Genomic DNA, 138,784 nt, shown 5'->3' with positions numbered 1-138,784 from the left:
GTCCCTGTGCCTTCTTGTAAGTTGGGCTTCTGCATGTTATCTGCCTTCCTGGGCAGTTCACACTGAGACACTTGGCTGGGATGGGCACGTGGGAAGAAAGCAAGAGAGAGCATCTGGCTTGGGGAACTCCCTGACTTAGCATCAGCAGACAGATCTGCAAGTAGGACCATCACCCTCCTTTAAGACAGACATAAGAGGCCCTTGAGATGACCTCTGTTCTCAGCCTCTACTAGGGATATGTGGTCTTTGGGTACAGGGCTATTGTAGTCATAGTCACCCTGGTGCTCCTCCTAGTCCCCTTCAGTTTCCAGGTGCACACACGTGTACACACACACACACACACACCACACGATCTCACACCCAGGGCCCAGGAATGGGGAAAACAGAGCCAGCCCATATAATGGAGGGAGCAGCCAAGGCATTTACTGTTATGAATCGTAATATAAATATCCAATATCCAATAATCCCAGCACTCGGGAGGCAGAGGCAGGTAGATCTCTGTGAGTTTGAGGCCAGCCTGGGCTACAGAGTGAGTTCCAGGGAAGGTGCAAAGCTACACAGAGAAACCCTATCTCAAAAAACAAATAAAAATATCCAATATATAGTGGTGTGTGCCAGTCGACTTTAGAGATTGTTGGGATTGTCACAACCTGTTCTCATCCCCGATATTCTCATCCCCAGTATCTAATATTTCATCTTTGGCTTTCCATGCTTTCCCAAGCCCTTGCTTCCCTGTGGAAGAGTCCCAGCTGGCCACAGGGGTGTGAACAGTAGTTGTTCTGATAGGTCATGAGTCCTGCCTATGTGAGTTTGCTCAGCTGCATGTCACTGGAAAGTTCTAGTGTCTTTGGCCACCAGGAGTGATCCAAAACAAAAGCAAGATTGTTCAGGAAATGAGACTGCCATAGGATGGTCAGCACTCATGCTCTTTAGTGGGACCCTGCCTCTTCCCCCACCCCCAGCCCCCACAGCCTCAGTTCAAGTCTCTCATGGATTATTTTTACTGCCTTTCCCTACTATATTTGCATTTTTAAAAATAGCAATGCTGAGTGAATCCTTTCTTGGGCAAGTCTGCCTAGCAAAGCAGGATAATGCACTTTGTAGAGTGGCTATTGATCAGCTGTCAGTTTGCAGCTTTGGGGAGCATGGCCACAGGAAGCCACTGCCCTGCCTGGGTGAGGTGAGACTCCTTGCTCAGCCTAAGGAGGGCTGGTGACTTGACACTGCCTACAGGTCACATTATACAGTGGGGACAAAGTAGGAGGAACACCCCCAAGAAGATCCCAAGGGCCAACCCAGAGATCGGGACTAGCATCCTCCCACCAGGGCACACTCCTTTCTTCCCTGTGGAGATTTTACTATAGTTTATTCATGACCAGGGCCCTACCTCTAAAACTGCACTCCTGTGCAGGAAGCTGCGCTGCCACCTGCAAGTCTTTAGGATGGCAAAACAGTGTCATCTGCATGCTAGCAGAATCTGATCTTTGCTTCCATGGCAACAGCTGGCTGGGTCCAGTCCTTCCTCTCTTTCTTGGCACTTCCCATTCCCCCAGCACTGGCCCACCTGAGCAGAGTCTCTCAAAGCTGAGGCCATATCCTTTTGAGGACTTGGTGCCAGTGTGTCTGTCCCCAGGGCTGACCCACAGAAAGGGTTGTCAGGGAATTCTGAGCAGTGTACAGTGTTAATTATTTTAAGTCACCATTCTTTCATGCCTTGATCTACAGGCCAGTCTGTTAAAAACAAATGTCCCAGTGGAGCATGATACACATACCTGTGATTCAGGAACCTGAAGCAGGGGGTTCAGGGTTAGCCTGGGCTATGTAGTGAGACCTGAAAGAAAGAAACAAAAGGAATGGATTCCCAGTTTGTATGGCACCTCTGAGGCCCTGGGTTCAGTTCCCAGGCCTGGAAAAAAATCTACATATTCATCCAATAGAAGTGAAAAAAAAAAAAATCAGAACGCTATTTTTTTTTTTAATTAGAATGTGTGTGTGTGTGTGTGTGTGTGTGTGTGTGTGTGTGTGTGTGTGTGTAAAACAGGGTCTCATTGTGTAGCCTTAGTTGACTGGGAACTTTGTATATGTAGACTAGGCTGACCTCAAACTCTGCCTCTGCCTCCCAAGTGCTAGGATTAAAGGCATGTACCACTATGCCTGGCCTTTTTTTTTTTTTTTAATGTGTGTGAGTGGCTTGCCTGAATGTGTGTCTGTACCATGTGTATGTCTGGTATCTGAGGAGGCCAGGAGAAGGTGCTGAATCAGTGGGGCTGGAGTTACAGACTGTCGTCAGTTATATGGGTTCTGGGAACTGAACCCTGGTCCTCTGGAAGAACAGCCAGTGCCCTTAATCACTGAGCCATCTCTCCAGCCCCAGAACTCTATTTTTAAAGCACTCTATGGGGATTCCAATCAGCAGCCACACTAAACAGCCTCTTCCTCCTGAGAGCTACCTCCATTTTTGCTGCTCCATGACCCTGCTGTTTCAGCAAGCCCGAGTTCATTGCAAGACTCCCCTAATTTTAAGGGATCCTTTATTGGTTTTCACCAGTTGCCCTTCAAAAGCTGCTCAGCAGCATGTGGCCAGCCCCCCACCACTTTGTGGGTGCTCAGTGCAAGATGCAGCATCCTAGCCCTCAGGACCTATGTCCTCGTCAGGTTTGTGATGGGCTCATGAGGCCAGAGAGTCCTCTAAAGGTTGTGCACTCCCAGGGGAAGGAATGTGTAATTGTGTAGGAAGCATCATTATTGGTTCTGGTCTTGGTGCCCTTGTCTGTACCCTACCTGTTCTACCACAAGGCTGCTTTCCTGTCCCTGGGGTGGGCCTGGGTGTGAGATTTACTTCAGCCTGGTTCTGCCCAGCGTCTCCTGTCTTCTGAGGTGCCCAGCTGTATGGCCCATCTTGGTGTTCTTTCCTCCAGTACCTCTGCTAGGCTGGAGATGTCCTGTTTCCTGTCCTGGGACTTGAGTGTTGCTGTTCATCTCTGTAGCCAAGAGCCCTTTGTAACTGCTGAGGTATGTTAGCAGCAGCCTCTGAGGACGGGCTCATATCAGCTCTCTGTGTGCATTCTGATGTGCTCTGATCCAGCCTCCAGCCATAAGGCATCACCGGGATGGGAGTATCCCAACTCAAAAAAGGGGTAGGTAGAGATGTTGACCACATAAGCTAGAAGGTTATTAATATTACACAATTTATTATGGGGTTTCCTCATGAGTCTCCCCTGATAGACCAAAAATCCTTTCAATTTATTAATGTACTGAAGTAATACAACTGTGTTAATTTCTGTATCTCATTCCATCCTTTGTAAATGTTACTTCACATGCATTTGGCTTCTCTGGCCTGAGCTATTAGCTCTTCGGGAGACTGCCTTGGTGTTCTAGTCCCTAAGGGCCATGCTTACTGAGGCTTGTCCTTTCAGCTGACTTACTTTGGGTTCTGTAGGGATGCACTTCCCAAACAGATCACTCATGTGCTAAGAGTAGAAGCATGGCCTACAGCAAGAAGAGGTGCTAGGCAGGTGGCACTCAGGGTCCCCAGAGACTCTGTAGAACATAAGCTGTGGAGCTGCAGCTGGAAGAGTGCATTTAGCTTGGTGCTGCCCTGTCCCCAGGGAGTCTTCTGGTTCCCAGGAGGTGCCTTGGCACTCACTTGGGAATGGCAGTGCTGTGTCCTCAGCAAAACCTGGTTCTTGTGTGTCCCCCCCACCTAGAACCCCACTTTTCCCTGTGCATTTGGCCCCCCTGTGACTAGCTGTGGTCTTGTCTCACTGTACTTGAGGGATAGATCTTGCTCCAATGTACTTGAGTACTTTCGGTGGGTGCTTTTGCTCTGTTTCCTGTCCTGAGACACTTGTTGTTGCCATGCTCTGGAAGAAATGAAGGTGGAAAGATGGGTATTTGACGTCTTTGGACTTAGTGATTTACCCAAATAGTGATGTCACCCCCTCAGAAGCAATCTTGGTCAGTTCTGGTGTCTGCAGATCGGTTGTTCCCTTGCGACACCAACATGTCCAAGGTGGTTTCTTTTCGTTGTCCTGGAAATGGCTAGTGTGGGTGTTTGTAAAGCAAGCGATGCTATTGGGGGTCCTGGGAGGTGGGCCCTTCCACACAAAGTCTGCCGGGACAGGCTCTGCTCACTGCACTCAACCTGGCCCTCCAGCTCCTCTCGTCCTGGGGAATGTAGCTTCAAGAGATACAGACCTTTCCGCTATTTCTGTGATGGGTCCTCCTCTCTCTTTCCCACTTTGGTTTTGTTTTAGACAGTCTCTGTGTAGCTGCATACCCTAGCCCCTAAGTCATGACTCCTGCCTCAGCCTCCTCCTGTGTGCCGAGATGACGGGTGCACACCACCATGCCTGGCTGCTCTTAACTTTGCATTTTTACTTCTGGAAGAGAGAGCCCCGCTCCTTTTGATGGCACATTCTTTGCTCCCAACTCTGCCACAAGTGTCTGTGCTGACCATCTAAACACTGCATTGTAAAGACCAGCCTCTTGTCTTCCAGGCTTATCTTTTCCATCCTTCCCTCTCTTAGCAGGCAGCTGGATGCAGTCCACTCTTTGTCCCCTCAACAGTCGACACCCCTAGCTTATCCCAGCCCAGCTGGTAACTAATTGCTGCAGGTCCCAGGCAGTGATGCCATTGTGTCCCATGCCACATGCCATAACTCCTGACTGTGGGCTGCCTGTCTTGCAGTATGAGAACAGAGGTCCCCAGGGAAAGGACGGGACGGGACTGCCCTGCAGTGGGGTGTCTGTCCTGTTGCAATATTTCAAGGATGTAGGTCCTGTGCAGCCTAGCTCCTCCTCCTGTCTAGAACAGGAATCTGTCATATTACCCAGCTTAGCAGCAGGTTCAGTCCTGAAATGTTGAGGTATAGTTTTATTGTTCCTCATCAGATTCTTTCTGAGTCTAATCCATTCTTTCTACTTTCTGTACTTCCTGCCTTCCACAGGGGATCAAACTCAGGGCCTTATGCATGCTAGACTCTACTAGTAAATGCTACCCCTTGTATTTATCTTCTTGTATCATCTATAGGAAACATTCAAAAACCATTGACTGACTCTGTGGACCCCAGCCTCTACATTCACAGAGCTTCTATAGGGTAGTTCCTGGAGCATGTTTGGAATGTTGTAGCCAAAGATGCCAACAATAATAATTCAAATGCTTTTTAAACTATTTATTTTTGAGACAGGATCTCACTTTCTAGTCTCAGCTAGTCCGGAACTCACAATATAGACCAGGCTGGCCTCAAACTCCTCCTCCTCCTTCCAAGTGCTGGGACTAACACTTGGCCTGTGTTTCTTTGCTTTCCTCCTTCCACTCTCCCAAGCCCTTAGGCCCTCTGGCCAAGAAAGTGTGTTGTGGAAGTCAAGTCTTCCATCCTCACAAGGAGGGGCTGATGCTGAGTTCCCACCAACTGAGCCACATGGTGGTCAACTGCTCCGAGAAAGTCCTTACTCTGGAACAAGCCGGAATCCCTGACCAATCAAATGCCCATTCTAGTGTGGAATTGGGAAGACACTGGAAGAGGGGCCTGGCTCCCCCAAACAGGAAGCCCTGTTTTTCTGCTGCCCTTGCATTTACCACTGTAGCTGATGGAGGGATGTTTTAAGGAAGGCCAGAACTATAAATTTCTGGGGGAAAAATGTCTTAAATTTGGACATCCAGATGCTTGTTTTGTTGCTGGTGGTGGGATGTCTCTTCCTCTGCTGGGCAAAGACTTGGGTGGCATGAGGATTCTTAGAGTTCTCAAGCTTTCCGACTTTTGACAGTGAGCCCTAATAACCAGTTTACTTTGTGACACAGGACATAGGTGTCTTTATTATGTATAACTGAAAAGGCTTTCTCAGAATAGCACCTGTACTTCCTGCATGTATGTAGTGCATCCAGATACTTTCTCTTTTTCCCAATGCTGCCCATGACCGCCCACTAATGGGTTATGACCTGTGGTTTGAAAACCACTGCTGTTCTAGGATTTCCAACACTTTCAGATGTCCACAGAAGAATGAACTCTTCAGTCTGGCATGAGGAGCTTCCCAGTCCACTTAGTCAGATGAGGGCTAGGCTGGACCAGTCCCTTCAGTGAGGTAGGACAATGTGCTGTGGAGTGGGGACAGGCAAAAGCAGGAGATCCTTCAGGGACAACAGAACCAGAGGCACCTTCACCAGGGTCTACGATAGGCTGAGCAAGGCTTCCTCCACACCCTCAGTTGACCACTGTCTGATTTCGTTTTGGGGACAGAATGCTAGGGAGGGAATGTGCTGGTCAGGTATTCCACCTGTAGACTATATTCCTTGTGCTTACTTCTCTCTTCTTCATCTGTGTGTCTAGGACACAGATCAGCTCAGGCTGTGGAGAGTAGGTGGCTTACTTACCTCCTTGGCAAGTAGCAAATAGGGACTAAATCTTCCATGCTAGTCTGATGTAGTACTCCCTTCACGGATCTGGTTGGAGTCTTAGCCAGGTGAATAGCTTCAGTCTCGTGTGGCCTAGCTCAGTCAGTGGTGGGAAACCTCTCTCTTTGAATACAAGTCTAAACAGGGTCCACTATAAACTGTCCCTGTTTCTCCACTCACCAGGGATGCTACTTATCCTTGAACACTTGCCAAGCTGAAGTGGGCATGAAGCTTAAATGGCGCTAGGCATTCTAGCTCCCAAGTAAATGAAAGACCCAATCCTGATTACACCCCTGCCCCAGGAATCTGGAACATCTCTGAGACTGAGGCACAGTCGCTTCTCTCATTTTGGCTTTCCTTGGTTTTGACAGGAGATGATTGACAGTGGTGTGGCTGGTACCTCCTCTTCTTGAGACATACATGTTTAGGCCCATTAAAACCCTTTCTGTGGGGGTTGGAGAGATGGTTCTTGTAGAGGACCCAAGTTTGGTTCCCAGTATTGATGTCAGATGACTTACAGTTGCCTGTAACTATAGCTCCAGGGATTCTGTGGACACCTGCATTCATGTGCACATGCCCACGCACAGATGTACTCATATGCACATAATTAAAAATAAAGATTTTAAATAACCCTTCCTGTGGCCTTCGGGCAGCTCCGCCTGTTTGAGGAGCCCGTTAGTTGGAGCTGTCTTTCTCTAGCTTCCTGTTTTCAGTCTTGGAGAATTTTACATGGGAAATTTTTAGTGCGCCTGGTGGACCAAGGTCAGTTTTATGAGTGAGCTCTGGAGTGGGAACAGGACGGCTCATGCTCCAAGTGCAGCCCAGGCAGGCAGTCCGAGGAGTGGCCTCTTCGGCAGATGGGCCTTGGGAGCCCAAACGGGGAGGACAGAGCCTGTTGACTCTACAGAGGACTGCTGGCCTCTGCCTTCTCCGCATCGTTTGTACAGTTGTGGTGGATGAGTGGGTGTGGGTCACTTGTCCCTGCCTGTGCCTGTGGAGGCCAGAGGTCAGCAGCAGGTGTCCTCTTGTCATCCTCATTTACTTTTGATTGTTTTATGTGTCTGGTGTTTTGCCTGCGTGTGTATATGTGCACCACTTGTGTGTATATGTGTGTTTATGTGCACCTCTTGTGTGTAGTGCCCTGCCCAGGAAGCCAGAGATGTCGGATCCCCTGGAACTGGAGTTACAGATGGTTGTGATCTGCCATGTGGTGCTGGGGAGTCCTGTGAATTTTTATTTTTAATTGTTTTTGAAGTAAATGGGTTGGAGAAATGCTCAGCCGTTAAGAGTGGTGGCTTCTTCCAGAGGAGCTGAATTTGGTTCCAAGCACCCATGTCAGGCAACTCACAACTGCCTGTAATTCCAGGTCCAAGTGACTGAACACCCTCTTTTAGTCTCCATGGGTACTGCACACATGTGTGCACAGAAGCACAGATACATATAAATACTAAAATCTTACATTCTTACAAGTATATTTAGTCTCTGTATGACTTGTATACCATGATAGATGTGTAGAGGTCAGAGGACACATGTGGGAATCAGTTCTCTTCTACCATCTGGCTTCCACTCAGGTTGTCAGGCTTGGTGACAAGTGCCATTATCACTGACCCTCTTGCTTATTTATTTGTATTTGTTTAGCCATGTTTATGTATTTTGTGGGGTGGGGAACAAATGTGTCATGGCACTTACGTGATGGGAGAGGACACCTTTCAAGCATTGGTTCTTTCTTTCTTTGTTCCTTTCTTTCTCTTCCTTCCTTCCTTCCTTTCTTTTTGTTTTTCTTTGTTTGTTTTTGTTTTGTTTTTTTTGAGACAGGGTTTCTCTGTGTAGCTTTGGAGCCTGTCCTGGAACTCACTCTGTAGACCAGGCTGGCCTCGAACTCACAGATCTGCCTGCCTCTGCCTCTGGAGTGCTGGGATTAAATGTGTGCGCCACCACCACCCAGCACATTGGTTCTTTTCTACCATGTGGAATGTGGGAGTGGATCTTGAGTTGTCAGGGTGACAAGTTCTCTACCCACCAGCCCCGTCAGCCCCTCCATGTTCTGTTTTGCTTGTAAACAGCTCACTGAAATCTGGAGTTCATTTACTCTGTTGTCTAGACTGGCTGGCCAGGGAGTCTGAGGCTCCACTTCTCTCTGTCCCTGACCCCCACCCAGGACTAGGGTTAGAGACACCGTTGCACCTGGCTTTTTATGGGGACTGAGGGTCTGAACTCAGGTCCTCCTGTCTGCACATCTAGCACTTTACCTCCTGAACCATCTCCTCAGCCTAGTGTATAGCTTTTATATATCAGTTTAAAAAAAGTAAATGATATGGTAACACATAGCTTTAATCTGCACAAGAGGCAGAGGCATCTGAGTTAGGCCAGCCTGGTCTAAAAAGTCAGTTCCAGACCAGCCAAAGCATAATGAGACCCTGTCTTAAATTGGGGGGGGGCACAATAAATGGGGTTCAGGTGAGGTGAGGTAGTAGAGATGACCTTTGACCCAGCTTGTTTCCCAGTGTCCTGTGCCGCCTCGGGTTTCTCAGCCTGGACATTGCTGATAGGCTGACCAGTCATTCCTGACCAATCACAGGCAGGAGCTGTCCTTTGCATCGTAAGATGTTGAACAAACTTGGCCCCAACAGCCTCTGCCATGTGTGACAGCCATTTCCAAATGTCCCTGGGGTGAGAAGATAGAGTGGCTCCCAGTTGAAAAGCACAGAACCAGTTCTTTCCCTTGCCAACAGGCAGATGGTCCCAGTGTGTTACCTTGGCTCAGAGACCACGGGACTTCTGCCTTGCTCAGGATGGGCTTTCCTAGGGCCTGAGTAACCTCTTAGTCTCCAGACACTGCCCAGCATCTACAAGGCTGCTCTTATCTCTGGAAAGCTCATTGCCTTACCTAGGTCTGTGGTCAGATGTCACCTCAGAGTGACCTCTTTATAACCCCCATGTTGCATTGTGTGTGTGTGTGTGTGTGTGTGTGTGTGTGTGTGTGTGTGTGTGTGTGTGTCTGAACACGGCCTGGCCTGTGTCTGCTCTGCTTCCCTCACTGCCCTGGAGCTGGAGCCGGGCAGAGGGGAGGCAGGACACAGACACTCGGACAGCATCAGTGCCGTCTGGACGGTGGGTGACTTAAAGCCTCTTCCCCTCCTCCACAGCACGGCCCCGGGTTGTTTCCAGAGGGGACAATGAGACTGCCCCTGGCCTGTCCATTACATGTACCCAAAGTGACCATGTTTATTCCACACCAGCCATGACTCCTCCTACCAGAGCCAAACATTTGGTGTCATGGCTTCTCTCCTGCTGTTCCAAAACGTCTGTTCACCGATGCTTTCCAGGAAATGCTAAACATTAGCTGGCCAACCCTGAGTTGCTGAGCACTTTCGAAGCTATGACAGTTAAAATGTACAGGTTCCCTCTCGAGTCTGGTTCTGGTGGCGGTGTTGACGGCGGGCGGCACTCGGGCACTCACTGGAGGCAGGGACTTGGGTTACCAGCAGCTCTAGTTTTGCAGTAGAGCCTCCTTTTCTACCCCGCATGTGCAGTGTAGTGCAGTCTGGTGTTCACTTCCTGGTGATGTCTGGCACCTGTGACTTAAGTACTTGACCTTTCAGGATGGAACGTGTGGACCCACTGGAGATAGGTTTTACTCTGTCCTATCTCTGCAGCTCTTGGGAGGGTTACGTGTTGTGTATGGTAAAAGAAAGAAAAAAACAAGAGCAGGGCTGCCGAGTTCAGGCCCAGGCTCTGTAGCTTCTGTGAGCTGTGTGACCTTGAGTAGCTTTCTGTGTGTCTGCTTACTTACCTGTAAAATGCTGATGACAGTGCCGGGCAGCGGTGGTGCACGCCTTTAATCCCAGGTAGAGCCAGGTGGATCTCTGAGTTCGAGGACAGGCACCAAAACTACACAGAGAAACCGTCTCCAAAAACAATCAATCAATCGATCAATCAATATGTTGATGACAGTTAGGGCGGTGGTAATGTGTACTTCATGGAGTTTTGGGCACCTCAAGGGTAACACATGCAGTATCCAGAAACCAGCCTGGGATCTATAGTGCAGAGCAGAGGAAGCTCCTCAGAGCCACAGCAGGTCCTAACAGAATGGAGATGTTGAGAAGCAGAGCCCATGCTAGGGCACGGAAGGAAAGGGAAGGGGCATTGAGTACAACTGTGTGGTGCAGCATTACCCAAGCTGCAGAGCAGAGAGACAGCCACAGAGGATGATGGAGAGCCTTGCCTGTCCCCTTTCAAGACTGGCAAGGCCAAGAGAGTGGTACATAGTGACCCCACCCCCTTTACTGTCTTCCTCCCCACTGCTCCCGGTGCCAGTAGGTCTCTGGGGAGATGGAGCTCCTTGTCATGGCAGGGTCGGAAGAGCTGAAGACAGTTCCCAGGTGGAGAGCCACACTCTGAGCCGAGAAACAAGTGGGGGGGGGGTCACTCTCCTATGGGATCCCTCCTGGTATACAGGGTCTCTGCTTCATGCCAGTGAAGGCCTGTACATGTGTAGGCCTCCCCTCCTCCCTAGCAATGCCTGGATCTGACAGAGGCCACCAGGAACATGATCTGCAGACTCAGCTCAAAGCTCTTCTCAAGGACCCTCTACCCCTTGAATTTCCCAAATGCAGTTTCTGGGTTTGTTTGTTTGTTTGTTTGTTATGGCTTAGGCCCCTAATTGGTAGTTTTGTGACCTCTAAGCTAAGAGGGGCAATTGAGGTAGGGTGGGGCAGCACAGAGTATCTTCACAGTTAGAAAGGGGCACTGGCCTCTTCACATACCCCCATAGCCTTGAAGCAGAGGAGGGAAGAGCCTTTCGGGACCTCAGCCTATGTCCCAGGGGCCAGACAGCCAAGGCAGCAATGGGTGATTGCAGCAACTATTGGAACATGTGCAAGTCAGTGCTTCTTTGTGGCCTCCTAGATCCTGTCACAGGTGCCCAGAGTGGGCTGCTGAGGTGCCATGTGCACATGTAGACAGCAGGCTGATGTTTCTTAGCATCAATCACAAGGCTGTTGTTGTCTGGAACAGGTCCTGGGTCCCTATGGGAATTTTGCATTCCTGCTTGGCGGTGGTCCGTTGCTTCCATTAAATCACATCCTACTTCTGGAGTTTGTTTAGCTCTCCTTGCCAGAGCATCGGTGACCTTGTAGTAGAATCACCCTTCACAGTTGAGAGAGGAGAGCCCTTTGCTAGGGGTACTGGGTGGGTGGAGTTTGAGGGGATAGCTCTTCCTGGTATGTATGTAGTTGCCAGTCTTTGAACAGGGGAGATGCGGAGCTCTCCACCACTTACAGCAGAGTGGTGGCAGGAGAGCAGTCCAGATTTGGAGACCCAAGAACAGAGGAGACAAACTAGCCTGGCAGAACCAGCTCTGCCTGGGCTGTGGAGGCCGTCCAGCAGCTTGGTAGCAGTAGATGGCAGGTGCTGGGGTTCTCAGGGATCAGGACAGGCTCTGCAATGCCACAGATAAGGAACAGGCTGCAGCTGGGCAGGCAGGGTGACCCAGATTAGGAGGGTGGTGTCCGGTGATAGCTGGCTTCAGGGTACCAACCACAGCCCGGTGTCATGCCAGTCTCCCACCCAGTCCTGAGCACTGATCAGCCAAGGTCAGAGGGCAGGCACTTGGAGAAGGATTTTACTCATCAGGATGTTTGCTTTTGTAGAATGAGCTAAACCCTGGGTAGAATGCATTCTGCCTTCAGATCTGCTGTTTTCGTGTCTCTCACTCACATTTTCTTTACAGCTGAAACTAGAAGACCGATCTGTGGTACCCCGGGATGTGGTCCGCCATATGCGTTCAACTGTGAGTCTCTTGTCCCCATCCCATCCTGAGTCTTGAGCCTCTCTGTTCCCACTCTTGTTTGGAGGAAAGCTGCCTGGTCGGGGAGTGGAGGTCACTTGGGACTATCTTGGTGGGGTGTGCCATGGCAGCCTTGTGGGAAACTTTCTCCCTCCCCTAGGACAGTCAGTGTGGCACGGTGATAGATGTCAACATTGACTGTGCTGTCAAGCTCATTGGCACCAACTGCATCATCTACCCTGTCAACAGCAAGGACCTCCAGCACATCTGGGTAAGTGACCTCTCTCTCATCTTGGCTGTATGACATCTGTGCTGCTCCTGTGTGGTTTTGCTGGGTGGAATGGCACAGTGCTTGTTCACTGCAGCCAGCCTGCTCCTGGCATCCTCAGTGTTGCTCTTGCAAGTGAGCTATTAGACATGAGGTCAGGGTGTGCTCTTCCTCAGCATCAGCACCAATCACTGGTCATTTACTTGTTTTCTCACCTAACACTGACATTTGTTTGTTTGCTTTATGTGTAAGACTGCTTTGCCTGCGTGTGGTCTGTATACCACCCATATATCTGGTATCAGAACAAGTTGGATTCCCTGGAACTGGAGTTACAGATGGTTGTGAGCTGCCATGTGGGTGCTGGGAATAGAACCCAGGTCCTCAGCAAGAGCAGCCAGTGCTCTTAACTGCTGAGCCATCTATCCAGTTCCATCTAACACTTAACTTTTAAAACAAGAGGGCTGGAGAGATGGCTCAGCAGGTAAGAGTACTTGTTCTTGCTAAGTACCTATGGTTCCAGAGAATTCAATTCTTTGACCCCTAAGAGCACCAGGCACACTCGTGGCACACTCGTGGCACACATAAACACACATGCAGTGGAGTTTTCATACATATAAATAACAACAAAACAGGTTTCTTTTAAATCATTTATTTTTGTAAATGACTTTAGTCTTACCCAAAAGTGCTACGTTCGTGTGCCTACTTCTCCATTGTCTACAGCCGTTAACCCCTCCCACTTACTCTGGTCATCTCTATCCAGCACCTCCCTCTAGCCTTTTGTCTCCTGAACCATTAGGAAGAAAGCTACATGTGCAGCCCCCCCCTCCCAGCACCCCTGCTCACTAGACAAGGGGTCAACGACGCCACCTTTCTGCCTAAGCCTCTGACTGTTCAGTCATCCCAACAGTGTCCTTTCCCTCTGGGCCCTGAGCACATTCAGGAAGACCCCTGGCATTTGCTTGTTAGTTCTTCCTTTTCTTTTCCACCTGGGATCCTCCCCAGTCTGTCTTCTCTTCCATCCTGGACAGTGATGCTTCTGGTACTGTGACCCTCACCTTCAACAGCACATGCAAACTCACTACCAGAATGCCTGCTGCCCTGTCCAGCTGCCCCTGGGCTTTATGTCCAGTAGCTACACTACCACTGGGGGGCTCACTCAGCACTCAGGTCTGGTTGGTCTGCACAGCACTCCACTGTAAAACAAAAGCCCTCTTACATCACCCTTATATTACCCTTGTGAGTAATTATATCCCATAGAGAAATAGGCCACAGAGAGTATCCTTGCCAGATAGTCATCTGAAAGCCATATCCTTGGGCATGTTGCCACCTAAGTGGGCCACCACTCTGACAGTCACACATGGTGACCCGAGGTCATCGTTCCTCATTTGTGTTGATTGGCAGCTCTTCTGTGTGGAAGAGCTGTGCCTGCTGCCCTGTTTGTTCCCTTATCATTTTTATATGAGTATACACTCCTGTTTTATTTTGCGGCTTATAGTACAGTTCCCTCATCACATATTTTGCTTTAATTGTCCCAAACTAGGAAGCTCTTTGGTCTGGCTTCTGTTTGCTGAACACTTTTCAGCAGTGAAGCACTGCCTTCAGTGTCCATGGTGAACTGACCTTTTTATTCAAGGCTCTCCCTGTCCACAAAGCCCGCCTCCCAACCACGCACCCACCTCCCAGCTTTGCTTTGTCTCCTTTGCCACTGTGGGATACTCCCACCTCCTAGGCAGTCCACACACTACTGCTGCCCACTCGCTGGAAAGGGGCTTGGGATGCAGTGCAAATAAATTGTCTAGAACCTTCCTTCTACACCTTAGCACAGTAAAGAAAATCCCAGGCCCTGTGCTCTTGCTCACTGCCCTGTGTCCTTGGTCTGTAGCCCTTCATGTATGGAGACTACATCGCCTATGACTGCTGGCTAGGAAAGGTCTATGACTTGAAGAACCAGATTATCCTCAAGTTGTCTAACGGTGCCAGGTTGGTATCGGCTTGGGGATGGCTGCCTGTTCCAGAGTGGTGCGCGGGAGTTTCTCCAGGAGCTGTGGGCTCAGGTGGTCCAGGACAGTGACCTGTACCCCAGGCTAACTCTGTGGTCTCCTGCTACAGCTCAGGTGTGGGACTATCTGAGCTTAGTAGTGTGTCTTCATCTAAGTGTCTCTGAGGGTTGGTGCTCTGTTCCGCATGTGTTAATGGTGGCAGGCATTGATGTGGGGCTGGGCTGAGCTGTAGGTGAAAGATAAATGGTGTGTTGTAGGTGCCTCTGGTCCCTGGGGTTGGTGCCCTGGTGGAGACCAAGCCTCTGTCCTCTGTTTCAGGTGCTCCATGAATACAGAAGATGGCGCCAAACTCTATGATGTCTGTCCTCATGTCAGTGACTCGGTACATATGCTCTGTTCCTCACCTGCTTAGGCTAGGCAAGGGATTGTGAGGCAAGGGGCCAGTGTGCACCAGAGCAGCTGGAGGCCTGGGCAGGGGCCGAAAGCAAATACTAGCACTGTATTTGAGTCGTGTTAGTCATTTTATTTGGATGGTTGACTGGGCAGGGGATGGGCTGGGGGTGTGTTTTATGATTTATTTTGTGAGAGAATCAGAAAGCGAATGTGTTTGTAGGAGTGTGTGGAGGCAAGAAGAGGTGTCAGATCCCCTGGGATTGGAATTAGAGGTGATTGTGAGCCACAAGTTTGGTTTTGGGAACCAAACGTGGGTCCTCTGCAAGAGCAGCCGGTGCTCTTCACCACTCCAGCCCCTGGTTTTTGAGACAGTCTTGTTCTGTAGCTCAGGCTAACCTCCAGCACAAATTCCCCTCCTGAGCGCTAGGACTGCAGGTGTGCCGCCATGTTGTTGTGGCTCTTTTCTCTCAGCCTTCAGCACACAGTCACTTAGGCCAGCAGGATGTGCCAGCAGACGAGCACATGGAGGTAGTTTGTACTACCGGTGTGTGATTACACAGGTGTGTGTGCCACTGCTCTCTAGAGCTTTGATCCTAGTGTATGATTCCTGGGCCCCCAGTTTGTACCAGGCTTGGAAAGTATATCCTCTGCAGACTGTGCTTCAGGGAGCTTCAGGAAGGCCATGTCATGTGGGGTCCTCCTGCAAGGCAAGCACAGAGCACCACTGGCCAAGGAGGCCTACTCAAGTGCATTTTCCTCTGCTCCCAACCCTTCAGGGTCTCTTCTTTGATGACTCCTATGGCTTCTACCCAGGCCAAGTGCTTATTGGCCCTGCTAAGATCTTCTCCAGTGTCCAGTGGCTCTCAGGGGTCAAGCCTGTACTCAGCACCAAGAGCAAGTTCCGTGTGGTGGTGGAGGAGGTAAGGGCCCAATTGGTGGGGTGAGGGCTGAGTCATACGCTCTAGGCCCTGGAGCTAAGCTGCTTCCCTCGAACCTGCTCCCCAGGACCCAAACCCTGCTGACCTGAAAGGGATTGGAGCGTGGGCAGCCCAGGTTCTAGTCGTGGGGACTGATTGGCAAACATCCCTCCCCTGCAGTGCTCAGGGAGAGTGGAGGGATCTCAGCTCCTAACTCGTGGGTGGCCACAGTCTATCTGTGTGGTGCTGGAGAGCTTGAAAGTCCACCTCTGACCACATCCCTGTCCCCAGGTTCAAGTTGTAGAGTTGAAAGTCACGTGGATTACCAAGAGTTTCTGCCCTGGGGGCACGGACAGCGTTAGCCCCCCACCTTCTGTCATCACTCAGGAAAACCTAGGCAGGTGAGTGTGCCCGTACCCCAAAAACCTCAGGGACTCATCCTGGGCATGTCTTGGTTGGGCCATAATGCATGAGAGGGCCAAGCATCCCACCGGCCTCTCAGAAGTCCATCCAAGCTCCCATTTTTTCCCTTCAGGGTGAAGCGTCTCGGATGCTTTGACCATGCTCAGCGGCAGCTTGGGGAGCGCTGTCTATATGTCTTCCCAGCCAAGGTAGAGCCGGCCAAGATTGCCTGGGAATGTCCAGAAAAAAACTGCGCCCAGGGGGAGGGCTCTATGGCCAAGAAGGTATGTCCTTGAGGTGGGTGGGTGTGGGCACTCATGGAACTGGCCGTGAGCCATTTCCACAGCCAGCAAGGTGGGTCTGGGCTCTAAGCCTTGGGGGGCAGCCATGAGGACCCTTGCTGACCACTTAGGTGTTCGTAGCTCTACTCCCCAAGACAGGGCCAGGGTGGGCCCTTACCTGCCTCACTCCACAACTCCCTCTCCTCTGCTCTGCTCTCACAGGTGAAGCGCCTGTTGAAGAAACAGGTTGTGAGGATCATGTCCTGCGCCCCAGATACCCAGTGCCCTAGGGATCATTCCATGGAGGACCCAGACAAGAAAGGGGAAGCCAGAGCCAAGAGTGAAGTAGGGTCTACTACCCCCGAGGAGCAGCCTGATGGATCCGCCAGCCCAGTGGAGATGCAGGACGAGGGGCCAGAGGAGCCTCAGGAGACGGGCGAGCCATTGCCCCCCTTCCTGTTGAAGGAGGCTGCAGATGACGGGGTGCACTCAGCAGAGCAGGATGCCGACGACGAGGCTGCTGACGACACAGATGACACCAGCTCAGTGACCTCCTCCGCCAGCTCGACAACCTCCTCCCAGAGCGGCAGTGGCACCGGTCGTAAAAAGAGTATTCCCTTGTCCATCAAAAACTTGAAGCGAAAACACAAGAGAAAGAAGAATAAGATTACCCGTGACTTCAAGCCTGGAGACAGGTAATTAATTCTGAGTGTTCCTCATCCTGCAGTGCCCAGGTAGGGGCCCAGGGAAGAGCCAATCTCAGGGCTCACGTATGTACTCGGTAGCTCTGTGTGCCTTGTAAGAGCTCATGGTGCTCCCATCCCCAGGGGGTGGTGGCCAGGGTAGGCCGTGGTAAACAGGAGAAGAGTGGCGTAGGGTGGTGGCTTTGTGGGACTTAACGGTACTGGCCCCAGAGAATGTATCACGCTTAGGGCACAGGTGAGCTTTACACACACTAGACTCTTACCCTGCCCAACTTGAGACTCAGGCCTGGAAGGGATGGAAGGTCACCTTCTCATGGGCCTGCACTGCAGGGTGGCTGTGGAGGTGGTGACTACGATGACCTCAGCTGACGTGATGTGGCAGGACGGCTCTGTGGAATGCAACATCCGTTCCAATGACCTCTTCCCGGTACACCACCTGGACAACAACGAATTCTGCCCCGGAGACTTTGTGGTGGACAAGCGAGGTAGTGCTAAGCCTCAGGGTGGCCAATAGGACACTCTAGACAAGGCCAGGGGCCAGTGGGGATAGGATTTGGGGCCTCTGAGTACTTTTTGAAGTCCTCTCTTTAACAGGCCAGGGGAGCCTTTGTGGTTTGAAGTGTGGTTGCAGGCAGGCATCCTAGGGCTTTTCAGGTAGTCACGTCCCTTCTGGTTTCCCTAGTCCAGAGCTGCCCAGACCCTGCTGTCTATGGTGTGGTGCAGTCCGGAGACCATGTTGGCCGTACTTGCATGGTGAAGTGGTTCAAACTGCGGCCTAGCGGGGATGACGTGGAGGTGAGTCTACTGTCCTGCCTCCGTTGGATGGGCTCCGGGGAAAGGGGTGAGGCCCTGGCTCATGCCAGCCTGGCTTATTCCACAGCTCATTGGAGAAGAGGAGGATGTGAGTGTCTACGACATTGCTGACCACCCTGACTTTCGCTTCCGCACAACTGATATTGTCATCCGCATTGGTAACACTGAGGATGGGGCTCTGCCCAAGGAGGATGAGGTAGGTATACTCTCCAAATTCATGCTCTGGGCAGTGCCTGCAGTCCCTGACACTGCCACCAGGTGGCTTCAGGCACTAAGACCTGAAAGTTTTACAACTCTGTGTCCCAGGATGGTTGTCATGGCCTGCATCAGAGACAGGCAGCCTGGGCACCTGCAGGCCTTGGGCTTCTTGGGCCCTGCAAGTCCTTCCCTAGAGGAGTCACAGTCTGTTGCAGCTGTGAGCACCATCACACACACAGTCAACAGCAGCAGAGTCTAGGCAGGTTTGGAAGTGGAACTGGAGCAAGATTTGAAGCAAAAGGTGGGGATGTTGGGAGAGGTCAAAACAGATTCTAGACAGAAGGCCAAAACAAACTCTGAAGGCACAATACCCACGCTGGGAAGAGTCCAAAGCCAGGGAGGCAAGAACAATGCTTGAGGAGAGAGAGTTGCTGCAGACTTGGAAAGGCCACTTAGTATTTGCTGCCAGGCCAGGGAATGGGTGCCATGGATGGGGAGCCTGGGAGCTTCATCTCTTATCACCCATTTGACTCTGTCCCCTTGTCCTTCAGCCATCAGTGGGCCAGGTGGCCCGAGTAGACGTCAGTAGCAAGGTGGAAGTGGTGTGGGCTGACAACTCAAAAACCATCATCCTGCCACAGGTAAGGCTGGCGAGAGCCTGACCCACTGGGCGTGGATTGCCCTGGCCTCTCCCGGGCTGCTTGCTGGTCCTGAAGGTGGCTCTCTAGCCTTCGCACATTAGCTCCAAGAACTGGATCCCACAGGTGTGAGGTTCCCACACTTCTAGATTGCTCTAGACTCCTCACATACCGTGGTGAGCCATGCAGGGTATTTCCTGCCACTGTTTCTAGGATAACTGTTGACAGATGAGGAAGAGTAAGAAAAGGCTGGCCCCAGTTCAGCTGACCCCATACATAGTCCAACTTTCCTTTCCTGGTACACACAAGAGGGCGGGCCAAGGAGGCAGAGAATGGTTTGTCCCTCACCTTGTCAGCTGTTCTAGGGGAAAGCAGGGCACAGTGTGACCAACTCTAGTGCACCTGCTTTGCCTGCCAGTAAGGTTACCCACCTCTCCTAGTGCGGCCCACAAGGACCGTCCACCCTAGCACCTGGCCTGAATCCTGGAGGTGGGCTGGCTTTGCTGAGGTTTCCTTGTGCCCCTCGTTGCCCAGAGCCTGAGGGAAGGCGGTACATGCCTTAACTGGGCTTCATGTACAGCTTGGGATTAGCAGGTAGGCAAAGGGCCCCTTGCAGAGAACTGGAATCTTGTAGCATGGACAGGGCTTCAGAAGCAGAGTTGAGAGCAGAGAAGAGGGGAAGGGCTCACCGAGGCCGCCGCGGTGAGTCGTCCACAGGAAGGAGAAGGGCCAGAGTTGTGTCTGAATTGCTGTCTTCTGCCCCCAGCACTTATACAACATCGAGTCCGAGATCGAGGAGTCGGACTACGATTCGGTAGAAGGCAGCACCAGTGGAGCGTCTTCCGATGAGTGGGAAGACGACAGTGACAGCTGGGAGACAGACAATGGTCTGGTAGATGACGAGCACCCCAAGATAGAAGACCTGGCCATCCTACCCACAGAGCAGCTGGCTGCCCCTGAGGAGGACAAGGGGGTAGTAATCAGTGAAGAGGCAGCCACAGCTGCCATCCAGGGAGCCGTGGCCATGGCTGCCCCCGTGGCAGGGCTGATGGAGAAAGCTGGCAAGGATGGGCCTCCCAAGAGTTTCCGGGAGCTGAAAGAGGCCATCAAGATCCTGGAGAGCCTCAAGAACATGACTGTGGAGCAGCTGCTCACAGGGTCCCCCACCTCACCCACGGTGGAGCCTGAGAAGCCCACCCGGGAGAAGAAGTTTCTGGACGACATCAAGAAGCTACAGGAGAACCTCAAGAAGACCCTAGACAATGTGGCCATCGCTGAGGAGGAGAAGATGGAGGCGGTGCCCGACACAGAACGCAAGGAAGACAAAACCGAGGCACAGTCACCAGTGAAGGCCGAGTGGCCCAGTGAGACTCCTGTGCTCTGTCAACAGTGTGGTGGAAAACCTGGTGTCACCTTCACCAGTGCCAAGGGCGAGGTGTTCTCTGTGCTGGAGTTTGCACCCTGTGAGTCAGCCTGAATGGCTGTCGTCCTTCCTCATCCTCCCCAGAATTCCTGTTTCTATAAACACACCCGGAGGCCAAGTGGCTTATCCTCCCTTCCCACTGCCCCTGCCCCGTCCCCTGCCCTAGGGGATAGTAGTGGGAGGCACCTGGGCTCCTTCACCATCTGGAATCTCTCAGGCAGCAACTGTCCAGGTCATTCTCCCAGGGCAGTGTGGGTTTGGAGCTGACGGGGCTTCGGGTCAGGGCCTGGGTCAGGGCCTGACTGTTCTCTCCTTGCAGCAAACCACTCTTTCAAGAAGATTGAGTTCCAGCCTCCGGAAGCCAAGAAGTTCTTCAGCACAGTACGAAAGGAGATGGCTCTGCTGGCCACCTCCCTGCCTGACGGCATCATGGTCAAGACATTCGAGGACAGGATGGCAAGTGGGCTGCTGGGAACTTGGGGACCATTGGGGACTAAGGTGTAGCAGCACCCACAGGGGGCCACCAGGTGGTTCTTCCTCTAGAAAGTAGCCAGGCGGTGGTGGCACACACCTTTAATCCCAGCATCGGGAGGCCGAGGTAGGCGGATCTCTTGAGTCCAGACCAGCCTGGTCTACAGAGCGAGTTCTAGAACAACCTGTCTCAACAAAAGGAGCTTTGAATCCATGTAAGATTGGAGCCCTAAGAAGAGCTTGGCTACCTTTTCTTGCATACCTTTCCTGATCCCCCAAACCAGAGGCCTTTCCTCCCTCTCAGGGGGCTCCTTTCAGAGGACCTTGTCTGAAACAGCGCTGTCCCATGGTGTCACCACCACGTGTGATTCTCTGTACAGTCTGTCATCACATATAGCTGCCCTTTTGACTCATGCCAGGAACTCATGGTGGTCCTGACTCAGCTTCTCAAGGGCTGGAGGCACCTGTTGCACTTAAGGAAATTCTTTCAGAGAGTTCCAGCTTCGTGCAGCTCTGCTGAGGGAGTGTGAAAAAAGCACCTACTTTTTGTTTTGTTGATGCTTTTTCCCCCATGTCTGCAAGACATCTCCCCAGGGTACCTCAGAGCCTGTGGAAGGGTCCTTCTTTCTCTTTATTTGCCCAGCTACTCGCTGCTCTACTCTGGTACCCTGGCAGAAGGTTATAACTAATATAAGAAAAACTATATGCCATAAGTATATATAATATATATAGTCAATTACATTAGCAATGTCCAATCCATAGACATTTAACAAATTCAGAGAAAATACTTCATTATCTGTCCTTTTTTGGTGAATCCAAAAGTTGTGCCTAATTCACTTTCTGTCCTAACTTATATTACCAACTGAAAACTATCTTTTAATGTCTTTCAAACTTATACAAACTTATATACTGGTTAGTGAATTTCTTTTCTGAATTTGTTAACAAGGAAAAACTATATAAATTATCTAGTCCTCAATTCCCTCAGAGACCCAAAAAGGAAAAAATATTACTTAAGAAAGCAGGAAGTGCACACAATCAACTTACAAAAAAAATATGAGAAATGACAGAAACAGCTGGCTGCCTAGACAGTCACCCAGGGTTCCTCTGCAATGTTGGGGCATCCATCTTCAGCATACAGCGTATCTGACAGACTCATCTGTGAAGCAGGATTTTCTGAAGGGCCTTCCTACCTTGTCTTGGAAAGGTTTGGCAGTCCTTTCTTTTGTGTCCTGCTTGTCCATTTGTACAGCATACTGTCAGCAGTTGAGGAAGGGCATTTTCCTGCCCAGTGGCTAACTTGCCACAAAGAAAGTAAACGCCACATAGAGTTTCTTCGATGCCCATCATCTTCTCTGAAGTAGATTGGTACTGCCAGGTGTAGACATGTCTCATGGTCATAAAAAAAAAGAATATATGTTATTAAAACATCTTAAATGCCATATTCTATAGATCTCTGAAGTGTTTGAAGATGGCCTGTTTATCTAACATATATCTCTGTTTGACCTTGGAAACATACCTAACCTGACAAGTTGTAATAGGCGACTAACTACTAACCTGCATTTCTTTATATCCTAAATAGTTGGTAATAATAACTTTCAAGGACTAGCAGTTTGCATTGCATTGTTAAATGAGATGTATAGGGTACAATACCTTGAACAAGAGTAGAAACATATGTACAATATGTTCTAACAAAATTAATCTCAAATTTGTATCAATATACAAAATTTGTATACAGTATACAAAAATCCAATCCACTGTAAAATATTTAAAACTAGTAGTTGGCGCTGGGTGGTGGTGGCGCACGCCTTTAATCCCAGCACTCGGGAAGCAGAACCAGGCAGATCTCTGGAATTCGAGGCCAGCCTGGTCTACAGAGCAAGATCCAGGACAGGCACCAAAGCTACACAGAGAAACCTTGTCTGGAAAAAAAAAAAAAAAAAAAAAAAACCTAGTAGTTGCTTTTTAAAAGTAGATTCAATAATGTACTTTTTTTCTTATCACATTCGTATTTTCCTTTTTTCAGAGTAGATTCAATAATCTACCCTTTTACCTTTTATCCTATCATTTCTTTTGTGTGTGGGGGGCGGGGGGGGGGCTCGAACTCAGAGATCCACCTGGTTCTGCCTCCTGATTGCCGGGATTAAAGGTGTGTGCCACTGCCACCCGGCCTCCTACCATTTCTGTATCTTTTTTTTTTTTCTTCAGAGTAGATTCAGTAATCTACCTTTTTATCTTATCATTTCTCTATCAATTTCAGTCCGAGGATTTGTGGAGTTGGTGAGGTGAGACGCGGCAGTGGCTTGTTCCTTTGTGTCTCTGATCTTTCAGCTTTTACCCCAATATCTGGCTTCTGGGTTTTTTTTTTTTTTAATTAATAAGACCATTTAGCAGTTTATGTTACAATCCCATGTTCCCTTCCAGGACCTCTTCTCAGCACTAATCAAGGGCCCCACTCGGACTCCCTATGAAGATGGCCTCTACCTGTTTGACATCCAGCTTCCCAACATCTACCCAGCGGTGCCCCCCCACTTTTGCTACCTCTCCCAGTGCAGTGGCCGCCTGAACCCCAACCTCTATGACAATGGGAAGGTGTGCGTCAGCCTCCTGGGTACCTGGATTGGAAAGGTGAGGATGGGCTCCAGTGGAGACGGTGGCGCAGTGGGGCTGGTGTGTCCATCTGGGACAGACCTGAAGGTTCAATTTGTGTTTCAGGGGACAGAGAGGTGGACGAGCAAATCCAGTCTTCTCCAGGTGCTCATTTCCATCCAAGGTACAATGATGGGCTGGCAGGCACACTGACAGGCTGTTCCCAAGCCCGCCTTCCTGACTTACTGAGGGACTTTTTCTGGCAGGTCTGATCCTGGTAAATGAGCCATACTACAACGAGGCTGGCTTTGATAGTGACCGGGGCCTGCAGGAAGGCTATGAGAACAGTCGCTGCTACAATGAGATGGCCTTGATCCGGGTGGTGCAGTCCATGACCCAGTTGGTGCGACGGCCTCCTGAGGTCTTCGAGCAGGAGATCCGGCAGCACTTCAGTGTGGGTGGCTGGCGTCTGGTGAGCCGCATTGAGTCCTGGTTGGAAACCCATGCCATGCTAGAGAGGGCCCAGGCACTGCCCAACGGAGTCCCTAAAGACAGCAGCTCTCTGGAGCCCCTGGCTGCAGCTGAACTCTCAGACTCTGGCCGAGAAGAGCCTGAGGATGTAGGGATGGCCCCTGGGGAGGCCTCCCAAGGCTCAGACTCGGAGAGTGGTGCCCAGGGCCCGGCCTCAGCCAGCAGGGACCACACAGAGCAGACTGAGACAGCCCCTGATGCGGCAGCACCGCCCAGCGTTAGACCAAAGAGGAGGAGGAAGAGCTACCGCAGCTTCCTGCCTGAGAAGAGCGGCTACCCTGACATCGGCTTCCCCCTCTTCCCGCTTTCCAAGGGCTTCATCAAGAGCATCCGAGGGGTCCTGACCCAGTTCCGTGCTGCCCTGCTCGAGGCAGGCATGCCCGAGAGCACAGACGACAAGTAGCTTCCAGGGCTTGAAAAAGGAGTGTCACGTGGGAGAGGCCAGCCGCTGCCTGCTCCCTCCCTCCCTTCCTGAGATTTCGCCCCTCTCCTGCCCCTTCCTCTCCCCAGTTGGAGCCTTCCACAGCCCTCTCCTCCCTGCGGCAAGTTTGATGAAGTGCAAGAAGTGTCCCGAGATGCTGCGTTCTATCCCTCAGTGATGTTTCAAAGGCAGGTCCCTGAGGCACTGGGAACTCCACTGATGTCCCTTTTGTTGCCCCAGGCAGAATGTCCTGGCACTTGTTCCCTAGCTGTCCCTTCTCAGGTCAGAGGTGGGGTGTCGAGGAACCTGCAGACGCAGGAGGGTGGACGTGCCTTGCATGAAGTGCGGCTGCTCCTGCAATGCTCCTGGTCCCTTTCCTCCTCAGCTTGGCTGTAGCCTCCCCACACCCCAGACCCTCCTGCTGCCACACTGGGTCCTCTAGTTCCCCATACCTCCATCTCTTGGAGCTGTGGCTGCTGTGGCCGCTGTGGCCTGTCAGTGCGCTGTAGCCCTTAGACCTGTTGAACTTACTCTCTAAGAGAGGCTGGGACTAAGCTAAGGTTCAGTGACACCAAGGGAGCTGGTAACCCCCACATGAACATGGAGTAAGGACAGGGTGCTGCTGGGAAAGAAATGGCTGTAGGTGCCTTGCTCTCCAGTCCAAGCTGGCAGCGACACTGGCAGTCCTGCCCAGCCCTGCCTGTGTGGGCTGTACTGACATCTGCTCCAGCCAGCCTCATTTTGTCCCTACTGAGGCCACAGGAGCATCTGCACAAACCAGGCCAGCAACACAGGCCTCTCCCCATCCAGTGGCTCCTGTCAGCCTTGGCTTATAGACTCTGCAACTTGGAGGGAGGGAGGGAGGGAGGCTGGATGCCAGCGGGAGCTCCACCCCACCCCCACAGGCGCAGAGGTTTACAAGTTTCTAAGCTTTTGATAATGTGAAGCTCCAGATCAGAGGATGCTGTTGAGCACATTGCAGCTGTGTCATTTCCGGTGTATGTATGTAATATTTAAGGTTGGGAAAATAAATCTCAAAAGCAATGATACTAACTCTTACTAGAAAAAAAGACAAAAGACAAAACAGACAAAAAAAAAAAAGCCAAAGCATGATGCGTCTTGTCAGCCTTAAGTGGGCTCCACGCCTGTGCTGTGCGAGGGCCGCCGGGCATCAGAGCCTTGGGAAGGACAGAGCCGGAAACTGGAACACTCACCGGGAACCCGTCGCTACCTTGCGGACATCATGAGTGCCTGGTGGGGCTGTGCATCCCAGGGCATCATTCATGTGGAGATGTGAATGCCTACTGCTTATAATATCTGTATAAAGTGCTGTGTGATTAAACTTTTTTTTTACTTGCATTTTTTGGGGGGGCTGGCTCATTAACAAGACAAAGTGACACCATTAAATCTGCCTCTGCCGTTCATTTGGGCTCTGTTGCCTTCTGTGTGCCAGGGCCCATCCTTCCACACCATTTCCCCGAGGTAGTCTGTAGCAGTGGGCCTTCCTCTCCAGGCCTGGGGTCTGTAGGGGTTGGCAGTGAGTATCCGGATGGCAGTCGGCTCTCAACACTGGGTAGTGGACGCCAGTGTGCCTGAGTATCTGGGCTCCAAGCTGGAATGGTTGCCGGTCTCGGGAGCGTTCGCTGCTTTCCTGGGCTTTCCTCTCTTCCTGCCTAGAACTGTTAAGGAAGAGTTGGAAGGGCTGAGGTTCCTTGGGTGAGCCTGGAGATGTCATGAGTGTAAGCCAAATTTTTTTTTTTTTTAAAGGAACTGCTGCCTGTCATTTTTGTTGGAAATCTGTCAGAACCCCTTCCCTGGAGAGAGATTAGCAAGTCTTCCCCTCATAAGGTCCCAACAACAAAGTTCAGGTCCACCAAAGCTCCCCTGGGGAGCCAATGAGCTTTCTGGGCTTAGTTGCAGAGCATGGACAAGGGGTTAGTTGTAGGAGTACAGGGGAGTCCAAAGCAGCCACACTAGAAAGCCCATCCAGCATGGGTGGTGGCTTCCCTGAAGCCACATGGATGGAATGCCCCCACTCCCGCCCATTATATACTCTAGCACTTACCAAGACCACTTGAAATTAGGACAGAATTGTACGAAATGGCTGGCAGGAGGGTCCAGCTTTGACAGTGCCTAGTAAGCAGGCCCAGGTAATCGCCCACTTTCAATGGGATCCGAATCTGCTTGCCAGTCTCCAGGGCTTCTAAATAACTCAGGAACGATTCCCTGCTGTATCCACTCAGGGTGCCTACTGTATTTGAGGTCAGAGGTGGAGCACAGAGCCTCAGTCTTATGTGTGGGGTGGGGCAGCTGGCCAGGCTCTGAGGGCCTCTGCAGCTGAAGGGGGTCTGATTATCAGGAGTTGATGTGCCCAGCACCAACATGACTGTGCCTTGGGGGTGTAACTGAATAGTGTGCTTATATGGCATGCCAGAGACCCTGGATTTAATCCCCAGTACAATTCCATAGCCCTTGCCAGTGTAAGACCACATTCTCTTCCCAATCCCTAGGACAGGATCAACAGGTTGGAAAAGTCACTTTATTTGGATTTGATTCTCAGGGAAGGGCTCTAAGAGCCACGAGGAGTGCCTTCCATATGCAACTGCCCAGCCAGCGGGCTCCTGCCTAGTATTTCATTCTAGCATTTAGAGGGCAGAGCCTTTCTTTCCAAAGCAGCCCCACCTTCCTGCTTCCTCTACTTGGTCCCCACCACCTCCATATGAGCTTTACATACACTCCCTTACCAAGGGATGGAGGCAGGGAAGGTCCCATCTCAGTGTAGACATAGACAAAGGCACAGAGAACCAGGGAATCCTAACGTTCTTCTGGAGGTGGCCTCTGCTAGGGCTCCCAGCTGGATGGGGCATCTCGGCTGCCGCAAACCATCCAAAAATAGTTGGGGTGCACTTGGCCCTGCACAGCCTCACATGCCATCAACTCTCCATCCACAGAAAACACGCCCCTCTGGTTCTTGGGCTCCAGGCGGAAGGCAACCACGGGCACGTGCACCAGGTATGGGCATTCGTACTCCATATGCTTGCCCTTCTGCATGGCCAGGAAGAGGCGCAGCAGCATGGCCCTTGACACCCCTGCACGCACATAGAACAGATGCATAACACCAGCCTCACAGCGGCCCATGGGTGCCGCAAACAGCTCCCTGCTCAGGTGGGTGTGTAGCAGTACCAGCACCAGAACAAAATCCTGCTCTGGCACCACAGTCCAGTGAGAAGGCACTGGCTCCTCCAGGGGAACAAGGTATGTGTCCACCGGGCCCTTCTGCGCCAGTGCAGGAGAAGCAGGTATCTTAGAGGCAGCGTTTCCTACAGGAAGGTAGGCCAGTTGACCCTGGTAGGTTCGCAGGGTTGCTAGGCGAAAGATGGTTCCCACCGTGAAACGAATCTCCCCCAAGCGCCTGTACTTCTCACTCTCGAGGTCCACATCAGCCACGAAGCCCCAGGCCAGGCTGAGCACAGAATAGAGCTGCAGCCCAGAAGCAGTGTGGAGTGAGAGCAGATTCATGGGTGACAGGTGCCGGCGGCATAAGAGCCGTGTGCAGTTGGTCAGGAGGTCTTCATTCGTCACCTGCTCGTACCTGCAAGGTGAAAGGTCAGATGGGACAGGGCAGGTGCCCCCAGGCATCCTCTTTTTACTCCTTTTGGGGAGTGAGGGCCAGCAAAGCAGGGAGTTAGTGGAACCAGTGACAGCAGACGGAGGCTCTTTAGGACCAGTAAACTGAGGCTGAGGCTCCAGAAGAAAAAGTGGGGCTTCCCACGGGAACTTGGAAAACCTGGTGGCAGGAGACATGACGCCCACTCGGACCCTCAGCTCTCACCCAGCATAGTAGTTCAAGGAAGCTGCCAGTGCATTGCCAGAGCCTCCGGGAAGGCTACACAGGGGCTTCTGGATGGCAGTCTCCCAGTCAGGCCGTTCCATGAGCCCGTTCACCACCTGTTAAAGCAGAGTGGTCTCAGCCCAGGAAACACTATCCCGAACCCTTTGGGCCATCCTCTAGCTCAGCCCTTACCTCATGCATCAGACCATCACCGGACATGACCACCAGGGCATCCCACTGACCCAGTTCCTCCGCACACACCAGCTCCCTGGCATGGTTCTGCCGTGCTGGGGGAAGATTTGATGCTCTCAAAGCTGGTTTTCTGGCAGAAAGTGCTCCCTTCACCCCCGGGGACAGTACTCACCAGTGAGCATCAGTTGGAAGGATACCTCAGCCTCCTTCAGGAGGGGCTGCACGAGTGTCTGGAAGAGCTGTAAAGCCTTGCCCCTGCCGCCCTGGGGGTTCAGCAGCACCAGCACTCTGCAAGGCCGTGGGAGCAGTCCCCCAGGGCAGCCTGCTACAAAAAACAAACCAGACGGGGCAGAAGGGGGACTCAGGAATTAAGAGCACTTGCTCTTAATTGTTCCAGCACCTGGATGGTGGGTGGAGTGATTCACAATGGTCCTAAACTCCAGTCCCAGGGGATCCTATGCCCTCTTCTGGCCTTCAAGAGCACCCAGCACACATGTGGTGCACATACATACATCTATGCTATCAAAACACTCATACACACAAAATTAAACAAAACTTAAAACAAAAACTGAGCCTGGCAGTGGCGGTGCACACCTTTAAACCCAATCCTCAGGAGTCAGAATCTCTGAGTTCGAGGCCAGCCTGATCTAGAGAATGAGTTCCAGGATGGCCAGGAACTCTGTCTCAAAAACTCTGTCCCAAAAAAACCAAAAAAGAAAAAAGAAAAAGAAAAAGAATGGCAACGTCCACAACCAGCCGCTAGGAGGCGGAAGAGAGCTGCAATGACATGAGTGGAGAAACCCAACATTTGGGTAACTGACCAACAGCCCTGCTAGAGGAAGCGGCCTCCCACAGGTTGTCCAGGGACACCGCAATACCTCTTTCCTTGGCTCAGGGCCAGACGACTTCTGGCCTCATGGGACAAATGTTTCTCTATCATTCCTTGGGGAAAGGGATCCCTTTAGCCTTTCCCAGACAGGTACCCCACAAACCTGGTTCCATAGCCAGGTTCCGGGACTCCCGCTGACAAGCGGCCGCCGGTGCTGTCCCGGCGGTGCTAGGGGTAACGGCGACTTCTGTATTCAGCTCCTTATCGGTGTTGCCCAGGAGGGTGTCTGGCGACTGACTGTGGGGCTCGCCCTCTCCGCCTCCCTGGGCTGTGAGAGCGGCCCTGTCATTCCCGGAGGCGGCCAGATCTGAGGGACAGGAGGAGACAGTGTCGGTGGGGTTCGCTGCCTGGGCTCTAAGCATGTGCGACAGGGTGCCCAGCCAGAGCTCCTGGACCTCGCACAGGGAGCTGCATGCTACGGAATCACAGAGCCCCGTGGGTCCGGGATCTAGCTTTCCAGACGGAGCTCCCACCCCACGAACGTTCCGTTCCATGGGGACTCTGGATTCCGGCCCGACGCATGAGTCAGTGACCCGAGGCTCTCTCTTCGTCGGGCCAGCTCTTCACCCCTTGGGTTTGATGAAGAGTCCAGTTGCGAAAACTTCCCAGAACCAGCATTGCGAGGCTCTCACTTCTGGACGAAGAACCACGTCCCAGGCAGCCCAGTCGCGGCGTCCCCCGCCTGAACTCCGAAGCTACCCGGTCTCCGAGTCTCTAAAGGGGATGCGCGCCGCAATCGTGAGAACAGTGCCCAGGTCCCGCAAGAGCCAGCCCGAGCTGGGTGGACCCACGGCTGCCTTCTGCCCTGCCCGAGCGCGAGTGTGCTCTGAGGCCGCTGGCATGTGGCGGTCTCCCTCGCGGGCCCAGGAAAGCAGCGCCAACTACGGGAGGGCGGGGTTGTGGGGGACGTCCCTACCCAGTCTGTCCCTCTAGCGGCCTGTGGCGGAAAGCAGCTCCTCTCGGGCTCAGCCTCGCGACTGAGGGACAACCGAAGCACGGGGTTGGCACCGACTCCCAGGGACCGCTCCCCTCCAGCCCCAAACTTTTCGCTCAACTTCGCCGCGGCGCGGGGAGGGCGCGGAGCCTCTGCGCCGGCCTGGCCACGCCCCGCCTTCCTTGGGCTCTCCTGGGTGGAACCAGAGCTTCGCGCCGCCCTGGTCCCCCACCCGCCCACCGCTCGGCTACGCGCAGATTGGGGGTGGGGGGCTGGATACCCGGACACGATTGTGCACCCCTGTCGAGGACAAGCTGGAGGAAATCAGCGAGGCGTGGAGTTCCGAGCACGGCTTTAAGCAGCGCGTCCAGAGAGCGCGAAAGCGAGGGCGCAGCCCAGATCCCCGCGCCCAGCATCCGAGTGTGCCTCGGGTGCGCGTGGTTCTGCGCTCTCGTTGAGGACCCTGGGCTGCACCTCGAAACGGCTGCTCACAGTAGGGAGGCAGCGCCTCTTCGGCGTCTCCGAAGAGGAGACGTCCCCAGCCTGGTCAGAATTCCACACCCAGATCCTTCCTGCTGTCCTAGCTCTGGACCAGGTCCGGTCACCCCGCCACCCGCAAGCTTCTCTTGCTCCCCTGCTCCTCCGTGATGGATTTACTTTTAGCTTCCAGATGCAGCCGCTGGACTACTCAGCCACCGAACCCGAAGCAGTTTGTCATGCCTTCCGGGAGAAAGCTGAAACCGGTTTGGGGACTTCTAGCTGGAGCACGAAGTCGGGAGGAGGAAGCCTCCTCAGCAACCTCCAAAGTTGGAGCCTTTCCCCCTAGGGAATACTGTCGAGGCCTGGGAAGCTGCCTGCAGCGGATGATCCGGATCCACGATCCTCACCAACTGGATGAATCCAGCAGCGTGGACAGGGCACTGGGGGGCTCTCACCGGGATTGGAGGGGCAAGCACGGGGGCGTGGTCCCCCCTCTCCCCACCCCTCGGGCAAGCTCCGGGTGAAGATGCACAGGCGCCGGGGAGCATGCCCTTCGGTGGAGATAAACAGGACGCATGGGTCATTGTGTAAGTGATATATTTCATGGCAAATGGCCTGAGGGTGTCCATAACTAACTCGAGTTAAATTCCTGGAAGATTATTGGCGGAGACTGAGAAAATGAAGCCGCCAAGTCCGAGTTGGTGACCTACCTACCCAGGCAAGACCAAAGCAGACACCAAACCCCCGAAGGAAGCTGTGATGATCCAGCCCCAGATGCGCAGGGCTCGCACGCCCACACCGGCCCCCGCGCGACCCCACACACCTCTCTCTTTGCATCGCCTTCTTACAGTCCAGAAGGGGCGAGTCCGGGAGGAGCGGGGTACCAGATAACAAGGCGTTGCAGTGAACTGGGTCACGCCTTGAAGGTGGCTTCTCTCCCAGAGGACTCCTGAGTTCCCTACCGAGTTTCTCACTATTTTAGGGGTCCCTGAGCTGGCCAGGGAACGCAGGCTGGACCTGCGGTTCCGCACGCGTCTCCTCAATATATGCCTTGGCTCTGCACCGCCCCGGGACAGCCTGACCGGAGCCTTCCGAGAAGGTGACTCAGCGACACGCTCACGGGTGGGGAAACTCCCGGAAACAAAAAAACTAGAGGAGTTGGAGAAAGCAAGGGCGTCATCACCCACCCCCAGTGTCGCGGTGCTCGTGGCTACGGAGATCTGGTCCTGCACCCACCCCCATCTCCGGCTTCCCACCTCACACCCCAGGAATCCAGCGCGGACAGGGGATGGCGGCTCTGCAGCCGCAGTGCCGCGGTCACGCGCTGCGAGGACGCGAGGTGGGAGGAGGGGGCTCTGCGGGGGAACCAGATCTCACTGCTGCTTGCTCCTTTTTCTGTCCTGTCCCACCCCTTTGCAGAGATCTAGGGTCCAGGTTGGCTTTGGCATCTAGCAAACTCAGGAAGCTATTCTCCCCGAGATTTCGAGCTTGTAGGGGGCTGGCTGCGCAGACTAGCGTGGGAACACGCCTCTCCTACTCTCTCTCCCACATTTGGGAAGGAGTGTCTACCAAGCCTGAAAAGCCAGTCGTTAGCAACTGAAGAGGGGAAACTGAGGCACGGGAAAGAGAAGACCAGGCTGTGTGTAAGTTCATGCTGAAAATGCCGACCTGGAGCAGCTTTTCTTTGAAGCGTGGGGCTGGATCCTTTCAGACTGCAGGCCAGCTGGGGCGAGGTTGACTGGACACTGAGTCGGTGAGCGAAGCAGAAGCAGCCTGCAGGGCTCTTTATCCCTGGGCCTCGGGTCCAGTTCTCTTCCTGACCAGGAAAGACCCAGTGGGAGGGGGTTCCGATCTGGCCTCAGTTCCAGTCTGCACAATGGCCCCTCTGTGCTCCCTGCCGCCTCATGCCCTGGCCTGCTCACCTCTTTGGCCTTTGCCTCTCTTGTTCTTGTTACCCTCCCCCATCCCGGCAGCCTTTCTAGACCCTTTCCCTTTCTAAAGAACTTTATCCTAACTCCAGAAACCGTGGGACCGCACCCCTGGCCCTGGAGCCAGGACTAGACTTGGACAAGATGTTGGTTTGCGTTTGTGAAGCTTCAAGGAACTGAGACCTTGAGAGGTGAAGGGTCTCCTCAGAGCTGTCAAACCAATTCCCAACACAGCAGAGAACAAACCGAAGCCCTTCCCCCAGGCTAGGAGGCCTTATGCCACCAGAGCTTTTCTGGGTATCTGTTAGCCTGGTGGGTTGTTCACCTCAACTGCCTCTCTAGGTACCCAGGGACCTGAGGGTCTCCAGGAAAAAGAAGCTGCAGCTAACCCCAAGCACTCCCCACGTGCATGCCCAAGAACAAACACACACACACACACACACACACACACACACACACACACACACACTCATTAACCAGACTGTACCCAGCAAGGCCCACCTGGCCTTGGCCTCAGGCTAGTCAGGAGTTCTGGCTTGATCATCAACCCAGCCTGTTTCCAGCCATACCTGTCTCACAGGTGAAAGGAATTGTTTTTCTTCCTAGGCTCCATGCCTAGCTTTCCCAGAGAAAAACACCTAAGAGCTCCCACCACCACCACCACCACCCCACCTTGTGCCAGAGAGGTGACAACCGGTTCTTAGACCTAGCCTTTGCACCCCAGGAGCTCAGGGAAGGCTACCAGGTGGCCAAACATTTAAATGTTTTTTGTTGTTTACATGTTTGTGCGTGCGTGTGTGCGTGCGTGTGTGTGTGTGTGTGTGTGTGTGTGTGTGTGTGTGTGTGTGTGCGCGCCACAGTGTGAGTGTAGGGGTCAAAGAACTACCTTCTACAGTCTGTTCTCTCCTTGCATCAGAAGAATCCCAGGGCTTGAACTCAGGGAGTCAGGCTTGGTGGCAGGCATCTTTACCTGCACAGCTGCCGTCTCTTCCGTTGTTTTCCTTAGGTGAGGGTGCCTGGCACCCCACCCACCATGCCTGAAGCTACCTTCCCTGGGTGATTTTTATTTTATTTTATATTTTTAAGGGATTTGGTCCTTTGAAACAGGGCTTGTGTGTCCTAGGCTGTCCCTGAACTTGCTACATAAATGAGGGTGGCTTTGCTGTCCTGCCTTCGCCTTCCTAGTGTTAGATCACAGGTTCGTGCTCCCACATCGAGCTCATGCAGTTCTAGAGGTCAGACCAGGGCTTTGTGCATGAAAGACAGCACAGTGCCAGCTGAGCCACTTGCCCTGTCTCTGAGAGTTGTCTTGTTGGTGATTTTAAGAACCGTTTTTAGATGCATTTAGTTTATTTTATGTGTATGGGAGTTTTGCCTGCAGGTGTGTATGTGCACCATGTGGGTGCCTGGTGTCTGGAGGTCAGAAGAGTGCACTGGACCTCCGGAACTGAAGTTACATATGGTAGTGAGCCTCAGAATGGATACTGGGAACTAACCCGGGGTCCAGCCCCAAACTCCAAGCAGTTCTCCTGTCTCAGCCTCCTGAGTGCTGGGACCACAGGCATTTATCACCATGCTCAGCTTCCCTGGTAAGTTCAACTCCTCACATGCAGGCCTCCTGAACCTCAAATTCTTTCTGTTTTTACAGTATGTCCCTGCCTGGGAGGTTGCAAGAGAAAGGAGATGTTCACCTCTGCAAAATGTTAAGACTTTGTTTCCAGACTATCCGGCATTTGGCTTTCCATTCTGAGAGTTCCTAGCTGCTTTTCCGTGATGGCCAGTGCAGGCACTGGCTTGGGGGTGCCGCAGGCCACATGGGGAGATGTGAAGGCACAGAGAGGCTGCACAGGATCCCTGGCTGTGTGCTGGAGTATAGACTTTGGGTTTCCTCTTCTGTGCAATGCTTTCACTGCTAGAGCTGTGTGAACGAACGACTCAGGCTCTACCTCTCTGGTGGTTTGAATAAGAATGGCCCCATTCAGCCCAGCAGTGGTGGCGCACGCCTTTAATCCCAGCACTCGGGAGGCAGAGGCAGGTGGACCTCTGTTAGTTTGAGGCCAGCCTGGGCTACAGAGTGAGTTCCAGGAAAGGCGCCAAAGCTACACAGAGAAACATCCTGTCTTGAAAGAAAAAAAAAAAAAATGGCTCCCATAGGCTCATATATCTGAGTGCTTAGGGAGTGGCATTAGGAGGTGTGGCCTTGTTGGAGAACATGTGTCACTGTGGGTAGGCTTTGGGGTTTCAAAAACCCAATCCTGTCCCAGTGTTCTCTCTTCTTGCTGCCTGAGAATCCAGATGTAGAACTCTCAACTCCTCCTCCAGCACCGTGTCTGCCTGTGTGCCACCATGCTTCCTGCCAATAATGGACCAAACCTCTGAAACATTAAGCAAGCCCCAGTTATATGCTTTCCTTTATAAGAATGACCATTGTCGTGATGTCTCTTCCAGCAATAGAACACTAAGGGACTGGAGAGATGGCTCAGTGGTTAAGAGCACTGGCTGTTCTTCCAGAGACTCTGAGTTTAATTCCCAGCACCCACAGGGTGGCTCACAACCATCTATAATGGGATTTGATACCCTCTGGCACACAGGTACATATGCAGACAGAATGCTCATACATTTAAAAAAAAAAAAAAAAGCTGACTAAGACAACCTCTTAGGTACTTCCTTGTCCTCCTGGGCCACCTTGCTGTGGCTGGGGTGCAGGTCCCACTGGGCCTTTGGACTCTGTCTCGCAGATACCCTTACCTCTAGGCCTTGTTCACCCTGGCTACAACTCAGGGTCATTAGGATTCCAGAACATTCTGAAATCTGACACCCACAGGGTGCCACTTTGCTGTTTCCAGCCACCTGCCTGCCATCCTGGTGGCTCAGACCACAGACATGCGGCTCACTGTGTCAACAGGCCTGGCGTCTTCTGGGTTTGGAGGCCTGTAGGTAGGAGGACGCTCCTGGTTTCTGCGGCCTGGCCTACAGTCTTGGGGGTTCCTTGACCTGTTTGTGATCACTCCAATCTCTTCCTTTTCACCTAGCATTGTCTCTGTTGTCTGAGATTTGTTCATATATCCACACATATGAACAATGGTTTTGAGGTTAGAATGCTCACCTGTACATGCATGTGTGAAGGGCAAAGGTCAGTTCGGGTCCAGTTCCACTTGTTTTGCTTTTGAGATAGTGTCTCATTGTAGCTCTGGCTGGTCTGGAACCTGCTGTGTAGACCAGGCTGGCCTTGAACTCGGAGAACCACCTGCCACCAGTGCTGGAGTTAAAGACACACACTGCCACCATATCCAGCCCTACTTATCTTTGAGACAGCATGTCTCTGAAATTAGAGCTAGTTTCAGCTAAACTGGTCAGCCATCATGCCTCTAGGATCTGCCTTTCAATCCCCACCCCAACTCAAGTGCTGGGGATTCATGTGCCGTATACCCAATTCAAGTGCTGCAGATTCATGTGCCCGTATACCCAAGTTTTACATGGATGTGGGAAATCTGAACTCAGGACTCATGCTTCATAGCAAGCCCTCAATCCACTGAGCCCCAACCCCTGAAAAATATTTTATATAATAAAATCTCTTTATGTGGTACTAGAGATTAAATCCTGGCCCCTGTGAATGCTCTACCTCTGAGCTACACTCCCAGCCCAAGATGTGTTGGTTAGACATAGATGCCTCCTTCATTACCTTGTGTGGTATGGAAATGCTCCTCCTCAAGCTTGAAGGATTGGGAGAAAAAACCAATAAGCTCTTAGGACCATTTTGAATCAATGCTTTATGCCTTCAGTGGAAAGATGTAACCACACTGGGCATCTTGAAAGAGCTGAAAGAGGAAACCACCATGAATAGTGCCTGTGGGTACAGGAGAAAGGGGGTGTCTGGAAGGCAAGCCTACCCTCTTCCCCAGCATGGCCCGGGTGCAATTATTGCTTATATCTGCAAGCAGCCAGGCTCCTTAGCTATTTTGGCTACCTTGACCTTCAGATCCTGGCTTTTACCTTGGCTTATGGCATCTCCAGCTTCCTGAGCAGATGGGTTTGTTCCCCAGTCCCTGGACAAGCAAAGCTGAGTTTTGTGTTGGCTGTTACATGATGGATCTTTACTGCAGCTCAGGCTTAACACAAATTTATCCTTACAGTTCTGGAAGCCAAAGTCCAGAGTGAACTGTGGTCTGTGGAACCTAGCCCTTTTTTTTTTAATCTTTTAGAGGACACCTGCATTCCTTGGTATGAGGACCCTTCATGACCAAAGCCAGCGACTGATGTATCTTGAGATTTTACTTCAACAGCCAAATCTCTTCCTTCCTTCTCCCTGTCTCTCACAAGGTCCCCTGGGATCATTGGCCCCAGCCACGTGCCCTAGATAAATTTCCATCTCCAGACTCCTCCTCCTCCTCATGTACCCCAAACTGGTCTCAAGGGTAGGCTTGCATTCTTGAGCCTCCTGCATCCACTTCTCAAGTACAGGAACACAGGCATGTGATATCACACCCAATTTCTATGGTACTAGTGCTAGAACCCAGGGCTTCCTTCATGCTACATAAGGACTCTCCCAACTGAAGTCCATCCCCAGCCTCCCCACCACCTCCAGATTATTTTTGTTGTTGTTTTATTTTTTTGAGACAGAGTCTCACTATATATCTCTGGCTGTCCAGGAACTTACTCTGTAGACCAGGCTGGCCTTGAACTCACAGAGATCCTCTTGCTTCTGCCTCCCGAGTGCTGGGATTAAAGGTGTGCGCCACTCCCAGGCCACCTCCAGATTCCTAATCGCATCTGCAAAGTCCCTTCTGCACATAATGTATTGTGGTCATTCACAGGCTCCTGAGACTGTGACGGGGACATCTTTAGGGGCCAGGATTTCACTAACCACCGATGGAAATGGAAATAATGTGCTAACTCTGTCCTCACTTGGCTCCAGAACCTTCTTTCCCAACTCCTTCCTTCTCTGGCTTTACCCAAACAAACATAAACCAAGGCCTTGCTTTTGGCCAAAATAAGCATTTATGTTGAGTGGGGCTGGAACTAGCCTTGCTAGGGCTGAGATCCAGTCCAGAGAAAAATTGGTTTCCATTTCTGAAAATTACCCAGGAGGGAGAAACTGGCGTCTTTGCTAAACATAATAGAGGCTTGCAAAATCCCAACTTTTCACCTGAGGAAGGGCTGGAAACAGCCCAGCAATCCATTCTCAGCCCGGCACAATTCCCCGACACTGCTTTGCAGAAAGGGCACTGCCCACCCCCACCCCCAGGCACCAAAGGAACTCTGTGGCTTTGCCATCTCCTCTCATGTGACCTGGAAGCCTAGCTCCTTCTATTCTCCTGTGACAAGACTGGACCAGGCTAACCATACTGCCAGCCACAGCCATTGGGAAGAGTCACTCCGTGGAAACACTCCTTGGACTCCCTCTGACATCATCTTCCATTTGGGCCTGAAGTGGGCTGTGGCCTGGCCTTTGCCCAGCCCCACATCCTGGATACTAGCAGAATGGATGTTTCCTGGTTTGCTCAGGGATCCTCGTCTGCTGACCTTACCTCCTGAGGAAAGAGAAGCCCTGTCAGACCACCTGACTCAGGAGGTCCTAGAAAGAGAAATGAGATGCAGGAAGCAGGAGCCAGTGCCTCTGCAGTCAGGGATAGAAAGCAGAGCTGCTTCTCCAGCTCAGCAACCCAGGACAGAGCCTGGAGGCTGAGGCGATGGGTGTGCGTATGGTTTTCCCCGTGCTTTCTGTTTGGACGTCTTTTCTACTTTCACGTTTCTCAAAACGTGTCCTTGGGTGTTTCCCAAAGCAAACAGACCGTGGGTTGGCCCTAGTCCCTGGCCAGAAAGTACTGTTGTGCTAATGGTCTAGGGTTGTGTCCACCTACCTGAGGGTGGGCAGACATGCACAGGAGACTTTGGGGATGCTGTCCTGGGGTGTACCTGTCTTTTACCCAAACTTGTACCTATTCAGGCTTCCTCTATCGAAACCCAATTATTAAGGACCGGGAGCAAAAGCGGGGGAGGGACGCAGATACCCTGATTCGCCAACTGAAAAAGACATGAAGCCAGGAGCGAGGCTTGTCTGCCGCTCCTCGAGCTCATTATCCACATCCCGAAAATAGAACATCCCCTTCCCTGGAGGCTCAGTTCCTGAAGGTCAAAGCCTCAGATTTTTTGCAGACACAAGCCTAGTAATTTAAGTAATGATTATGCAGGGTGAGTTGGACAGCTGGGTCTCTGGACAAGGGATGCCTTCACCTCACCCCACATAGGCTGGCTGGGGAGGTTTCATGCACCAGCGCATGACGCTGCATGGATGTGACAGGAAAGCCAGTTTCCAAAAATGGAGTTCCTTGTTCCCTTTGCTCGTTGCCCTGAAGTCCTGATCACAGTGATGTGCTGGCGTCTGAGCAACAGTTGAGATGTTGTTTCCCCTCCAGGGCACTGTCCCATGATCCCAACAGCTTCCTCTGGCCCTGTTTCAGAACAGAGTGTGGTCACCAAGGGATCACCCCACAGGTGCTGAGGAGTTCAACTTTCTTTTTCCTGCCCTGTTTTCTTTCTTTCTTTCTTTCTTCCTTTCTTTCTTTCTTTCTTTCTTTCTTTCTTTCTTTCTTTCTTTCTTTCTTTCTTCCCTTTCTTCCTTCCTTGCTTGCTTTCTCTTGTTTCTCCCCTTTTAAAAACTTAATTACTTGGGTTGGGGATTTAGCTCAGTGGGTTCGATCCTCAGCTCAAAAAAAAAAAAAAAAAACTTTAATTACTTTTTGCTTTGATTTGTTTGTTTGTTTGTTTTCACAGCAGGGTTTCTCCGTGTAGTTTTGGTGCTTGTCCTGGATCTCGTTCTGTAGACCAGGCTGGCCTCAAACTCAGAGAGATCTGCCTCCAGAGTGCAGCAGGATGAGCTTGAATTCTCCCCTTACCTCCTTCTCCTAGGATCACAAGCATGGCCCCGTGCTGTGGCTGGCCTTTGTTTTAGTGTGTGTGGTACACATGGCATATGTATGGGTAGACATGCTCAGGGAGACAATGTGTTTGAAGGCCAGAGGTTAATACCTTATTCTGTGGACAGGGTCCCCCACTGAACCTAGAGCTTACTATTTTGGCTCAACTAGCTGGCCAGTGAGTCCTCAGAATGAGCCTGCCTCCATTGTCCCAGCACTGGGGTCACAGGCACGGCACGGGCCACCACACCCAGCACTGGGGTCACAGGCACGGGCCACCACACCCAGCACTGGGGTCACAGGCACGGGCCACCACATCCAGCACTGGGGTCACAGGCACGGCACGGGCCACCACACCCAGCTTGTTTGTGGGATCTAAACTCAGGTTTGCAAAGCAAGCACTTTACCCACTGAGGCAGGGTGTAATGTAGCCCAGGCTGGCCTTAAACTCACTATGTAGCCAAGGATAGCTTAGAATTTCTTACCTTTCTGCCTCCATCTCCCAACTGCTAGGATCAGGTGTACACCACCACAAACAACTAGAATTTTTATTTTTATTTTATTTTATGTATTTATTGATTGAGAAAGGGGCCCACTAAGTAGCTCTGGCTTGCCTGTAACTCACCATGTAGATCACACTAGCCTCAAACTCATAGAGCTCTGCCTCTCTCTGTCTCTAGAGTGTTGAGATTAAAGGCATGTGACACCAGCCTCACTGGGATTTTGATCTTACTGTCTCATATGCCAAGGCTTGTGGATTGATTGGTTAGCAATATTTTTTTTTAAGTTTTTTGAGACAGGGTTTCTCTGTGTAAGAGCCCTGGCTGTCCTAGAACTCACTCTGTAGAGCAGGCTGGCCTCAAACTTACAAAGATCCGCCTGCCTCTGCCTCCTGAGTGCTGGGATTAAAGGTGTGTGTAACCACACCTGGCTTAGTAATAGATCTTCAAAATAAAAAATATGAGTTTTTTTTCTCATTCTGGGAATGATTTTAGAGCTTAGTGGATGCTAGGCAAGCACTCAACCCCTGAGCTAAAAATATGTATATTTTAAATATACAAAAAAAATGTAGAGGGTGATCTAAAAAGCTGAGGGGCTTGGAGACAATGTTATCTGTCAACTTGATAAAATCTAGTATTACAGGAGAGATGGTCCTCTGAACATGCCTGGAGGGATTATTGAGATAATCTTTCTTGAAGTGGGGAGACCTGCCCACTGAGGGTAGCACCATTCCCTTGGCTGAGTCCTGGACAGCACAAGCAGAGACAGGGAGCAGAAAGCACACATTCACCCCTTGCTCCCTGCTCCTTCCCTGTCTCAAGCTCCTGCCACTGCAGCTTCTCCTGGATGGTGGACTGTAACCTGAACTGTGAGCTGCAAACCCTTTCCTCCTTCAAAGCTTTTGGCAGAGGATTTTATCACAGTAACAGGAATGGAAGTGAGATGGGAAGTGTATACCTTTTATTTGTCTTTTTTTGTCTTTTCCTTAAAACTCATTAGCAAGGTTATTCAAACAGCACAGGAAGACCGACCTCTCCTGTTCCTGCCCCTCTGGCAGATGCAGCAGAGCTCCCCAGGGGAAGGAATGCATCTGGGTATAAATATAGGCACTCTGGAGGGACACCTTCCCCCAACTCACCCCCCCCCCACACACACACACACCTCCCCTGGCTTCACAGAGGGGCAGATGACCCTGGTGTACAGTTAAAAAGACAAATCAATCTTTCTGACTTAGCGTGGCTAGAAAAATCCCCACATCAGAGCTGGCATTTGCAAATAAGCACAAAGCATTTCAGGTTGAGTTCCTATTGTACTGGGATCCCAGATTGAGAACTAGGCTCTAAATCGGGCATGGGGCCACATCCTTTAATCCCAGCACTGGAGGTAGAGGCAGGCAGATCCAGGGCTGCACAAGGAAACCCTGTTTCAAACACGCGCACACACACACACACACACACACACACACGCACACGCACACACACACACACACACACACACACACACACACACACACACGCACACACGGGGGAGGGGGAGAGGGAGAAAGGGGAGAGAGACACTTCATAACTGCCAAGGATGATGAGCATGGGCTTGGCTCTGCCCCCTTTGGGCTCTTGGCAGCGTCAGTCAGCCTTATTCTAACAGGAGGACATGCTGAGCCCTCACAAGTAAATCTGCCATCTGTCCCTTTTGAAGCTTGCAGAGGCACGGGCTTTGGGAAAGATGGAGCAGAGGCCAGGAGCCACGGTGAACCTAGGGATGGTGAAGAGTGTGCCAGTCTCTCTTTTAGGAACCTTTAACGTGTGCCCCTGGGTATGTGAAGAGCAGGAATCTAGGTTCCAGTCAACACTGGGACTAGGAAACTGCTCAGGCGACAACTGATGTAAGAGTACATGCCGTGCAAGAATGAGGGCCTGAGTCTGAATCCCTGGTCCCCACATAAAAAAGCCAACATAGCCGTGTGTGCCTGTAACCCCAGTGCTGGGGTACAGACAAGGGCAGGTCCGGGAGCTGCCAGCCCAGCCCAGCAAGACAGAGTTTCAGGTTCAGTTAGACAGGTTCTGTTAGAGACCCTGTTCTGAGGGAATAAGGTAGAGCAGGATAGAGCAGGAACCTGACGTCCTCCCAGCCTCTGTGGATCCATACATCTGTGCATACATACCAACAACAAAATAAAATAAATGAGTGTGAGGGTTACCAACCGCTTGAAGAAAGCATCTTTTTTTTTCTGTTTCGTTTGCTTTTCCCTACCTCCCCCCACAACCCCAGCAGCCTACCATTGTGCTAAATCCCCAACCCTTGTCTTGTTTTGAAGACAGAATCTTGCCCAGGCTGGTCTAGAACTCTTCCCTCAGCCTCCTGAGAGCCAGGACTACAAATGTTCACCGTCAAGTTTTGAAATGACGAATTCTGTGAGTTGAAAACTACCCTGGACTATGTAACAAGTTCCGACGCCAGCCAGTGCTCCACAATGAGACCCTGTCTCCAAATAATAAAATAAAATATAAACAAATAAATAAGTGGTCAAAGGTGCCTTTAAAGTTAGACACAGAGGCTGGAGAATGGCTGAGTGGTAACAGCTACCAATCATGCCAAGTTGATGGTAAACCTCAAAACCATACTCAGATGCCAGCTCCAGGGATTTGACCTGACTGGGGCCGAGGGAATGAAGAAATGACAGACACATTGGCGCTGGAAAGCTGTGGGGAGGGCTCGGTGGCTGGGAACTCACGCTGCATCCCTGATGGGGTGGGAACGCACTGGGAGCACACACTGCAGCCCTGATCGGGTGGGAACGCGCTGGGAGCACACGCTGCAGCTCTGATGGGGTGGGAACGCACTGGGAGCACACGCTGCAGCCCTGATGGGGTGGGAACGCGCTGGGAGCACACGCTGCAGCTCTGATCGGGGTAGGCGCAGGCAGTCCTCTGACTTCTCCAGCTGCAGTAGAGGCCAGTGGCTCGGCTTTCTGAAGCTCTCAGCAGAGCCTTATCCCTCCCTGGTCAGCGGAGGGAGGTGTCAGACAGCCCTATAGTAGGCATTGTTTGGAGGGACTTTATTTGGTCTAAAAAGCAGCGTCATGTAGCCCAGGCTGGCCTCAAACTCGCTGTGTAGCTGAGGACGACCTTGAACTTCTGGCCCTGCTGTGTCCATATCCTAAGCTGGGCTTACAGGGGTGTACTGCCATGCTTGGTTTATGTACTATTGGAGATGGAACCCGGGGTTATGTGGGTGCTGGGTAAGCATGCTGTTGATGAGCTACATTCTCAGTCCCCAGTCATAAACTGATGAATTTATTTACTTGTTTATGTTTGGTTTTAGGAGACAAAATTTCACACTGTAGCTCAAGCTGGCCTCATATTGGTGCAATCCTCATGACTCAGTCTCTCAAGTACTGGGATTAAGGGCGTGAGGCAGCACATCTGGCCTTTAGTTTTGTTTGTTTGTTTGTTTTGGTTTTTCAAGACAGGGTTTCTCTGTGTAGTTTTGGTGTCTGTCCTGGATCTTGCTCTGTAGCCCAGGCTGGCCTCGAACTCACAGAGATCTGCCTGCCTCTGCCTCCCAAGTGCTGGGATTAAAGGTGTGCGCCACCGTTGCCCAGCTATTCATTTTTTTTTTAATGTGTTAACAGGGCTGGAGAGAAGGCTCAGTGGTCAAGAGCACTGTCCGTTCTTCCAGAGGACCTGGGTTTGATTTCCAGGACCTACATGGCAGACCACAACCATATGTAACTCCAGTTCTAGGTAATCCAGCTCTGAGGTAATCCAACATCTTCTTCTGGCCCCTGTAGGCAACACATACACACACACACACAAACACACACACACACACACACACACAATTAAAAAAAATAAAGCTGGGGTGGTGGTGGTGGTGGCACACACCTGTAATCTCAGCACTTGGGAGGCAGAGGCAGGTGGATCCCTGAGTTCGAGGCCAGCCTGGTCTACAGAGTGAGTCCCAGGACAGCCAGGGCTACCCAGAGAAACTGTCTCGAAAAACTAAGAAAAAAATAAAATAAAATACATCTTTAAAAATATATGGAAGCTTTAGAAGGCCAGCCTTGGGCCGGGCTGTAGCTTGACTGCAGAGCTCCTTCTTAGAACACCTAATGCTGGCTTCTGTTTCCATTATTCTGTTCTGTTTTTCCTACTGACCTACTAACAGGAGTGGGGGGGGGGGCGCGTGGGGAGGGGCTTTCTCATTCAGGAGCCTTACCCAAAGGTCCTGCCATCCAAGTGCTAAGAAGGCTACAGGAGTGTTCTGCCTGTGCCATCCCTTCAGGGAAGCTGCTCCCTGGAGAGGAGGTGGCAGGCTGTGTCCACCCAGATGGCAGTGAGGTCACTGCACCTGGCTTCTGGAGTAGGCAGCACATTGAAACCACCTGCTCCGGCCTCTGCCTTCTGAGATTGTGACTTACCTGATCCAAGTTTTTTTTCAAAGGTCACCAGTGCCGAGAGAAAAACAACAACAACAAAAGCAGAGATGCCCTAAATGTGATGACGGGGCTGGAAGAGTGGGTGGGAGGACACATGGGCCTTTCCGTGCCTTTCCCTGGTGTGTGCTGGGGCCTCTGGGCGCCACTGCTCCTGGAACAGGGCTAACAGCTCCATCTCCTCAGGGTCTCTCCTGGCCCTTCTTCACTTGGCCTACCCATCTCTTCATGCTAGTGCAGACGCGTGGAGACAACATAGGCTTCCTTCTCCTCAGTTCCTGAAAGAGTGTCCTCAGCTCTCAGTCCAGCAGGCAGCGTCCCAACGTCTAGCTAGCCCCGATGCTGGGGGCTGAAGGGACTTGTCTCGGGCCTGATGCTTTTTCTGGTTAGCACTTTTAGTTAGCTTATATTAATTATACACAATAATGGATTTCATTTTAATGTTTTCACGCAGGTATATGATGTGTTTGTGACATACTCACCCCAATTAGCCTTTCTTGTCCCCGATTTCCCACGGTCCCTTCCTCTTCCCAACTGGTTCCCTCAGTTCCCTTTCTATCCAACCCCATCCCCCCTCCCGTGTGTGTGTGTGTGTGTGTGTGTGTGTGTGTGTGTGTGTGTGTGTCTGTGTGTGTGTGTGTGTGTGTGTGTGTGTGTGTGTATCCCATAGAGAGTTTCTTGCAAAGATTGGAGAGCGGAGAGCAATTTTCAGGGAGTCATTTCTCTACTCCAGCCATGTGAGTCAGTCCCGAGGATTGAACTCAGGTTGCCAGGGTTGGCAGCAAGCTCCTTCACCCACTCAGCTATCTTGCTGGACCCTGGCTAACTTTAAAAAAAAAAAGAAAGAAAAGCATCTGTGTGTTCATTTTTTCTTTATAATTTACTTTTTATTTGATTGTATATATATGGGTGTTTTTTCCTGCGATTGTCTACTTTTGCACCACATTCATGCCTAGTGCTCACGGGGACCAGAGAGGGAGTCAAATCCCTTGGAACTGGAGTTACACATGGTTGTGAGCCGATGTGGGAATTGAACCCCAGTCCTCTGTAAAAGCAGCCAGTGTTCTTTACCACTGAGCCATCTCTCTAGCTCTGGCTAGCATTCTGTTTTGTTTTGGTTTCTTCCCTTCCTTCCTTCCTTCCTTCTTTCTTTTTTTCTTTCTTTCTCTTAACGGAATGCTTCACAAATTTTCGCGTCATCCTTGCTCAGGAGCCATGCTAACCTTCTCTGTACTCTTCCAATTGTTAGGATCTGGGCTGCCGAGGCCAGTGCTGACTGTGCTGCAAACACTTTTTTTTTTTTTTTTTGAGAGAGAGAGAGGCACGGGGGGGGGGGGGGGGGGGGGGGTGTCTGTCCTGGCTGTCCTGGAACCCACTCTTTATTTAGTCCAGGCTGGCCTCGAACTCAGGCCTGCCTCTGCAAGTGCTTGAATTAAAGGCGTCTGCCACCACCACTGGGCTCTGGCTAGCATTTTTAACAGCCCAATAAGCCATCCCCCCCGCCCAGTGGTCCCTCAGTCTCAAGAGTATTGTTTTAACATTAGATTCTAAGCCGGGCAGTGGTGGCGCACGCCTTTAATTCCAGCACTCGGGAGGCAGAGCCAGGCGGATCTCTGTGAGTTCGAGGCCAGCCTGGGCTACCAAGTGAGTTCCAGGAAAGGCGCAAAGCTACACAGAGAAACCCTGTCTCGAAAAACCAAAAAAAAAAAAAAAAAATCATTAGATTCTAACACGATCACAGAACCACCTCAAGCCTGTTTTGGGAGTAAGCAGGGAGACCAGGCAAGGAGGCAGCGGCTTCTCTCCCTGGCACTAGAACCCCGTGAAGTACACTGTAAACCGTGACCCGCGCTGCAAACAGACCAGGCACAGTTCAGAAATGATACATGCCATTGCAATCTCTCCCACTTCCTCCCAGACACAGCACGGGAACACAGGCATGGTGACGAAGCTGGCTGCCACCCACACTACAAGGAAAGGGGGTTGGTGCCTTGCCCTACTCTAAGAAAATGGGGGAAGGGAGCTGTCACTCAGCTCCAAGAAAAGGGACAGAGTGGTCCTGGTTCTGTGCTTCTTAACACTCACTTGTTCCTCTGCCGCTGTCAGCCCCAGAAGCTCTCATCTATTAACAAAGCTAAATTACCCCCATTTCCCTGTTGAACAGTGATACGATTTGGAATAGGCTTTTTCTTAATGTCTAATTGGTATTTAATTACTAGGGGATCCTGCTTGCCCTTGTGTGTGAAATGAAATCTTCTTACATTCCTACCATGAGGACCTTACTCTGCTGGCTGGCTAAGTGTCAGCCTTGAATTGTCCTGAATTTTGGTTTGTTTGATTTGGTTTGTTTGCTTGTTTGGTTTGGTTTGGTTTTCCATGTCAACACATTGTGTTTGTGACATGGTCAGATTTCTTTGTGTGCCCACATGTGGGTGCAGGTATGTGGGTGCCTGGCATGCATATATAGGTCCTTGGGTGCCTTATACTTTTTTGGGACAGACTCATTAGCCTGGAATTTCAAGTACCCAAGATAGTGTCAAGCTTCCAAGGATCTGCATGTCCCCACTTCCCATCTCACCATCACTGGGATTACAGGTGTGTGCCACTGCATGCAGTTTTTTTGTTTGTTTTATTTTGTTTTTCGAGACAGGGTTTCTCTGTGTAGCTTTGTGCCTTTCCCAGAACTCCCTCTGTAGTCCAGGCTAGCCTCGAACTCACAGAGATTCACCTGCCTCTGCCTCCTGAGTGCTGAGATTAAAGGCATGTGCCACCACCGCCCGGCCACATGCAGTTTTTTACTTGAGTTCTGGGTGCTCAAAGTTAGGTCCTCAATCTCACAAAGCACATACTTTACCAGGGTCTTATGTAGCACAGGCTGCCCTTGAACTCAATGGGTAGCTGAGGATGACCTTGAATTTCTTGTCCGGACCCTTCTGCCTCCAGATCCTGAGTTCTGGAGTCACCAGCAGGCTAGGCAAAGCACCCTAACACTTGAGCTATGTCCTCTCTGTCAGATCTTTAGGAGCCTGGCTGCATTTCCACGGTGGCTGTTAGGGATAGCAGAGTCACAGGAAGAGGAGGGTGGGAAGTGGAGGGAGGCTCCCAGAGTGCTCTTATGTGAGCTAAAATATGAGTCAGTACTGTGTGCACATTTGAACTTGAACCTAAGCTGGGCCGTGGTGGTGCACGCTTTTAGTCCCAGCACTTGGGAGGCAGAGGCAGGTGGATCTCTGAGTTTGAGGCCAGCCTGGTCTAGTGAGACCCTGTCTTGAAAGTCAAAACACAGAACAGCTTGAACCTGTATTGTGTAACCCATAAGTGTTCCTTGAGTGTACTGGCCTAAAGCAACGATGCTCATCTCTCTCCGTGGGCTGTGGGTTGACAGGTCACAGCTGGCACTCTTACTTGGGGGCGTCCTGTGGTTGCAATGTCATTGTGCCTGAACAGCTGATATGGCTCCCTGACACATTCATAGATTCTGACTGTTAGCAGGGAGTTCAGGCAGTATGGTCCTTTCATGTGACACTAAGCCAGGTTCCAAGACAGAATGCCTAGGGACCTAGTCAGAAGTTACAGACTTCTCCTGCCTCAGCCGTACGTCCCGAACATCACTTCTGCCACACTGCATCTGTCAGTCAAGGGGCTGAAGTCATCAGCCCAGAGTCTAGGGATGGAAAACAGGCTCTTCTGCCTGTGAGGAGCACAGCAGGGCAGGTAAAGAAGGGATTGAGGGTGGCTGTCTTAGGAGATGGCCCATCTTAGTGGGTAAGAACTGGGGCAACTTTCGGGAATTGGTTCTCGGTTACGAATATATTCCTTCCGGTGTGTTTCCACCGCTGCCGTGGTGACCAGTGCACACCCCTCCTGGCCTCGGTGCTACATCTGTGGACTACCTCACAAGAGAATGTTATCTCACCCCATCTCACCCCTGGAGGTGGTTGATTTTCCATTTAGCTGTTTTGTTTGAGACAGGGGTCTCACCATGTAGCTGGTTAATTTTTCTATTAACTTGAATCAGTTACGGTCATCTGGGAAGAGGAACCTCAACTGAGAAAATGTCTCCATCAGATTGCCACATAAGCGAGTCTGTGGGAGGAGGGCCTGGCCCACTGTGAGTGCTGACACCTGGGCAGGTGGTATGAAGTAGCTGAGCGGGGTGGTGGTGGTGGCGGTGGCGGTGGTGGCGGTGGTGGTGGTGGTGGTGGTGGTGGCGCACGCCTTTAATCCCAGTACTCAGGAGGCAGAGCCAGGTGGATCTCTGTGAGTTCAAGGCCAGCGTGGTCTACAGAGTGAGATCCAGGAAAGGCGCAAAGCTACACAAAGAAACCCTGTCTCTAGAAGGAAAAAAAGAAAAGGAAAATAGCTGACCGTGAGACTGAGAGCAGCCACCAAGCAGCCTTCCTCTGTGGTTCCTGCCCGAGTGCCTGCTCTAATGTCCCTCAATGATGGACTGAGATGTGGAAGTGTGAGCCAAATTAACCCTCTCCTCCCCAGGCTGCTTTTAGGCATGGAACAGGAAGCAAATTAGAACACCCAGCATACGCTTCCCTCTCATTTGTGTGTGCGTGTGCGTATGTGTGTGCACACGCTCACACATGTGTGCGTATGTAGAGGCCAGAGGGCAACACTGATCACCTTCCTCAATCGCTCTCCACCTTACTTTTGAGTCAGGGTCTCTCACTGAACCTGGAACATGCTTTTTGACTGATGTGGGAACAGTGGCTGAGCAAGTTCCCAGGATGCTCCTCTCTGCCTCCCCAGCACTGGGGTTATGGATGCACAGCTCTGTGCTGGCGTTTTCTGTCTCTGTCTCTGTCTCTGATGTGAGGACCAAGTTCAGGTCCTCAAGCTTGCTTGCCTGGCAAGCACTGTGGTGACCAAGCGTCGCCTCAACCCACTTCCCTCTCAATATTAATAAAGGGCATTTTTGGAGCTCTGATTTGACTCTGTGCTCAGCAACACACACACACACACACACACACACACACACACACACACACACACACACACAGTTTCTTGAGGGATAGTGTCTTGGAGTACACATGGCGAAAAGAATTTCTTTCTTTCCAGTAACTCCTACCAGATGTACTTGCTCAAAACCCCTTTCCCAGCAGGCCTCAGGCTCCCTGGGTGCAGCCTCAGTCCGAGTCTAGGACATAGGCCTGTTTCAAATTTCAGACCTGTTGCAACACCCCCACCTTTCCCGGCATTGCCAGACCCAAAGTGGGTGGAGGGGTGAAGGGTCCTGCAGCTGGCCCACCCACACCCACACCCACACCCACACCCACACCCACACCCGCCCCCGCCCCCGCCCCGTTTTGTGCTCTCTTTGCTTTCCTTACATGGGGTTGAGGCAGGAAAGAGAGAAATGGAAAACACGTGCTTGGTTGATGGTGGCAACATTGCTGTTCCTTGTGTGAGGTGGAATGTGGATTGTTTTTCGCTGATCTAGCTCCCTCCTGGGGCCAGCACATGCTTTGTGGTGAGAACCTGACCTGTAGAGTATTCAGCAACATCCTTGACTGCTCATGTTTCATCTACAACTAGATACTGGGAGCTGTCACCCTAAGTGCGACAATCAAAACTGTCTCCAGACTATTTCCAGTGTCCTGATTGAGACCAAACTCTATACACTTGTCAGGAACAAGTGTGGGTCTCATAGACCTCCTAAGGAACTCATGGGACCCATATTCTTCCTAATTCTTGGAGGAGGCCTTGTGCCATGTTGCTGTGAGGGGGGCTTCAAACCCCAATCCTGGAAGCTACACTCTATTCAGTGCTAGACCCCAACCCTGGGACCTCTGGACGCAGCATCCGTCCCGTGAGGGGCAGGACTGCCCTGGCACTGTGTCCCTTGCCTCACCAGTCACTGTTGTCTTTGGCACTTGGCAAACCTGGTTCAGCCCCGGGACGGGTCAGCCAGTATTGGACCAAGTGGACAGCCAACTGGAACGCAGGTCTTCCCTGTCTTCTCACACCCTTCACAATGACTCCTTGTGTCCCCAATTCTCCAAGCCCTTCACCTGGTTTCAAGAAAACCCTCATGAAGGAGGCCTCATTCCAGACCCTGTTCTCCTCCCAAGAGTCGCCTTGTGTAGGAACAGCAGCTCCCTCAAGGTGGGTCAATCATGTCATGTGAAGGACACCATCCTTTCCTGGACTGCTCATGCTTCATACACAAGCCACAAGTTCCAGGGTCCTCCCTGTGGTGTAGGGTCTTAAAATGGGTTCGTTTTCTCTGCCAGTCACAAAACAAAACAAACACACACATGAAAGGAAGAAAGACAAAGAAAAGAAAAACTAACAATGTTCTTTTACTAAACATTTAAGTTTTAAGTTTCCCTTAATCTTTTTATTTGTTTATTTTTGGCTTCTTGACACAAAGCTGAACCATGTTGACCAGACTGACTTTGAACTCACAGAGATCCACCTGCCTCTACCCTCTAACTTTGCTTAATTTTTAAACCATGTACATCCTTTGAGGATGAACAGATGGCTGAATATAGCCATTATAAAAACTGGAGAAGCCACCCCCCCACCCCCGTCTCGGGGTTCGCTGTCCTTCTCCTGTAAGACTTAAGAATTTAATGGGAGCTGGACAGTGGTGGCGCACGCCTTTAATCCCAGCACTCGGGAGGCAGAGCCAGGCGGATCTCGGTGAGTTCGAGGCCAGCCTGGGCTACAGAGTGAGTTCCAGGAAAGGCGCAAAGCTACACAGAGAAACCCAGTCTCGAAGAAAAAAAAAAGAATTTAATGTGCTCATTCTGCTTCACTGTGGCTTGTGTTGAAATTCTTGTAGCATAGTCAAGGATCAGGCTTTCGCTGATGTATGATGGTCTTAAGGGGGAAGGAACTGCCTCAGGCTATTGGCTATCAGGCTTTATCCCCTGCCACCACAGACAGTGGTCCAGAGATGTCACTGACATTTGTGTTGTTTGGTTCTAACTGCCTTACACCTATATCCCCTTGAACCTGACCCATTTGGCACACCTGGGCAGAGAGCCTTGTGACTTCCTGTATTGTTTGCCTTATGCCTTATCATGGCTTATCTCCTGTATCTTTTTGCCTATCCACCTTGGTGGCCTATCCTACCTAACCAGTGCTGCCACAAAGGCAGCCATGTGTCATGGAAACGCTCGTTTGACAGGAGTGTCTGCCATGCACACAGAGAAGACACTAGAAGGTTTCTACTGAACACGGTCTTCAAGGATGTACAGGTATTTGGAGCTCGAAGGAATGGCTGTGAAGCCCCCCCACTAGGAGCCCCCAAAACCCACATGCACAAGAGGTCTCTGTCCTCCTGAGGATGCTGGACTTGCAGTTCCATTTCAGCTTTTGCAGCAGCTGCTGCAGCAGCTGCTCCCTACCACCGTCCTTGCTGATGCTGCAAGGGTCACTCCTAGTGCGCTTGGCTCGGCCGCCCAGTGTTCGGCCCTCATCCCCAGCAGGGGTTTTGGTATCCTATAGAGAGAATCAGCGTAGAGATCCAAGTTAGTGTTATTTTTAGAAATAAAGATCATCAGACCTCAGCTTCCAGAAACCTACTCAGAGGATGAAAAGGGAGAAGGTATCCTGCTTTTCTTAAGTCCAAATTGGAGTGAGGCGCAAGTCTGGAATGTTTTGGGCTGGGGCTTCAAACTTCAGTGGAGTCTAGCCTGAAAGAGCCTCCTTTGCTCCATTTGTTACATTTGATCTTGTCTTCCCACAGCACACCTTGGCGGTGGTAGTATTCAACAGTCCTGAACACACCCTCCTTGCTTACTCCATCAGATCCTTGACTGGTACCTCAGGCCACTTGGAATCCGTCCATCCTTTATCTTCCAGCTTTTAAAACAGAGAAAAATGGCTTCCCATAATCAAGCTGAACCTGCTGCCTGGTTAACAACAGGAGCAATTTTTTCTTGATAACTGAAAAAAGGCTGTCTGTGGAAAATGTCACCTTGTGGCAGGCGGAGCTGTGGGAAAAGTCCAGAAGTCCTGAGTATTTTTGTAATTGATTAATGTATTTACTTACTTTGCTTGTGTGTGTATGTGTATGTGTGTGTGCATATTCATATGGGCGTTGTATGCAGGTGGATATATATGCATGTGTGTGTAAGATGAGAGAGAGAGATTACATCAGAAAAAATAAATCAACGAAAACCATCACGGCACAGCCCTGTCTTAGACTGCAATTGCCCCAGAAGCAAATGCCCTGGAAAAGAATGCGGTAGAAGTAGTTTATCTAGGAAGCGAAGCTGGGGGCGGGGCGGGGGGAGGGGCTGCAGAGATAGCTCAGCAGTTAAGAGTACTCACTACTTTTCTAGAGGACCTGGGTTCAGTTCCCAGCACCCCATGGCAGCTCACACCACCTGTAATAACTCCAGTCCAAGGAGATAAGACGCCCTCTTTTGGCCTCTGGTGCACTGCGTGCATCTGATACATAGACACATGACGAAGGCAAAACACTCAGACACATAAAAAAAAAAAAAAAAGGAAGTGAATCCAGAAAGCCCCAAGACCAGAAGAAAGCCAGGGAAAGATGACTCAGCCCCGTCCCCTGCTCCCCAACACACACACCCAGGTCACTGAATAGGTGGTGGCAGAGGCAGCGGAGGTTCCTTCTCACTAGGGAGCCAGTGAGCAGCTCCGGCAGGCATTCCTGCTGCCTTTAAGAACACAGGGCTCCAGGAGCCAGGGGCCCTGCTCTGGCCCAGATGGAAAGGAGTCACAGTGGAAACCCCCAGCCGTCTGGCAGTGCTGAGGACGACTGTAAAACTGCAGGAAATTGCCAAAGACATCCTGCTCCATGTCACCCAAGGGGAGGGTGATGGGCTGAGAAACCCTGGTCTCCTGGGAAAGTGTAGGCCTGTGAGACAGGCGTTCAGAGAGTAAAGGGCCCGGCTGCAGACGCCTGGCTGTCCCCTGGAAAGGCAGAGGAGAGCCAACCAGGCAAAGCTGTCCGCTGACCTCCACACATGGCACATGTCCCACCCCCTAATTAAAAAAACAAAACAAAGCCGGGCGGTGGTGGCGCACGCCTTTAATCCCAGCACTCGGGAGGCAGAGCCAGGCGGATCTCTGTGAGTTCGAGGCCAGCCTGGGCTACCAAGTGAGTTCCAGGAAAGGCGCAAAGCTACACAGAGAAACCCTGTCTCGAAAAACCAAAAAAAAAAAAAAAAAAACTCTTTCAAAGAGAGAGAGAGTTGAAGAGTACTTTGTTGCTCTTGCAGAAGATCCGGGTTCAACCATCCATAACTCCAGTTCCCAGGGATCCAAAGTCCTCTTCTGACCTCCATGGACACCAGGCACACAGGAAAGGCGCAAAGCTACACAGAGAAACTCTGTCTCAAAAAAAACAAAAACAAAAACAAAAACAAAAACCAAAAAGACTCCTAGCTTGGCAGGCTTTTATTTTAAGCACCCCTTTAACTGTGTGATTTTCCTTTAAATAAGGTAAGCTGAGGCTGGGGCATTGACTCCCCAGTTGCCTTGGCCCCTTGCTCAGAGCACTGCAGCCAAGCAGCCCCCTTTTGGGTGCCAACCAGACTGCCCTGATGCCAACACTGGCTGCCGTGAACACTCCACACAAGTCTCGGGGAAGTTGCCCCGCAGCTATGGTTGTTTGCTGCTGAAGCACACTCCGCTGCAGGAGCCACAGGCCTGCTGTTTCTAAAAGCTGGGGCTGGGCTTCTACCAACAGGAGCCTTAGGGAACTCTCCACGGTCCTTGCCACTGTCCCCTGGCTGAGCACTTCTCCTGGGGGCCCTCAGAAGTCCTTTGATCCTTGCAGGCACAGACTATACTTGCTACACAAGCCAAAGGTTGGTTCAGATCCTGAACCAGTCAGCGCTACGTCCTATACCGCCCCCTGGTGTTCCAACGTTTCAAAGCATTATTTATTTATTTACTTACTTTGAGGCAGGGTCTCACTGTTAGTGATGGTGTGGGAGGAACACTAGGCAGGAGCTGTTCAGCCCAGACTGACCTCAAACTCACAGCAATCCTACTGCCTCAGCTCCCCAAGTGCTGGGTTACAGGCATAAGGCACCATGCCTGTCTTTCCTTATCCACTTTTCACTGTTTTACTGACCTGGACTGAACTGGTGACATAGATGGGGGGGGGGGGGGAGCAGTAGCAGCAGATGCAGCAACAGTGGGTGAGGAGAGCTGAAGGGCTGGAGAATGGCCTGGGTAGAAACAACGGGAAGCAGAGGTATCAGAAGTGAGGGACAAGGCTGGGGAGGTGGTCCAATGGATACGAGTGCATGCTGTATGCCGTGCTGTGTGCTACGGACCTGATTCCAGTCCCTAGCAGCCATGTAAAATGCTGGATGTGGCCACACATGCACCTGTATCCCCCACTGCTGTAGGAGGCAGGAGGATAGCTGGGGCTTCCTGGCTGCTGGCCCAGCTAGATAAGGAGTGACCAAACAAATCACCACTACCATCTGCCCCCGCCCCCGGCCACCTTTGCACATGGGCACAAGCACCTGCACAAGCAAAAAGCGGGGACAGGGGACCAGAGTTGAAGAAAGAAAGAATGCTAGGACAAGAAAGAAACTCTGTGCCGGCCGGCAGTGGAGCATGCCTTTAATCCCAGCACTCGGGAGGCAGAGTCAGGCAGATCTCTGAGTTCGAGGCCAGCCTGGTCTACAGAACGAGCTCCAGGACAGGCACCAAAACTGCACAGAGAAACCCTGTCTCGAAAACAAACAAACAAACAAAAAACAAAAACAAAAACAAAAAGAAAGAAAGAGAGAGAGAACGAAAGTGTGCCCTGGGTCCCTGAAGGAATCCCAGGGAGCGGTCAGATCTTCGGGTCCCAACACCCTAGCTCCGGGAGCCCTAGGACTAGGAGGCACTGTCTGCTGTCACCGCTGGCCCCGCAAACGCGGGAGTGGAATGGCCGCCATGCCAGGGGGTGGTGGGCACGGGTGACTGGAGCACTGGGAAGGGTGGGGGGGAGAGTCAGGAGGCCAAAGTCATCCCTGTTACAGAGGGAGTTTGAGGAGGCCAGCCTAAGCTATATGAGACCCAGCCTCTCACCACACACACACACACACACACACACACACACACACACCTGCCCCACAGCTGAAGAAACTGGCATCAGGGCTGTTACACAGAGAAACTCTGTGAGACAGGGTTTCTTTGTGTAGCTTTGCGCCTTTCCTGGGACTCGCTTTGTAGACCAGGTAGGTGTCAGATGATGCACTGAAGTAGGGAAAGGGCCAGAGGTGTATGCTTGCCTCATTCCCAGCACCAAAGAAAGAAGTTGTGGTGGCACAAGCCTGTATTCATAGCACTCAGGCAGTGAAGGCAGGAGGATCAGAAGTTCAACGTCCGGCTGGAGAGATGGCTCAGAGGTTAAGAGCACTGACTGCTCTTCCAGAGGTCCTGAGTTCAATTCCCAGCACCCATATGGTGGCTTACAACCATCTGTAATGAGATCTGGTGCCCTCTTCTGTGTACATAATAAATAAATAAATCTTTTAAAAAAAAGAAAGAAAAGAAACTGGCATCTGCTCTCAGCCCAGCTGCCTGCTGGGCCGGGGGCCAGTCTTCTGCTACATTAGTCATAAGTGCTCCAGGGCCCCAGCAGCTCCTACTCAGATTCCTCCCAGCCCTGAAATGGCAGAATCAGGGCCGTTACATATAGAACTGAAGAGCTGTTCTATGTGGCAAACCAAACTACCAAGCTGCTCACAATGCTAGAGAAGGTAGGAGAGGGGGTCTGCAGGAGGAGTCAGTAAGTGCATGGTTAACAGACAAAATAGAAATCGTGCATGGGCTGGAGAGATGGCTCAGTGGTCAAGCAGGACCTGGATTCAGTTCCCAGCACCCACATGGTAGCTTGAAACCACTTGTAACTCCAATTCCAGGGGATCGGATGCCCTCTTCAGGCCTCTGTGAGCCCCAGGCATGCATGTGACACACAGACATACATGCAAGCAAGACACTCATACACATGAAACAAGTTTTTTAAGCCCAGAAATTGAAAAGACTAATTTTTGTTTGTTGTTTTCAAGATAGGGTTTCTCTGTAGCCCTGACTGTCTGGAACTAGCTCTATAGACCAGGCTAGCCTTGAACTCAAGAGATCTGCCTGCCTCTGCCTCCCGGGTGCTAGGAATAAAAGTGTGTGCCACCACTGCCCGGCTGAAAAAACTAATTCTTTTTTTTTTGTTTGTTTTGTTTTGTTTTGTTTTGTGTTTTGAGACAAGGTTTCTCTGTGTAACCCTGGCTGTCCTGGAACTAGCTCTGTAGACCAGGCTGGCCTTGAACTCAACAAGGATCCACCTGCCTCTTCCTCCCCTCCCGAGTGCTGGTATTGGGCGAAAAGATGAATTCTAACAGAGGAGATAACTGCAGTGTGTGAGACACAAGACATGCTTAGTTTCTTTTCCCATTGCTCTGCTACAACTGATTTCAGCTCAGCGTTCAAGGTTATCCCCATCACTGCAGAGGATGTCAGGGAAGCAGGAGCTGCGGCAGCTTTACATTGCATCTGCGGTAAAGAAGCAGCCATCAACACGAGTGTAAGCCCAGTTCCCTCGCCACTATTCCAGTCCAGGATCCCCTCATAGGAAATGGTACTGCCCACAGTTAAGCTGGGTCTTCCAGGCCTACGAGATGGCTCAGTGCTTGCTGCCTGGTGTGATCCTTGAGTGTGGTCCTCAGAACCCACATGGTGGAAGGAAAGAATCAATTACTAAATGCTGTTCTCTGAGAGCTGAGATGGCTGAGAGGTTAAGAGCCCGGGCTGCTCTTACAGAGGACTAAAGTTTGATTCCTGAAACCTCTGATACCCTCATCTGGTATCAGGTATGTGGTGCACAGATATACACATGTGCAAAACACCCACATACAAAAAAAGTATAAAATAGGCCGAGTGGTGGTAGTGCATGCCTTTAATCCCAGCACTTGGGAGACAGAGGCAGGTAGATCTCTGTGAGTTCGAGGCCAGTCTGGTCTACATAGTAAATTCCAGAGACCCTGTCTTGAAACCACCCCCCCAAAAAAAAGTATAAAATAATTTTAAAAAGAAAGTTATCCTCTGACCCCCCCCACATGTGTACATAAACTACACACACACACACACACACACACACACACACACACACTTCAAATTTTAAAGAAAGATGAGTCTTCCTACAGCAATTAATATATCAAAATAGGGGGCTGGAGAGATGGCTCAGAGGTTAAGAGCACCGACTGCTCTTCCAGAGGTCCTGAGTTCAATTCCCAGCAACCACATGGTGGCTCACAACCATCTGTAATGAGATCTGGTGCCCTCTTCTGGACTGCAGTCATACATGCTGTATACATAATAAATAAATAAATCTTTAAAAAAAAAAATCAAAATAACCCCTCCCAGGCACGCTCACAGGCACATCTAGGTGATTCTAGGTCCCGTCAAAACAATTACCACTATCACACACAGACTTCATTTTTTTGTTGTTGTTGTTTTGTTTTTCGAGATAGGGTTTCTCTGTGTAGCTTTGCACCATTCCTGGAACTCACTTTGTAGACCAGGCTGGCCTCGAACTCAGAAATCCACCAGCCACTGCCTCCCGAGTACTGGGACTAAAGGCGTGCGCCAACACAGCCCGGCCAGATTTCATTTTTGTGTAATTGAGACTGATTGTGCATATCAGGGATCAGCAAAACCTTTCTCTAGAGACTCAGACAGTAGTACCATTCCCTGCACTGGGGAGGCAGAGGCAGAAAGGTGTCTATGAGTTGGAGGCCAGCCTGCTCTACATATCCAGGGCAGCCAGGGATACATGGTCAGGCCATATCACAAAAACAAAGAAAAGAATCATAGTAGGAGCTGGAGAGATGGCTCAGTGGTTAAGAGTGGTTAAGGCTGTGCTTCCAGAGGACCTGGGTTCAATTCCTGGCACCTACAGGGGGGTTCCTAACAGTTGTGACTCTAGTTTTGGAAGATCTGATGCCCTCTTCTGTCCTCCAAGGATGCCAGGCACAAATGTGGTACACAGACATGCAAGCAAAACACCTGTGCACACACGCAAAAATGAAAGTCAGATAGCAAATACTTTAGTATTAGTCGGCCCGCCAGTCTGTTGCAATTACTCAGCTCTGCTGATACCGACTGAACCTAGTCATACATAATGTGTAAATGAAGGGTCTGTGTGTTCCAAACAAAACTATTCACATTACTAGGAGCGAAAGAGGGTCAGAGAAGGGGCAGGTGGGAAACAGGGCACTTGTCTAGTATGTTCAAGAACCTGGGTTCCACCCCCCACCCCACCCCCACTGCAAAGAAAAACAACCTTGCAACAGGCTTGATTTTCCCCCAGAACACTTCATTGCAGGAAATATTTCATTAGCCTATTTGTTTAATTCAGATGGCCAAAGAACAAAATTTCTCTGTATGTTTTGTTCAAAATCTACTTGGCTATTAATTAGTGAGTCACAATTTGAGAGCATCCCATCCCTGAAGTAGAAAGTGCTAGGCTGGCTGTGGTGTTGTACACCTTTAATTCCAATTCTCAGGAGACAGGGATAGGAGGACTTGGAGTCTGAGGCTAGCCTGGGCTGCTTAGCTAATTCGGGGCTAGCATGAGCCACAGAGAAAAGAAGGCAGGTGTGGCATCTTCTAAGGAATCTGAGGTGGGAGGATTACTGTGACTTCAAGGCCAGCCAGGGTTATAGAAGCAAGACCATCTCCAGAAAGTACAACCCAGATCAAGACGGAGACAGAGACAGACAGCACACAAAGACACTCCACCGAGCAGAGAGAAATTAGGCTTTGAGGGCAGAAAAGGACCAAAGGAAACAAAACAAGACAGGGTTCCTCTTGTGTAGCCCAGGCTGTCCTGGAACTCAGAGATCTGCTTCCCTCTGTCTCCCAAGTGCTGGGATCAAAGGTGTGAGCCAACCATGCCTTTTTTTGTTTGTTTGTTTGTTTTTGTTTTTGTTTTTTTCAAGACAGGGTTTCTCTGTGTAGCTTTGCGCCTTTCCTGGAACTCACTCTGTAGCCCAGGCTGGCCTCGAACTCACAGAAATCCACCTGCCTCTGCCTCCCGAATGCTGGGATTAAAGGCGTGCGCCGCCACCGACAGGTGCTGTGTTAATTTTTAATCTGGCTTCTTTCGTAGCTCCTTTTCCTACCAAGGCCCCTAGCACACTTTTTACAGTCTGGTGGCAGGGGGTGGGGGGTGGGGTGGTGGGGTAGGGGTTTAATGGAGCAGCTCAGGCAAGACAATGACTCCCATAAATTTCACTTAGGATTAAATCTGATTTCAAGTCCCCACAAGCCAGGATTTGTGTTTAAGAGTCCAAGGGCAAGCCAGGTGGATGCCTGGCTTTAATCCCAGCACTCAGGAGACAAAGGCAGGAGGATCTCTGTGAGTTTGAGGCCAGCCTGGGCTACAGAGACGGTTGGTTCTAGGATGGGCAGGGCTACAGAGAGAAGCCCTGTCTTGAGAGCCTCAGGCACCGCTTCTGGTCCTCCATCTCTCTGAGAGGCCCCCAGGCACTGGCTACAACCACCCACCTGCCAGTCCATTCCATTATCACAGCCTGGAAAGACTCCTCTCTCCCCGGGGCTGGGACACTCAGGGACACTCCAGCTTCTGTCTTTGTGAAGTTAAACCTTGATTCAGTAATAAAAACCTCCTAAGGGACTCAGGTCCCCAGGACATGTCCCTGTGTGCCCTCTCTGTCTTAAGGCGACATGCAGGAAAAGACTCAGCTTCTTTCTAAATAAGGTCACTCTGCCCTTTGTTTATGCGGCATTGTATTACACTCTCGTCTTCACTCCCCCACGATCCTTTAAAAAGGAAATGTTGATGGCTGCCAAGCGTCCCGTCCCGGGGTCGGAGGGATCATTATTTATTTATCCAGCCACCCTGTTCTCGGGCACTCAGGGCTGCTGCTAAGTTCTTCAATGGTAGGGAATGGAGCAGATGCCGAAAACCCTACCTGTAAATTTTTTTTTTTTTTTTTTTTTTTTGGTTTTTCGAGACAGGGTTTCTCTGTGTAGCTTTGCGCCTTTCCTGGAACTCACTTGGTAGCCCAGGCCGGCCTCGAACTCACAGAGATCCGCCTGGCTCTGCCTCCCGAGTGCTGGGATTAAAGGCGTGCGCCACCACCGCCCGGCCCTACCTGTAAATTAAGACACAAGCTGTCCAGTGACTTCTCTTCCCAGGGAAGACCTTGCGATGTTACCGTGTGTGTGTGTGTGTGTGTGTGTGTGTGTGTGTGTGTGTGTGTGTGTGTGTGTGTGTGTGGTGCTAGGGGACTGTGCATCACAACTCTCACTGGTTTTAGGGCCAAGATGCAGCTGTGAAGCTCTTGCTGCCAGGCCTGAAACCCTGAGCTCACTCCCCAGAGCTCACATGGTGGAAGAAACAACTCCTGTAAGGCGTCCTCTAACCTCCAATTTCTTATTTAATTTTTTTTTTTTTGGGGGGGGCAGGTCTCACTATGCAGTCCATGGTGGCCTCGAACTCGTAGGAGCCTCTGCCTCCTGAGTGCTGGGATTAAAGGTGTGTGCTACCATGTCGGCCATGAAGCTGGAAGTTCCACGGGAAACCAACATGGTTGGTTCTGGGGAGGGGATTCTCTCTTCTCAGTGACAGGTAGCTGCCCACTGTGTCTCTACATGCCGAAGAAAAGGAACACTCTGGTGTCTTTTCCTCTTCTCAGTGAAGCCACCTTGTCAGAACTCCACCCTCATCTATCCCCAATTACTGCCCAAAGCTGAAAGTCATTGCTTGGGTCAGGCTTCCACATCTGAACTTGGGGACAAAGACCACCAGCCAACCTGATGCATCTGGGGGCTGTTGCAGGGCCCATCCTGGTGCTGGGCAGCTTAACGACCAGTAGGGGGCACTATGGAGTGACCAACTGCTCTCCCTTCTTCCAAGGGCGGTCAGTGGCTGTAGTAGGGATGGCCTTTCCTTTACAGCTAGGCTGACCCTGGCATGGAGTCTTGTCAGAGGGTCACCTGGGCGACTACTTGCCCTTTCTTCCTGTAGAAGGGAAAGGGACCATGGCAGGAACGCTTCCCAATGAGGAGCTGCAGATGGTGAGGCTGTATGCTCATCAGATCCCTGGGCGACTCTGTGGAGTTGAGCCTACTTCCCTGTTTCCCACGAGAAAAAAAAATGTCATGAACCTGTGATGAAGTTCCTCCTTGCATTATGGGCCTTTCTACTGCCGTTTATCCTTTGCTTCTCTGATAAGAGTCGGCTTCCAAATTACTTTATTACAATGAGGTAAGAGGAGAGTGGGTGGGGAAGGGAGATAGGGCAGCTCAGTTTGCCTGGTGTGCACAAAGCCCTGGATTTCATCCCCAGTACAGCGTAAACTGGGCGTGTGGTGTAGGCCTGTGATTGCAGCACTTGGGATCAGAGTTCAAGATCATCCTCAGCTACCTAGTGAGTGGAGGCCAGCCTGGGCTACAAGATAACTGTCTTCCCCCGACACCCCTCAAAAAGTAAAGAAAGACCCCGAGTGGGTGTCACCTACAGAACCACTTACTGGTGAGGAGAAAACCCCACACCTTTTGAGATCACAGAAATCTATACGAATTGTGGCAAGAGAGCAAAGGGACATGGTTTGGCTTATCTGTACCAAGGTTTGTTTGTTTTTGTTTTTTTTTTTAAATCTCTCATCTGACACATGCTTTTTTTTTTTTTTTTTTTTTAAGATTTATTTATTTAGTATGTATACAATGTTCTGCCTGCATATATGGCTGCAGGCCAGAAGAGGGCACCAGATCTCATTACGGATGGTTGTGAGCCACCATGTGGTTGCTGGGAATTGAACTCAGGACCTTTGGAAGAGCAAGCAGTGCTCTTAACCTCTGAGCCATCTCTCCAGCCCCCAAGGTTTGTTTTTATTCTAAAAGCAATGGAGAGGCACAGATTTATTTCTGAGAGGCTTCCAGTCAGTTCCACATGCAGAGCTCATGCTGGTTGACGGGTGGAGACTGGATTACGAGGTTCACTCCTGCTTAAGTGTCACAGTCAGAAGCACAGACTTGGATCTGGGGAGTGGGACCCATGGGATGCTTCCATGGGATCAGGAAGTGCTGGAGGTCTGAGGGGAGGCTACTCTGGATGGCTCCCACTAAGGAGCTCTTGGTCGCTGGAGTCAGAGACTTGTGAGTGGGTAAAAGGGTTGGAAGGAACCCTCACCACACACTTTTGCTATTGAGATATTCCCTTTTGGATCAGGCCCGAAGCAATGGATCCAGTCAATGCTGGATTATAACTGGCGAAACCAGGAGCTTAGATACATTCACCCCCACCCCTCCCCTCCCCCCACTTTGCTTTCCTCAGGCATTTGTCACAGCATGAGATCAAACACATTCTGTGACAACCAAAATGAGACCTAGCTGCAGGGTGTTAGTGGTTCACCCCAGTGACCCCAACAGTCTCAACAGTGGGTAGGCTGAGGCAGACATTGAGTTTGGTGTCATCCTGAGCTACATGAGGTTCTGAGATAAGGCCAGAGAGCTTGTGGTCCTTCTGTGGTGGTCCCTGACTGGAGCTTACTTACATCCTTGCTTCGGAGGGAGACCTGTTAACAAGTGTTATCAACTCTGAGGATCACAACCTGTGCCCAAGTCAGGTCTAGCCATCTTCCTCAATATGCCAATCAAAACTGCCAATTAAACAGATGGCTCAACAGTTAAGAGCACTGGCTACTCTTCCAGAGGACCCGAGTTCCGTTCCCAGCACCGGGCAGGTTCTGGACTGGAGCGCCAGTCCCAGGGGATCTCACGCCCTCTTCTGGCCTCTTCGGGCACTGCACACACGATGCACAGACATACGCGCAGGCGCAAACACCCATGTGCATTAAAAAAAAAAATCCAAATTGACGGTGGAAAGCAGAAAACAGAGTGGTACTCAATGTGGCCACATCGGGCAGAGGGGCAAAGGAATCCAGTGAACCCCACAAGCCTGTCTCCCGGATCCAGGTTAAAATTCAAAGAGGAGGCAAGGATTTGCCCCCTGACGGTCCCGCCCACCACCGCCCCGTCCTTGCCTGGGCCTCAGTCCGCGAGGTACTCTGACAAGTCGTGGGAGCTGTGTGAAATCTCTGTGGGAGACAAGCTCCCCTCGTGCTGGTGCTTTTTCCTTCTCCCAGCATGACGTTCCCAGGGAAAACCCCCATTTCACCGGGGTCCGTTTTTCCAAAGTCTGAATGTCTCCTTTAGAATGGCTTCCTTTCTGTCGGGCCTGTCTACACAAAGGTAAACGAAAACACACGCCCTCCTGTTTACACACGGCGCACTCGGGCGGGCGGGCGGACGGGCGGAGCGGCTTGCAGAGGCTGAGGTGGTCGGAGCGAGGGGGCGGCTGTGATTGAGAACAGAAATTGTTGGGAATGCAAGCTTGCTCACCTGCAGACACGGGGCCGGGTCTAGGGAACGCCTCCCCGACCAGGATCTGGAGCATATTAGTATTATTGCCGGCCACAAGCGCGAAATAACTCCGCCGGCCCCTTTTAACCAGCTTGCGCATGCGCAAGCGTGGCGGGAGTGGGGGAGGGGGCGGCAGAGCGCTTATTTACCATAGAGGGGCGAGAGGCTAGATTGTCTCCAGTCCCTGAGGCCGACATCTTGGCTCCTGGCAGGAATTTTGAAAACGTCTGGAGCCACTACTAAGCTTGGCTCGCACCACCGCAAATCGTGAACTTAAAACACCTGTCCTGGGAGACTCAAAATCAAGCGGCCACGCGAATCGGAGGCGCGTCTGCCAGAACCGGCTCCCGAGGTGACGCCTACCTCCCCGCCCTTGTCCGCGATGGCGGCGGTGAGGCCGCTCTAGCCGCGCGGCCTCGGTCCCACGGAGGGGCGCGGCCTGGCGTGGGGCTCCGGGGTGGCCGAGGAGCGGCTGGGGACCCGGGTCGGCTTCGCGGCGGCGCTGCCTGCGTGCGGGGCCCGGGCTGCGCGCGGCCGTCACGCCTCGTCCATCGCTCCCGCACGCGTCCCTCCGCGCCCGCCCCGGCCTGCCGGTCGCCGCTGTCGTCGTCACAGCTGCGCCCGCGTCCGGCCCCGCGCGGACCGCTGGCCCCGCCGCGCCTCGGGCCGGAGGATGCCCAAGAAGCTGCTGCTGCTGCCCCCGCTGTCCGCCTGCTCGGCTTTCCGCGTCCCGCGGGCTCGCCCCGCCGCCCCGCCGGCCATGAACGCCGCCCGCACCGGCTACCGAGTCTTCTCGGCCAACTCCACGGCCGCCTGCACCGAGCTAGCCAAGCGCATCACCGAGTAAGCGCAGTGGTTCCCGGCTTGGCCTGGCGCCTCCCCCCGCCCCCACCTCCGCACCTGGGGCCCGAAGCTGCGGGCCGACGCCTGGGGAAGTAAATGCTCCCACCCTCGGTCTTAGGTCTCCTCGCTCCCGTCCCAGGGCCGTGGAGCATCACCCTTGAGAGATTTCCTGTGGTCTCTCTGTGACCATCGCCATTTCCAGTCCTCCCTAACGAGACAGGCATGTGGGTCTAGCCTCAGACCCAAGGCCGTACGAAGGGCAGGGAGAAGGGAGCTCAGAACTACAGGGGGCCTGGCGGGGGAGAGCCATGATCCCAAGATGTTGGATCAGTTAGTTGTACAAAAAAGTCTTTGCTTAGGGGTGTGTGCGTGTCTATATGTTAGTTAGCCTCTGACCTTAAGGGACCTTTGGGGCCTTGCGATGTTTTCCCAGGCTTGCCGTTATCACCTCGCTGACACTGGCTGAGGGAGGTGGTTGGATTTGTTTTGTTTTTAACCTTACTTGTAAAATGTGGGTGATTCTGTGGGACAGGGATGGGAAGGCGAGCCTGAGTTAGTGGGCAATACTGGAGATGAGCCCCGCAGACTAGGGCCTCCCAGTGGCCCTTTGATAATACCTGTCTACTGAAAAGCCCTTTTTCTCCTTTGCAGAAAACTAGAGCCCCGATATAAAGAGCCTTAAGGGCCCTTTTTAAAAACAAGCTTTTTAGAAATCTGTAACAGAATGCATCGTTTGTCCTCCCCTTTGACTTGTGCATTGGCCTGTGTTCTCTGTTTATGAGACTGGCTTTCACTGTAGCCGCTGCTGGCCTGGAATTTACAAAGCAGACCCCACTGGCCTTGAACTCTTGGAGATCTGCCTGCCTCTGACACGGGGATGCTGGGATTAAAGGTCTGTGCCACCACACCCATCCTTGGCTTTTGTTTTCTGAGATAAGATCTCTGTAGCCCTGGCCAGCCTCTTACGTTCAGGTTCTAGCCTCCCTGATGCTGGCATTACAGGTGTGCACCTGGACTCCAGGCTTAAATGGTTTGACTTTGAACATTTAAGGTCATTTTCATATTTCAAAAATTCTAAGCTCCACCTGTTTTATTGTCAGTTGGACTTTGAAGTGGGTTTAGGAGAGTACAGGAAAGAGTTCTGCAGTCTGCTGCCTGCTTTGTTTCTAAGCCCGGATTATGGTCTTTCTAGTCAAGGCCAACTACAATACTCACTCCAAACATGAAGCTTGAGTTTGTTTATACTGGTTCAGATTTATCACATAGTGACCTTGCCTTGTGAAAGCCCGAGGAAGGGCACTTTAAAAATTAGTGGGTTTGCCTTTTTTGTTACGCTAATTCTTCAGAACGCTGTGAAGGTCCTATAACAACACATATCTACAAATGCAGTGTCTATTTCATATGTTCAGTTTGTGGTGCTGCATTTATCTGACTCTGTGCTCTTTCCGGGTTTTTTGTTTGTTTTTGTTTGTTTGTTTGTTTGTTTTTAAGAGAGTTAGGCTTGCTATGTAGTCCTGGCTGGCTTCACCTTACAGCAATCCTGCCTCAGCTTCCAGAATAATGGGTTAATTAACATCCCCACCCCCTTTTCTTGTGTAATAGGCGTCTTGGTGCTGAATTGGGGAAATCTGTTGTATACCAGGAGACCAATGGAGGTAAGTTAAAGTTGGTTTGTTTTTCATTTAGGGTTTGTCGTTGCCCTTTGAGGCAGCATGTCATGTAGCCTAGGGTGGCTTGACCCTCTGCTCTGTCTCCCTGGAATTACAAGCATGCACCGCCGCTCTGGCTTTGTTTCCTTTTTCTGTTTCAGCTCTTTTAGAGAGGCATTCACTGTATAACTCACCCAGGCCTCAAACTCATGATCATCTTGCTTCTGCATCTCTAGTAATACCACATGGGCATTGGTTCCCTCTTTCCATCATGTGGGGTCCAAGGAATCAAACTCAGGTCGTCGGCCGTGGTAACGAGTGCCTTCACCCTCGGTGCCATCTTGCTGTTCGACCCTTGCTGTTGGTTTGGAACCTGCTACGCAGCTGAGGATGATTTTGATTTTGAATTCCTTACCTGCCTTCTTTAGCCGTCTGTGTTCTGGGATTGTAGGCATGTACCTGTTGGTTTTTATTTTTACTCCTTGTTCTTTGGGGGCCCACCACCCAGCTCCCAATTAAATACACAGAGACTTATTCTAACATAGGAATGTCTGGCGTTAGCTTGGCTTATCTCTAGCCAGCTCTTTTTGTTTTTCTTCCCCTTTTCTGGGGTGGAGGGGAGTGTCGAGACAGGATTTTTCTACGTAGCTTTGGAGCCTGTCCTGAAACTTGCTCTGTAGATCAGGGATATGCCTGGCTCTGCCTCCTGAGTGCTGGGATTAAAGGTGTGTGCCAGCCAGACGGTGGTGGCGCATGCCTTTAATCCTAGCACTCGGGAGGCAGAGGCAGGCAGATCTCTGTGAATTCGAGGCCAGCCTGGTCTATAGAGCGAGATCCAGGAAAGGTTCAAAGCTACACAGAGAAACCCTGTCTCGAAAAAATAAAACAAAAAAAAAGCCAGCTTTTCTTAAATTATCCTGTCTATCTTTTGCCTCTGGGTTTTACCTTTTTTATTCTATATACCTTTCTTTCCCTCTTACTCCATTACTGGCCGTGTGGCTGGGTGCCTGGAGCCCTCCTCTCCTTCTCCTTATTTTCACTCGTCCCTCTTCTCTTCCTTCTATTTATTCTCTCTGCCTGCCCACCCCACCTGTCCTTTCTTGCTATTGGCCATTCAACTCTTTATTGGACCATTAGGTGTTTTCGATGGACAAAATAACACAGCTTTACAGAGTTAAACAAATGCAACATAAAAGAATGCAAAATATCTTTGTATCATTAAACAAATATTCCACAGCATAAACAAATGTAACACATCTTAAACTAATATTTCACAACATGTACCATCATGCCCAGCTTGATGGCTTTTGTTGTTGTTGTTTTTGTTTTTTTTTAACATGCTTTTGCCTTGTTTCCTTGGCCACACTAGAACTCACCACTCAGGCCTGGAACTTGGGATCCTCCTGCCTTAGCCATGTAGCACCATCATACCTCAAAAGCTGGCATACTTTCACAAGTAGATAGTGCTCTACTTTTTGTTTGTTTTATGTGTAGTGGTGTGCATGTGTGTGGATGCACATGTGGGGGTCAGAGGATGATCTTGGGGACTCAGTTCTTTGCTGTTTTGTTAAAGCAGGGTCTCTCTACTGTTTCTGCTGTTGTGCATGTACAGCTGGGGGTGTAGATACCAGCCACTGCATGTGCTCGTGCATGTGCGTGTTTGCATGCCTGTGTGTGTGCTAGGGACTGAGCTCAAGTCATCAGGCTCACATAGCAAGTACTTTACTCGCTGATGTCCTGATACATGAATTCAACACAGAAATGTTTTCTTTCCAGCATTAGCGTCTGTGTCCTTAGTCCTTACCTCTCCGTAGATTCTGACTGCTGTCCTCCTTGATGTCTGCTTTTCCACTTGGATGCACATACCCTGTTTATAAGAAATAACGCAGAGGTGTAGAGAATGTTTTGTTTTTTCTTCTACTTTGGGTTCTATTTGGTAAATATGACCTCATTAGGACATCAAATGATACGTGACTGAAAGTCCTCTTTGGTGGGAGTGGAGGAGATAGTGTTTGCTGTGCATCTGTGACCTCAGTGCTGGAGAGACAGATACAGGCGATCTCTGGGCTCCAGGGCAGTCAGCCAAGGAGTGTCAGCTGAGTTTAGTGAAAGACCCTGTCTCAGAACGTAGGTGAAAGTGATTGAGAAGACACCTGATGGTGACATTCAGACACACAGGCAGTCAACATCCCTTTCAAAATCTGTCCTGTTTTCTTTTGTTTTTAATCCAAATGTGTAAATTGTTGTATTGGGCCAGGGGCCCAGTTTTGCTTCCCTCTGGGTTGTGTGGAAAACTAATTATAACACGAACATTTGAAGGTATCTGACTGTCCCACTAATACTATGTCATAATCTAGGAGAGCTGCATACCTCAGGACATCTGCTCTTTTTTTGGTTTTTCTGAGACAGGGTTTCTCTTTGTAGTTTTGGTGCCTGTCCTGGAGCTCGATCTGTAGACCAGGCTGGCCTCGAACTCATAAAGATCGGCCTACTTCTGCCTCCCGAGTGTTGGGATTAAAGGCGTGTGCCACCACCGCTGTCCTCATCCTGCTCTTATTCATTGTAGAAAAAAACACTGAAGAGGTGTTGTGGTCCATGCCTGTGATCTCAGCACTCAGAAGGCTGAGGCAAGAGGAATGCCATGAGCTTGAGCCCATTCTGGGCTACACAGGGAAACATCAGCCAGGCTTACCGAGTAAGGAAGGCCCGGCCTCACAAACCAAAACCAAGCCCAGTGTCATAATGATGTTGGGATCCAGGGCAGGACAGTTGGAGGGACAGTTGAAGGAAAGTACCCTCACAGTGTGAAAATCACGTTGTAATTAGCATCAGGTGTCCTTCAGCCAGCTTCCCACCTTAGTAGCTTTCTTCTTTTAAGACTTTGAGAGACGTGTGTGGTGTCCAAAGAGGCCAGGAAAGGGCATTGCATCCCCGGCTGTCTGGTGTGGGTACTAGGGTTGGGAGGCCAGAGGAGGGAATGATAATAAAGATGCTCTCCTTACTCGTCATCACTGCTGCAGGTCTCTATCTCTGGAACTGAGTGAGGCATCGGAAGTGTTCCAAGTGTCAGCAGCCTTCTATCCAGCCCATTCTATTCACTTACTATGAATAGACTTTTAAATCTTTTTGGGGGTGGTGGGGACCAGTTCTAGGGATTGAATCCAGAGTTGCCCCTTGTTCGTGCCAGGGAAAAGTTCACTACTGAGTGACTCCCAAGCTCACTCGGATGCAAATGTTCCTCAGCTGAGGTTGCCTCCCTCCTGCAGGTGGAGTGTCCCCCACCTGAAAGCTGGGGCTTTCATTCCCGATCTAGGAACATTGGCATGGTCTACTTACTGGTTGTGCATTTCAGATTTGAAATGCCCCAGAGTCTAAAGCATTGAGTGTCGTCAGCACCTGAGGGGTTTCAGGCTTGGGAAACATTTTGGATTTCAGGTTTTAGATTAAGATGCTCAGCCTTGTGCTACCACAGGCAGGAGTATGCTTGCTCAGCAGTCAGACTGGGGCCCTTTGGGATCGGGTTCTGCCCACTGCCCTGGTCTTCAGTCGGTCTGTGTGTGTTCCCACTGTCTCCTTGTTGCCGATCCTGCACTGCGATTTTCTTCTCATGGTAGCCAAGGACTACCACCTCCACCCCAGCTTTGCTTTCCTATCACTTTTTTTTTTTTTTTTTTTTTTTTTTTTGGTTTTTCGAGACAGGGTTTCTCTGTGTAGCTTTGCGCCTTTTCCTGGAACTCACTTGGTAGCCCAGGCTGGCCTCGAACTCACAGAGATCCGCTTGGCTCTGCCTCCCGAGTGCTGGGATTAAAGGCGTGCGCCACCACCGCCCGGCTCCTATCACTTTTTTTTAATGTGTATTGGTGTTTTGCTTGCATTCATGTCTGTGTGAGGGTGTTGGATCCTCTGAAACTGGAGTTACAGACAGTTGTGAGCTGCCATGTGGGTGCTGGGAATTGAACCTGCGTCCTCTGGAAGAGCAGTTAGTGCTTTTAACTGCTGAGCCATCTCTCCAGCCCTAAAAAAGCTTCAGCAGAGATTTCGTTTTGTTGTTGTTTTTGAGGCAGGGTTTTTCTGTGTACAGAGCCCTGGGGCTGTTCTGGAACTCACTTTGTTGACCAGACTGTCCTGAGCTCACAGAGATCTGCCTGCCTCCCGAATGCTGGGATTAAAGGCACGTGCTACTATGCCAAGCTCCTGTCATGTTTAAGAAGAAAACGGGGGGGGGGGGGGGGGGGGGGGGATGATGGGGACGGGGACGGGGACGACCCAGTGCTCTCTGGTTGGGCCTCCTTGGCTTCTTGACCTGTGCATCTTTTCTCTCATACTCTCTGCTCCCAAGTGGTCTGAGTGACCACGACTGTTGGCAAACGGCCCCTCCCCTGCTGTGCTGCCGCCATCCCCATGACCTGTCTGTGGCAACCCTGGGTCAGACTGAGATTGTCTTCATCCCGTTGTCCCGTTGGTCCAGGTCCTCTCCAGGACCCAGCACAGGGCCTGTCCGGGGACCCCTCTACATTTGTTGAAAGGCTAACAGGTGTTAGCTTCGGCCTCTTTATTTGCTGTAGACTTTCTTCAGTGTCTTTTCATATCTTTGTGTGGTGACAGCTTTTGGAATTTTTTGGACTATTTGACACATGTGTTGGTTTTGTCTTCTTCTACCCCCAACCTGGCCACTCTGTGTATGAGTATTTTAGTTAAGACTTGGATTAAGTGGCCGGGCGGTGGTGGCGCACGCCTTTAATCCCAGTACTTGGGAGGCAGAGCCAGGCGGATCTCTGTGAGTTCGAGGCCAGCCTGGGCTACCAAGTGAGTTCCAGGAAAGGCACAAAGCTACACAGAGAAACCCTGTCTCAAAAAAACCAAAAAAAAAAAAAAAAAGACTTGGATTATGCCAGGTGGGGCTGTGTAGAATCCTCTTTATTCTAGCTGTTGTCTGTTTACTGCACCAGGAACTGTTTAAACCTGAATACTTTTTTTTTTCTTCAGAAACAAGAGTTGAAATCAAAGAGTCTGTTCGTGGCCAAGATATTTTCATTATACAGACAATACCCAGGTAAGACTTGGCACCATTCAGGAGTCCATTTTCCTCTGAGGAACATCCTGATGTAGTTGGTTGTCTTTTCATGTGAACAACAATGCAGGGTTGATTTTTGTTATTGCTTTGTTTTAGATTATAAATTTGTGCTTGGCTTGAGGCCAAGACAGAAGGATAAATTCAAGGCCTGCTTGAACTTCAGAACCAGTTTAAGGCCACACTGGGCAACTTAGTGAGACTTGCCTCAAAAAGTAAAGAAAATGCCAAGCACGGTGGCACAGGCCTTTAATCTTAGCACTCAGGAGGCAGAGACAGGCAGATCTCTGTTTCAGGCCAGCCTGGTCTACAGAGCAAGTTCCAGGCCAGCCAGGGCTACATAGTGAGACCCTGTCTTGGAAAAAATACAAAAACATTTTTTTTTTTCTTAACATTTATGTAGTGGAGGTGAGGGTGCCGTGTTCATGAGGAGAGCAGAGAACAACGTGGAGGAATTAGTTCTCTCGTTCTGCCGTGAGTCCTAGGGATGGATCTAACTCATCAGTGTTAGCAGGAAGCCATCTCATCAGCCTTTTTCGATGGTTTTGACACGCACTTTAAAAGTGAGAAAGAAGCCGGGTGGTGGTGGCGCACGCCTTTAATCCCAGCACTCGGGAGGCAGAGGCAGGTGGATCTTTGTGAGTTCGAGGCCAGCCTGGTCTGCAGAGCGAGATCTAGGAAAAGGCGCAAAGCTACACAGAGAATCCTTGTCTCAAAAAAAAAAAAAAAAAAAAAAAAAAAAAGAAGTGAGAAAGAAGGGCCTAAGGGATAGTTCAGTGGTGGAGTACTTACCTGGAATGTGCAAGGTCCTGGGTTCAGTCCCTGGCACTGTCCAAAATATAAGAGAGAAGACCTGAGGGGCTGGCCGAGAGACTCCGCGGGGAAATGGATTATGCATTCCTTTGCTGTTTCTCCTTTTACCAGTATCGCACAAGGTACCTTTAATTCAGGAAGCATGGGAAACACTCTGCAGTCTTAACTGGACAATTTCTAGGTGTGGAGGCACAGGGCCATCTTGGTGGGGTCACAGTGCCTTGTTTATTTATCTCCTGACTGGGGTTTTGATGCTATACTGCCTGCCCATAAGGACGCCTCTTACTGTGTGCGTTTACATATATGTACCTGATACTGTCTGCTGTTCTAACCCATGGCTGTCTCCACCGGACAGCTGACTTTCTGAGGCAGCTGTGAATCTTATAGAATTAGTTATAGCCCACCCAGATGTCTGGTTTTCTCACATTTCCCCTGCCTAGAAATACCTTCCCTGAGAAGTTGACACAGCTTGTTCACTCAGGCCTTTGTTCAAACAGCGTGTGATTAGAGAGGCCTTTTTTCCGAGGTCTCCTCAGCTTTAAGAGCACATAATAAGGAAGCGGATGGTCCCATGGCTGCTCTGGAGCAATGAGCATTATGGCACATTGTCGACTCCTTTATCTCTGGAGATAAAAAACGTTTTCATAAAATCCTAGGCCCTTGGCCGCCCCAGAGACAACCTGACTGTGGAGGCCTTCTCTGAGGGTGGAGAAGACATCCTCAGCTTTTCAGCCCCGGGTGGACCAGCTTTCTCACTAATCCTTCTCCAAGAGACAGGGCCAGGTGGCAGAGGCCCTAGGCTGCCCTGACTAGCTTTGTGACGGCAAGAAGGTGCGTGACTTAGGAAGACTCATTTAGGAATCTTGGCACTAAGCACTGGGCCACAGGAGAAGCTGGAATTTGAGCTGTGACTTGACTTTTCCATTCTCCAGGGAAAGTCACACTGGCTTCTTTCTGGGCACTAGTGTGCCAGCCATGAGCAGCCCTTCTGGGTACCTTTGCCATGTCTGTTGAGTCTCAGAATCGTTCCTGAGGCTTGAGGGGAGGAGCTAAGGTTGTGGCCTCTCAGTGGAGATCCTGGTAATGTAGGCACATAACATGGATGCATAATGGCAGGGGGTTTGTGAGCAGCCTGCCTGATGAGTACAGACCATTTCAGTGTGGCTGTTAGAACAGGACATTGATAAGTGTCTTGTTTGCATGATGTATTTGGATGGTTGAGACTCTGACACCTGGGCAAAGTATCTTGAGTTTTATTGATTGATTGATTTTTTTTCCCTTAAATGCTAGGGATCACATTGAAGACTGCATGGTAGGCAGGTGACCTCCTAGGCTATTCCAATGCATTTCTTTAAAAAACATTTTTTTTGTTTGTTTTTGTTTTTCTAAACAGGATTTCTCTGTGTAGTCCTGGCTTTCCTGGAACTTGATCTGTAGACCAGGCCTGGAATTCACAGAGATCCACCTGCCTCTGCCTCCCCAGTGCTGGGCCTAAAGGTGTGTGCCATCACTGCCTGGCTACCAGTGCTTTTCTTCATGGTGGGATTGAACTAACAAGACAGAATCTTTTCTGAAATAGGGTCTTGATATGCAGCCCAGGCTAGCTTCCAACTTGATTTGTACCCGCAGCCTCCTGAGACCTAGGATGGAGGCGTGAGCCACCAAGCCCAGTGAAACAATTTTTCTTTTTTGGAGACAGTATCACTCTGTAGCCCAAGCTGGCCTCAAACTTCTGATTTCTTGTTCTTTGCTTCCCAAGTGTTTATTCAAGGCATTACACCACCAAGCCCAGCTCAAAACAGAATGCTTCCTGTTATGTTCTCTCCCTTTGTCATTTTGTCTATTGTATTAGTTTCTCATGGCTGTGACAGAATGCCTGACACATTAGCAGATGCAGACCACAGTGGGGATGACAGCACTGGGAGCTTCCAGTCAGGAAGCTCAGGGGCCCAGCCTGATGTTAAGACTTACCTTTTCGTTTATGGGTATGTCTGTGTGTCTGTGTGTGGTTGTTCACACCTTTAACCCTAGCACTCGGGAGACTAAAGCCAGCCTGGTCTGCATAGTGAGTTCTAGGACAACCATAGTGGGACCCTGTTGTTTTTTAAAGATTTATTTATTCATTATGTATCTAGTGTTCTGCCTGCATGTATACCTCTGAGTCATCTCTCCAACCCTGTGGGACCCTGTCTTAGCAAAACAACAACAACAAAAGACAGTGATCCTCCCAAATTTAGGCTTGTGCCCTTATGTTGACTCTAAATTTTGGATTCTGTATATTTTGAAATTCTTATTACTATTATTATTTATGTGTATGGGTGTTTTGCTGTGTACCACATGTGTGCCTGGTCACTAAGGTCAGAAGAGGATATTAGATTTCTCTGGAACTGGAGTTGGAACAGTTGTGAGCTGCTATGTAGATGTTAGGAACAGAATCTGGGTCTTCTGGAAGACCACTGAGCCATCTCTCCAGCCCCTGAAATTCTTACTGTAGCTGAGCTTGTTCTTACATGTCCTTGTCAGTATGGAAGGCACAGTCCACAAAGGCTCACTATTTTAAAATGTCGTTTCCCTTTATGCATTATAGACAAGGGCTCCAGCACTGAGCTGATGTCCTGCTCTGTCCTTCCTGGGTGTTGATCCAGATGCTGCTCTTTGCATAGGAGTGGCATTCTTAGCATAGGAGCGCTGCTCTTGTTCTTTGCGTTGGAGGTTTGTTCTTACATAAGGTGAACACACCTTACATAGGTGTGTTCTTAGCATCTCATGGAAGCCACACCGGCTCAGAACCAGTATTTAAGTCAGCAGTGTACAGGGAGCCTGGGTCGGTGGTAGAAGATGAGGAACATGGTCAAATAATGAAGCCGTTTACAGGTTGCAGGGGGAGACTGACTCTGGTAGAACAGCCAGGAGAATTTTTTTTTTTTAAAACAGAGTCTCAGCCGGGCGGTGGTGGCACATGCCTTTAATCCCAGCACTTGGGAGGCAGAGGCAGGTGGATCTCTGTGAGTTCGAGGCCAGCCTGGTCTCCAAAGCGAGTTCCAGGAAAGGCGCAAAGCTACACAGAGAAACCCTGTCTCGAAAAAAGAAAAACAAAAATAAAAACAAAACACAGAGTCTCTGAATGTAGGCCAGACTGTCCTTGAGGAGCATGGGTACAGATGTGTGTCTGTCTTGAGGACATGGCTTCTCTTCACTGAGTTTGTTTGGGGACTTAAAAGTCACAGTCCTCTTTCCTGTGTTTGTTAGGCAGTGTCGGCAAAACCCAACCTCTCCAGGTATTTCCTGTTCCTTCTCCCAACTCCCCGTGTCTTTTTAAATTGCATTAGGTTTGTGTGTATACACAAACACCACAGCGTAGGTGTGAGGTTAGAGAACAACTTTTAGGAGTCTTTGTCTTCTGCACGTAGGTCCCGGAGGTTGAACTCTGGTCCTCAGGCCTAACAGCTGCACTTAACCCACTTGCCCCCATTTCCTATGACTTTTGTTTTGTTTTGTTTTTCAAAACAGGGTTTCTCTGTGTAGCCCTGGCTGTCCTGGAACTCACTCTGTAGACCAGGCTGGCCTTGAACTCACAGATCTGCCTGCCTCTGCTGCCTGGCTCCTTTGACTTAAAATGATAGAGATGAAAGAGGAAGGAAGCATCCAGGGCCTGGGCATGGTCATCCCAACGCCGCGCAGAGGGAGGGAGGAGGAGGATATGGTCTGCCCGGGCTACTAGGGGGCTGGAGAGATGGCTTAGTGTAAGAGCACTTGTTGCTCTTGCGGAGGACGGGAGTTTGGTTCTTCCTAGCATCTACATGGTGGTTGACAACCATCCATAACTCCAGTTCTAAGGAATCTGACACCCTCTTCTGACCTCCACGGTCACCAGGCACACACATGGTGCACATACATGCATGCAAGCAAAACACTCATACACATAAAATAAATAGATAAAAAAAAAATACCATGTGGGCTGGGCAGTGATGGCACACACCTTTAATCCCAGCACTGGGGAGGTAGAGGCAGGTGGATTTCTGTGAGTTTGAGACCAGCCTGGTCTACAGAGCGAGATCCAGGACAAGAACCAAAACTACACAGAGAAACCCTGTCTTGAAAAACCAAAATAAATAAATAAAGGAAATGATAGAGTAGTCAGAGCTGAGTCTAATGTAGAGTATAATTACCCTAAAGAAAGAAAAACTCTGAAACTGTGGCTGGAGAGATGGCTCAGAGGTTAAGAGCACTGGCTGCTCTTCCAGGGGTCCTGAGTTCAATTCCCAGCGACCACCTGGTGGCTCACAACCATCTGTAATGAGATCTGGCGCCCTCTTCTGGTGTGCAGGCATATATGTAAGCAGAACACTGTATACATAATAAGTAAATGAGTAAAACTTTTTAAAAAATAGAAAGAAAAACTTGGTGAGATAGGTAAGCATGTCCTACTTATACATAATAACTACAAGAACCAGCAGGATGAACTTGGAACATTCTTAACAAACAAAACAGAGGCTGCCTGCCAAGTCCTCTAAACCCTGCTAGCCACAAAACAACTGCCAGTGTTTAATTTGTCTGATGTCTCAGCAATGGATAAAGCCAGCATGACAAAGGCCCCATTGTCACTTTCCTGATCAATAGGCTGGGGACTGGAGGATGTTGAATTGTTTGTTTTTGAGACAGGGTCTCTGTAGCCTTGGCTGCCTGGAGTTTGCTCTGTAGACTAGGCTACCCTCAAACTCACAGAAATCTACCTGCCTCTGCCTGAGAGCTGGGATTAAAAGTATTGCATCACCATACTTGACCATGGGTGTTGAATTTTTTGGTTACTGGGAAGAGGAAAAAATAGGCAGGAAATGGTAATTCTGAAATCCAGATCTCTCACAGTCATTGCCAGGCCCTCCCCTCAGTGCTCTGCAGAACCTGTGGCATCAGGCAGCTATGTACAATGCGTGCCATAACCACCAGGCCAGCCAAACTTGGATATCAGAATCTACTAGAGTAACTCCAGCTCTACTTGTGTTCTTGGTGTAAAGATTTGGTGTAAGGCCACACAGTGTTGGCAGAGGAAGAATAAATATATAGGTGTATTTCTGGATGAGGAGCATTGCTACTTGAATTGCGTTTGCTGCCCAGGAGAAATGACTATGGCAAGAGTGACCCCAGTGTGTTCTGGCCTTCTGAGATGGGGCCTATCTATTGATGTTTGTCCCCAGCCTCACCAAGTGGTAAACTCCATAAATTGCTCCATAAATAATTGATGGTGAACTAAAATTAACCCAGTGTTAATGAATTCTCAAGTGCCCTGGAAGTGATTGCTTCTTGTTGATTGTACCGAAAGACTGTCTTCTGATCCTTGATGCTAGCCTTGGGCATTATTACTTTGGAAATAGGAAGAAGACAGATGCTCTAGCTTCCTTCAGAGGAAAGAAACACCTGGCAAGGAAGGAGGCTTGACCAGGGCCACGTGGGGCTCCTGGGTTGTCTTGAAGACCAGCCCTAAGTGTGTACCTACACTTAGAGAGATGTGTGTTGTTTTGTGTTTCAGACTTACTGTGTGTGCACGCGCCACCCTCAGAGACCAGACAGGGCATTAAGTTTGTAAAACTATATCCTTCAAACTTCACAGAGCTAAAAGCTAAAAGCTTCTTATCATAACCTTTTAATTTTATCCTCTTGTTTGCGGGCATGCTGTGTAAGTAAAATGTTTTCATCATGCCAACACAAAAATCTGTCTTCCAGTTCCTCATGACTGACACGTGACACCGCCTAGTGACTGTCCTCATTGTTCGTGCAGTTAAGTTTCTTGTAACCCTCCAGCTCAAAAGAGACCTGCATCTGTCTTCTGCCGTCCCATCACGCGGACCAGACATGGCCTGTCTCCCTGTTCACCTTCAGCTTTGCCCATTGCCATCGGGGCATTGGACCTTAAGGGGACTTGTGTGCTGGAAACTGCCCTCAGGTCTTCTACAAGGACATTATTATACACTCTTTTTTTTTTTTTTTTTTTTGAGCTGAGGACCGAACCCAGGGTCTTGAGCTTGCTAGGCAAGCGCTCTACCACTGAGCTAAATCTCCAACCCCATATTATACACTCTTATGGCTGAGCCAGAGAGATGTTTTTCAATCAACTCCTATAGTGATGTGGTAGTCTGAATGTAATTGGCCCCCATAAGCTCATAGGGAGTGGCACTATTAGGAGGTGTGACCTTGTTGGAGGAAGTGTGTCACTGTGGGGGTAGACTTGGAGGTTTCCTATGCTCAAGATACTGCCCAGTGACACAGTATATTTTTCCTCTTTCCTTCTATTCAAGACATAGATTGATCTTCTGAACTGTAAGCAAGTCACCCCCATTAAATATTTTCTTTGTAAGAGTTGCCATGGCCATGGTGTCTCTTTACAGCAATAGAAACCCTAACTAGGATAAGTGGCTATGACAAATGTCAGAAATAGATGGTTATGGGGTGGTTGTCATGTGAGGTGCGCTTGAGAGTTGATGGGAGTTGCAGCAGATAGGGAGCACTCAGCTTCTTTGTTAATAGATGCTTGTCTCAGAACTCAGAAAATTACAGGTACCATATGGGACTGAGTCCAGGGTAAAAACGGCAGGCAGGAAGGGCAATTTCAAGTCCCAAATTATTTGTTTGATAAGACTGAGTCCTGAAAATAGGATAGGAAATCTGAGGAGGGAGCAAGTCCCTGCCTATGGAAAAGAGACAGGAATTTCTCTTTATTGGTGGTTTTTTTTTTTTTTTTAAATGCTATCTTGAGACCAGGCAGCAGTACTGCACGCCTTTAATCCCAGCACTCGAGAGGCAGGAGGATCTCTGTGAGTTTGAGGCCAGCCTGGTCTACAGAGCGAGTTTCAGGACAGGCTCCAAAGCTACACAGAGAAACCCTGACTTGAAAAACCGGGGGTGGGCAGGGGAGATCCCATCTTGCTGGGTGGTGGCGGCATGAGTGTTTTAATCCCAGCACTCAGGAGGCAGAGGCAGGCTGATCTCTTTGAGTTCGAGGCCAGCCTGCTCTACAAAGAGTTCCAGGACAGCCAGGGATACATAGAGAAACCCTGTCTTAAAGCAAAGCAAAGCAAACAAACCACCATCTTGTGCCAAATCAGCACATGGACCATCTTTGCCTTTTTTCTATGCCTGTCTTCCTTTCTGCAGAACTGTTTGGTTTTTTCCCCTTTTTTAATATTTATTTATTTATTTATTTATTTATTTATTTATTTATTTATTTTTGGCAGGGGTCGGGGCAGAGTTTCAGCATGTATCCCTGGTTGTCCTGGAATTTTCTGTGTAAATAGGCTGTCGTTGAACTCTCAAAAATCCACTTGCCTCTCTCTCCCAGTGCTGGAATTAAAATGTGCACACCATGCCTGGCTCAGGATCAGAACTGTATTTAAAAACTGCTTTGTTTTCACTAGTCTCTTAAACTTGTGATTGTCTTTTTTTTTTAATTTATTTAAATTTATTTTATGTGCATTGGTGTTTTGCCTGCATATATTTGTGTGTGAGGGTGTCAGATCCTCTGGAACTGGAATTACTGACAGGTGTGAGCTGCCATGTGGGTACTGGGATTTGAACCCAGATCCTCTGGAAAAGCAGCCAGTGCTCTTAACCGCTGAGCCATCCCTCTAGCCCCCATTTGTGATTGTCTTATTACGTAGATATACATAGAGTTCTTTGACCTTAGGAGTTTCATGTGTTTAATATTGAAGAATAAAATTGTCAGTAAGAGGAAGTCCTTGTAGCTGCTCAATCCTACATAAACTTCCTTCAAGAGAGGCAGACAGGCTGGTCAGCACAGTGGGTTCCAGGTCTGCCTGGCAATGTAGACAAACCCTGTATCAGGGAATAGCCTGGCTGACCTGCAACTTCAGAATCATTTGCTTCTGCTGGGTGATGGTAGTATTGCACTTTTCTTTCTATGGGCAGCCTGACCCCTACCTGTCTGCTCTAGAGCTGCACGGGGAAAGCCTGATGGCCCTAGAGAAGAGGGTATCTGAGAATGAGTATGGCATCTGCTAGAGACACAGGGGCAAGAGCTTGAGATCTTGTGGAAAGGTCCATCACCTCTGCAGAGTGACATTGGTTCCCACAGGAACAAGCCTTTCTCAGATACCCTTCAGGGTCATGTTGCCTTCTCTTGTCTTTGTCAGGAATGTTTGAGGGGAAGAAAGGATAGCGGGTTTGTGAAAAGTTCCACGTCTTCCCCACTCCTCTCACCCTCCCCATGAGAAAGACAAAATGCTTTCTGTTCATGAGAGCTATGGCCTACGTCTGAATCCCTGGCTGAGTCCCAGTAGGTGTCAAGTAACTGTGGTTCCCGACATGGAAGAAACAGGCAAAAGACGGGGCTGGGGGGGTCACTGCTGTAGGTTTGAGTGACCACAGCTGAGAACTGTCTCTGACCCAGCTAAAAAGAGAAGTCACTACACTTGCCCTGAGCTCATGAGGGGCTGTCACAGACCAGTGTGCTGGTGAAATGCCTGTAGGCCAGATGTTGGGGCCCCTGCCGAGTGGCTAAAGCCTCGCTGGTGTTAATAAGTAGGTTTGACTCCAAGACACTGTCTCCTGTTGTAGAGATGTGAACACAGCTGTGATGGAGTTACTGATTATGGCCTACGCACTGAAGACCGCCTGTGCCAGGAACATCATCGGTGTCATCCCCTACTTCCCCTACAGCAAGCAAAGCAAGATGAGGAAGAGGGGCTCCATTGTGTGCAAGCTTCTGGCATCCATGCTGGCAAAAGCCGGTGAGTGTGAGCAGAGGTCCTGGGGTCCCAGCACTAGATATAGCCTCTCCCTGCTGCAGATCAGGTTCCACCTCGGTATCTAGTTTGGGACCTGTTTCTCTCCGTGTTCACTAATGACATATTGTTCCCTTTTCCATTGTTTGGAAGGGGTATATGGGCTGAGGTCCTAACTTCTTGGTGTTTCCTCTGTCTTAGAGGGCACTGCTGTAGCACTTTCCCGGATTCTTTGTGGGGATACTTTGCCATTATCTTGTCGTCTGTATTTCAACTGGCAGGCTTGGCATTCTTGTGACAGACAGCTCAAGCTTCAGGCTGACTGTCTTTGCCTGAGTTGATGCTGAGTTGATGCATCAATTGATCCTAGTTTTTCTTTGGTGTTTCTTTGCTCTTCCCTCCCCAGCTCTCCCCGCCTTTCTGTGTAGCAGTTCACACTTTATTCCCCGAGTAGAGTAGTACATGCTTCCCGGCCTGGAAAATAGAGTAACAGTGGACAGTGACTGAGGTTTTCCCTGTCTGATGTCTGTTAAGAGTACTGGTTCTCAGGTCTGGGAGACCATGACCTCTGACAACATGCAGTGTTATTTGTTGATGTCCCTCTTCTCTGAGAATGCTCTCACACCATTCTTGTCACATAGGGAATATTGGACGCTTCAGGGTCTTACACTTGAACTGTGAGTCTCTTTTTGTTACTCTGCTTCTGTTTCTTTTTGAGGTAGCCGTAGTCTGTAGCAATTTCTTTTCTATTCTTTGATGAGGGCCTGTTTTATTCCTCCTGCTGCTTCATGCTTACTCCACACTCGCATTTGGCTTCCGACTGCTCGCTCTTGACCGCGCTGATGGTAGTGCAGAGAGCACACCCTCAGCTAGTTCTTCGGCCCAGGCTCCTTGGCGTTGGCCTGCACACTCCTTTCTCCGTGCTGTTGTGTGAGGGCTGGCTATCGAGTCGTGTCCCTAGTTCACAGTACCCTGCCTTCAGTCTTCTGGTAGGAAGCAGAGTTGAGCATCTAGTTTATGTCCACTGTGGCCGTTAACTTGTAGGGGAGAACTTTGTAATTTTTTGTTTTAAAATTTCAGGTTTAACTCACATTATCACTATGGATCTCCACCAAAAGGAAATACAAGGCTTTTTCAGCTTTCCTGTGGACAACCTTAGAGCCTCACCTTTCCTGCTTCAGTATATCCAGGAAGAAGTGAGGAGCCACCGCAGACCTCCCATGTCCTCAAAGACATGCTGTTTAGTTTTTCCCTGGCATCAGATTTGGTCATTGAAAGGCACATCCCAGAGCTCTCCCTGAGGCTCCGTGCCTACTGCAGCCAGATAGACTCAGCATCTAGTCATAGAGGGCCATGTTTTTAGAGGTGTCAGAAAGAACATTTCCCTCGGAGTGCTTGTATACCGACGTTTTCCCGAAGGAAGGCTTTTAACAGTTTTGTCATCTTGATGTAGCAGTGCTTTGACAGTGATGAGTTGATAATGAAGCCAATGTCAACATGAACTCTGACACACTTGATTGCTAGTGTGGATCATTAGAAGTCTTAGACCAGTTTCCAGATTTAAGGGTGTTTGTTTTTGTTTTGTTTTTTTTTAATAATGTTTCAGTATTTTTTATTTTTCCTCCAAATCTAGATTCCAAATTACAGAAATGCAGTCATTGTAGCTAAGTCTCCTGATGCTGCAAAAAGGTAAATATTCTAGGCATTTCTAATCCCCCTGTGGCTGCTCCTGAAGTCAGAATTAGTTTGGGAACCCACGGCTGTCATAATGTGGCCAGTAAAAGTTCACGGGTCTAGTTTTCCCTACCTCATTGTCAGATCCTCTCAGTGGCTTCATCTCGCCGCTCCAAACATCGCGAGTACCTCCAGCACAGTGTTAGTCAGTTTTCCTCTGGAGGAAATGAAATTCTTCAGTTTTTCAGAAAAACAGTGAGGCTATGAATACTTTGAGGCAGTGGTCTTCCTTGTTTTTTGTAGACAGTATGTCGTGCATGTATCCTGGGCTGTTTCAGGCTCCCTTGGTAGCTGAGGATGACCTTCAGATTCTGATCTCTTCTGATCTCCTGCCTCTACCTCAGATGCTGCAATTACTTGAGAGTGACCATGCCTTGTGTACATAGTACTGGGAATTAAACCCAGTACCCCAGTCTTGTAAATGAGCACTCTACCAGCTAAGCTGCGTCCCTAGCCTGGCCTTGATTTTGAGTCATCATTAGAACAGTGTTCTAAAAATTACTTTATAGAATATTGGGGAGGAAAAGACCCAAATTATCTAGAGTCCAGCAGTAGCCCTTGAGGTGTTTATCTTCTGGCCTGGTTTATAGAAATAATTCTTTGTGTCCCCCTCAAAGATGGACTGTTGTCTTGTCTTGTGATTACTAGAGTGGTACTGGGGACTGTGCATTCTTCCCATCAGCGTCACCATTGCCAACTTGTCTTCCTCTCAGGGCTCAGTCCTATGCCGAGAGGCTGCGCCTGGGGCTGGCTGTGATCCACGGAGAAGCTCAGTGCACAGAGCTGGACATGGATGACGGTCGACACTCACCCCCCATGGTCAGGAACGCTACTGTGCACCCGGGCCTGGAGCTACCCTGTAAGATTTGTTCTGTGTCCTTACTGTAAACTGAGGAAGATTCTTAGTAGTTACAGCTGGGTGTACGATACATACAACCTCTTTGAGCTGTTTTGCTTTTTTTTTTTTTTTTTTTTTTTGCCCAGGGCCTGATCTGTGGCTGCACATTGCATTCAGTTGACATTCTGTGGCCTCATTAAATCCAGAATGGCTCCTCCCTTCTTTGTCTCTGATGACCTTGATACTGTAGAGCAGCACAGATCAGTTATTTTGTAGACTGTCCCTTAATTGGGACTTGTTTATGTCCTCATGCTTAGATAGATTCAGATTTGGGTATTTGGCAGGAATGCCACAGGAAGCACGTGGTGTCCCATTGCTGGAGAGGCTGATCTTAGCATCTTGGTAGGATGGCGCCTGGCAGGCTTCCTGCTAGGAAAGTTACACTTTTTTCCTCCTCATTGTCGGTAGCATTCCTGTGACTACCCACTTCCCGTCAGCCTCAGCTGCTACTCACAGTTCGTTCTCCTGACTCAGTTATTGAGTCGCGGCCATTGACAGGTGGAGTCTCTTCTGTTGTTGCTGCTCGTTCTGAGACAGCCTTGCTGTGAGCCTGAGCTGGGCTTGAGATCCTCTTGCTTCAACCCCCCAACAAGTGCTAGGATTACTAGAGTGCACCACCATGCCTGGCTGCCTATTCCCCCAGAGAGAGAGAGAGAGAGAGAGAGAGAGAGAGAGAGAGAGAGAGAGAGAGAGAGTGAGTGTGTACATATGTGAGGGTGCCTGCAGAGGCCAAAAGAGGGTTTCAGATCCCTTGGAGCTGAAGTTACAGGCATTTGTGAGCCATCTAATGTGGGTGCTGGAATCCAAACTCTGGTCCTCATGATTGAACAGCCACTGAGCCATCTCTCCAGCCACCCCCATAACCCACCCCCTTTTTAAGGTGGTGTCTTAATGTGTTTCCCACCTGGTCTCAAGCTTTCGAGCTGAATAGTACATTTGTCTCAGCCTCTCACGTGGCTACAAGTTCATACCACCATGCCCCACTTCACAGGACCAAACTAGAGCTGAGTTCTGTTGAGACAGGGTCTTGATGTGTGCCCAGGCTGGCCTGAAATTCTCAATCCTCCTGCCTCTGCCTCTCCAGAGCTGGGATTATTATCTGTCACCATGCCAGACTGCTAACTGATCTGTGTATAAAACATTTGTGACTGCCCAAATTCAAGAGATCACCCTGATTTCTGATGGGAAATGAAGAAGTACCTATTAAAATTGGACCAGAAAATGGTCCAGGCCTCCAGCTCAGCGGCTCCCTCTTACTCAGAGTGGACACCAGAGCCCGTAGGTGGGGTCAGCTGAACTGGTTGTCACATCTGTGCTGTAAATCACCTGGTGCCGGACTGTTTCCTTTCTCCCACTACTACTCTTTTAAGAAGTACTTCCCAGTAGTAGAGGCTGCAGGAAGAGCAGAATACTTAGCTTGTTTTTCTGGGGCTCTATTGTTGAGACTCAGGGTCTGATGTAACCCAGGCTGGCCTCAAACTGGCTATATAACTAAAGGTGATCTTAAACTTCTGATCCTCCTGCCTCATCTTCCTGCATTCTGGAATCAGGATGGTGTTTGTGCTGCCGTGCCCAGTTTTAAGTGGTGCTGGGGAATCAAACCAAGGGCGCCAGGCATGCTAGGCAAGCCTTCTCCCCAGCTGAGCTACAGCCCCAGCCCAGCTGGTGTGCTCTATTGAGCCATATTTTTAGTTTATTAAGTATATAGCAAGCCAGAGAGAGAGAGACAGACAGACAGACAAGATAAGATAATCAAAAGGGGTTATTAAGGCAGCCAGCTGGTTCCCCATGGAGAGTCTGGAGCAGAGTCCTCTCTGGTGCTGTATCCAAGTAAAAGAACAAAGAGCAGAGACACATTGGATACTCACACTGTTGGGCAGGAACTGGGGAAGTTGAGACATCAGTTTGAGTTCTCCATGGCTGGCTTCCTGTTTCTCTTCCCTACTGCAGCCACATTGACACCATGGGGTAAACAGTGTGACCTGCAGATGTTCACAGCCCAGCTGTTCCAAGGACACAGTATTCTTACTCTTGAGCTGCTTTTTGTTCTTCTCCCTCCATGTACAGTTTAGGGGGGCTCCTCATCCCCAGACCTGGAGAACATATATTCTTGGATCTGAAATGGTGTGGGGTTGGGACACCATGTGTCCTGAGCTAGAGTCTCCCTGGGTTCAAACGGCATGTGACAATTTACCAATATGGTGTACACTACAGTTGGTTTGTTATACTTGAAATGGAGCCCAAGACTTGTGGTGTGCTGGGCAAGTGTAAGGCTGAGTTCTCCCAGCCGCATGGAGGATGGGTTTCTACTTAGTGTGTCCTCTTGCAGAGGCAGGTTTTGTAGTGAACCCTGGAGCCTCTGCTTCAGAGTCAGTGAGAAAACCATCTGGTAGTTACATCTTGTAAGTCCCTGATTTCCAGGGAAGTGTGTGGAGCAGACATCTAAAACTAAGGTTGCAGTGTCCAAATCACTGAGACTAGGCCGGGTGGTGGTGGTGCACGCCTTTAATCCCAGCACTTGGGAGACAGGCAGGTGGATCTCTGTGAGTTCCAGAACAGCCAAGGCTACACAGAGAAACCCTGTCTCAAAAATCCAAAAAAAAAAAAAAAAAGAGAGAGAGAGAGAGAGAGAAAGAAGAAAGTGAGACTAGTCACCTCCACCCCTTGACTGGGTTTTAGCAGGGCAGCTGTCTACATTTCTTTGTCAGCCTGGCCAGATACCCTGACAGGACTGTTTCTCTGGTCATGAGCTCCTTTCTGCTCTGCTCTTCCATTTTTCCACTTTTGCTGTGCACTCTGGTGGCTCTTGGTACAAACGAGAACTGAGTTCTTCAGATGTGGCCAGTCTCACTTGAGAGAAGAGGTAGATGTTCAAAATGACCCCATATAGTGGTGGCTACCATTAAAAAAAACATAAAATACCTCATCAGTACATTTTAGTACTGATTATAGATTGATATGGTACAGTTTTGAGCATGCTATGTCAAAAAAAATACCAAATTTACCATTTTCAATTTTATGTACATGAGTGTTTTGTTTGTATGTATACCATGTGCGTGCCTGGTGCTTGCAGAGGTCAAAAGAGAGAATAGGACCTCCTGAAACTCCATGGTTGTAAACCACGATGTGGGTGCTGGGATCCCAAGTCCTCCACAAGAGCAACTTTTCTCTTCCTCTAGCTCCTCCTGCCTTTAATTTTTACTTACTGTAACTACTAGAAAATTTAAAATCGCTTTTGCATCCTGCCTCCTGTTTCTGTGAGCAGTGTTGCTCCAGCTAGCTCTGATTCTTGAGCGAGTCAGTCGGGGGGGGGGGGGGGGGGGGGGGGGTCTGTGTGTTAGGTTGTGTAGTCTGTGCTGAAGCTTGCCACCAGGTTGTGATTACATTTATCCAGTTACCCAACTAACTGGGTCTTGTGATTTATTTTGCTAGTGATGATGGCCAAAGAGAAGCCACCTATAACAGTGGTCGGGGACGTCGGAGGACGCATTGCAATCATAGTGGTATGGGGACGCGTCATCATCATTTCATGCACAGCGGTGACACTGGTGGCTTAGTCAGTGTGGGTCTCAGCATGATGGTGGGTTCCACTGGCTCCATCTGCCCTTCCTTACTCAGTCTCCTTTAAGAGAGTAATAGAATTTTTATATAAATGAATGGGAATTGATGGATAGCCGGCAAACTTTTTAGTACCAGTACCTCCTCCAGGAAAATTCAGCACCATGACCTTCATCTTAGGGGTTCTGGATCCCCTCAGACCAGCTCACTTGATGATCCTTACATTTCAGGGCCATGAGATAAGCTGAAGGCGAGCCTTTCCCATTGTCCCAGCGCAGCTTAGCTTTGTGTTGGCATGCTGGCCGCTCTTACTAGATCAGAGTCACGTCGTCAGCAGCTCCCTTAGTTCTCTCTTCCTTTCATGTCACCCTCTCTTGGGGCAAAGTAAGCAGCGTGCTGGCTCTGGAGTGAGTCAGGAGTCTGAGGGAGGGAAGCTCCTCTGACTGTTACCGTGACAGCTTGAGCTGCCATGTCACACACTCCTGGGGACCAGTAGCCTCACTGCTCTGCTGACCCGGGATGCTCAGATCTGGGCCCAGGCATGTGCAGTGCAGCTTGGGTAGAGAGTGACCGAGACTGCCTCTCCCCTTGCAGGATGACATTATTGATGACGTGGAGAGTTTCGTAGCTGCTGCAGAGATCCTGAAAGAGAGGGGTGCTTATAAGATCTATGTCATGGCCACACACGGCATCCTGTCTGCTGAAGCCCCTCGTCTGATTGAGGAGTCTTCCATTGATGAGGTTTGTCTGCTTTAAAGGGCTTAGAACATTCAGTTTGAGCCCAGGTTGCCACTAGTTTCTGGGAATAATAAAGAGACTCAGTGTTAAGTTGCCTCGTCTCTGGCTAGGGTGCGTACCTGTTTAACAGTACTTTTTTTTAGCAGCTTTGTTCGGGCAGATGGACGTTCAGGAATTGGGATTTGCATAAAGGATTGTTTAGATCTTCCTGTTGACAGTAGAGTGACATTTGATACTTGAAATCTTCCCTGGTGATAGTTAAGTTTCGAATGGAACTGGACATTGTTAGGACTTAAGTTCTGAGCCAGTGGATGCTCAGTTTCTAAAATCTCTACATTGGCCAGATGTGATTTTTATGCTTGTAATCCCAGGACTTGAGAGATGAGTTAAAGCTCTAATTGGGGTTAACCTATCAAGACCCTTCCTCAAAGTCAAAACCAAGATTGGGCTATAGTTCAGTGGAGCACACTCACCTGGCATGTGTGAAGTGTTCAGCTCCCATTGCCACTAAAGAAACCCTCTAGAATAAACGGTTTGTTTTGGAGCTTGAGCTAGGGGCATTAAATTAAATGTTAGATATGCTTTGCTTTGTAGCTACTCCCTGACACACACAGTGACTGTGTGCTCTCTGTGTCTTGGTTACTAGGTGGTGGTGACGAACACTGTCCCTCACGAGCTCCAGAAACTGCAGTGTCCCAAGATAAAGACTGTGGACATCAGCCTGATTCTTTCGGAGGCAATTCGGAGAATCCACAATGGCGAGTCCATGGCTTACCTCTTCCGGAACATCACAGTGGATGACTAACTTGGAGCTGCCTTGACCCTGGACCCTCCCCATCAGTGTGTCAGCCTGGAAATAGGCTGCAGTTAGGAAGTCTACAAGGCTGGTGAGGAGAAGGCACTAAGATAGGCAAGAAGACAGCTAGTGGATAAATGACATGACCTTCACTGTCTGCCATCATCAACCCTGTTCCTTAATCCTGAGCAGATACTGAAAATCTTACTAAGGTGGAAGAGAAACCAAAGGCAGAGTCTCCATGGCTTGTTTTGTTCAACAGTATCTGCTCTGGGGAAGGCAAGTGGGGTGTTGAACTTGGTCAGGGAGTGTCCTCTCCCTGGACAGGGTTCTAGTAAGTCTTCTAGAGAATCCCTTTCCTTTCAGAAACCCCTGTGCCTACTGCCATTGAACAGTGAAGTGTCTGTCTGCTCTCACTGAGCTAGTCAGAGAAGCGTCCCTCAGCAACTATGTTGCTCGGAAGTTGCAAATAAAAGCTTCTTGTCTCTCTGGTGTCTTATCTACTGTGGGGCTCCCTGCTCCCCCCTAGATTGTGACAAACCCTCTCTGCACTATGCAGGGTACAAAACAGGGTGGTCAGGGTCCACGCCTGGAATGGACCACATACAGGTCTCGCTCAGGCTCCACCCCTTCCTAAGCACTAGGAGGAATCGTCTCCTCCATGCTAGGCAAGTGTTCTGTCAGCACGCCCTGTCTGCAGTCCTGAAGAGGTGGATGAGCAGCTGTTCGCTGCATTGCCTAAGAGAGTTCCCTCACCATCCCAGTCCCAGTCTACCCCTCGTGGGCAGGCTTCTGCAAAAACAGCCGAGCTTCTGTCTTTAAGCTGCTCCAGTTCAGAGCCGGGCAGCATGGAGAGGAGGGCATCTCAGGAAAGGAAGTGGACCTGCTTATGGGCTCTGCGAGACAGGAAGGAGTCTTATTTGTACAATTGTATTTCACTACAGGGAAGTTCCCTCCCCTCTTTTATCCCTGAGGAAGGCTCCCAACCTACAATTAGGACTTTGTGCACATTGGTCTTTTCAAGCACACAAACAAGTTACCTTCTGTTAATGATCCATGTACGGAAAATTGAGCAAAGAACTCAGCCATTAAGATAATTAGCTTGGTTGTAGAGGAAGAGCTGTGACCTAGTAAACAGAAGAGAAAAAGCACGGGGCTGGGGGGGGCGGTGGGTTGCTGGAGTCCGGTGCTCTGCTCTCTAAGACACGAACCAGATGCTTGCCCTTCGTCTAGGCTGACTGGCTGACTGGCCTCTGAGTTCCAAGCACACTTGGTTTTGTGGGGGTTTTGAGGATTTAGGATTGGGTTCTCATGCTGGCATTGCAAATGCTTTTACCCCCTGAGCCGCCTCCCCAGCTTCTTGGGGCTGTTTGTTTGAGACAGGGTTTCTCTGTGTAGCCCTGGCTGTCCTGGATCTCACCCTGTAGACCAGGCTGGCCTTGAACTTGGATATCCACCTGCTTCTGCCTCCTGAGTGCTGAAATTAAAGACGTGTGCCATGAGGCTCGTCCTTAACTGGTCAAGGTAGACAGATAACTAGTCTCTGCTAGGTCTATCTGCAGTTGCGTGCTAGGGAGTTAATTCAGTAGAGTGCTTGCCTCCCAAGCAGGAGGACTGAGTACCATCACTGGCACCTCCATAGAAGGCAGGACATGCGAGCACATGCGTCAGGGAGGCAGAGACCGCCTGGAGCTTATTGGCAGCCAGCCTTGCTTCATTGGCACGCTGCAGGTCCTGTGACACTGTCTTAAAAAGCAAGGTGGGTGGCGGCTGCTGGACACAGGACTGACCTTGATCTACACGTACAAAAGTAACACAAGATTGACCTCTGGTCTACAGACACAAAAGTAACACAGGACTGACCTCTGGTCTACACGTACAAAAGTAGATGAAAACACAGATCCTCAACCAAAAGAAAAAAGCTGGGCGGCAGTGGTGGCACATGCCTTTAATCTCAGCACTCGGGAGGCAGAGGCAGGCGGATCTCTGAGTTCAAGGCCAGCTTGGTCTCCAAAGCGAGTTCCAGGAAAGGCACAAAGCTACACAGAGAAACCCTGTCTTGAAAAACCAAAAAAAAAAAGCGCAGGTCCTCAATTCCAAAATTACATTTATATTTCCAGTTAATATTTTCATTTACCCTGGTTTCAAAAATAGGTATTTTAAGATGTATGAAGCATTAGTAGAACAGACAGTCCTGGGTTAGAGAATGCCACCTACATGTCGTTTTGTGATCCCTGATGTGTTTGATGAGGGTAGCTGAGGGCCAGTGAGTACTTGCCTAGCATGTTCTAGCCCTCAGATTTGATGCTCAGTGCCAGCAAAAAGTCAAAGATGCTAAGCCTCAGAGATGTGAAAAAATGGACCCATGAAGCCTGAGGGAGCTGACTACTTCATCATAGCGTCATAACTGTGGCCACTAACATTCTGCCAAGATTGAACTTGACGGGAACTGGACATGACTCAGCAGTCAAGAGCACTTACTGTTTCTCCACAGGTTTGGTTCCTAGCACCTGCATGGTAGTTATCTGTAACTAGTTCTAGGGGGTCCAGGGCGCCCTCTGGCTTCTGTGGGCACCAGGCACAACACTCACAGTAAATCTTTTTTCAAAATAAACAAGCCTAAGCCAGGTGGTGGTGGTACACGCCTTGAATCCCAGCACTCAGGAGACAGAGGCAGGCGGAACTCTTGAGTTTGAGGCCAGGCTGGTCTGCAGAATGAGTTCTAGGACAGCTGTGTCTACAGAGAAACCCTGTCTCAAAAACAACAACAACAAAAAAAAAAGTAAGCGAACCTTTCTTACACACTCCAGGGTCACCTGCCCAGGGATGGCACCACCCGCTATTGGCAGTGGTTATCAACCTTCCTAATGTGACCCTTTAATACAGTTCATGTTGTGACCCCCAACTATAACATTATTTTCATTGCTACTTCATAACTATAGTTTTGCTACTGTTATGAACTGTAATGTAAATAAATCATAATATCAGATATGCTGCTCAAAGGGGTCACCACCCACATGTTGAGAACCACTGTTCTAAGGTCGGAGAACAAATGTCCAGAGGATTAGGAAGTTGCCTGTTGCCAGGCAATGCAAATAGAATAGTGCGAATTCCCTCAGTCGAAGTGATGCCAGTTCACACTAAACTGCACATCTAAATTTGTAGCCATGGTGGGTTTCCTTTCCCGAGCTTGACTGCCTGTTACTTCTGCTTCTGTGTTTTCTGAAAGAATGCCTCAGCTGAGAGCCCCGGAGTCCTGTTTTGAACTAAATGTGGTTAGGGCAGCCTTGCCTGCCTCTTAGTGAACAAAATTATCTAGAAACTGCCCCTAAGAGACGAAGAGAACACACACACACACACACACACACACACCACAGCACTCTATCCCTTAGACCTGCCAGCCTATGTGCAGGTCGCCATGAAGCCCATGAAGTCATTATGTGCCTGGTGGCCTACAAGAGCTCGTGGATCTGGCTTCCTGTGTTGGGCTGCAGTCTGGTGGACCCACAGAAGGCCACCGCAGCCTGTCCTCCCAAACAGACCTGTCCGTAATGCAAACAGTTGCTCTTGGCCCAGTCCCATTACCCTTTCGCTGGGTCATTACTGGAAAACTGGAGGCGCCCTGGGGTGTTGCCAAAGCCTCCCTGTAGTTTTAAAGTATGGTTGCAGTAAGGGCTGACCCCAGCCCGCATTCTTAGAATCTCTGTAGTCCCGCGCCTCAGCAACGCGGGGCGGCAAACCGTGCGCCCTCGTTCCAAACGTCCGCTGGCCGAGAGCAGGACGAGGAGAGCGGAGCCCAGGGCTCCAGCTAGGAGGCCACAAACCCACAAGCCGAGTCACTGCTGAGAGCCCGATGGCCCCATAGACCTGCGAGGAGCGGGGGGCGCCTCGTCGCCCTTCCTCCCTGAGCCTCCCACGGATCCCAACAGAGCACACGATGCCGCCGTCGTTAGCGACCAACAGAGTCTCCCTCCGGGAGCTGGCCGACCTGGCAATCGGCACTCCGGAGGTGGGAGCGGTGAACTTCACGGCCCTGCACACACTGATAGTGGCCATGCTCAAGAGCCTCAACCTCCAAGGGGTAGTTATTGACTTCCACTCCCCGTCGGCTGAGTCTGGCCGCTCCGCTGATGTGGTCCGAAGCTCCCTTAGCACCCCGCATGTGTCAAGCAGCAAAGAGAGGCGCCGGAGTCTGTCCAGACCGTCCCTGCCTCCGCAGACGCTGGAGAGCCAGGTGAAGGACCTGGGCACCCAGGTACTGGACCTCAGCAAGCAGATTAAGAATATGGACAACAAAGTGCAGGGCATTGCCACACACGTGGAGCACATCTCCGGAGTCTCTGACCTCTACCCGGAGTTCCAAAGGCTGGAAGAGGAGATGACTCTGGTGCCCCCACAGACATCTCCACGTATATCCTCACAGATATCCCCACAGATATCTCCGACAAAGTCCACCAGGATCTATGAATCCATAGAGATACAGGAGAAGTCTGAGCCCACAGCTGGGATGTCCCCCCAGGGGATACAATCAAGGCTCTCGAAGACTCAGAAAGATATCAGCCCACCCAAGGTGGGTACACTGACCTACAGAGGCTCCTCCACGATACCCAGTCCCTAAGCTGGAAAGGTGTGTGTGCTAGGTCTGGCCTCACACAGCTCCTACTCTCCCTTGCAGCCCATGAATGTGCTCCAAGACCTCGTAGAAGATGTAAAAGCCCTGAAAGAAGCCCACCAGAAGGTGCAGGAGTTCCCTGAACTGAATGCCCAGGTGAGGACATCCTAGGGACCACACCTCACAAGTGGGGTGGTCCTTTGCCACACTCTCCTCCTTTTTCTTTTCTTTTCTTTTTGCTTGTTTGTGGATTTTTTTTCTTTTTTCTTTCTTTCTTTTTTTTGTCTTGTTTTTTTTTTTTTTTTTTTTTTTTTGAGACAGGGTTTCACTGTATAGCCCTGGCTGTCCTGGAACTCACTCTGTATAGACCAGGCTGGCTTTGAACTCACAGAGATCTGCCTGTCTCTGTCTCCTGAATGCTGAGATGAAAGGCATGTGCCACCTCTGCCTGGTTCGTTTTTATTGTGTGTGATTTGTTCATTTTTATTTTTATGTGTATGAGTGTTTTGCTTGCCTGTATGTACACCCACATACATCCACTGCCTGAGGAGTCTTGAAGAGGGTGTCAGATTCCTGGAACTGGAATTACAGATATCGTGAGCAACCATGTAGGTACAAGGAACCATACCTTGGTCCTCTACAAAAACAGCTAGTGTTCTCTTCTAAATGTCCTGAGTTCAATTCCCAGCAACCACATGGAGGCTCACAACCATCTATGATGAGATCTGGTGCCCTCTTCTGGCCTTCATGCATATATGCAGACAGAACACTGTATACGTAATAAATAAATCAATCTGGAAGAAAAAAAAACAAACCACAAAGCAGCCCGTGCTCTTACTTGCCGAGCCGTCTCTGCAGTCCCACCCCCTGTTTCCTAGGACCATTAATAACCTATCAAGAGGGGTTGGAGACTTGGTTCAGAGGTTAAAACACAGGCTGCTCTTCCAGAGGACCTGGGTTCAATTCCCAGCAACCACATGGTGGCTCACAACTGTCTGTAACTCCAGTTCCAGGGGCTCTGGCACCCTTACACAGACATACATGCACATAAAATAAAAATAAATAAATCTTTAAAAAATATCAAGATACCTATAAGCCGGGCGGTGGTGGCACACGCCTTTAATCCCAGCACTCGGGAGGCAGAGCCAGGCGGATCTCTGTGAGTTCGAGGCCAGCCTGGGCTACCAAGTGAGTTCCAGGAAAGGCGCAAAGCTACAGAGAAACCCTGTTTCGAAAAATCAAAAAAAAAAAAAAAGAAAAAGATACCTATAAAACCTAAACTGACCTAGCGCTGACGTAGAGGGTAGCTGACATCACAGAATACTCTTAAAATGAATTCTCCTTAAAAATGGAGACTATCAGGGCTGGAGAGATGGCTCAGTAGTTAAGAGCCTGGCTGATCTTCCAAAGGACCTGAGTTCAATTCCAAGCACCCATATGACAGTTCACAACTGTCTCTATAATGCCAGTTCCAGGATCCAACATCCTCACACAGACATACATGCAGGCAAAACACCAATGCACATAAAAATAAAATGAAAAAAATTAAAAGAAAAATCATTTTTAAAAAGGAACGTAATTCCCTATTAAAAAAATAAACTGTGTGGTAGTGGCGCACACCTTTAATCCCAGCACTCAGGAGGCAGAGGCAGGTGGATCTCTGTGAGTTCAAGGCCAGCCTGGTCTATAGAGTGAGTTCTAGGACAGCCAAGGATACACAGAGAAACCCTGTCTCAAAATATACAGAGAGAGAAAGAGAGAGAGAGAGAGAGAGAGAGAGAGAGAGAGAGAGAGAGAGAGAGGCTATCCTGTTGGAATGGTTCCTTTAATCCCAGCACTTGGGAAGCAGAGGCAGGCAGATCTCTGTGAGTTTGAGGCCAGCCTGGTCTACAGAGCTATTCCAGGGATACACAGTGAGACCCTGTGTCAAAGCAAACAACGTGTTTTAGTCAGTGTTCTGTTGCTGTGAAGAGACACCATGACTTCCTTATAAAAGAAAGCATTTGAGGAGAGAGGTGGCTCAGTGGTTAAGAGCACTGACTGATGTTCCAGAGGACCCAGGTTCAGTTCCCAGGCCGGCTGGTGTCTGATCACGCCAGGCTTAAAAAAAAAAAAATGGGGAAAACAGAAAGCATTTAATCTTTGGGCTTGCTTACAGTTTCAGAGGTTCCGTCCACTGTTTTGGTGGGGCACATGGTGGCACACAGGCAGAACATGACGCAGGAGAAGTAGCTGACATCTCTGCAACCAGATCCACAGGCAGCAGGAGAGAGAGATCGGGTGGGCGTTGGCTTGAGCTCAGAGCCCACCCCCAGTGACACCCTTCCTCTGGCAAGGCCACACCTCCTAATCCTTCTTAAATAGTACCACTCCCTCAACACTGAAATATAGGAGCCTATGGGGATCATTCTTATTCAAACCATCACACAAAGCGAATTAATAAAAAGTAAGTAAGGAATGGTAGTTACTACCTTTAATCCCAAGAGCACTTGGGAGGCTGAGAATTAAGGATTGCTGCAAATTCAAGGCCAGGCCAGTCAGCTACGGCAAATTTTAGGCCAGCCTGGGGAGTGCAGGAGTGCTGGGCCACACAAACACACAGAAGAGGGTGAGGGTTGGGGGTTTGGGGGAGAAAGCTGGGATTGAGTGGTCCAGGCTCTCAGGAGGAGAAATCACCATGCCCCAAAGCTCAGGTGAACAAGGAGTTATTGTACACAGACAAACACAGAGGCAGCTTTAGTCAGTCTCGGATGGAGCAGTGTGTAGGGCAGCAGCCTTCAGTCTGGAAATATCCACGGAGGAGGAGTGCTACAGTGGGTGTCTTCTCCACATACTGTGAACACACGGACCAGAGAGAGAAAGGCTTTGCCATTGCCCCGAGCCTGATGGGGCTAGGGGGTGCTCTGCCATTCCTCTCTGGTTCTAAGGCCCTGGGGTACGTCACACAGCTGTGCCCATGTCAATAGCACACATTCATTCGGGACTCCACCCCCTACAGAGAGAATAAAGAAATCAGGTAGTGCATATTGAGACCCAAGGATCAGTCCTGGGTGAGGGGAGGAAGTCGGACACCAGTGTCCCATAGTTACAGATGCAGGTACAGCAGGCAGGGACACTTGGATTTGGCCTTGGATTTTCCTGAGGGAGAAGTTTATCCCGGTGACTCCTCGTGGACACCGTCCCGTGAGCACCAGGGGACACAAAACAAATCAGCTCTAGCTGAACACTGCTAGGCCCAACTTTTTTTTTTTTTTTTTTTTTTTAAAGATTTATTTATTTATTATGTATACAGTGTTGTGTCTGCATGTATCCCTGCAGGCCAGAAGAGGGCACCGGATCTCATTACAGATGGTTGTGAGCCACCATGTGGTTGCTGGGAATTGAACTCAGGACCTCTGGAAGAGCAGTCAGTGCTCTTAACCTCTGAGCCATCTCTCCAACTTCTAACACAGATTAGGTCAAGGGTTACAGGTGGCCCTGTGTGAAGGGGTGGGGCCATCAGGAAGAAAGGGTGGAGAGATCGGATAGAGAAAGGGACGCAAGACAGGCCAGAGGAGGCCATCTCTCTCAGCTTTTATCCCGGCCTAGGCATTGCACGGTCCAGGGGATCCTCCACCCTACATCTTGGCTCTGGGCAGAAAAGCTCATTTTCTCTGTTTTTGGAAAAAAAAATTTTTTTTTCAGAGACAGGGTTTCTCTGTGTAGCCCTGGCTGTCCTTGAGCTCTCTGTGTAGACCAGATTGGCCTGGGATTAAAGGCATGCACCACCACTGCCCTGCCTTTTTTTTTTTTTTTGAAACAAGGTCTCCTTGTAGTCCAGCTGGCCTTGAATTTAACTGTGTAGCCAAGGCTGATAGTGACCTCCTGACCCTTCTAACCCCCCCTCCCCCACACACACACACCAAGGACTGGGGTAACAGGCATGCAACACCATGCCTGGCCTTTTTCAAACTTTTGAGATTGGCATGTAGTCTCAGGCCCTGGAGGTCAGCAAAAGTGATAAAGAAGGACTGAAGTGCTGGTCACTTGCCGGGACCCTTGGGGCTTTTCTCCTCCCGTGGCTCAGGCTGCCAGGATGCTGAGGGACCAGGTACTTGATTTTGGAGAGAAAAGGTGGGCCTTGTGCTTATAGGGCTAGAAGCTTTTGGTAGTGGGTAGTGTGAGGTGAAGCTAGGGCCAGGAGTCTTACCCCACATGAACACTGGCTGGGCACACTGTACCCCATTACTACTGTGACACTGCAGTCCACTTCCTCCTTCCCAGTGACCAGGAAGAGAACTAGGAACCTGGCTTGACCTGCCGGGTAAGGCTAGGGAGAAGCTAGAAAACCCTTCACTAAAAGCCACACACACCTCATTTCCTTCTCTCCCTTGCACCAAGGCAGTGTGCACGTGTGTGCATGCATGTGTGTGTGCATGCATGTGTGTGTGTGCATGTGTGTGCAGACAGGAAGGCTGAGTGATGGTCCATTTCCAAACTGTTTCCAGGAACTCCTTCAGCGTGTTAATGAACTGGAGAAGGTGGTCAAAGACCGAGAGGAATATCTGGTAATATGGACAAGCCCTGGGGAAAGGCCCGGTGGCAGGGGTGGGGGGTGGGGGGTGAGGGGTTGGCGGCGGGGGGCGGTGCGGGGCGGGGGCGGGGTGGGGGGGAGTGGGGGGCCGGTAGAGGGCTTCTCTTCAGCCTAGCTTCTCTCTAGAGATGGTCCCAACTCCCGCCCCCACCAGCATCTGTACCCTTTGGGGATAGGGGGTACAGGCACTCTGCCCCAAGAGGCACCACTTCCAGATAGAGGGGTGAGTCCCTGCCATCTCTGCTCAGGGTTCTATTCAGAGTTGGTGTGAGACAAACCAGCCAGGCAATTCTGTACTTCCGGCCAGTGAATCTTCCTGGGGCTGGTGATGTTGATAGCACCCACCCAACCCTGTGGGTCAGATCTGCAGGGCGAGTGTGTATGTGCATTCATGCTTAACAGATGTGTGTGTGTCTGTGTCCTGATCTGTTACTGACAGGATCAATTAAGTCGGAGGCTGAATCTTGCTCCGGGTAGTGAAGAAATCACCATGGTCACCTGGGAAGAGCTGGAACAAGCCATCAGTGATGGGTGGAAGGCCTCAAGAGGGGTAAACAAACAGGGGTCCTGGGCAGAGGCACTGGGTGGGGTTCCAGAGAACATCTCTCATATTTACCACTGTTCCATATTTTGGTATTTGGATCTTCGTAATTTATTTTGTGCATTGTGGCTACTTAAAATATTTTTTCCCAGGATGACACTGACCTAAGTGAAGCGGATAAATTCCTGGGTTTGGGAAGCACATCTTCACGCTGTCTACCTATTGCTGTTGTATGCAGCCCCAGTTTAGAGTCCACACGGCACATGGAGGGGGTGTATTTTGTTCTTTAAGCCTCCTCCCACCTAAACTGTACGTCAGTGCCCACGTTGTTGAGCTCTGCCAGTGCGCTGGGTGGAACATGATGCCCAAGGGTGGTTTTCCTGGCTCCTGGAGCTTTTACAGTCCATCTAAAAAGCATTCATTCCTTAACACTTATGGACCAGGGTGACCAGAACTGGAATGTGTGGTCTAGCAAGTAGCCCCTGCTGATGCAGCTGTCCATCCTGAAATGGCACACATGATCATCACATGATCATCACATGATCGTCACCACGTGCTTGGCAACCTTAGTTATTTTCACATGTCCTCCTTAGGCAGGATTCACTGATTCACATCAAGAGTTCCAGGTCATCCATGACTATGTAGTGAGACCCTGTCTCAAAAATAACTAACTAAATAATAAAAATTTAATTTAAAAAAATGCCTAAGAGCCAGGCGGTGGTGACACAAGCCTTTAATCCCAACACTTGGGAGGCAGAGGCAGGCGGATCTCTGTGAGTTCGAGGTCTAGTCTAGTAGCCTGATCTACAGAGTGAGTTCCAGGACAGCCAGGGCTGCTACACAGAGAAACTCTGTCTAAAAAAAACAAAAACAAAACAAAGAAACAAAAGCCTATGAAACAGCAAGCTTCGGTGGCTGGCAGGCTAGAGTGTAAGCAAAAGTCTTACTTTGCCGGTCCTGTTGAGAGCCAGGAAGAAGAGAAAAATCCAGGGCAGGCTAGGGAGAGTCAGTCAGTGAGCAGGTGCAGCATGGAAACCTGAGTTGAGTTCCCAGCAGCCCCGTAAAGCCAGGCACAGAAGTGTGTACCTGTAATCTGAGTTCTGAGGAGGGAGGTATAAGAGGATGCCTGGGGTCTGCCAGCCAGCCAGTCATGCTGAATTGGTGAGCTCACAGTTCCATGAGAGACCGACCCTGCCTCAGAAAGAGTAAGGAGAGGGCCCGAGGAAGACACACAATGACTGTCTCAGGCCTCCACAAACATACACACACACACACACACACACATATTCACAAACAAGAATGGCCAACGTTGGTTAAGCAGCGGCGCTCGTGGCTGGGGTGGTGGAAGAATCACGAGCCATGGTTATCTTTCTAGAGCTTTATTGGGAGAGAGAGAGAGAGAGGGAGAGAGAGAGAGAGAGAGAGAGAGAGAGAGAGAGAGAGAGAGAGAGAGAGAGAGAGAGACCGCGCGGAGGGGAGAGAATACGGAAGGAGAGAGTGCGGAAAGAGAGCACAGAGAGGGCACACGCGCTCTTTAGGCTGGGACACCGTAGCAGGCTGGTGACATAATAAGAACATAATCCTTACAGCCAGTAAATGATTTTGTTCCTACTCACCTTTATCTATCTATGTATTTATTTATTTGTTTGTTTGTTTGTTTGTTTTTTGGTTATGTATTTTTGAGACAGGTTTGTCTGTGTAGCCCTGGCTGTCCTAGAACTCACTCTGTAGACCAGGCTGGCCTCGAACTCAGAGATCTTCCTGCCTCTTCCTCCCAAGTGCTGGGATTTAAGGCATGCGCCACCACTGCTGGCCCTCCTCATAATCTTAAGGCATACAAATCCCAAATCTCCCCAGAACTTTGAAGTTAAAACGGGAGGAAGACCAAGATGAACCAGTGGGTAGACTGTAGGCTGTCCCTGCTGTGTGTGACGGCTAAAGTGCTGATCAGGAGAGATTCCCATAGCAACTGCTTCAAAATCTTGCAATATGTATTTTGAGACACTTAGAGATACTGGGTTCTTTAAACTGTTGTGGTTGGGGTTACAATGTATATACTTTCACTACACTTTAACTTAATCTGTGTGTCTGTGTATGTGTATGACTGTGTGCATTCCAGGATGCCTGCCTGTATGGAGGTCAATGGACAACCTTAAAGAGGCAGTCCCCTCCTTCCACACCATGGGTCCCAGGGGCTGTACTCAGGTCAGGCTTGGTGGCTGAGCCATCTCACCAGCCCCCCAGTGAATATATTCTGAATCAAGTTTCATTTTTCCTAGGACTCTGCTCTGTTCACCCGTTCAACATCCTCAGAAAGACATTGGTCTCATCTGCTGCCCTTGTACAAACAGTGCCCCCTTGTCCTCTGTAGCCGCCATGTCCGCTTTCTGTGAGGGAGCTCACAGACTGTATCTGTAGTCTCTGTGATGAGTTAATAGCCCTCAAGAACATCTACATTCTCATTCCTAAAAACCTCCATTGTTACCTTTTTAATGACAAAAGAGACTTTGTAGGTCTGATGAAGTAAAGGATCTTGAAGGAGAGTCCCCTGGATCTTGCAGATAAGACATTACCACAAAGGTCTTTGTAAGAGGTAGGGAGTGGCTGTTTAATCCCAGTAAGTATGGAAGGAAGGTTGTAAATTCAAGACCAACCTGGGGGTTGTCTTAAAAAGCCAAACCAGCCGGGCGGTGGTGGCGCACGCCTTTAATCCCAGCACTCGGGAGGCAGAGGCAGGCGGATCTCTGTGAGTTCGAGGCCAGCCTGGGCTACCAAGTGAGTCCCAGGAAAGGCGCAAAGCTACACAGAGAAACCCTGTCTCGAAAAACCAAAAAAAAAAAAAAAAAAAAAAAAAAAAAGCCAAACCAGGGCTGGAGAGATGGCTCAGCAGTTAAGAGTACTGGCTGCTCTTCCAGAGGTCCTGAGTTCAATTCCCAGCAACTACACGGTGGCTCACAGCTATCCATAATGAGATCTGGTGCCCTTTTCTGGTGTGCAGGCATACATGCAGACAGAACATTGTGTACATAATAAATAAATCTTTTAAAAACAAAAACAAAAGAGCCAAACCAGGGGCTGGGGCCGTGGCTGGTTGGTATACTACTTGCTGAGCATGTGCAAAATGCTGGGGTCAGTCCTCCTGGTGCTGGTAAACCAGGCGTGGTTGTGCACAGCTGTAATCTCAGCACCCCAGAGGTGGGGCAGGAGGATGAGAAGTGCGAGGCTTGCCTAGGCTACAGAGTGAGTTCAAGGCCAGCTAGATGATTTGTGGAGACCTTGCCTCAATAAAGAAAAACAAAGGTCTCTGAATACGGTCCAGTGGCAGAGGAACTGCTAATATTTCCACAACCCAGGTTTAATCCCAGCATTGCACATGTTTTCATGTTTTCTCTCTCTCTCTCTCTCTCTCTCTCTCTCTCTCTCTCTCTCTCTCTCTCTCTCTCTCTCTCTCTTTCACACACACACACACACACACACACACACACACACACACACACACACTTGCACAGGGCTTCTTTTCTGCAAGGATCTTAAATCATCCTAGTCAAGATGGAAAGATGGCCCAAGATGGCCTTCCTTTCAGCTTTTACAGCTTCTTTATTAGATGTAACCAATTTCCCTCTTCCTCTTTACCCAGAGCTCAGATTCATCAACAGCAACATTTGGCAGGCGCAAAATGACATCGTTGACATCAAATGAGTTTCCCAGTGGAATATTTCCCAAGGCCTCCACTGCTGACCAAGCTCGGGGTTCCACTGGTGGCCCAGAACAGATCTTAACCAGTGGTGTAGAACACCCCACTGAAAGAATTATTAGAGGAGACGAGAGTGCTGGATTTCGAGATCTGCACCCAGGGGCCCGCGAGCCATCCCAGATTACCGCAGAAACAGATCGCCAGAGGACTGGGGACTATGTAGCTTCCACACGTCAAAGAAGAGATGAACAACAGCCTGGCCCAACTCAACAGGGCTTACTCCCAGCCAGAGACCAGTATGGTGGGGTGCCCATTAGTCAGGGTCTAGTCTACCCAACTCCAGATGTGCATGGGATTGGACCATTTGTCATGGATCAACCTGCAATCCTGTATCCTGGCACTTATCCTCATGCTGTGGTACCCTTCACTATGGGCCAGCTTGGTGTATTACCACCAGAAATGGATGACCAGGGATTGGTACCTTTTGGTATGGATCAGAGTGGTGTGCTGCCACCATCAGTACCTGACAGGGGTCAACAAGGACTGGAAAGACTTCGTACAGCTCAGCTTGCTACAGTTCCATTCAGCACATATCAGCAAGTTATGATGCTTCCTAGAACAGACCAACATGGCATGGAACAGGCTGTCATGTATGACAGTGGTCTGGGACCATGGGACATGGATAGGCAAGGGTTGATACCAGTTGGCATAGATCAGCATGGATTCGTAATATTAGGCACAGGTCAGCAAGGGCTGATTCCCCCTGGTGTGGATCAGCAGAGATTGGTAATGCCTGGCATAGACCAGCATGCATTCCCTCCATCTCTTCCAGATCAGTATGGCTTGGTGTCACCTGGTCTGACACAAGTGAGTACAGATCAACAAGGTTTTGGGCAGCCCAGCTCAGAAGCACCAGGCTTCATACAACCTGGTGTAGATCAGCGTGGCATGGTGCAGCCCAGTGTAGATCAGCGTGGCGTGGTGCAGCCCATTGTAGATCAGCGTGGCATGGTGCAGCCCATTGTAGATCAGCGTGGCATGGTGCAGCCCAGTGTAGATCAGCGTGGCCTGGTGCAGCCCATTGTAGATCAGCGTGGCGTGGTGCAGCCAGGTGTAGATCAGCGTGGCGTGGTGCAGCCAGGTGTAGATCAGCGTGGCGTGGTGCAGCCAGGTGTAGATCAGCGTGGCGTGGTGCAGCCTGGTGTAGATCCACGTGTTTTGATGAGGCCTGAACCAGATAGGCGTAGTTCAGAACCTGCTAGGACAGATAGGCAAAGTTTGGTACAGTCTGTTGCAGATCGGCGTAGTTCAGCGCCCTTGCCGGCAGATCGGCGGGGTCTCGGGCAGCCTGGGACAAGTTGGAGAGGTTCAGCACATCCTGGAGCAGGTAGGCAGAGTTTAATACAGCCAGGGGCAGATCAACGTGGTTTGGTACAGCCTGGCACAGACCAACCAGGGGCAGTCCAGCCCGGCCCAGTGCAACCAGGGGCAGTCCAGCCCGGCCCAGTGCAACCAGGGGCAGTCCAGCCCGGCCCAGTGCAACCAGGGGCAGTCCAGCCCGGCCTGGTGCAACCAGGTGCAATTCAACCTGGCATGATGCAACCAGGGGCAGTCCAGCCCGGCCCGGTGCAACCAGGTGCAATTCAACCTGGCATGATGCAACCAGGGGCAGTCCAGCCCGGCCCGGTGCAACCAGGTGCAATTCAACCTGGCATGATGCAACCAGGTGCAATTCAACCTGGCATGATGCAACCAGGTGCAATTCAACCTGGCATAATGCAACCTCTTGGTGCAGGTCAGCCTAGCTTGATTCAACCTGGTGTATATCCACCTGGTTTGGCACAACTTGGTGCAGGTCAACAAGGTTTAGTGCAACCTGGCACAGGTCAGCCTGTTTGGGTTCAACCGAGCACAGATCAACATGGCGGGATACAACCTGGTGCATTTCTGCCTGGTTTGGTACAACCTAGTGTAGCTCAACAAGGTTTGGCACAACTTGGAATGGCTCACCATGGATTGGTACAACCAGGTGCAGTTCAGCATAGGCTGGTACAGCCAGATGTATATGCACCTGGGTTGATGCAACTTGGTGCAATTCAGGATAGTTTGGTACAACCTGAAATACATCAGCGTGGTTTTGTGCAGCCTGGTGCAGATCAGCTTGATATGGCACAACCAGGTGCAGTCCAGCCTGGCCCGGTGCAACCAGGGGCAATCCAGCCTGGCCAGGTGCAACCAGGGGCAGTCCAGCCCGGTCCGGTGCAACCAGGGGCAGTCCAGCCTGGCCCGGTGCAACTAGGGGCAGTCCAGCCTGGCCCGGTGCAACCAGGGGCAGTCCAGCCAGCCCTGGTGCAACCAGGTGCAATTCAACCTGGCATGATGCAACCAGGTGTAGATCAGCGTGGCCTGGTGCAACCTGGGGCATTTCCTAGTGGTTGGGTACAGCCTGAAACATACTCACCTGGCTTGGTTCAACCTGCTATAGGTCAATATGGTTTGGTTCAGGTAAGAGCTGATCAATATGGTTTTATACAGCCAAGTGAAGCACAACATGGTTTACTCCAACGTGGTGGAGATCAACATGGTTTGATGCAGCCTGTCATAGATCGACTTGATTGGATGCAACCTGGAATGGATCATGGTGGTTCAGTACAACCTGGTGCAGATGAGAGTAGCTTAGCCCAACCTGGCATGGATCAGCAGGGTTTGGCACAACCTGGCATGGATCAGCATGATTTGGTACAACCTGACTTGGCACAACCTCGAGCACTTCAACATGGCTCAGTGCAACTTAGTGCAGACCAGTCTGGCTTGGCACAGCCTAGAGTATACCAGAGTGGCTTGGTGCAGCCTGGCACGGACCAGCATGGCTTAGCACAACCTAGGATGTATCAGTATGGTTTTGTGGAATCTGGTGCAATTCAGCGTGGCCTGGTGCAGCCTGGAGCAGTTCAGCCGAGGCTGGTGCAGCCTGTCATGGATCAGCGTGGCCTGATGCGGCCTGGAGCAGTTCAACCGAGGCTGGTGCAGCCTATCATGGATCAGCGTGGCCTGATGCAGCCTGGAGCAGTTCAACCGAGGCTGGTGCAGCCTGTCATGGATCAGCGTGGCCTGATGCAGCCTGGAGCAGTTCAACCGAGGCTTGTGCAGCCTATCATGGATCAGCGTGGCTTAAAGCAGCCTGGAGTAGTTCAGCCTAGGCTGATGCAGCCTGTCATGGATCAACAAGGCCTGGTGCAGCCTATCAGGGATCAGTATGGTCTGGTGCAGCTAGTCATGGATCATCGTAGCTTAACACAGCCTGGAATAGTTCAGCCTAGGCTGATGCAGCCTGTCATGGATCAGCAAGGCCTGGTGCAGCCTGTCAGGGATCAGCGTGACCTAGTACAACCTGGAATGGATCAGCCAAGCTCAGTGCAGCCTGGCATGGATCAGCGTGGCTCTCAGCAGCTTGGGGAAGAAAGGAGTGATTCACAGCAGCCTAGCATGGATCAGAGTGACTCACTGCAGCCTGGGGCAGATCAGCCTGGTTTGTTGCAGCCTGGGGCAGATCAGCCTGGCTTGTTGCAGCCTGGGGCAGATCAGCCTGGCTTGTTGCAGCCTGGGGCAGATCAGCCTGGCTTGTTGCAGCCTGGGGCAGATCAGCCTGGCTTGTTGCAGCCTGGGGCTGATCAGCCTGGCTTGTTGCAGCCTGGGGCAGATCAGCCTGGTTTGTTGCAGCCTGGGACAGGTCAGCCTGGCTTGTTGCAGCCTAGGTCAGGTTGGTTTAGTATGATGCAGCTAGGAAGAGTTCAGCCTGGTGCAATCCCTCAGGGCTTGGTTCAGCCTGGTGCAATCCCTCAGGGCTTGGTTCAGCCTGGTGCAGGCCCTCTTGGCTTGGTTCAGCCTGGCATAGGCCCTCGTGGTTTGGTTCAGCCTGGTGCAGGCCCTCAGGGATTGGTTCAGCCTGGTGCAGGCCCTCAGGTTCAGCCTGGTGCAGGCCCTCAGGTTCAGCCTGGTGCAGGCCCTCAGGTTCAGCCTGGTGCAGGCCCTCAGGTTCAGCCTGGTGCAGGACCTCAGGGTTTAGTTCAGCCTGGTGCAGGCCCTCAGGTTCAGCCTGGTGTGCACATGGCTCCACTTGGTACATATCCATCTGGTTCCAGACAAACCATTACTAGTCAGCCAAGCTTCATAGCATCAGGCATAGAGCTTCATGGCTTTCCAGATTCATATCAGCGGCAAATGCTAACTTCTGAACAAGTACAAGGCCAAGCTGGGCAAGATATACTTCCTGTCCTGGACCATCAGGACTCAGACCAACAAGTTCCAGATGAAGGCCCAACAATCCCAGGTGCAGTTCAGTACGATCAAACACAGGCTGTCCCGAGTTACGGTGGCCCAGAACCCAGAGCTTACACATCTGGCCACATCATCTGGGATCCGAGCAGGAAACTTACCTCAGTCCAGTTTGAATTGGCTACCCCAGGGGGCTCACACCAAGCTACCACCGACTCCAGGATTCGAGACTTGAGCTACCTCCACCGATTCTCATCAACAAGTGAGACCCGCAGTGATCGACAGGAATCACTGGATAAACTGGCTCCAAGCTTTCCCATGGCAGTGGAGACATTCCGCCTGATGGGCGAGATCATTGGCCTTTATGTGGAACTGAAGGATCGCATGAAGGACTTGGATGAGGAACACGCCGGCCAGACTGACCTGGAGAAAATCCAGTACCTACTCTCCATGATGGGTGAGTGTCATTTGCTGCCGAGGGAAAGTAGCCTTTGCTCTTCTCAGGGCTCCCTCTCTCCTCAGCAGAGCATGCTCTACCCATACCTGACTCCATTCATAGCCACAGCCTGTGGGGAGACAGACTCCAGGGAGGCAGGCTTTTACACCTTTGTCAGGGCAGCGGGGGCTGACTAGGGGAGGGCAAGGCCTGGAGGTGACGGGGGATGAGAAAGAGAGTGGCAGAATGAAGTTCCCATGTGCCCAGTCACAACTCGGTTTGTGATGGAAGTGGCAGGGTCAGTGGGTGAGGCTCTTTGGGCAAATACTGGTCCCCCCCGGCTCCTCTCCCTCCTTGCCCAGTGACCAGAGAAACAGGATCAAGTAGTCTTCCCACTTGATCTCGGGGATCAATTCCTTATCAAGGGACTGGAAACAGGCAGGGAGACCCATGGGAATCTTACCTGATGGTAGCCTCCGTATTCCATAGTCAAAAAGACCATACCTCAGGACCTGCAAGACCAGCTGAAGAGCCTAAAGGCCTTGAACAGAGAAGTTCGACAGGACAAGGCCAAAGTGCGTAAGGGAGGGCCAGCCTCCTTAGCATTCTCAGGTGAATCAGAAACTTAGTGGTTCCTGCTGGGCTAGATGCCCACAGGCCGTCTCCGTCCGCTGTGGTCCCAGCACATCCTTATTACCCAGTCATATAGAAAACACAACCCGCTGTCAGTCATGAAGATGGACACTCAGAGCCTTTAAAATATAGGTGGCCCCGTTAACACACATTTGCTCCTCATACCACAAGTGACAGCCCTGGAGTCCTATTAGGGACTCTTTAGAGACAGAAGCCATTGCAAGAGGCTGCTGGGTCTCCGTTGCTAGCAGCTTTATCCATGAGATAGAAGAGGGCTGGATATCCTGAGGTCCACCTTCAGGAGTAGACACTCAGATCTGTCTGACACTTAACCTCCTTTGTGCTTGTAGCTAGAAAAGATCCAGAAGTTGCTGGATACGGAAGGCTCTGCAACGAAGGATGTGAAGCCTAGTCATCTGAGCTTGCAGCTGGGCATCCTCAGGTGACACCCTCTCTCTGCAGCTGGTGCCCTGGCTGGCATCATGGTTAAGGCCCAGGCAGTGGAGGTACCTTCTGTCTCCCCATGTCCTGTACTGACCACTGTCTCTCATCTCGATTGTACCAACTCTTCAGCTTGTCCCAGACTTTTCAAGATCTGGTAGAAGTCCCCCTACATTCCTAAGGTCGGTACCAGGACTGGGGAAGGAGCACAAAGATGCTATGTCCCACCAGAGGACCCCATTTGAAACCCCTAGACAGAGGCTCCTGATGTCCTTATCCTGCTGTGTCTCTGACAGCCAAGCCTCTGCACTACCAGGGTTCTGGGCTGGTGGCAGAAGCAGCTGTTCTTTGAACATTGCAGAGTCACCGTGTCTGACATCGAGAAGGAGCTGTCTGAGCTGAGGGAGAGCCAAGAGCGAGGCAAGGCCGCCATGGAGAATTCAGTCTCCGAAGCCTCCCTCTACCTGCAGGATCAGGTGAGCAGTCTGTGGCCAAGGCTCCAAGGCCCTCCTAGAGTCAGGAGCAGAAAGAAGGCAGCCTAGCCCTGTTTGGGGGCATTGTGTGGAGTGACTCTTCTGTTACTGTGGTAAAATGCCATGACCAAAAGCAACTTAGAAAGGATAGAGTCCATCATGGTGAGGAAGGCCTCCTAACAGGCAGGGAAGGTATGGCGGCCGGAACAGGAAGCTAGCAGATTACATTTCCATCTGCACAAAGAAGCAACAACTTCGGAGTGCGTGTTCAAACACACAGGCCTTTGGGGGCGCTTCTCACCCAAAGCGCTGCAGTATGGGAGGAGTTATGGGCGGGGGCTCAGCCCCATCCTGATGTGAGGCTGGATCTGAGGCTCCAAGGACAAGGGCATCGCTGCAGGAGTTGAGACAGGGGCCTTCACTGCCTGCTTCCTGTTGTGTATTTCCTTTAATTCACATATCAGAAAACACACCTTTTAACTGTATTTAATTATTTTTAATAATTGTTTGTTTTTTGACATTATAATAGAATTACATCATTTCCTCCTTCCTTTCCTTCCTTCAAGCCCTCCCATAAACCCTTCCTTGTTCTCTTTCGAATTCACGGTTTCTTTTTCTTTCATTAGTGTATGTGAGTGTGTGTGTATTCATAAATATAAAAGTACAATCTGCTCAGGACTGGAGAGATTGCACAGTGGTTAGGAGCACTGGCTGCTCTTCCAGAGGACCCGGGTTCAATTCCCAGCACCCACATGGTGCCTCACAGCAGTCTGTAACTCCAGATCCAGGGTACCCGACACCCTCATACAGACACAACACCAGTGCACATAAAATTTAAAAAAGAAGAAAAGAAGAAAAAAAAAGTACAACCTGCTCAGTCCGTCCGTGTGTTATTTGTGTGTTTTCAGGGGTAGCTGTTTGGTTTTGGTATGGCTTTCCAGGAGAACATGCTCTCCTCTGCCCTCAGCATTCCTCAGTTGCCCATAGTTCCTTGTCTAAGGCTGAGGCCCCAAGAGCTCTTCCCACACCAGCTTGTCTATGGGTGGCAGCCTTTAGTAATGTGTGTGTGCCCTGTGGCGGGGGAGGGGAGTGCTGCTCGGGGAGTGTAGCGGCATTGGATTCCTGGAGCCGCCTGGGTGCTGGGAAATAAACTCAGGAGTACGTGCTCTCAGTCACCAGGCCATCTCTCCAGCTCTTTATTTTATTTATTTTTATGTTTTGAGTCTTTGGTCCTCATGTATATAAGTGTGCATACAGTACAGATGCATACAGTACCCTCAGAGTCCAGAAAAGGACATCAGGGGATCTGGAGTTAGAGATGGTTGGGAGCCATCGTGTGGATGCTGCAAGAGCAGTCAGTGCTCCTAACCATTGAGCCATCTCTCCATCCCAGCATCCATTTTCCCCCCAGTTTTTTTTTTTTTAAGATTTATTTATTAATTACGTATAAAATGTTCTGTCTGCATGTATCCCTACATCCCAGAAAAGGACACCAGATCTCATTACAGATGGTTGTAAGCCACCATGTGGTTGCTGGGAATTGAACTCAGGACCTCTAGAAGAGCAGCCAGTGCTCTTAACCTCTGAGCCATCTCTCCAGCCCTTTCCTCAGTTTTTTTGTGTAGCCCTGGCTGTCCTGGAACTCACTCTGTAGACCAGGTTGGCCTTGAACTCACAGAGATCCGCCTGCCTCTGCCTCCCGAATGCTGGCATTAAAGGTGTGCACCACCGAAGCCTGCCTCCCAGCATCCACTTTCATTGTGACTCCAAAATATTCCATTCTGGGCTGGGCGGTGGTGGCACTCAGGAGGCAGAGACAGGTGGATCTCTGTGAGTTCAAGGCTAGTCCAGAAAAGCTAAGAATGTTACACAGAGAAACCCTGTCTGGAAAAAAAAATCCATTCTGGCTGGGCAGATTTGTGTGAGTGTGTCTTCTTTCCTCTTGGGCATGGACCCACCTCTCCAACCCCTCCCTCTTTTTTCCTTTGGGAAAGCTACATGCATTCTGGTGGGTGTGAGGTGTTAGTGTGATTTGCATTGACATTTGCCCAGTAACGAGTGATGCTGAGACCTTCTCCTGTGCCTGGTGGCCATCCTGTGTACCTGTGCACGCATGGTGCTGGAAAGATGAAGCCCGGAGCCTTACATGCCAGACAGTGTTCTTTCTCACTGTGCTACACTCCCCAGTTCCCCCTCTCCCAGGTTCCTTTGTGACTCCAAGCTGCCTGTCCTGTGGGGCAGGCAGCGGTTCAGACTCTCAGGTCACCTGCCAGCTCACATTAGGTGCGGAGAACCAGCCCACCCCACCCCACCTCCTCTGCAGTCCTTCTGTGTTTTGCAGTGCTGGGATGGAACCCAGGCTCCTAGGCAAGCACTCTAGAACCAGGCTCCTGGTACCCTAACATCCCTTCCAGGAGGTTCCACCTCTGCACCACCTGCACCGCTAGGCTCTGCTACCTGGCCTTCCCGCCTTCCTCCCAACACACATATGCTGTTCTTTCTGAAATGTCCTCCTGGTACTAATTTCCCAGAGATACACTTTTTAAAACAATTTTTTTGTTGTTGTTGTTTTGTTTTTCGAGACAGGGTTTCTCCGTGTAGTTTTGGTGCCTGTCCGGGATCTCGCTCTATAGACCAGGCTGGCCTTGAACTCACAGAGATCCACCTGGCTCTGCCTCTCGAAGGTTCCACCGAGACAGCCAACTTTTTGGGGATTGACTCTGAGAGAGAACCATATGCCTTTTTCTACCCTAGCAGCCACCACCTGCTGCTCCGGCCTCAGCCCAGGACCCTTCCTTAGCAAGCTCCTACTGTGTGGGCCCAGAACAAATGTGCAATGTGTTGCATGCCGCCTGCAAAGGGCGGGAGAGCTGACTCCCAGGCAGGCAGCTCGCTCGGACGGACGGCCTCTGCCTGGCCTTCTACACATGTGTATCTTCCTTCTTCCTCACGTCTGGCTGTGCGTCTCCTTCCCTTCTGTCATCCAGCAACTTGTGTGTCTCTCACACAGTCTCAAATATCTTCCCTAAGCTCTGCAGCATGTAGGTGTCACTGCCCACTAGGAAGGGGATGGCGCCCCTTCATGGAGCTGGACAGCATCCTTAGCAGGTCTAGGTGGGTTGCTCTTGACTCCAGCTGGCCACCCAGGACCAATCATTGGCGGTAACAAGCTAAGACCATGGAGAGAAGAGGCAAGCAGGAGGACCAGGCTGAACAGCTCTCCCTGGAAGGAACTTGCACCTTCACACCCCGAGAGATCCATGCAGCTATATATGCACTTCTTACACTCCTTTATTGTTAAAAGTTTACATCCTGAGTGAGTGAGAGCATGTAAAAGCCCACTGTTCACGCTCCCAATGCTGAAAGAGCATTGCATCATCAGAGAGCCCGTGAGAACATCCTTTTAGGACTGAGCTACAGAAGTTGTGTCCTTACACTGAACCCATAGACTGGCTGGAGAAATTCCCCACAAACACATATGCTTTCTCCATCATTAACGCTGTCCGCTGGCAGAAAAGGTATTTGGAAAACTATTTTGATGGGTAGAGCTCAACTGTCTACTGTGTGCAGTATCCTCTGTGAGGTGCTGAGGAGGCAGCAACTGTCCTGTGTCATAGCAGGGGTGAGGTAGAATGTGTCACACCAGTGGTTGGATGTGGTTTTGACCTCCCTTCCTTCCCCCTTCATGTCTGTCCTGCATCCAGCTGGACAAACTCAGAACCATCATCGAAAGCATGCTGAGCTCCTCCTCCACACTGCTATCCATGAGCATAACCCCACACAAGTCCCTGAGCACCCTGGTGCCTGGCCAGATCGACCCTGAGGCCACCTGTCCAGCCTGCAGCCTGGATGTGAGCCATCAAGTCAGTCTGCTGGTACAGCGTTACGAGCAGCTGCAGGACATGGTCAGCGGCCTGGCTGCCTCCAGGCCCTCCAAGAAGGCCAAGCTGCAGAGCCAGGCAAGTCTCTGCTCAGCTCCCTCACAGGATGGCTAGAGGTGGCCCCTGACAGAGGGCTGCCTTCCCAGGGGCCCGCAGGAGCCAGTGCGAGAGCTTGAGGGTCAGGTCCCCAGGGTGGAGCCCTCTAGCCAGATCCCACATAAGACCTTGGTCCTTACACAGGCCCCAGCGAAGGCGGCAGCAGAGGATAGGGAGGATGTGCTCAGCGGGTGGGGTGGAGCTGGCTGACCAAGGATGGAACAGTAGCCACTGTGGGACACAGGGACACCCACCGTTAGAGCTGCAGGACACAGCTCCCCTCGATTGCCAGTGTCTCCAACACTTTCTAGACTTCCCCTGGAGGGAAAGCTTGCTGCTGGCGTGGGGGTCACCACCAGATCCTGGTTTCTGCTCTTGAACTCAGGGACTCGGACATAGTTCAGATGGCTGCCCACATCTCACCTCTCAGAGATCATGGCACAACAGAGCACATCTGAGCCTCAGTCACCTCTCTGGTGACTCCAAAGGCCACTGATACCAGTCCATCAGTATGTGGGGGACTGGGGACTACCTCCAGTTGAGGGACACAGGTGTCAGTGAGTGACACTGGAGAAAGCCAGGTGGCTTTGAAGTGAGCATGTGTGTTGGGTGATGGTTTTGTTTTTTAACATTTATGAGTTTATTGCACACACACACACACACACACACACACGCACACACACGCGCGCGCGCACACACGTATGCACGCACATGTCCATATCATGGAATCCTGGCAGAGGTCAGGGGACCACTTACAGGAGTCAGTTCCTTCTGTCCACCATGTAGGTCCTGGGGATTGAAGGCAGCTCACCAGGCTTAGCAACAAATACCTTTTCGTGTGGGGCCACCTCCCAAGCTTTGTCCTTGTCTGTTAGAGCCCCACTACACAGCCCAGACTCTACTGGAACTTCCAATCTTAGCTTCCTGAGTGTTGGGAGGTCTGGCTGGCACTACCACACCTGACTTTCAGTCGTAGTTCTAAAGGCAGCCTACCGCTTATGGGGACCAAAGGGGACTGCTTAGGAGGTGGCTCAGCAGCCTCCCAAGAGCCTCCCTGTCACTCACTGCTGCAGGATGAGGAGCTACTGGGCCACGTGCAGAGTGCCATCCTGCAGGTCCAGGGTGACTGTGAGAAGCTCAACGTCACTACCAGCAACCTCATTGAGGACCATCGGCAGAAGCAGAAAGACATTGAAGTGAGCAGCCACAGGGCGCCTGGGGTGGGGATGGGGCTCACCAGCCCTGTCCACGCCCGCCACTCAGCATTGCTGACTTCCTTGTCTCTGTTCTGTGGGTCCCCAGGTGCTGTACCAGGGAATAGAGAGACTGGATAAGGAAAAGGCTGACCGAGAGCATCTGGAGATGGAGATTGATGTAGTGAGCACCAGACCCCAGGAGCCTCTCTGTCTCCTTCCCGGCCAGCGCAGGGGGGTGGGGGATATGGGGCCAACAGGAGGAATGGAGGGACACGCCTACCCCATGCTCTTCTCTCATGCAGAAAGCGGACAAGAGTGCTCTGGCATCCAAAGTGAGCCGCATCCAGTTTGATGCCACCACCGAGCAGCTGAACCACATGATGCAGGAACTGGTGGCCAAGATGAGTGGCCAGGAGCAGGACTGGCAGAAACTTGTGGACAAGCTCCTGGCAGAGATGGACAGCAAGGTGAGGGCGGGGGAAGGTACAGGCGGGCTAGGATGCTCTCCACGCAAGCCCCTGCCTTCAGACACCACCACTTTCTCCAAGGCTAGACCCCTCCCCCCACCCACCTGCTGCCTTAAGCTCACCTGGTGCCCATCTCCCAGCTGGACCGCCTGGAGCTGGACCCAGTGAAGCAGATGCTGGAGGACCGCTGGAAATCGCTGCGGCAGCAGCTCAAAGAGCGCTCCCCACTCTACCAGGCCGACGAGGCAGCTGCCATGCGGAGGTGAGACCAGGAAGACAGTGCGGAACGTGGAGGTGGCAGGCTGGCTGGGCAGCCCTAGAGGGCCTATTCTACCCCGAACTGACAACCAGGCGGAAGGGCTGCATTTTAGAGTTGACTAGCTTAGCAGGGCCTGGTGGCACACACCTTTAATCTCAGCACTCGGGAGGCAGAGGCAGGAGGATCTCTGTGAGTTCAAGGTCAGCCTGGTCTACAAAGTGAGTTCCAGGACAGTCAGGGCTGCTACACAGAGAAACCCTGTCCAGAAACACCCACCCACTAAAAACTTGGACAGATCCTTCAGCTGATGGTGGAGAAAGGCAGTAGGGAGGTGCAAGGTTCTTGGTGTTGGATCGTGCTATACTGCATTTCTGGGGCACAAAGATGACCAAGATGCCCCTTGGGAATTTGGCTAGGGAAATCCCACTCATGGCCACCAGGGGGCACCAGAGGCACACACACAAGGTACTGAGTTGGATGGCTGATCCAGCAGGATGTGTGCTTGGAAGGGATGGTTAGGACCAGGTGAATGCCCAGGAAGTAGGGCAGGATCTGCCACCTCGTGGACTGAGCTGCCAGTAGGCCCGTCCCACAAGAGGGCCTAACGCTCTGGATCTCACCTGCTGTGCTATATCCTGTTCCTGACAGGCAGCTCTTGGCTCATTTCCACTGCCTGTCCTGTGACCGTCCCTTGGAGACAGCTGTGACTGGACAGTGAGTGCCCACACCTCCCCCACAGCATCTGGGGGGTAGAGAGAAGGCTGGGGGTGTGTCTCCCTGTCCCCACTCATCTTACCTCTTGTCCCGGGTCTCTGGGCCTTTCTAGGGGCCCACACTGAGCAGTTAGGAACGTCCCTCAGAACATGGCAGTGGGTGGCTGGTGTTGCTGAGAGGTGGGATTTTTCACAGCCTCCCCTCTCCTTCCTCTGCCTGCCTAGAGTCATCTCTATGACCCCTATAGTTCCCAGCATGCCGGGGCACCGTTCTGTCCGGCCTTATACTGTGTTCGAGCTAGAACAGGTCCGACAGCAGAGCCGCAAGTATGGGGCTGTGGGATCCTGGGCAGGGCAGGGGTGGGCTGGGAGGGGCAAGATGGCTCCAGAGGGCACCCTGGGAGTACTACTGAGGGCCTCTGCCGAGGGTCAGGATGGGGGCTAGACTGCTCTCTTTTTTGTTTTGTGCTTACATTTTTTTGTTACATTTTAAGTATTTGTTTTGTGGGGGAAGAGGGCTTTTGAGTCTAAGGAAAAGCTTCCCCAGCAAGTCTGGTCCTTCACAGGTCTCTTAGAGTTGCTGAGATGCCTAGTGGCCCTCAGCCCTCAGTCAAGGGCACATGGCATGGGCCTCTAGCTCAGTTCACACAGGGTCCTGCAGAACAGGGTTCTGGGGCCAAAGGAAGTGTGAACACAAGGTCCAGGAGAAAAGTGCCTCCTCCAGAGCTCTGTCTGGCCCAGGTCAACCTCCTTCCCTCTGCCCTCGTCTCACAGCCTGAAGCTGGGCGGCAGCTTCGCTCGAGGTGATCTGTCACAGATGGAGAGGAGCGTGGGACGCCTGCGCAGCATGCACTCCAAGATGCTGATGGACATCGAGAAAGTGCAGATCCACTTCGGAGGCTCTGTGAAGGCCAGCAGCCAGATGATCCGAGAGCTGCTGCATGCTCAGTGCCTCAGCCACCCGTGCTACAAACGGTAGGAGGACAAGAGTCCGGGGACACACAGGTCCCTGATGACCAAGCGTGGCTTCTATTTGCCCAGGGTGTAAGAGCAAATGCCTCACCCCATTGCCAGAGGTGGAGGTGGAGTGAAGGGGTGAGAGTTTGTGAGTGTGTATGTGAGTGTATGTGTTAGAGTGTGTGTGAGCGTGTGTTAGAGTGTGTGTGTGAGCGTGTGTGTGTGTTAGAGTGAGAGTGTGTGTGAGTGTGTGAGTGTGTGTGTGAGTGAGTGTGTGTGAGTGTATGTATGAGAGTGGTGCATATGCATGGTGTGTGGCGCGTATGGCCACAGACTCACCTGCCTGTCCCACGTAACACTCCTGGTGACTCCCTGTGTCTGCATCCCAGGGGAGTAGACACGGCAGATTACACCTACTCAACTGTGCCCCGTCGCTGTGGCGGCAGCCACACCCTCACCTACCCTTACCGCCGAAACCGCCCGCAGCACCTGTCCCCACTGGAGGAGATCCAGATTGCCATGAAGGTGTGATGGGAGCCATGGGGAGGCTAGCCCCGCCATGCCCCTTCTGGAAGAACACCCAAAGCCCATCACTAGACCCTCTTCCTTGACCCCCCTCTACCCTCCTTCCCTTCCTTGCTGTCCTAGAGATCGCTGGGCAAGCCCTTTACCACGGAGCTATCTCCCTGACCTCTGTTACACACCTTTTATTTTTAAGACACGGTCTTACCAAGTCCTCAGGCAGGCCTTGAACTCAGGATCCTTCTGCCTCAGCCTCCCAAAGTAGCTAGGATGTACAGTTCTTGCCCACATCAAGCCCCAGGCTCTGCTGAGTGGACTGCCATCCTTCCACCCATCTCTCTCAGACACTCCACTACTGCCTTCCATCGCCGGCCTCTGAACACCACCCGACCCCTCATCTTGCACTCAGCCCAGACTCACACGCAGGGGTCTTGCTTTCTTGCCACTGGGCCTTGCTTTTTATAGTCCTGGCTGGGCTGGTACTAGCTTTATCTCCCAGACTGGCCTTGAAGTGAGTGGGAAACCTGCTGCCTCAGTCTCCCCAGAGCCAGGATTCCAGGCGTGTGGCCCAGGCCTCAGTTCCCAGGGAGGCCTCTGAGCACTGGCTGACAGCCTCTACACTCTAAGCCTCCCGGGAGGAAACTCAGGATGTTGCATCCCTCTATAGCACGATGAGGTCGACATCTTGGGCCTTGATGGACACATCTACAAGGGACGAATGGATACAAGGTTGCCAGGCATCCTAGGGAAAGATGGTGAGCGTCCGGATCGCCTTGAGCTCCTTCGGGGTTCTTGCTTGGGTTCCAAAGGACATTTGTCTCTCTCGGTACAGGCATGTCTTGGGCCCCTGGGCCCTGAGACTTTTCTTTCTCCTCCCTGAAGCCAGGTGGCTGCTTTCTGGTGGAGAGCAGCAGCCAGACCCAGCCAATCGCTCCGCAGAGGCTCTGTCCTTTCTTGCTGGCCCTCCCCCTCACACCACCACAGCGGAGCTCTCCTGCCTCCGCCTCAGTTCCCTGGATCAGGGCGGCCAAGCCGTAACTGACTTTTCAAAACTCAGCAAAGGGCCCTTATTCCAACACCAAGGCTCCTGAAGGCCCACTTCTAGTTCATACCAGAAGCATATGGCTGATCACTTCCCATCATGCCTTGGGCCTTCCCTGTTATCTCCTTCCTGAACCACCAGCCTGGGCCAGAAACTCACTCAGTCCCTACACAAGGCTGATGTGTACAAGTCCTCAGAGAACCTGGGTGGGTGGGTGCATGGATTAGCAGACCGACGGGCAGGTAGATGTGTGACGAACCAAGAGTTTCTAAGGGGTGTAGCCGCCACAAGTGGAGCCTGTCAAGGATTCCCCCCCCCCCCCCCCCCCCCCCCCCCGGCTGGGCTCCTCATGGACTCGGGCTCCCACAGCTCACTTGGCGCTGACCCCTGGGTGCTTGCCCTCCCTCCCTCCCGGCCCCAGGAATGGCAAAGCACAAGTCGAAGCAGCTGCAGCAGCTGCAGCAGTTACAACAGTTCCAGCAGCTGCAGCAGCTGCAGCAACTCCAGCAGGCCCAGCACGCCCGGCCCCACATGAACAGACAGCCATCCCTGGGCCACAGCGGCCTGCCACCCTCTCGACCTCAGAGCGCACAGACGGCTGACAGCAACTCAGGTAGCTTCCTTCTGGCAGCCTGAACGCTATCCCCAAGGCTTTCCTTCCTTCCGGACAGCCCTCTCTTCTAGCCCAGGCTGGAGACAGCAAGGGCCAGGGAGCTAAGGGATGAGATGGGAGGGAGAATTGCGAAAACCCAGTTGCGGAATGTTTGGTATGTGCCAGGTCTCTGAGGTGAACACTGTTGCTGTCCTACTCCACACGAGAGGACATAGGGACAGAGATGCACACAGCCCTCTGGCTCCAGGCCCAAGGTGTTCCCTGCTCAAACACACAAATGCACTAAGAGCCAGGCTGTGGTCCCAGGATATGACCACTCCCTTCCACCCACCCCCATCCCACCCCCGCCACTCTGACCCTAGCCTGTAGGTATCCTCTACTCTGGAAAGCCCCTAGAGTTCCTGGTCTCCCCTGAAAAGCTAGACCAGATAGAAGGCCAAGGGGCTAGGGGCCTCTGGGTTCTACCACAGAAGGCCTGTGGTCCTTGCTAGAATGTGAGGCTAGGACCCACACTACCAGGTGACTAAGTCAATCTCTCCCCTCACCTGACATGGGGTGTGTACGTGTGCAGCATCAGCAGCCCTAAGATGCAGGGAGGCTTGCTAGCAGCCCGCACACACTGTGTTTTGTGAATGCTTGCAGGAGACCCAAGAATCTCGACACTCATACACAACCCCTGAACCCCAGTTAAGACCTCTGAACTCTGGCCAGGCGGTGGTGGCGCACGCTTTAATCCCAGCACTAGGGAGACAGAGCCAGTGAGTTCAAGGCCAGCCTGGCCTGGTCTACAGAGGGAGCTCCAGGACAGGCACCAAAACTACACAGCGAAACCCTGTCTCGAAAAATGGGGGAAAAAAAAAAAAAAAAAACAAACCTCTGAGCTCTGTAACATACTTTCATCCCTACATTCATGAGAGCCTGTAGCAGAGATGGGCACAGAGGCATGGGGGCCATGGTGCCATACCATCACTAAGGGCTTCTCGCTGGCCAGGCTGTTTAGGTGGTTTGTCTATGAACCAGCTTTAATTCACACCCTACACTAAAAGGGAGAAACTAACACTGGCCCCAGGAACGACTAGGGAAATGGGGCACTGAGAGGTGGAACAGGAAGTGGCCAAGCTGGAATTCAAGGGCCGGCACTGGTGACCAGTGGGAATGGGCCACAACAGCATGTTTTAGTGACTCGCTCCTGGGTCCTTGGCTTCTTTATCTCAAGCATGCCACTTTCTACTTAGAAACTCTTACCATATAGAAGTTGGAAAAATTCCTGGTCCTGTGTGAGTGTTGCCCACACAGCCTCTAAAAGAACAGGAGTCATCATCAAAGAGGCAGGTTCTTCCGGGATCCCGCAGAGGGGGTTATTACTAAATGCTCCCTCCTATCCAGGGATCATAGAAGGGCCTTAAAGCATTTGCTCAGGAACAGCCAGGAATGCTGGTGAGGCCCAGCCCAGCAGCCTGGCTAAAACAGTTAACAATTTGCTCAAGCCTTAGACAAGCTAGAGTGGACCCTGGTGGGCATGGGGGACCAGGCAGAGCAAGCTGAGGCCCTCCTGTCTTGCAATTTCTTCAGGGCGAAAGAAAGACAGACCTCTTTCCTCTGAGGGGCGCCTCACCCAGCCGAGTGTGGCCCACACATCCACCCCCACAGAGATGGCAAGTCTGCGGGGTAGCCCAGATGGGCTGAACATGCACATGGGTGGGCATCCTGGGCAGGGGATGGAGGAGCCTACCCGGGGACCGAGGTCCACCACTGCTCACTAGACAGAGATATAAATAAAAGTTTTAAATAAGGCGTTTGGATACCAAGAGATGTCTCTGCTGTCCTGCTTCAAGAAGATGGAGTGAGCAGAAGGTAGGTGCCTGCTACTGGCCAAGCAGTCCTGGGCTTTTAGGTCTCCTCCACATCTGAAGTAGGTCTGGTTTATGGTTGGGGAGCTAGAACTCAAGCCCCGCTGAGCTGCTCTGAGGACGCAGCTCAGAGAGGGAGGATGTTGCACCCAGGGCAGGGAGGAATGCTGGGGCAAGACTCCAGACCTGGTTCTGGGAACCTGGGGACAGGCTGGGCCTGTTCACATTACCAGTGCTCATCTGACAATGCTAACTATCTTCCAGTCTGTAGGACCGGTCCCGGGAATTCTGAGTAGGTGTACCAGGACCCATGGTGTTTGTACAGCAGTTCTACTGCTGCTGCTCAGGGAGCTCCTGGCTCCGCACACAGCTTCCAGCCAGAACAAACCCATACTGGTGGGCAGGTTTCCACCAGCCATGTTCTGCAGTCTTCTTGGATGAGTTGCTGCAGACGGTAGCTTGAAAGCCAGCCCTGGTTGAGGGGCTCAGTGCATGGCTGCCTGGACAGCTGGGGGGGGGGGGTGCCTGGCACGGAACAGGACTCAACTGCATGAGGCCGATTCCTCCTCCTGCTCCCAATAGCCACTCAGCCCGGTGTGCTCACCTCCACCTGTGGTCACTGCTTCTTCAGGCTCAGGGTCTGGGCAGGTCGGAGCTCCCAGCACCACTGCCACCCAGCTCAATCTTGAGCTGGGGCCTCCAGACAGATCCCAGGGGTCCACAAAAAAATGACTGACCCAACTTGAGTCCAAGAAACCCTGAATCGTCAAGACAGTTTCTGGCAGATTGTGGTGGTGCACCCTGTAATCCCAGTACTCTTAAGAGAGGACCCAGAGCTCAGGGCTAGCCTGGGCTACATGGCAAAAACCTGACTCAAAATAAAGCAGTTTCTATTTCCACCCCAGAATGAGGTGTGCGGGGTAGAAGATGGGGCACCCCCACACCAGTTTCCATCACTCTCACATGGGAAAGCATCTGGGGCAAGATGTTCACTTTGAGGTGTGCGAAGGGTGGGGGGTGGGGTGGCGAGAAAAGTCACACAGGAAAAGCGTGGTAGGAAACGGCCAAGAAATGGGTTTCTCACTGCTGGTCCCGATGGGCTTGGTGGGGTGTCACGGGGTGCAGTGTGCTCTGGGACACCAACGTTCCCCTCGCCTCTCTGAATCTTTATGTGATCACGCGTAAGGAGTGGCTTGGCCAATGAGTCCCCTGTGGGCACCCGAGATGGGTGAGCTTCCCTCTGCAGCAAGGGGCAGAGCCAGGGCCAGCCCCACCCTTGGGCTCCCGTTTCTCTCACACTGGTCCCTCTCTGGCAGTGAAATGCCAGGTCGGCTCAGTTTCCCTGGTCTGGAAGGCAACTTCACAAGCCTCACAGGGAGGCACAACCTTGCCCAGGCCTTGCCCTACAGCCACCAAGGGACAGGAGCCATGTTCCCTAAACTAGAAGGGTCAGCCCCCACCATTCCATACCTGGATATGGCTGCCCCACCCTTTCTCGACGTTGGCCCATCTGAATGGACCCTGGCCCATGTCCCAGCAGCCCCTGCCTGGCCGCCCACATGCCTGCCAGCCAGGGATTTCCCCTTCCGGCCTGGGAAAGCACAGGTGGGCAGGGGCAGGTCTGGGAGGGGGCCCAGGGGGTTCCAACCAGGAAACAAAACTGAAAGGCTAAACCCAAGTCTCCAAGTCCAGCATGTGTCACATGTGACAGAGAAGCTCCACCAGGGGGTGTGTGGGGGGCATCTAAAGATGGCCGCAGCACAGGAGGCTGGGGTGCTGCTTGGCAGGGGGCCTTATAAGTTTCACTTCACTTTAGGCCTATCCTCCCGCCTCAGCTCTGCATCCGAGGCCTTGACCAGTGGAAGTGAGCAGCAGGAAGGCTTTAGATCCACCACAGCAGGGTCAGGAAGGGCTCCAGGAGCAACCCCTGCTGCGCCACAGGTCACCCACTCCTACAGCCCGGCCAGCAGGCTCCACCTCACCTAACACCCTGCTGGAGGCTGAGAAGAGATATGGAGCCGCCACCAGCCCAGCCCCTTCAGGAATCCAGTCTTTGTGGCACTGGGTCAGCCTTGGTTGACACATTTGGGTCATGGCTGCATATTCAACAGGCCCCAAGAAATCTGCATAGAGGTAGGTCCGAAGCCAACAGCCATTGGGAAACCACACAGCCCATGGCCCAAATGGCTTTTAGGCTGGGGAAAGAGGGAGGGTACTGCCCCTGCCTGTACCCCCCAACACCTCAAACCATAGGACAATGCCGCTGCCACCCAGCCAGAGCTCCCCACTGACCCTTCCCACCAAAGCAAATAAAAGCGCCACAAACCAGGGAAGTTAGAAAAGTCTTTAAGTTTTTAAATTAAAATTGCACCCTGGTGAAATGTGATTTTAATTTAGGAATTCAATCCAAAGGCAGGCTCTCCCGAGCTGTCGTCCTCTGACGCTGGACAGAGAGGCTGGGGACCTGTGGGACAGCCAGGACAGTAAGGGACAGGACAGCCAAGCATGCACTCAGAGGTCAGCCAACTCTTCAGTCCTATGGGCTTTGCACACCCAGCTGGGGACAGGGCGATGAGTTTTAGGGCCACCGAGAGGCCACCACCAGCAGAAATGAAAACTCCATGTACCAGTGATGGGTAGGAAAGTCCAGGATCCCAACAGGACCCTTCTGGGACCTCCTTTGGAGGTGGGGGCGGGGCTTCCTAATGGCTGATGTGGCTTCTAAAGAAGGCAGCACCCTGCCACCTGGCTGCAAGCTCACTTCATCTATGAGCACCCTTTGCTCTCCCCAGTGGGCAGAGGATTTGAGGCCCTTCCCTTCTGACCCCAGCACCCTAGTGTGCAGGCCCCACTCTCACATACATTAAATTTATATTCATATATATTATAGTTATATATTAAAAAGAGGAAAAAAACTTTCCCAAAGAGAAACTCCTGAAGAACCCAAGTGGCTCAGGATGTTTACTGTCCCCCCACCCCACAAAAATTCTCTTATAAAATCTTCCAGTGCGGTCTTCAAGAAATCCCCCGCCCTCTTGTGTGTCCCCCCCCAGCCCTCCTCGGTGTCCCCACAACCCTGGACTGCCCCCTGCTCCAGCCCAGTGCCAACCAGTCTCATCTCTGACCATCCATTGCCGTCACGGCTTTCTGCTGGGCGCCCCCCTGGGATGCTCCAGGGGGCCACGTGGGCTGTGGGCAGTGGAGATGACGGAAGGAGTTGGGGGAAGAGGGTGGGATCCAGGGCGTCTGGTGGTTGGGTGGGGATGCGGCCCAGAAGGGGCTGAAGTTTGCAGGAGGGGAGCAAGCCACGGCTGCCATGGGGCTGTTGCCGTTCTGCAGGCCCTCAGAGGCTCGGAGCTTGGAGAACATGGCCAGGGCATCAGGGAAGTTAGGTGGTGTGGCAGGGGTGTTGCTGGGAGTACACATCTGTGGGGAGAAAAAACAAAAGGTGTGGGTGAGGGCTACCTGCAGGGTCCTGTGCCTCTAGCCCACAGGCAACTTCAATAGACCACCCGTCTCCCCCAGAGCCAAGGAAGAACAAGGGAGAGCGAAATCCAAGGGTGTTGCTCAGGTCTTGGAAACAGCACCAAGGGGCATGAGATGTCAATGGTTAATTCCAACTCAAAGCTAAGGTGTCGACGTGAAAGGACAAGGAGCAGCCCAGGACAACACTGCCCAGCTCCTTTCCTAGCTAGGGGAGCCAGCTGGCTTCCTCCACAATCCACCCTCAGATGCCCCCAGGGTGTTAGGAACCATGGAACAGGCCAGGTGGAGGGTCTCCTGCCCATAACAGCCACAGAAAAGCTGCACTTTCTTGGGGTTCCCACTCATTCCCCATGTTCAGCCAACAGGTCTTGGACTCTGGCCCCCTCCACTCGTATTTCCTACAAGTAGATCTGGTTAGCTCAATTCTTCTTTCCGCATTACAAATGAGCAAACTGAGACCCAAGGGTTAAGTCACAACAGAACAAGCACCCAAAGCAGACGCAAACTGTCACAAGACTGCAGGGTCCCAGGTGTGCAGGTTCAGGTGCTAAAAGCCTCTGCCCAGCTGCACTTTGCATTCAGGGTTAAGTGCCACTCGGGTCTGGCTCCCAGTACAAACATGCAGTTGGCCATGCCAGCCCCAGATGCCAGCAGCACACTCCTCAGGGGGTAACAAGTGCCAGTGCCCAGCCCATGGACTGGGAACAGGTGGGTCTGAGCCCAAGACCTACATGAGCCGATTCTGACCTCAAAGCCTCTTCTCCCTTTCTCAGGAGGCCAGGGAGTCCTTTCAGCTTCTCCTAATTTTAGCACCACTGGCTCCTCCCCAAGGCACAGGGCACTGGGGATGGGGGTGGTGAGACACACAACAGGATGCTAGAATTTTATCACTCTAGTTAAAGCAAAGCCAGAAACTGAGGCAAGGACCCCACCTCACCCTGTTCATTGAGGCTGTGCCACATCAGCTCCTAGGGACTTGGACCATTGTCTGCTCCAAGGCCCCACAGGGAAGGCCAAAGGCCTCAGCCAGGTCTAGCCCCACCCAGACACTTCCCTCCTCCCATCAGGATTCCCTGCCCACCCCCCATGACTTCTCCGCAGCAGGAAACAATGAATGGGGGGTTGCGGGTGGAGGCCTGTTGCATCACAGCATCGTGACTGACTTCCCCAGTCCACCAAGCCAGAGGCCAGGTCTTTTCAACAGTCAACCTGCTCTGGAGAGCAGCTTGGAAGGTTGTGCCTGTGCCCATCGGCCTGAGTTCAGACATCCCTGGGCCTCTCTGCTTTGGTGAAAGCAGGGAGGGGTTTGAACTACATTTTCTAAAGCCCCTCCTGGAATCTCAAGTAATTCTGTGTCCCTAGTATGGCCAGGGTCCTCTTGCTTCCCACCTACAACTGCCCTCCTTGCCTCTCCCCCTCATACAACTGGGGACCCTTATCATTTATAATGCTTCCTCCAACTGTGGCCGGCAAGATGCAGGACAATCCTTTACCAGTTATGGCCACTTTGTGGTGACTGATCTTCAAAGATTTTGTTTATCTGAGACAGGATCTTGCTAGATAGCCCAGGCTGACCTAGAGTTCACAGCAATCCTCCTGCTTCAACCTCCCAAGTGCTATGTTCCAATGTTTTTATTAAGTTTTCTAACTATTTTGTCTCAAAAACAGTACTGACTCCCAGCACAGGGCTGGTGTTTCCTACTGTGCAGTTGAAACACCCAGCAGCATGTGTCCCTGATGGATGCATTGATTATAATGTCTGTGTTACAAAACCAGCCATCTCCCCAAGAGAAGCTTCCAAAGGGGATCTCTCTCTCTCTCTCTCTCTCTCTCTCTCTCTCTCTCTCTCTCTCTCTCTCTCACACACTCACACACACACACACACACACACACACACACACACACACACACACACACACACGAATCTGCAGAGGTGGGGGAGGGGGAAAGGAACCACACAGGACTCCAGTTCAAGCTGGAGACTGGTAGCTTCCTTGTTCAGGCCCCTAAGCATGGCTGTGCTTTTCTGAGTGGTCTTGTGGCAGAAAGATAATTTTGAATAGGGATGGAGACAGAGTATTCCCAGATCCAGGAAGCTAAAAGTCTGTATGGCTGGATGCAGGAGAGGGGTCTTGGAGATGATGACTCCCTCCTAAAATGGATGCCTCAGCATCATTCATTTTCCCATCTTACTTCAAATGCTAAAAGCTAGCTTAAATCAAGGCAGACAACTCTCCTTTCCCCAGCATCGTTGACTGGAAGAAAACAGTACCAAAAGAACAAGACACAGCAGAGGATCCATGTGCGGTCTGTCCCCTGGGGAGAGCCAGGGACAAGAGGGCACTTAAGTTTAAAAAAAAAAAAAAAAAAAAAAGCCAAAAATGTCCAACAGCAAATCTTCGGAATAATGTTTTACCACCCCTCCACTGGGATCAGGCCCTCCTAGGTGTTCAGAGCTAATAGATAACTAGGGATTGGAGAAGGGATGGCCTGGGCCTCAAGAAAGCGGAGTACCCACTGACCAGAAGGGCAAAGGCTTTAGCCTGGAGCCAAGTTGGAAGAGGACAAATCCAGGTTTGAAGCACTTCTGTTTCCTGGACTGTTTGTTAACATACGGAGATTAAAATAAAGTCTGACCTTACTTTGGGTATATAAACTCTATACAGGGTTATGTTCCCCCAAAGCTCTGGAAGGGCCATCCCACCTTTGTGAGCAGAGCTGAGCTTCCGGAGCCAGGGTGGATCTAAGCCTTCCCTGCTTCCTGCAGCACTGGAGGTGGTGTGTGTGTGTGTGTGTGTGTGTGTGTGTGTGTGTGTGTGTGTGTGGTGTGGTGTGTATGTGCTTGTGCGCGCGCGTGCATATGCGCGTACTGCATCAACCCACAAATCCCTACTCCAGTCGCCCTCCCCTGGGCTCCCCAGAGGTCTGGTTATCATCGAGTCCCTTCCCCATCCTCTGCCACCAGACTCTCAAGTCCCTGCTTGTACTGGGGGCCATTTCTCCTCCCCTCCACCCCCACCTCCCCAACACCAGGGCCCCTAGGCCCAGGGCACGGCGCCCGGCGCAGGGCCTCAGGCCCAGATCCAGGAGCCTGGAGGCGGGTCCCAAAGTTGGGCGAGCCAGCGCCGGCCTGGGAGCGCTCTTTCCTGGAAGACATTTTGGCTCTTTGTTTACATTCGCGGCGCGGCGCTCCCCGGCAACATGGCTGTCACCGGTGCGCTGACAGCGACCTGCCGCACCGGGCGCCCCCTCCGCGGCCCCGAGGGACACTTACCATCTGCGGGTGGTGGTGGCTGTTGGGAATGTTGCTTTCTTGGAAGAACGTGCTCAGGGCGGTCTGCGGACAAACATGGGACGCGGCGGCGTGAGCGAGGCCTGGCCGCCCCGGCCTGCCCGCCGCGGCCCACGCGCGCCCGGTACGCCCCGACCACCCCTCTCAGCGCGGGCCCCACGCTCACCTCGAACTGCCAGTGAGCCGCCTGCAGCAGCTGCTGCGCCTGGTCGGCCGCGCAGCCCGCGGCCAGCACGAACTGGTTGATCATGACCTGGTGCCGCAGCTCGTCCGTGTTCACCGACATGGCGCTGGGCGGCCGCCCCGGGCTCGCGCTCGCAGCTCCGCCGCCGCCGCCGCCACCGCCGCCGCCCGGCGAATGTTGTGGTCCAGCTCGCGCGGCCGCGCCGACGCCGCAAACAACAGCGCGGGGCGGGGCCGTCGGGCCCAACGTTCGGGGGCCGCGAGCCGCAGCCGCTGATTGGCCCACGCGCCGCCCGACCGGCCGCCGGCTCCCACACGGACGTTCGATTCGAATCCTGCGGCGGGCCCGGCCGCTCTGTTTCTCTTCTCGCACGGCCGCGCCCATTGGCGGAGCCGGCGCCGCGGGGGCGCCCTGGCATTGGCCGGCCTCCGTGTTTTGGCTCCTCCGGGTTGGTGGTTGGCTGGGACCGACGTCGGGGGGCGGGGCCTGAAGCGCTGATTGGCCTACCGTAGGCCTGTTTGAACTCAACTCGAAAACCTTGAGTGCGCGCTGATTGGTGGAGGTCCCCTGTGTTTGCTGTTGTAGGCGTGAGGGTGGTGCTGGCCAAGTTCATTCATTACTTCATTGAAACTGAACATGCTCAGCCGGAAAAGCAAGACTGAGTGGCTTTGACTCATTTCCTCTGAAAGATGTGGTCATCTCGAGAAACAGAATGATCAAAATAGAAAACACACAGAACCTTTGCAGCTACTCGACTCTCAAGAGTATTTAAATTTTAAATAGCTTCTAAATAGTCTCACTTAAAAAAAGAGAGAGAGAGAACTTTTGAAACACAACGCACAGCGTGAGGTCCTGGGTTCAATTCCAAAAAAGGAAAAAAACAACACAAAACAAAAACACCACCAACAACAAAAGATCCTGGCGTGATAACGCAAGCTTTTAGTTCCAGCACTCAGCACTCATTTGGGGAGGCAGGCGTCTCTCTTGAGACCAACCAGCCTTGCCTATACAGTGAGTTCAAGGACAGCCAAGGCTACATAGAGAAACTCTGTCTCAAAAAAGCCAAACACAAACACACACACACACACACACACACACACACACACACACACACCACAGACCACACACACACACCATCACCACCACCAAAGAAAGAACGGAGCTGGTCTTGCTTTGTATGAGTCAATCTCAGGGTTTAAAAACCCAGTGCTTTGCCGGATGGCGGTGGCCCCATGCCATTAATCTCAGCACTTGGGAGGCAGAAGCAGGCAGATCTCAGTGAGTTCGTTCGAGGCCAGTCTGGTCTACAAAGTGAGTTCCAGGACAGCCAGGGCTGTTACACAGAGAAACCCTGTCTCGGGAAAAACGAAAAAAAAAAAAAAACAGAAAAACAAAAACAAAAAACAACAACAACAAAAAACAAAACAAAACCCAGTGCTTAAAAAGAATGTATCTGGTTTCAGCATGAAGACTTTTTTCCCTTGTCATTTTTTATTCCCTGATCAACAGTGTATTGGCATATATATTTGTATAGAATTTACATTGTATTGGGTATTAAAGTGACCTAAAGATGACTTAAGGTACATGGGATGATGAACTTGGCTTATAGTACACATTGTAAAGTAAAAGCCTCCCACATCCGTGGTTCTGTACTGTAGGGAGGGGGCCTGGAATGCTTCCCTTCTGGCTCTGGAAGACTGGACTAGGGATTTACTGTTAGGGTTTCTGGTTCAGGAAGACTTACACTGTTTTTTCTTTTTCTTTTTTTTTTTTTTTTACACTGTTTTTTCATCAGAACTAATTACAGAGTACATTTTAACTAGTTAGTGGTGTGCAGAACAGAAAGACAATAAGAAGAAAGCAAGCTCCGTTTCTATTTACTTACCTGTGGGAGGCAGGTGCATGGGAGTTGGGTCTCGCTTTCCATGGTGTGGGTCTGAAAAATCAAACTCAGGCAGACGGGCTTGAGAGCAAGTTCTCACCGAATCACTTGTCAGCCCTATATTTGTTTTACATAAAGGACTCAACTTTCCCTGTAAAGGAACTTGACCATTTTTGAAAAGACCATACAGAAGGATAAGGTTACAGCCGATGTTTGCATACCGATGACAGCTAGGAGCGGCCGGGTGGTGGAGAGCTCATCTAGCATGCAGGAAGCCCTGGCTGTCTCCCCAGGACCACAAGAACACAGCAAAACCGCTTGGGGCACTAGAATGAGTTAATTTCCTTTCATTTCTCTGCCAGTTTGTTTGTTTGTTTGTTTGTTTTGAGGGGATGGGAACACTGTAATTATTCTTGGACACCACAAAATTCCCATGGGCTGAAGCCATGAGTGTGGTTGGGAAGTATAGTCTTCCCTCCACATCCATGGTTCAGGGTCCCCTAGAGCTAACAAAATTTGTGGACGCTCAACTCCTTTTATAAAGCATAGCATGACATAGCATAGCATTTGTACATAACCCCTACACAGCCTCCCATACATTTTAAATACTTTCTAAAACACCCTGTAATAACTTACACAATATAAACACTGCTAAAATAGTTGTACTGTGCTGCTCAAACAATAAGAAGAAAAGTGTGTGCATGCTTTAAAAAGGAAAAAAGTCTGCACAGACACAATTTTCTGTCGGAATATTTTTTAACACAGTTTGGTTGAATGCAGAGATGTGTATACACAGGCTGGGCGGCACCTGTACAGCTTCCAGCTCTTAACTCCCAAGTAATTGCAAGGTGAAAATAAGAGGGAACAGCCAGCTGCCTGCACTGCCGGGGATCACAGGCCAAGAGCTGCCCCAGAACAAGGAAGCACTGTCATTGTGGGCTCTGGGTTTTCACAAGTATATACAGGTGTCAAACGTGTCAGGGTGGTGAGTAGCAAGGTCTAGCTTGAGTACAGACATTTTAAGAGAACGTGCCTAGAGCTTCTAGGTCTTAATTAAAAAGTTCTCACACCCACCATGGTGGTGTATAAAGACCTGTAATTCCAGCATTTGGGAGGCTGAGTCAGGAAGATCAGGAGTTGGAGGCTAGCCTGGGCTATGTAGAGAATTCAAATCCAACTCTCAAGGAAGGTAAAAGTTGGAAACTGCCAAATCTGTTATTTCTTGGACATTAAGGCAACTTATCTCTAAGGAATATCTAATGTTTTCCCTGTGCAGGACACAGTTGTGGACAGATGGGCATGGCAGAGGGACTGGGGCTCAGAGGATCTTCTGTGGGCAAAGGTCATCCCAGGAGGAGACAGGAGAGCTGCGGAGCTGTGCCTGTGATCTGTAGTCCTGACAGGTGGAAGGGCTTAATCAATACTTAGGCTTCTGAATCTGGTTGAAGATGAGTGGCTGGGAGCAGAAGGAGTGCCCAGCTCCCTGGACCAGGGAGGAATGAATGAGGTCATGTTTGCAGAGGACTTTGAGCTCTCGAGATGAAAGCAAATCAAATGCAAGGTATTATTAACTGAAGGTGTTATTATCTTAATCTGAGAGGACTATACAAGGCCAGTGAAACACTGTAATAAAAACATGCCCATTAATAACAAATGAAACACGGTGGTAGCCTCAGAGAGAACAAAACCCTTGTTGCATCAATGGCAGGGCTACAGAGCTAGCCATGATGCAGCAATTGAGAAAGAGAAACAATCTGAGTCTGTATTTCCCTGTGTAGTGCATGTATAACAACCAACACGACTGTGAGCAAGCCCCAAAGCAGGCTCACAGTTGCTGGACCTTAACACTCCTTAGCCCTGTGCTAAGCACTTCCAGAGAGCTAGGCACCTCTCATTTTCATCTGGGGACCACCAGGGATCACATGTCCTGGGTGAGGCAGCTAAGGGGCATGGGAGGAAAGGATTCTGCCTAACATCACACAGTAACGAGAGGTGCCACGCCCTTTCCTACCAGTTTTCACTTCAGTGGGGCTCAAGTGGGTCTCTTCTAAGCAAGTGTTTTCAGAAGCTCTGAGGTATCTACTGGGGAGCTAGAAGTCCGTGGGTCCTGAGGGGCAAGAGGGCACCAGCTGTTCTAGGTAATGACAGCGAAGGGTAGAGAACTGGCAGTCTCACCCTGGTCTTCACAGCACCATCAAGTTCCTGGCTATTCTTTTTTTTTCTCCTTTCCACCTCTTTTTTTGTTTGTTTTTTTACTTTGTTTTTTGAGACAGTCTTCGTGTAGCCCAGGCTGGCTTTGAACTCACTAGGTAACCAAAACTTTCCTTGAACATCCGATGCAAGTGCTGGGTGGGATTAAAAGCCCACAGCAGCATTCCAGGCCCTTCCTCCTTTCCACCTCTTATGCCCTGGACCCAAACAGCTCCAATTTGAGGGTGCCGCATACTTAATAAGCCTAAACCTTGAAGAACACCCAGAACCCTCCAAGGTCAGGTAGCACCCCCTCCTTCCCAGTAACAGCGAACAGGATGAAGGTTGGGTGCACCCGGAAGTTCCTTTCTTTCCCACTCTCCTTCCTTCTTCCCTCCCCTCCCTCTTTTCCTGCCTGCACACCTTCCTCTAACACCTCCCAACTTTTTTTTTTTTTTCCAAAGACAGGGTCTTCCAAGCTCTGCTTGGCCTCGAACTTGCTGACTTAAGGGGCAAAGCTGAGATTTGAGTCCACACACTGGTGTCTACAACCAGAGGCTGTGCTCCCAACATAGCCTTGGCTGTCCTGGAACTCAGCACGTAGACTCACTATGTGCATGATCTTAAATTACTTTCAAGCCTGTTGGAATCTAGATAGTACTGACGAGATAGGAAACACCTTTCTTCTGTGTTATTGGAGACAGGAAAACCAAGGCTAATTCCCCGTGATGAGTCCATGCTGGTTTATACCAGATTATGTTTTTCCACAAACTGTCACATGCCTCACAAAAGGACAAAGGCCAGACCACTCCCAGCCTAGTTAAAGGCATTCCCCCAAAGCAGCACTGAGGTCTGGACACGCTGTGCCGTACCTGGCGGCCAGGTGATAAGACAGCCCCACCTCTGGTTGCTAGGTGTGTCTTAGTCCACAGGGGAGGGAGGCGAAGGGAGTGTGGAGGACAGCCTCTAGGGCAGTCTCCTCCTTCTCCAGCAGGACTCTAGCTTCCTGCTCAGACGCCAGACTCTCCTTAGGAAAGGAATGGAGAGGCCTGGAGCTAGCCATTCCAGCTCCCCAATGAGAACATCTGTCTGCTGAGAACAGACTACAAACCAGCCTGCTACTAGCTCTTTCCTGAATCTTCTCATTTAATAAATATATACAAGAAACAAAGACTCAAAGCGTGTGGGCATCACACACACACACACACACACACACACACACACACACACACTGCACTGTAAGGAACTGTACAGTCATGCTTGTACTTTCGTACTGAACACAGTTTAAGAAGTCTAAAGGTGGCACCTTTGCAGTCCCCGGAAATGACCCTTCCCAAATTCATACCCAGCTTTCCTCACCAGTCTTGATGCTCAGATTCCCATCAATCACTCTCCAGTTCTCAATTATTGACCACCACATATGCCTACCTTCTAGAAACAACAGTGAGTTTGTCTGCCTATTATGAGACCCAGTTCTTCCCTCATCTACCCTGGTGGGTGAGCTTAGTGGAGACCCGGAATCATGTGGATACCTCTCTGAACGAGCTGGCCTTTAATCTTTTTCATGACTCCATGAGGCAATTCTTATCAAGCTAGCAATTATAGATCATAAGGAAATAGTCTGTGGAGGCTCATCAGAGCATGAAACAGAGATAGACTGGGTAAATAAAGGAACCGAAATTGGGTTGTAAGAAAGAACAGTACAAACCAAAGCTAGGTCCATTTAGGAGCTGAGCGTGGTGGAGTACACCTGTAATCCCAGTACTCAAGGGCCCAAGGCAGGAGGACCACTATGAATTTAGAGGCTAGCCAAGGATACACAGTAAGACCCCTTCTCACAGCTCTACCACTCCTGGGTATTTACTGGAAGGACTCCAAGACAACACATCACAGACACTTGCACATCCATGTTGACTACAGCACTATTCACAACAGCTGAGTCATAGACCCAATCTTGGTGTCTACAGCCAAGGAAAGGTGAAGGAAGATGTGCTGTACATGTATAGTGGAATTAAATATTTTTATGCTTATTTTTCCATGTGTATGAATGTTTCCCCACATGCCTGTGCACCACGTGTGTGCCCGGTGCCCACAGAGGTCGGGAGAGGGCATTGGATCCATGAAACTAGAGATACAGGCAGCTGTGAGCCACCATGTGGGTGCTGAGAATCGAACCCAGGTCCCCTGAAAGAGAAACAAGAGCTCTTAACCTCTCACCCATCATGTCCCCAGCCCCTGCACAGTGGAGTTTCTGTCAGGCACAAAGAAGAACAAAGTTACAACATTTGCAGGAAACTGACATAATCCTAAGTGAAGCAAGTCAATTTCAGGACGAGTACTGTGTGTTGCCTCTTTTTTGTGCTTCCTGGATTGTTGTGTAGTGCACAACATCATACATGTATAAATGGAGGCACAAGTGCAATTATCCAGGGACCAAGGAGGTGACAGGAGGGGCAGAGGGGAGAGAAGGGAGGGAGGGAGGGCATGTGGTGGGTGAGGTGGGGGTGTGAGAGGGTACAGTACACACTTGCACAAAAATTGAAAACAAAATCCAAAGTGGCCTGGTGGAGGTGGCTCACGCCTTTAATCCCAGCACTCGGGAGGCAGAGGCAGGCAGATCTCTGTGAGTTCGAGGCCAGCATGGTCTACAGAGTGAGTTCCAGGAAAGGCACAAAGCTAAAGAGAAACCCTGTCTCAAAAAACAAACAAACAAAAAAAGCCAAAGGGGGGGCTGGGGCGATGGCTCAGTTGGTAAGAACTTAAGAAGCAAGCATGAGGCCCTGGGTTTGAGCCCCAGTCTGCACATAAACAAACAAAAACAAGCCCAAGTGGGGCTGGTGCTCAAAAAGACCCATCTGAAGTGTGGGAAGGTGGGGTGCTGGAGTAGGACTAAGCTGGGAGAGACCAGGGCTGGCAAGCACCTGCTCTGGGTGTGGAGGGGTGGTCCTCCCTTTCTCTGGGGAAAAATCGCCAGTGTTGGCAGACTGGCCCCAGGATTCCTCAGGCTCATCAGGTTAGACTAAGCTAGGTTGCGGTAACTCAGTCGTACAGTTTTACTTCTCACCTATGCTAAGGTCAGTGGGTCAAGAAAAACTACCCTCAGGGCAGTGACATCATTTTCCAGACTGTGGACTCTTCATTTATATGGCAGTGGCGGCTTCCAAGCTGGCAAGCTAAAGCCCTGGGGCCTGTTTTTGTAAATAAAGTTTTATTGACACAGGGCTGGCCCTATGTGTTTGTCATCCCTCCCTCTCTCCCATTCCTTGGTGCTAAGGTTGAGTCAAGCAGTTACTCCACAGACCACAAAAGCCTACAAAGCTTTCAATCAGTTCAGATATAGCATACTCTGTTCTGTCCAGAAGAGTCACATGACTTCTCTGAAGTGAAGGAGGAAAGGGTGTGGGAACATGAGCAAAATATGTCACCGATTTCACAGACAACTAGGCTATTGGGCAACGGTGTAAACTCAAGATTGTTTGCTTATCTCTGAATCTGGGAGTTTATTATTAGCTAGTTAGTTAGCTAGGTAGCTAGTTAACTTACTTTTCTTTTGGGAGGTGGTGGTTTGAGACAGGGTTTCTCTGTGTAACAGCCCTGACTGTCCTGGAACTCGCTTTGTAGACCAGGCTGGCCTCAACTCACAGAGATCCACCTGCCTCTGCCTCCTGAGTGCTGGGATTAAAGGCGTGCATCACCATCACCCGGTTTAGTTGATTTATTTTAAGACAGTTTCTTATGTTATCTAGGCCTGCTTTGAACTTTGCTATGTAGCTGAGGGTATGTTTGAACTTCTGATCCTCCTGCTTCTGCCTTCCAAGTGCTAGGGTTGCAAGTATATCCGTTATGACCAGATACTGATTCACTTATTTCTGTTTATTTATTTGTTTGTTTGTTTTTCGAAATAGGGTTTCTCTATGTACCTTGGCTGTTCTGGAACTCAATATGTAGACAAGGCTGGCCTCAAACTCATAGAGATCCACCTGCCTCTGCCTCCTGAGAGCTGGGATTAAAGGTGTGTGCCACCACTGTCCAGTCAGAGTCTTGGTCTTTAGACCAGTCTGTTGTTCTGGTACTCATTATGTAAACCAAATTGGCCTCGAACTTTTGTCAATCCTCCTGCCCCAGTCTCATGAGTTCTGGGATTATAGTCATAAGGTTTATTGTTTTATGTGATTGTTTTTTGCAATGCTAGGTGTCTTAGTTATTGTTCTATTGCTGTGAAAAGACACCATGACCAAGGCAGCGTATAACAGAGAGCATTGGGGGCTTGCTTACTTACAATTTCAGAGGGGGAGTCCACGGTAATCATGGCCGGGAGCAGGCAGGCAGCAGGCAGGCATTGTGCTGAAGTGGTAGCTGAGGTTTACATCTTATCCACAAGATGGAGGCCAAAAGAGAGTGTGATTGGGCCTGGTGTGGGCTTTGGAAACCTCAAAGTCCAACCCCAGTGACATAATTCCTCAAAGAGGCCACACCCCTTAATTCTTCCTAAATAGTCTACCAACTAGGAACCAAACATTCCAATACATGAGCCTATGGGGGCCGTTCCCATTCAAACCACCACACTAGGATTAGAACACAGTGCCCAGTTCTTGGTAGACAATCACTCCATCATTGAGCTGTATTCCATCCACATGCAGGGATTTTTTAAAATTTATTACTTGTTTTATTATTTTATTGTATGTATGTACATATTCATGTGTGGGCTTGTGTGGGCATATGCATACGGGGGTCAAAGGTTTGGGTTTTGTTTGTTTTGTTTTCAAGACAGGGTTTCTCTGTGTAATAGTCCTGGCTGTCCTGGAACTTGCTTTGTAGACCAGGCTGGCCTCGATCTCAGCGAGATCCACCTGGCTCTGCTTCCAGAGTGCTGGGACTAAAGGCGTGTGCCACCACTGTCACCCGGCTAGCCACACTCCCCACATAGCCTTGGCTGGTCTCAGACTTGCAATGATTTTCCTGCCTTTGTCTCCTGAGTACCTTTGTGGGTGATGTCACCCCTTGGCAGGTGGTCCTGGAGTGTGGGCCAGCCAAGTCCATGAAAGGAATTTAAACTGACCAGGACCCATTAGAAAAGAAAGAAATGTTAAAAGTTTTGGGGGCTGGAGAGATGGCTCAGAGGTTAAGAGCACTGACTGCTCTTCCAGAGGTCCTGAGTTCAATTCCCAGCAACCACATGGTGGCTCACAACCACCTGTAGTGAGATCTGGTGCCCTCTTCTGGCCTGCAGTCATATATGCTGTATACATAATAAATAAATAAATCTTTAAAGCCGGGCGGTGGTGGTGCACGCCTTTAATCCCAGCACTCGGGAGGCAGAGCCAGGTGGATCTCTGTGAGTTCGAGGCCAGCCTGGACTACCAAGTGAGTTCCAGGAAAGGCGCAAAGCTACACAGAGAAACCCTGTCTCGAAAAACCAAAAAAAAAAAAAAAAAAAAAAAGTTTCTCAATAAGGTACCAGACGGTGGTGGTGCATGCCTTTAATCCCAGCACTAGGGAGTCAGAGGCAGGTGGATCTCTGAGTTCAAGGCCAGCCTGGGCTACAGAGCGAGATGCAGGACAGGCACCAAAACTACACAGAGAAACCCTGTCTTGGAAAAAAAAAAAAAAAAGACAATAAGTTTTCAGTAACTCTCAAGGACGTAAGAAGTAATCATGTGGTGAAGAGGGGAGCATGGGGGAGGGAGAAAGGGGGGGCAGGAAAGAGATGGATTGTGGAAAAGGTGGCTCACATCGATGATCCTGGCACTCAGGAGGATGAAGCAGGATTGCCAAGAGTTCAAGGTTAGCCCTGGGTGTACAGCATGTTCCAGGCCAGCCTAGACTACAGATTAAACTATGTCTCAAAAAGGAAAAGAAAAGAAAAAGAAAATCCTGGACCAGAGCTTGTTTAAGATAAAGCCCCTGACTGTTTTATAGTTTGGTCGGAAGACCCTCCTGTCTTCAGGAACCCGGAACCTCCACAGAGAGCAAGCGATGACATGCTGTTTCCTGACTCCAGGACAGCAGACCACACTGACTGGACCCAGCGTGAGGCTGTTAATAAACACAGGGCCAGGGTTTGGTCAAAAGAGGAAGGAAGTGCTTGCTGTGCACAGGAGCACTGGGTTGTGCACATCGCCAGTGGGTGGGAAACCCCGGGATGTGCCCGGTCAGGTCAACATGTGTGCCAGGCTTGGCCAGATCTTGTGTCCTGCCTTCCTTCCGGCAGCTTCTAGATCAGAACAAAGCCACCGACAGGGTAGTGTTTGGAGTCCAATCATCAGAAGGAACTGAGCAAAAACAACCCCCGAACCCCAGACCCAACCCAAATGGAAAGAACTGAGCAGTGAGGATGCTTGCTTGGCCTGGCAGACAACGGTTTCAAAAGCACAGGGTTCAGCCGGGCAGCAGTGGCTCATGCCTTTAATCCCAGCACTCGGGAGGCAGAGCCAGGCGGATCTCTGTCAGTTCGAGGCCAGCCTGGTCTACAGAGCGAGATCCAGGACAGGCACCAAAACTACACAGCGAAACCCTGTCTCGAAAAACCAAAACCAAAACAAACAAACAAAAAAAGCGCAGAGTTCAAATGGCATTTTAAGGTGGCTCCATTACTTCTCTGGCAGAGCTCTTGGAGAAAGGTTTAAGACCAGGAGTCTGTGTGGTGATGGTGCTGCATACCTGGAATTCCACCACTTGGTAGACTGAGGCTAGAGGATTTTAAGTTCCAGGCAGAAAGAGACTCAGTCACAAACAAAACAAAACAACCAGAAAAGCATTTTAAAAAGCCTTTCATGAAGCCAGGCAAGGGGATGCGTGACTGAGATCCCAACACCTGGGACCTTCCATGAATCCTGAACCTGGGAGGCCAGGCAGGAAGGTCAGGAGTTCAAGGTCAGCTTAGGTGTGCTGGTTAGCTTCTCTGTCAAGTTGACAGGGCTAGAGTCACCTGAGGAGGGGCTCTCGATTGAGAAAATGGTCCACCAGGAAGCCTGTGGGGCACTCTCTTGATGGATGATTCATGTGAGAGGGCCCAGCTCACTGTGGGTGGTGTCACCCCTGACAGGTGGTCCTGGGCTGTGTAAGAAAGCAAGCTGAGCAAGCAACGGGGAGCGAGCCATTAAGTAGTGTTCCTGCAAGGCTTCTGCTTCAGCTCCTGTCCTGGCTTCCCACCATGATGGACTGTGAGCTGCAAAGAAACAAATCCTTTCCTCCTCAAATTGCTTTCAGTCATGGTGTTTAACACAACAATAGAAACCAAACTACAACACTGGGCTACTTGAGGTCCTGTCTCAAAACAAAAACAGATGGGAAGCCGGGTGCATGCCTTTCAATCCTAGTACTTGGGAGACAGAGACAGGCAGATCTCTGTGAGTTCGAGGCCAGCCTGGACTACTTGAATCCCTATCTCAAAATAACAACAACAACAACATCAAAACAAAAACACAGGACTAAGAATCCAGAGCTTGCTTTTGTCAGTTTTCTGGTTTGTGTACCGTTGCCCTTATTTTTGAGAAGGGAGTCTCATTCTGTACCCCAGGCTGGACTGGAACTCACTATGTACCCCAACTGGTCTCAAATCCACATTCTTTATCCTACCTCAGCTTCTACAGTGCTAGGGTTTCAGGTGTGACCGACTATGTTTGTCCCAGAACTTGGTCTTTAAATAAGAAGGGATGTCTAAATTCAAATATGGAAACACACTAGCAGCAAGTAGGTGAGTTAGAGAAAAGAGAAGAGCGTGGAGGTGGGGGGTGGGGGGTGGATAGCCTACATCCCAGCACTTGAGAGGCTGAGGCAGGAGCATTGTGAGTCCACCATCAGCCTAACCTACTGCGTGATACTCTGCCTCTGAAAACCAAAGAAAAAAAACAAACAAACAACAAACCCACCAGGGGCTAGCCTGATGTGTTGGGGGCTAGCTTGATGTGTTGGGGGCT

At 50.8% G+C, this 138,784-nt stretch overlaps 5 protein-coding genes, 1 long non-coding RNA gene and 1 pseudogene across 10 annotated transcripts in view; 3 read left to right on the top strand and 4 right to left on the bottom strand.

The window, feature by feature from the left end:
* Ube2o (ubiquitin conjugating enzyme E2 O) overlaps window positions 1-25,652 on the top strand; it is a 47,827-nt gene extending 22,175 nt beyond the window's left edge. The window contains 17 exon segments of the mRNA XM_059272172.1: window positions 12,126-12,185; window positions 12,343-12,453; window positions 14,333-14,430; window positions 14,769-14,832; window positions 15,620-15,763; window positions 16,052-16,161; window positions 16,296-16,446; window positions 16,666-17,138; window positions 17,478-17,632; window positions 17,830-17,942; window positions 18,028-18,156; window positions 18,710-18,799; window positions 19,563-20,259; window positions 20,539-20,675; window positions 23,112-23,315; window positions 23,403-23,460; window positions 23,543-25,652. Of these exon segments, the coding sequence (XP_059128155.1) occupies window positions 12,126-12,185; window positions 12,343-12,453; window positions 14,333-14,430; window positions 14,769-14,832; window positions 15,620-15,763; window positions 16,052-16,161; window positions 16,296-16,446; window positions 16,666-17,138; window positions 17,478-17,632; window positions 17,830-17,942; window positions 18,028-18,156; window positions 18,710-18,799; window positions 19,563-20,259; window positions 20,539-20,675; window positions 23,112-23,315; window positions 23,403-23,460; window positions 23,543-24,210 (3,462 nt within the window). The 3' untranslated portion in view covers window positions 24,211-25,652.
* A 1,095-nt stretch (window positions 25,653-26,747) lies between these two features.
* On the bottom strand, window positions 26,748-30,188 carry Sphk1 (sphingosine kinase 1). Its single transcript, XM_059269835.1, has 5 exons — window positions 29,245-30,188; window positions 28,425-28,577; window positions 28,253-28,347; window positions 28,061-28,176; window positions 26,748-27,820 (listed from the first exon to the last, which is right to left on the bottom strand). The coding sequence occupies exons 1-5, from the start codon at window positions 29,633-29,635 to the stop codon at window positions 27,070-27,072; spliced, it is 1,506 nt and encodes a 501-aa protein (XP_059125818.1). The 5' UTR covers window positions 29,636-30,188; the 3' UTR covers window positions 26,748-27,069.
* Window positions 30,189-45,505: 15,317 nt separating this feature from the next.
* On the bottom strand, window positions 45,506-45,606 carry LOC131918110 (U6 spliceosomal RNA; annotated as a pseudogene).
* An 18,739-nt stretch (window positions 45,607-64,345) lies between these two features.
* On the top strand, window positions 64,346-89,046 carry Prpsap1 (phosphoribosyl pyrophosphate synthetase associated protein 1). 2 transcript variants are annotated; one of them, XM_059272170.1, is made up of 10 exons: window positions 64,348-64,565; window positions 66,168-66,220; window positions 71,201-71,267; window positions 80,667-80,839; window positions 81,914-82,029; window positions 82,467-82,522; window positions 83,281-83,426; window positions 86,898-86,968; window positions 87,618-87,764; window positions 88,408-89,046. In XM_059272170.1, exons 1-10 carry the CDS (start codon window positions 64,396-64,398, stop codon window positions 88,564-88,566), a joined length of 1,158 nt encoding a protein of 385 aa, XP_059128153.1. In that variant the 5' UTR covers window positions 64,348-64,395; the 3' UTR covers window positions 88,567-89,046. The 2 variants fall into 2 exon arrangements, with proteins under 2 accessions (XP_059128154.1, XP_059128153.1); XM_059272171.1 differs by lacking the exons at window positions 81,914-82,029; window positions 82,467-82,522; window positions 83,281-83,426 and having other exon boundaries at window positions 64,346-64,565.
* On the bottom strand, window positions 86,792-92,272 carry LOC131917974 (uncharacterized). Of its 2 annotated transcripts, XR_009380798.1 has the most exons (5): window positions 92,143-92,272; window positions 89,598-89,684; window positions 89,314-89,453; window positions 87,247-87,665; window positions 86,792-87,087 (listed from the first exon to the last, which is right to left on the bottom strand). It is a non-coding gene; the product is annotated as an uncharacterized LOC131917974 (long non-coding RNA). The 2 variants fall into 2 exon arrangements; XR_009380797.1 differs by lacking the exon at window positions 86,792-87,087 and having other exon boundaries at window positions 87,089-87,665.
* Window positions 92,273-92,296: 24 nt separating this feature from the next.
* On the top strand, window positions 92,297-119,789 carry Qrich2 (glutamine rich 2). Of its 2 annotated transcripts, XM_059272169.1 has the most exons (21): window positions 92,297-93,127; window positions 93,233-93,325; window positions 97,657-97,716; window positions 98,182-98,292; window positions 101,921-104,251; window positions 104,288-106,709; window positions 107,178-107,263; window positions 107,672-107,763; window positions 108,124-108,238; window positions 111,940-112,194; window positions 113,286-113,408; window positions 113,515-113,589; window positions 113,711-113,875; window positions 114,016-114,137; window positions 114,783-114,848; window positions 115,073-115,174; window positions 115,622-115,822; window positions 116,194-116,329; window positions 116,994-117,081; window positions 117,790-117,981; window positions 119,554-119,789. In XM_059272169.1, exons 1-21 carry the CDS (start codon window positions 92,495-92,497, stop codon window positions 119,742-119,744), a joined length of 7,659 nt encoding a protein of 2,552 aa, XP_059128152.1. In that variant the 5' UTR covers window positions 92,297-92,494; the 3' UTR covers window positions 119,745-119,789. The 2 variants fall into 2 exon arrangements, with proteins under 2 accessions (XP_059128152.1, XP_059128151.1); XM_059272168.1 differs by having other exon boundaries at window positions 101,921-106,709.
* A 2,372-nt stretch (window positions 119,790-122,161) lies between these two features.
* Ubald2 (UBA like domain containing 2) lies at window positions 122,162-126,955 on the bottom strand. Of its 2 annotated transcripts, XM_059269832.1 has the most exons (4): window positions 126,776-126,955; window positions 126,592-126,654; window positions 122,957-123,257; window positions 122,162-122,295 (listed from the first exon to the last, which is right to left on the bottom strand). In XM_059269832.1, exons 1-4 carry the CDS (start codon window positions 126,893-126,895, stop codon window positions 122,225-122,227), a joined length of 555 nt encoding a protein of 184 aa, XP_059125815.1. In that variant the 5' UTR covers window positions 126,896-126,955; the 3' UTR covers window positions 122,162-122,224. The 2 variants fall into 2 exon arrangements, with proteins under 2 accessions (XP_059125815.1, XP_059125816.1); XM_059269833.1 differs by having other exon boundaries at window positions 122,162-123,257.
* Between the last annotated feature and the right edge of the window lie 11,829 nt (window positions 126,956-138,784).

The sequence above is a fragment of the Peromyscus eremicus genome, chromosome 8a (genome assembly GCF_949786415.1).
Source record: "Peromyscus eremicus chromosome 8a, PerEre_H2_v1, whole genome shotgun sequence".
In the NCBI taxonomy this organism is placed as follows: domain Eukaryota; kingdom Metazoa; phylum Chordata; class Mammalia; order Rodentia; family Cricetidae; genus Peromyscus; species Peromyscus eremicus.
This window is presented reverse-complemented; position numbering and strand designations above follow the sequence as displayed.

Excerpts from the sequence above, each read along its gene's own strand:
- Sphk1 (XM_059269835.1), bottom strand. The coding sequence starts at position 29,635 with ATGGAACGGAACGTTCGTGGGGTGGGAGCTCCGTCTGGAAAGCTAGAT. Across the intron at positions 28,348-28,424 it reads CTTCCAACTGATGCTCACTG|CACGGCAGAACCATGCCAGG; the intron begins GTGAGTACTGTC and ends ATCTTCCCCCAG. Across the intron at positions 28,177-28,252 it reads GTGATGGTCTGATGCATGAG|GTGGTGAACGGGCTCATGGA; the intron begins GTAAGGGCTGAG and ends CTGCTTTAACAG.
- Prpsap1 (XM_059272170.1), top strand. The coding sequence starts at position 64,396 with ATGCCCAAGAAGCTGCTGCTGCTGCCCCCGCTGTCCGCCTGCTCGGCT. Across the intron at positions 80,840-81,913 it reads ATCCATGCTGGCAAAAGCCG|GTTTAACTCACATTATCACT; the intron begins GTGAGTGTGAGC and ends TTAAAATTTCAG. Across the intron at positions 82,030-82,466 it reads TTCAGTATATCCAGGAAGAA|ATTCCAAATTACAGAAATGC; the intron begins GTGAGGAGCCAC and ends CTCCAAATCTAG.
- Qrich2 (XM_059272168.1), top strand. The coding sequence starts at position 92,495 with ATGCCGCCGTCGTTAGCGACCAACAGAGTCTCCCTCCGGGAGCTGGCC. Across the intron at positions 107,764-108,123 it reads TTGCAGCTGGGCATCCTCAG|AGTCACCGTGTCTGACATCG; the intron begins GTGACACCCTCT and ends TGAACATTGCAG. Across the intron at positions 113,876-114,015 it reads TGGCAGAGATGGACAGCAAG|CTGGACCGCCTGGAGCTGGA; the intron begins GTGAGGGCGGGG and ends CCCATCTCCCAG.
- Ubald2 (XM_059269832.1), bottom strand. The coding sequence starts at position 126,895 with ATGTCGGTGAACACGGACGAGCTGCGGCACCAGGTCATGATCAACCAG. Across the intron at positions 126,655-126,775 it reads CGGCTCACTGGCAGTTCGAG|ACCGCCCTGAGCACGTTCTT; the intron begins GTGAGCGTGGGG and ends GTTTGTCCGCAG. Across the intron at positions 123,258-126,591 it reads GCCACCACCACCCGCAGATG|ATGTGTACTCCCAGCAACAC; the intron begins GTAAGTGTCCCT and ends TTCTCCCCACAG.